Source organism: Rhinopithecus bieti, unplaced genomic scaffold, assembly GCF_001698545.2.
Source record: "Rhinopithecus bieti isolate Rb0 unplaced genomic scaffold, ASM169854v2 scaffold_12049, whole genome shotgun sequence".
NCBI lineage: Eukaryota > Metazoa > Chordata > Mammalia > Primates > Cercopithecidae > Rhinopithecus > Rhinopithecus bieti.
In genome coordinates, this window is record NW_016807278.1 from 926423 (window position 1) to 1056302 (window position 129880).

The 129880-nt window shown below is 47.2% G+C and overlaps 3 protein-coding genes across 14 annotated transcripts in view; 1 reads left to right on the plus strand and 2 right to left on the minus strand.

Annotated features, from left to right (window-relative positions):
• Positions 1 to 2834, minus strand: part of DYRK3 (dual specificity tyrosine phosphorylation regulated kinase 3) — a 19292-nt gene extending 16458 nt beyond the window's left edge. For 4 of the 8 annotated variants that reach the window (XR_001887139.1, XM_017880903.1, XM_017880902.1 and 1 more), the window contains exons 1-2: positions 2552 to 2834; positions 604 to 715 (exon numbers count right to left, since the gene is read on the minus strand). Coding sequence is in view for 6 of the 8 variants with exons in the window: in XM_017880903.1 (XP_017736392.1) it covers positions 604 to 715; positions 2552 to 2628 (189 nt within the window). In the remaining 2 variants the exon portion in view is untranslated. Of the gene's footprint in view, positions 1 to 603; positions 716 to 1368; positions 1463 to 2274; positions 2522 to 2551 lie in introns of those variants that run through there. The other 4 variants (XM_017880898.1, XM_017880899.1, XM_017880900.1 and 1 more) reach the window with 4 other exon arrangements.
• A 21013-nt stretch (positions 2835 to 23847) lies between these two features.
• On the plus strand, positions 23848 to 57707 carry EIF2D (eukaryotic translation initiation factor 2D). Of its 4 annotated transcripts, XM_017880905.1 has the most exons (16): positions 23848 to 24115; positions 25009 to 25199; positions 27222 to 27305; positions 28290 to 28380; positions 31141 to 31248; positions 33434 to 33687; positions 34185 to 34302; positions 36350 to 36395; positions 36823 to 36926; positions 37047 to 37196; positions 37562 to 37651; positions 39419 to 39514; positions 40777 to 40897; positions 42788 to 42962; positions 54915 to 55023; positions 57408 to 57707. In XM_017880905.1, exons 1-15 carry the CDS (start codon positions 24060 to 24062, stop codon positions 54974 to 54976), a joined length of 1746 nt encoding a protein of 581 aa, XP_017736394.1. In that variant the 5' UTR covers positions 23848 to 24059; the 3' UTR covers positions 54977 to 55023; positions 57408 to 57707. The 4 variants fall into 4 exon arrangements, with proteins under 4 accessions (XP_017736394.1, XP_017736393.1, XP_017736395.1 ...); XM_017880904.1 differs by lacking the exons at positions 54915 to 55023; positions 57408 to 57707 and adding an exon at positions 44700 to 44903; XM_017880906.1 differs by lacking the exons at positions 37047 to 37196; positions 54915 to 55023; positions 57408 to 57707 and adding an exon at positions 44700 to 44903.
• RASSF5 (Ras association domain family member 5) lies at positions 47253 to 121347 on the minus strand. Of its 2 annotated transcripts, XM_017880908.1 has the most exons (6): positions 120791 to 121347; positions 97442 to 97563; positions 52566 to 52676; positions 51248 to 51545; positions 50621 to 50736; positions 47253 to 49707 (listed from the first exon to the last, which is right to left on the minus strand). In XM_017880908.1, the coding sequence occupies exons 1-6, from the start codon at positions 121245 to 121247 to the stop codon at positions 49555 to 49557; spliced, it is 1257 nt and encodes a 418-aa protein (XP_017736397.1). In that variant the 5' UTR covers positions 121248 to 121347; the 3' UTR covers positions 47253 to 49554. The 2 variants fall into 2 exon arrangements, with proteins under 2 accessions (XP_017736397.1, XP_017736398.1); XM_017880909.1 differs by lacking the exons at positions 97442 to 97563; positions 120791 to 121347 and adding an exon at positions 77684 to 78207.
• Positions 121348 to 129880: the final 8533 nt, after the last annotated feature.

Below are 129880 nucleotides of genomic sequence, written 5' to 3' on the forward strand. Positions count from 1 at the left end.
AGCTGAGGCAGGAGAATCACTTCAACCTGGGAGGCAGAGGTTGCAGTGAGCCAAGATCACGCCATTGCACTCCAGCCTAGGCGACAGAGAGACTCCGTCTCAAAAAAAAAAAAAAAAAAAAAAAGCAAAAGGTCGCAGTCCCAAACTGTCTTAATTACCATCTATCCATAAAATGTTTCTCTTTAGCATACTAATAAATGAAGACTGCATTTCCATCGTGCAGGGGGAAAAAAACCCTGCAGATCTATGAATTCCGAGATGTTTTCTGTTTCTTATTTTTGTTAAAAGGAGCCTTTGTAATACTAGGTGTATATCATCCTATACAAAAATAAGCATTACCTACATAAAAGTAGCATATTATTTTTTTCCTAGTGCTATATATTTATCCCAGTGGAAACTGAAATAAAAAGGTGAGCTTCAAATTGAAATCATTCTGAAAAGCTAAATTTGGACCACAGACATTGTTATTTCAAAGTCAAGAGGAATCAAAAAGAAACAAAAAAAAGTCTGGTAGTCAGTGATACGTAAGTGTACCTTAAGCATTAAGTAGCACTTCCTCCTTTCCAAAAAACTCATGTACAAAGAATTACTTCTTTTACTTACATTTAGTCTTCTGGGTGGAGGTGGTTCAGAAGGATTGCAGAGCACATTTGAACAGGGGGGACATTTGGTTTCATCTATCATCATGAAGGTATCATAGACACCATCCCCCAACCTAGTTGAAAGGATTACAGATAAAATCTGTCAGTAACTGAGGAATATAAAATCCTGTATCTTAACTGCTTCATATCTGCTACAAGGAACAGTAATAGAAATAAAAGTCTACACTACATTTTGGCACTGAATACAAACAACTGGGGTATTTGGAAGAGGAAGAGAGGAAATCCAACTTTTGTTTTTCAAGGACAGCATTTCTAGGTTTTTATTTTAAAATAGTTGAAACAAGTCTCTCTGAATGTTGTTAAAAATAATAAGGACTATCAGGAGGATCTCATAATAACTTACTACTTGAAAATAAAGTCTAGTTTGAATCTGAAGTTCACAGAGAAAAAAAAAAAGACCAGAAAAAAACTAACAGAGGTAATAGTTTTTCAAAGTCAGAGACTTGGATTCTAATCTCAGCTCTAACATTGGCTGTGCTACCTTCTCCTCTGAGCCTGTCTTCCCCATGTTAATGGGAAGACTAGCTCCAGTCTATACACTTCTGGGTCTTACAGGCAAGAAATAAAAGGCCTTTTTAAGGCTGTCTTCTCTTTATTAATTTACTTGCTTACCTACTTACATCTACCTCACTTGTAGAAAAATACAGTTAAGTACTACAGCAAACACTAAAAGGATGCTCTAAAATATAAAATGTACTGAATTTACTTCTCTTTCCACTTCATTTTCTGGTGAATGGTGGAGGCAAAATTCTAAATGATTAAGGATCACTTCTCTGTTCTTTAACACTGTGGCTCCGCCACTGCAAGGGAACACAAAAGACGGAGAGGATTTATTTAATCCACAAGATGGCCCTGAATAATGTATTTCATCTGCTACCAAGAACACGGATTTCCCAGTTACACACATCAGCATTTCATTGTATCATTTTACATGATACACTATGAATATAACAATGACGATGTTGCAAAGGAATAATTTGTTTAATGTCTTTTAAAATATCCTGGAATATTCTGGTCACCTTTAAAAACTGTTTTGTGAAATTCGTTCTAGAGTTTTCTTTATAGATGTGTTATAAAATATAAAGGTGAAAATCCCTACAAATATTTTGGAATGCTCTTTTAAAACATGCTCACATTCTGATAGAATTATTTGTATTTTTAACAGGGAACGGCTTCACCGACAGAAACCAAATATTCCGAATGTGACTGACCCTTTGCCATAAGCCTGATAAAACAAACCAGGACAGGCGTCCACATTTATAAAGAAAAAGAAAACGTGCAAAATTGCCTAGTGACTAACAGCCAGAGGAGAAATTAACAAGAGTCTGCATGCAAATAAAGCGGGGAGCAGGGGTCTCTTCTCTCCATTGAGGTGTAAAATACAACGCAAGGTGGGGAATCTCTCAAAATAGGATTCGGAGAAAGCCATACCTAGCACAGCCCACAACCTGCACATCCGAAGCTAGACCGCACCCCTCACAGCAAACCCCAAGAGTTCAGCCCTTGCTTATCCGCTCTAAGCAACAGGGCTTCTTTCCAAGGTATCGCTCCCGGTCTCTCCCCGTTTACTAAAAAGCCCCACAAAAAGTCCTAGATTTTCATAATCCCTTACCATATACCCCGATCGAGGGTTTCAGGGGTATTCCAGGGGTGGAAATTCTTCTTGCTCTAACTCCGCTCTAGCCCCTCCCCGCCCCGGTGAGCCAGGGGTGGGGGGAGGGGCCCTGACGGAGAGGAGGTGGGGGGAGGTCCCGGGGAGGCAGTCAGACCCCTGTCCTCGTCTCTCCTGCTGAAGGCTCACTCTACCTCCTCCCCGCCCCCAAGCTTCGCTTGCCCGCGCCAGCCGCTCCCTGAGGCGCCTCCAGCACGTTACCCCGCGGCGCCGTTACCTTCGCTGCTGGGGCGGGAGCCCGGCCCCGGGCGGCCCCGCATCCTTCCGCCCAGGCCCGCGAGCTGTGCCTCCCATCTGCTAGCTCGGGACCCGGCGCGGGGAGGGGCGCCAGTTGGAGGGTCCGGCCGGCCACGCCACCTACGCCGGGACGGCTCCTCCGCGGCGCGACGCTCCCACGGGGACTCTCGGCCAGACACTGCAGCTCAGCGCGCCTTCGCTCCCAACCGGCCCCGGCTGGGTAGTGGGGAGACGCAGCTGCAGGGGCGGGAGGGGGAGCGGCCTGGTCGCCTAGCAACCGCGGCACGCCCCCGGGAAACGCCTCGGCGCAGCTACGCGCTGACGCACGGGGGCGGGGCCCGTGGGCCGGTCCAGGCCACGCGGCGCTCCTAGCCGGTGCTAGCGCTGGCGCGGGAGGCGGGAGGCTGGAGGCGAGGAGCCCGCGGCCTAGGCGGCTCGGGTTCCCTGGCGCGAGCTGCGGACGGACAGAGGGGTCCGGCGAAGGAGGGGTGAAAGTAACAGCCCGCGATCTCAGAAGGGCTGCCCGCCCCTCACGGTCCGCGGTCCCTTAAGTAGCATGTTGCATCCTGGAAGTTCTAAAACCTCCCGCTTCAATATGAATTTTAAATTAAAGAAAACATATGTGTATTGTTTTAGGCTTTCCCACCACGGGGACGACCCTCCGGGGGTTTGTGAGTTACATAAGAAAGCAATAATAACCCATTTATTGACACGATGCCTCCATTTATGAACATTTGATATCAGTAACCCGAGGTACCCGACGACTTTCGTCTTTTACAGACTTAGCTGGGATGCAGAATAGAAGCTGGGCCTTTGTCTGACTCCCCTGCGACAGTCAGCCACAGACGGGAAGACAGCGTAGGAAACTAAGGCCAGAGGAGCTTCGCTTCCTCATGAACGTGAAGCAGCAAAGCGGCAAAGCCTGAACTAGAAGCTTCTAACGCCTAACCGTCCTCCTGCCGCACCAGGACGCCTGCTAGGCCCTTCCTGACTTTTTCCTTAGAATGCGTGTATATGTGTCTTTTTCCTTTTCTGATGCTGAGACCCCTTAGAAACACCAATGTTAAGCAGATTTCCATCGTTGGAGGTTAAAACACCCGAACACAAGTGTTTTCTTGAGTGTGGCATCCAGTCATGTTTTGTGGGTTTGTTTGTTTAAAAAAAAAAAAAAATCCTGGAAGATAGGTGGTAAGAACCAGAGCTTGTAAACCCACCAAGCACGAGGCGGTCGGACTGTCCAGATTCTGGAGTGCAGAAGACACCAAACGTTCTCGGAATGCCGAACGCGGGCGCCACCTGGTGGGACTAAAACGCTCATTGTCCCAAATCAGCATAGTACAATTCCCATAAATCTTAAAAATTCCCATCCAAGGCTCATTTCCTTGTGACTGAAAGTTATATTCTCTGTTCTCAGGACTCCAAGTAAAAATGTCCCTAAAGAGCCAAAGTCGCTTCACTCTATATAAGAATCTATTGGTGTCCGGGCGCAGTGGCTTAAGCCTGTAATCCCAGCACTTTGGGAGGCCGAGACGGGCGGATCACGAGGTCAGGAGATCGAGACCATCCTGGCTAACATGGTGAAACCCTGTCTCTACTAAAAAATACAAAAAACTAGCCGGGCGAGGTGGCGGACGCCTGTAGTCCCAGCTACTCAGGAGGCTGAGGCACGAGAGTGGCGTAAACCCGGGAGGCAGAGCTTGCAGTGAGCCGAGATTCGGCCACTGCACTCCAGCCTGGGCGACTCAAAAAAAAAAGAATCTATTGGTTTGGGGAATTTTATTTTTTGTGATCAATGTTACTTTAGCCTTATGATATGCATAGAAATAAAAAAGTTTTCTTCCATGATTATTTTTTAAAGTTTTCTAATTTTGTAAATAAACTTTTCTTTTGTCTCCCCTTCCCCACTCTGCAGCCAGAGCAATTCTGCTTTCACAGGGGTTTGTATTTGGGCTCTTATGAAGCTTTTGTTTGAGGAAAGAGTTCCATGGCAACGCAAAGATTGGACGAGGTTACTGTTGAAATCCCTTCCAGCTCTAAGATTGTAAAATTCTATTAAATAATCCCCGTTCTCAGTACTTATGTGGACACCTCAGACCACTGTACTGCCCTCCCTAAACAGTTGAATGAGACTTGCTCCCACATGATTTCTTACCTCATCCTGAATCACTGCTCGTGAGACGATTGCATCCTCAGTCTGTGTCTAAGACACATCTTCCAGAGCCAAGTGGAAGTGTTCCTGCTCTCTTTCTTGCTCCTAAGGTGGGAATTACAGAGGCCTCCTTTGTTGTTAGCCTATTGTTCCCATGGTCAAGGGAAAGAGGACTCCTTGAGGGTGCTGGAGCTACATAAATCTCTGACCTTAGTGACCCAATGTTTCTTCAAAGAGCCCCTGTATGATGGGGTTAACGTCCCATAAGGGATCTGAAAGGAGCCTCCACACCCCTGCTGAGCGCGGCCCTGTCCCCTCCAGCTCCCAAGCAGCTTCCACATCATTCATGCCCTTTCTTCCCCTCCAAAGCCTCATTCAAGAGTAGTTTAAAATCACCATTATCATTCTTCATGCAGTTAAAGTCAGATTTACCCACCATGATTTAGTCAAAAGTCATATAAGATGCCTGTCTGTCCTTTGAAGCCAGTCCTAAGACATCTGCAAAATAAGGTACTTGCGAGTTCTAATACATTGACTAAGGAAATAAACAGCAGCAAAAAAATGCAACTATTCCAGGATCATAAAACCCATTGGGACATTCACAATGTGATCAAAGTTTCAAATGCAGAGATTAAGAAAATATCCCTGTGGCCACATTTACCTGGAATTTTGTGATAAAATAGCTGTTGGTAGGTTATGTTAAGTTTGAACAAGTTTCATTGGTATAATTTCTGTACAGCAAAATGTGCCGTAATGCCTACTGCAACATGTGCATCACAGAATTGAAAAAAAAATTTTTTTTTTTTTTTGAGACGGAGTCTCGCTCTGTCCCCAGGCTGGAGTGCAGTGGCCGGATCTCGGCTCACTGCAAGCTCCGCCTCCCGGGTTTATGCCATTCTCCTGCCTCAGCCTCCCGAGTAGCTGGGACTACAGGTGCCGGCCACCTCGCCCGGCTAGTTTTCTTTTGTATTTTTTACTAGAGACGGGTTTCACCATGTTAGCCAGGATGGTCTCGATCTCCTGACCTCGTGATCCGCCCGTCTCGGCCTCCCAAAGTGCTGGGATTACAGGCTTGAGCCACCGCGCCCGGCCGAAAATATTTTAAAAAATCCTTTGGAGAGAACCAGTGAAACTTACTCTTTTCCCCAAGCTATATTAACCTCAAATTCACCTGTGTTCCTGAAATACATACTTGCTATTTTTTTTTCAGAAACACTGACATCTAGCTCACTGGAACACTAAAGCCATGGCTTATTTTTTTGGAGCCTCAGAAAACTGTCTCTCTTCTATGCCTCAGGCATCTCCTGTTCTTATGCCCTCCCCTCTCTACCAAGATTTGAAAAATGCCCCTTATTAACACAGCAAACAAAAGCCATGCCTGCAGTGCTGCACTACAGCACGGCCTCTTCCACTACTATACACAGTTAGTTCTGTGTCTCCTAAACCCTGAAGATTGCCCTTATTATCCCAAACCCTTCACCTATTTTTCTTTTCCAAAACTTTTGCCATCTTTTTCCACTTGTTCCTCCTAAGTCAGCGTGACCAGTTCCACCTATAGCCCTGAGGGGTCCTATGAAGCTTCCTTTCTGAAATCTTGAAACCAAACCAGGAGTCTTTCTAATCATCATTTACTATTTGCTAAGTATTTATTGTGTTCCAAGCACCATCTGAAACACTTTAACATATTTGCTCATTTAAAACTCGCAGTAGTCCTGTGAGATGGGTATTATCTCCGTCCTACACTTCAGAAAACAGTCCAAGGTCACCCAGCCAATAAATGATGAACTGCAATTCAAACCCTGGTCTGTTTGATTGAAAGACCCAGCCTCTTAACTGCCTGCATTCTACCTATATTCCCTGAGCCTGGGAGGCTAGCCAGGCTAGACCACTGGATCCTTTGAATTCTGTAACATAGTTTCCCTTGATTTAAGATTCTGAAGGTGGTAAGCAGAATGATAGTTTCCCAAAGATGTCCACATCCTAATGCCAAGAATCTGTAAATATGTCACTTTACTTGACAAAAGGGGACTTAGCAAATGTGATGAAGTTAAGGATCTCGAGATGGGGTGATTTTCCTAGATTATCTGAGAGGGCCCACTGTAATCACAAGGGTCCTTTTAAGATGGAAGGGGAGGCCGAACACAGTAACTCACACCCATAATCCCAGCACTTTGGGAGGCCGAAGTGGGTGGATCACCTGAGGTCAGGAGTTCAAGACCACCCTGGCCAACATGGTGAAACCCCGTCTCTACTGAAAATACAAAAATTAGCTGGGCGTTGTGGTGTGTGCCTGTAGTCCCAGCTACTCAGGAGGCTGAGGCAGGAGAATCACTTGAACCCAGGAGACGGAGTTTGCAGTGAGCAGAAATCACGCCATTGCACTCCAGCCTGGGTGACGGAGTGAGACTCCATCTAAAAAAAAAGATGGAAGGGGAAAGCAGGATGGTCAGAGAGGGAAATGTGACTGTGGAAGCAGAGGTCAGAGAGAGAAAGAGATTTGAAGATGCTGTTGTTGGTCTTGAAGATGGAGGAAGGGGCCATGAGTTAAGGAATGAAGGTGGCCTCCAGAAGCTTTTGGAAAAGGCAGGGAAACAAATTTTCCTCTAGAGCTTCTAGAAGGAACAAATCACTGCTTACACCTTAATTTTGGGACTTCTGACTTCCAGAACTGTAAGATAAATTTGCCTTATTTCAAGCCACTAAATTTGTAGTAATTTGTTGCATTAAAGCTTAGGAACCTTGGCTACTGTAATAGATTAAACATGGCACATCCTTTGCAGCTGCTCCCAGGGAGAGGAAGAAACTATTTTCCTGGTTCTTGAAGCTGACTGGCCACGTGACTTGATTTAACCAATAACACGTGACAGAATTGGTGGTATGTGATTTAGGAGCTGAGGCCTCAGGAGACCTCCTTACAGCTTCTGCTCTCCTTCTCTTAGATGCTGCCACCATGTGGACAAGTCTGAGCTGTATTTCTGTAGTCCTCGGCTAATGCCAACTGCCGGACAAGTGAGAAAGGCCACCCGGTTGAGTTGACAGCTGACAGCAGCCACATGAGAGCACCACACAAAGCTAGCAGGAGAACTTCTTGGCTGCACCCCGCCCAAATCAACAGCCCCTTGAGAATTATGAGCAAATAAAATGATTACTTTAAGCCATTAAGCTTTGGGGTACAGCAATAAATAAATGAACTTCTGAAAAATACCAATTATGCCTACCCTCCATCCCACCAAATCTAATGATGAACAGTTTCTTAGTAAGAATACCTGCTTATCTTTTTATTGTGGCTGTTGTTCATCAGCCAAGTTTGGAAATCACTCATGTGTAGACCAAGTCCTGTTGGGTCACCTGGCTCTTGGAAGGTCTTAGAAAACCACTATACCTGCTCTATTCACAGCATTTGGGCCATGGAACTAGTTCTCTCTCAATGACCTAGTATACAGGTTAGGGCTTTTTCTATTGCAAGTATCAACCTAAAACTGCTTAAAGAAAATGTACCAGCTGGGCGCGGTGGCTCACACCTGTAATCCCAGGACTTTGGGAGACCAAGGCAGGTGAATCACTTGAGGTCAGGAGTTCGAGATCAGCCTGGCCAACATGGTGAAACTTCATCTCTACTGAAAACACAAAAATTAGCCAGGTGTGGTGGCAGGCGCCTGTAACCCCAGCTACTTGGGAGGTTGAGGTTGGATAATGGCTTGAACCTAGGAGGTGGAGGTTGCAGTGACCAGAGATTGTGCCATTGCTCTCCACCCTGGGTAACAAGAGTGAAACTCTGTCTCAAAAAAAAAAAAAAAGAAAGAAAGAAAAGAAAAGAAAATGTACCATATACTTTTTTTACAGTATTTTTTTAAAAGCATTAAAGCCAAATTTGGATATAAGGGGTGCCTGTCCTATCTCCATTTCTTGTGTCTGTATTCCAACATGCTAGTTTCATTCTCAGGGTTCTTTTGTGCAAGCAAGATGGCAACTGCAGTTCCAGATTCAACTCAGTAGAAAAGTTGTCTCAGTCATCCCACAGTCTCACTGTAATTCACTGGCTTTGACTGAGCCCATTGTTACACCAAATCTGCAGCCAGGAAAACGTAATACTCTGAATGGTCAGGCCTGAGGCTCCTAGACCCAGCAGTAGAAACATATTGGACAGAAAGTTAGGGAAACAGTGACTTTCAGAGGAAAGTTGCTATAGAAGTTCCCAAAAAAGAGATAAGTGAATATGGTACAGAAAAAACAACAGATATTCACTACAGCTAGGTGTTGGAAATCAGTTTTATCTGTGTCCAGTAAGTCCACATCAGGGTCACCAGGCTACTGGAAGTCTTTAAAATTCCAAAGTCTCAAAAACCTGGACAACAGACTTTGAAATGCATCTCACCATGTCACCCAAATGATAGAAGACAGGTTCCCCTCTGCCTCAAAAATGGCCCCCAAGCTCTGTAAAACAATTCATGAAGTACTTTCATGCATGATCATTAGAGCCCAGCAGCTAGGGGCCCTACCACCATGCCTCTGTGTTCCTAATGCTCAAATTTCATTCACCTATCTGTACTTTAATAAAAGCTGGATTGGGGGTGTTCCAGTCAAACATGTTCCTTTCCTAGGGTTGTTAAAACTAAGCTGGAAATGTAAGAAGTTGCAGAATATTGTTTTTATTTAGATTACATTCATGGAGACAACCATATGTGCCTGGAAGAAAGGCTTGGTTGAGCACCTAGTGGGAACAGTTGGGGTATAAGGGTAAGGCTCCCAAGAGACATTCCAAAAAATCCTAATGATCCCTACACTGTCTCAAAGCAGGGTAGATCCAGTTGTCTGCAGGACTGGGGAGTCTCAAGCTGGAAGTCCTCCTCTCCGCCCTTTCCTCTGTCCAGTTCAGCCCCTTCTCTAATAATGATGAGCAAATATCTGGGTTGGAGGAAAATTCAGGTGTTTCCATGGGCATTGATTAGAATGATGTAGGCATGGGTCTGTCTGACTCCTTGATTATTTGTTAATAATCTTCATATTCCCCATGCCAGACACTAGTGACTCTCAGCAAGGATGCCGATGTCAGCAGAATTTTAGAAACTATTCCCCAATAATGGACATCTCTGTCTTAATTTGTCCTACTTTCCCAACATTTTACTTGCTGGTCACCTTGGCTTGAGAAACCCTTCACTTTTGTTTGTTTGCTTGCTGCTTACTTGCTTGCTATTTAAGAGAAAAGCCTGCTCTTGTCCTGGAAGCCTGGAAACACACACAACCTTCCTAGGTTGAGACCTCTGCAGGAACTGCAGAGATTAGCAAATATGTCTCCACTGGGCCCTGGAAATCAGCCTCTTTCCTTCAGGATTTCCAGGCCCCCCTTGGCTTTTATTGTCTGGAGCTCCAGGAGCTGCTCTCTCTTCTGATGCTCTGACATTTGTTGCTGCTCTTCTTCCTCCTCCTCCTCCTCCTCCTCCTCCTTCTTCCCCTTCTTCCTCTTCTTCCTCTTCTTCTCTTCTTCTTGTGTGTGATGGTTTTAATAGTTGATACCAATCCAATTTTTAAAATTATGCTTTAAGGTAAAGGGATTTGAGAGGATATCTTTCTGTATCCTAGCTTTGGATTAAGACCAGGATTTCCAGAATCCTGTAAAAGTCGGTGGCCTCCAGGTTCCAGGCTCCTTTTCACCATCTTCAGGGTCTCAGTACTGTCACAGCCTCTTGTTAATGTCTGGAAAACCTCTAATAAGCTCAGCTGCACCAGTGTTTAGGGATCAAATCTGCTGTCCCTCCCAGGAGCATTGGTACCTTGCAGGTTTTTAAGTGGCATTAACTCATGCTAGCCTGTGTCTAATAAAGACTCCACAATGAGAACATTCTGTCAAATCGCTGTATTAGTTCATTTTCATGCTGATGATAAAGACATACCCAAGACTGGGTAATTTATAAAGGAAAGAGGTTTAACTGACTCACAGTTTCACATGGCTGGGGAGGCCTCACAATCATAGTGGAAGGTGGAGGAGCAAGGCATGTTTTACATGGCAGCAGGCAAGAGAGTGTGTGCAGGGGAACTCCCCTTTATAAAACCATCAGATCTTGTGAGGCTTACTCACTATCATGAAAACAGGATGGAAAAGACCTGCTCCCATGATTCAATTACCTCCCACCAGCTACCTCCCATGACACATGGGGATTACGGGAGCTATAATTCAAGATGAGATTTGGGCAGGGACACAGACAAACCATATCAATTGCATTCTCGTTGGCTTACAATAGGGATGAGAACTCTTCACAGGTATCTTCACAGCCTTATGTTTGCTGTTTTATATCACAAAGAATACGGATGAAGAGATGCCTAGGGTGAGGCATCGGGGAAGCAGTGCAGAGATTCCATGCCCTCTCTGGGCGTGCCACTGTCTAGGAACCTCCATGCGTTCAGCTATCTGGAAGCTCCACAGCTGCTCTCCTGAGATATAGATACCACTACTGAATTAGAAAATCACAGTTTTCAATGAGGGAGACACCTTTAAAGAACTCTAGTTTTATCCAGTGTGTGCTCCTTAATAATATTGAACATGAAGATCAAGAAAGGTCCACTGAAGTAAGAGTAATACGTCCTCATATCATCTTTCCCCAGAGGTGTCATAGCCCTAGGAACTGGAGAGAACTGGAAAGGAAATCTGACTTTTTAAAATCCAGCCTCTAAAAGAACAATGATACTGCAAGACATTGCCTACACTCATACAGTCTTTGATTAAACAAATAGCTAGGCCAGGCACAGTGGTTCATGCCTGTAATCCCAGTACTTTCGGAGGCCAAGATGGGTGGATCACGAGGTCAGGAGTTCGAGACCAGCGTGACCAACATAGTGAAACCCCGTCTTTACTTAAAAAAAAAAAAATTAGCTGGGTATGATGGCACGCACCTGTAATCCCAGCTACTTGGGAGACTGAGGCAGGAGAACCGCTTGAACCCAGGGGGCAGAGGTTGTGGTGAGCTGAGATTGCGCCACTGGACTACAGCCTGGGTGACAGAGCAAGACTCTGTCTCAAAACAAAACAAAATAAAACAAAAAACCCAAATAGCTTTACCTGTAAACTACCTGAACATCTTAGGAAATACCATCAACATTGAAGTGATCCAGAAACCACAGTTTCAGCTTCTTTTCCTCCAGATGTGTGCATCAAAATCAAACAGAATGTATTTAACAAATATCTTTTATAGGCAAGGCCCTTTGCTAGATGTACAGAAGGAACCAGATCCTCATCCACACCCCATGATCTCCATGGAGGCCCCGTCTTTCTCCTGCCTGTCTTTGTTTTTCACTCACAAAGAATCATGTTCTCAGCTCACAGTCATTGAATCTGTACCCTTTACAGAAACTTAACAGCTTCCATCCGCTTTTCCTAAATAGTCCTCTTATTTTTGGCTCTATCTGCCTTTCTTGGGCTGGACCTCACAAGCTCAGCATATCCCCACCGTATGACTAGAATGTGTATAGTTGGGGTGCCAGAAAAAAATACAGAATGCCCAGCTGAATTTACATCTCAGATAAATAATGTTTCATTTTTAGTATAAGTGTGTCCGCTATAATATTTGGAATATAATATACTAAAAAATGATTCAATGTTTATCTGAAATTCAAATTTAACTGGGCACTTCATGATTTTATTTGTTAAATCTTAATACTACATGGAAGGAATAAAATCATCAGCTGTAATTCCTTAAATTAGACTTGAAACCTAATCTTAGAAAAATCATCCTAAATAACTTTTCCTCTTTCCCTCTTACAAACTCACATAACCTCACACCTACTCAAGTGCATACAATCTTATTCCCTAAATCTTTTTTTTTTTTTTAGTTTTTGAATTTTTTATTGACCAATTTTTAAGGTAAATTTTATACCCAGCAAAATGCACAGCTCTTAAATGCATATTGTGATGAGTTTCAGCAAGTGTGTGCCTCTGTGCAACATACACCAAATCAAGATACAGAATAGTTCCATAACTCCAGAGAGTTCCCTTGTGCCCCTCTCCAGTTAATTATCTCATCCCAGAGACAACCATCATAGATTAGTTTTGCTTGTTCTTAAACCTCATATAAATGAAATTATACAGCATGTATATATTAGTCAGTTCAGGCTACCACAACAAAAATAACATAGACTGGGTGGTTTAAGCAAGAGACATTTATTCTTTCACAGATCTGGAAGCTAGAAGTTCGAGATCAAGGTGCCAGCATGGTTGGGTCTTAGTGAGGGCCCGCCTCTGGTTTGCAGATGGGTGCCTTCCCCATGTGAGCTCACATGGCCTTTCCTTCAATAGACCAGAAGTCTAAAGTCAAGGTATTGGCAAAGCTGGTTCCTTCTGGAGACTCTGAGAATCTTCTGTGCCTCTCTCACAGCTTCTGGTGGCTGCTGGCAATCCTTGGCATTATTTAGCGTGTAGATACATCACTTCAGTCTCTGCCTCCATTGTCACAGGGTCTTCGTTCTTCTGTCTCTGTCTCCGTGTGTCCTCTCCTCCTTTTATAAGGACAATAGTCATTGGATTTAGGGCCCACCCTAATCCAGTTTGACCTTATCTTAGCTTAACTATGATGTCTGCAAAGACTCTGTTTCCAAATAAAGTCACATTCTGAGATTCTAGGTGGACACGAATTTTGGAGAGACACTATTCAACCCACTATAGATAAATACCTAACAGTTGGAATTGTTCAATCATCTGGTATACTACTTAAATTCTCATATCCCTAAATTTTACTTATGATGTTTTTGGCCCTCTTGTCTTCTAACAGTGGAAGTATGGCACTGAGGCAGCAGTTTTGAAAAATTAAAGGAATAGTAGTTGGAAAAGTCACAGCTGCCAATACATTGCTATTTATATTTCCTAGCCCTCCTATGCTATCATGCCACACTATGTTGCTTCTACACTAAAGCCTACATGCTTACCGCTTACAGATACAGTATCTAAGTGAAACAAGAAAGAGTTTCAATGGGAGTCTAGTTTCGCTGGAACTTTAGAAAGAAATGAGATTAATGTGATGTTTCTCAAACTTTAACTTGCATAAGAATCACCTGAAAGGCCTCTTAAAGTGCACTGTTGCAGATGGCATAATCTTGTATCTGTCACATTGTATCTATCTATACTTGTAGAAAATCATAAGGAATCCACTGAAAAATATTAGACCTAATAAATGAGTTCAGCAAGGCTGTAGGATGCAAGATCAATACACAAAGATCAATTGTATTTCTACATGCATGCATGAACAATCTGAAAATAAAATTAAGAAAACAATTCATTTTACAATGGCATAATAAAGACAATAGGAATAAATTTAAGCAAATAACTAAAAAGTACATCATTGAAAGATATAAAATGATACCTAAATAGATGGAAAGAGATCTCATGTTCAGGGATTGAAAGATTTAATATTGCTAAGGGGACAATATTTGCCAAATTGATCTACAGATTCAATGCAATCTGTATCAAAATCCCAGTTGTCTTCTTTACAGAAATTGACAAGCTGATCCTAAAATTCATACAGAAATTCAAGGGACCAAGAATAACCAAAACAATCTTAAAAAAGAAGACCAAAGTTGGAAGAATCATGCTTTCTGATACCAACACTTACTGCAGAGCTATAGTAATCAAAACACTTGGTACTGGTGTAAGATCAATAGAATAAAATTGAGAATCCAGAAATAAAGCCTCACATTTATGGCTAATTTATTTATTTATTTATTTATTTATTTATTTGAGACACAGTCTTGCTCTGTTGCCCAGGCTGGAGTGCAGTGGTGCGATCTCAGCTCACTGCAACTTCCGCCTCCTTGGTTCAAGTGATTCTCATGCCTCAGTCCCCCAAGGAGCTGGGATTACAGGCGCATGCTACCACACATGGCTAATTTTTGTATTTTTAGTAGAGAGGGGGTTTCACTATGTTGGCCAGTGTATTAGACCATTCTCATTTTGCTATGAAGAAATACCTGAGACTGGGTAATTTATAAAGAAAAGATGTTTCATTGACTCAGTTCTGCATGGGCTTGGGAGGCCTCAGGAAGCTAACAATCATGGCAGAATGCACCTCTTCACAGGGCAGCAGGAGAGAAAATGAGTGCCGAGTGAAAGGAGAAGCCCCTTATAAAACCATCAGATCGTGTGAGAACTCACTATCAAGAGAAGAGCATGGGGGGGGAACTGCCCCCACGATTCAATTATCTTCACCTGGTACCACACTTGACACGTGGGGATTATTACAATTCAAGGTGAGATTTGGGTGGGGACACAGAGCCAAACCATATCAGCCAGGCTGGTCTCAAACTCTTGGCCTCAAGTGATCCACCTGCCTCAGCCTCCCAAAGTGCTGGGATTACAGATGTGAGCCATTATGCCCGGCCAGCAAATTGATTTTTGACAAGACTACCAAGACAATTCAATGGGGAAACAAGTAGTCTTTTCAACAAATGGTTGTGGGACAACTTGATATCTATATCAAAAGTATAAAGTTTGACTCCCTACCTGGCTGAAAATTTTTCAGCGAGGCCTCAAATTTTTTTTTTTTTTTTTTTTTTTACAGGCATGCGCTATCACACCCAGCTAATTTTTGTATTTTTAGTAGAGATGGAGGTTTTGCCATGTTGGCCAGGCTGGTCTAGAACTCCTGACCTCAGGTGATCCTCCCACCTCGGCCTCCCAAAGTGCTGGAATTCCAGGTGTGAGTCACCGCACCCAGCACCCAAGGAATACTTTTAAAAGATACTTTAGAAGATCATGATCTGACCTCAAAGTTTAGAGAAAGAAAATGCTACTTTTCCCACAATGATCCATGAAAGCTTTGTTACCCATGACTTTATCTAAAAGTTTTTAGAATACTTTTATTTTTTATCCTGGGTCTCTACTTTTGACTTGCAGGTTGTTCTGCTGTACATGAAGGGTGGGATTAGGGTATCATTGGCAATAAACAGCCTATGCATCACCACTTTCCCTTCTGGGGCCGAGAAAACAGCATGCCCTTTAATTACAACCTTCTTTTCTCAGCTCCTCAGATTTGGCTTCAGAATCCTCAGCATGGCTCTCTAGTCAGCTGGTACCAACCTGGGAGAGTTGACATGGTACATAAAGCTTATTTGCTATCCTGGGATTAGGAGCTCTTGAGGAACCTTTGAGCTCTAATGTGGAATTCAAGTCCAGAGGCATTTGTGAAGCAACTATGACCAAGCCCTGTGGCTGATATGTGGGTGAAAACAGAATGAGTCCCGTGATTCCAGATTAAATGAAATAGGACCACACTTTAAATTGCCAAAATTGTAACCTTTTCTAAGGTTTAAGAACCTTGAACCCGGGAATAATGCATAACAGCTACATATCTGCATACAGCAATAACAGATGATTCCCTGATTTCAGAGCCTCTTCCACTCTCATTGGCCATGTATTCTCAAAAGTTTTTCTTTCTTGTCTCCCAATGCAAATGAGCAAGAATTGACTAGAAAGCCAGAATCCATCATTATGGTTGGAAACCCTTCTGTTTCCCTCCTTACCTCAGGACTTGGAGAAGCTTAACATGAGAAAATTGTTCAGAACCTCCAACCAATCACTATCATAATGATCTTTTAGAGTGTTCTATTTCATGTGCTGCAGACTTTGGACACCGGTTGTATGATTTTGGTTTTTTTTCTCTGCTTTAAGCAGCTGAGTATTCTATATTAAGGCCTAAGCAATCAATATAATAATAGCTACCCTTTGAGTGTTTACTACCTGCTAGACCCTGTGCTAAGAGTCTGATGCATATTATTCCATTTAATCCTCACTACAATGAAGTTAGACAGTTTTGTTGTGTTTTGTTTTGTTTGAGACAGGGTCTTACTCTGTGGCCCAGGCTGGAGTGCGGTGATGCTATCTCAGCTCACTGCAGCCTCGACCTACTGGGTTCAAGCAATTATCCTGCCTCAGCTTCCCGAGTAGCTGGGACTACAGGTTCACGCCATCACACTCAGTTAATTTTTTGTATATTTTTAGAGACAGGGTTTTGCCATGTTGCCCAGGCTAGCCTCGAACTCCTGAGCTCAAAGGATCCTCCTGCCCCAGCCTCCCAAAATACCAAGGTTACAGGTAGATGTGAGCCACTGTGCCTGGCCAGGCAGTTTTATCCATTCATATTTTACAGAAAACTGAGGCTCAGAGAGATTATATAACTTGGTCAAGCTGATTGTTAAATAGAATTTTGCAAGCTGCAGTTTGTTAAACCTAACTTGAAATAGGCCATAGTAGGAGTATTTACACTGCAGAAATGGGTAAGCACTCTAAATAAGAGCTCCCCTTCCCCCGACATCCAATTCACCAGCAAAGGACTGGTTAACCCGAAAGCACAGTGATGCTACCCTTTTTTGTTGTAATCTTTGTCCCGTATATATGACATTTGAAATTTGAATTGTTTTTAGGGTTTGGCAATTATGAAAAAGCCTCAGTATGATTTATGTCCAGATTTGTATGAACACAAGTTTTCTTTCTCTCTCTTTTTTCTTTTTTTTGAGATGGAATCTCGCTCTGTCGCCCAGGCTGGAGTGCAGTGGGCAAGTTCGGCTCACTGCAAGCTCCGGCTCCCGGGTACACGTCATTCTCCTGCCTCAGCCTCCTGAGTAGCTGGGACTACAGGTGCCCGCCAGCACGCCCGGCTAATTTTTTCTATTTTTTAGTAGAGACGGAGTTTCACTGGGTTAGCCAGGATGGTCTCAATCTCCTGACCTCATGATCCGCCCACCTCGGCCCCAAAGTGCTGGGATTACAGGCATGAGCCACCTTGCCCGGCCTCTTTTTTTTTTTTTTTTTTTAGAAAAAATTTGTTTTCACCCTGTGGGCAGGGGTAGCCNACTCTCTCTTTTTTCTTTTTTTTGAGATGGAATCTCGCTCTGTCGCCCAGGCTGGAGTGCAGTGGGCAAGTTCGGCTCACTGCAAGCTCCGGCTCCCGGGTACACGTCATTCTCCTGCCTCAGCCTCCTGAGTAGCTGGGACTACAGGTGCCCGCCAGCACGCCCGGCTAATTTTTTCTATTTTTTAGTAGAGACGGAGTTTCACTGGGTTAGCCAGGATGGTCTCAATCTCCTGACCTCATGATCCGCCCACCTCGGCCCCAAAGTGCTGGGATTACAGGCATGAGCCACCTTGCCCGGCCTCTTTTTTTTTTTTTTTTTTTTTTTTTTGAGACAAAGTCTCACTGTGTCACCCAGGTTGGAGTGCAGTGGTGGGATCATGGCTCACTGCAACCTCTGCCTCCTGAGCTCAAGTGATCCTCCCACCTCAGCCACCGGCTCACCCCATCCCCAGCTAATTTTTTGGTAGTTTTTTTAGAGACAGAGTTTCACCATGTTGCCCACTCCTGGGCTCAAGCAATCCACTTGCCTTGGCCTCCCAAAATGCTAGGATTACAGGTACGAGCCATGGCACCTGACTGTTTTCCAAAGTTATTTATCATTTTGCATTCCCACCAGCAATGCCTAAGAGTTCCAGTTGTTCCACATCCTTGCCACAACTTAATATTGTCAATTTTTTTTTTTTTTTTTTGAGACAGAGTCTCGCTGTCACCTAGGCTGGAGTGTAATGGCACAATCTTGGCTCACTACAACCTCCGCCTCCTGGGTTCAAGGGATCCTCCTGCCTCAGCCTCCCGAGTAGCTGGGATTACAGGTGCCCGCCACCACCCCCAGCACTTTTTTTTTTTTTTTTGGTAATATATTTTTAGTAGAGACAGGGTTTCCCATGTTGGCCAGGCTGATCTCAAACTCCTGACTTCAAGTGATCCGCACATCTTGGCCTCTCAAAGTGCTGAGATTATAGGCATGAGCCACCACACCTGGCCTTTGATTTTGTTTTAACCATTCTAATAAATGTGTATGGTATTTAATTGTGTTTATTTGCATTTTCTAATGATTAATTATGGTGAGAATCTTTTCATGTCCCTAATTGTCATTTAACTAGCTTCTTTGGTGAAGTTCCTGTTCAAATCTTTTGTTCAATTTTTATTGGGTTGTTTCCTTATTATTATGTTTTGACAGATCTTCATATATTACAGATATAAATCTTTTACCCAGTCCATAGCTAATCTTTTCATTTTCTTAACATGTCGTGTATATATATATATTTTTTTTTTTTTTTTTTAATGGGATCTAGCTCTGTCACTCAGGCTGGAGTGCAGTGGTACAATCATAGTTACTGCAACCTCAAACTCCTAGGCTCAAGCAAGCCGCCTGCCTCTGCCTCTTATGTAGCTAGGACTTGTACAGGCACATATCACCAAACTCAACTAATTTTTTTTTTTTCTGGATCTACTTGTTTCTATGCAATTGACTACATTTTTTTTTTTTTTTTTTTTGAGATGGAGTCTCACTCTGTTGCCCAGGCTGGAGTGCAGTGGTGCTATCTCAGCTCACTGCAACCTCTACCTCTCAGATTCAAGCAATTCTCCTGCCTCAGCCTCCCGAGTAGCTAGGATTACAGGCGCCCACCACTACACCTAGCTAATTTTTGTATTTTTAACAGAGACAGAGTTTCATCATGTTGGCCAGGCTGGTCTCAAACTGCTGACTTCAGGCGATCTACCTGCCTTGGCCTCTCATAGTGCTAGGATTATAGGTGTGAGCCACTGCTACCGGCCACAACTGACTAATTTTAAAAAATTATTTTTAGTAGAGACAAGGTCTGGCTATGTTGACTGGGCTGGTCTTAAAATCCCAGCCTCAAGTGATCTTCCTACCTCAGCCTCCTAAAGTGCTGGGATTTTAGGCACGAGCCACCATGCCTAGCCAAAATATTATGTGTTTATTTGATGAATAAAAATTGTATACAGTTATCATGTACAACATATTGTTTTGAAACATGTAAACTGTAAAATGGCTAAATTGAACTGATTAACATATGCATTACTTCACATACTTTTTTTATGGTGAGAACACTTAAAATTTACTCTTTTTGCAATTTTCCAGATTTTTGTTTTTTTGAGATGGAGTCTGGCTCTGTCGCTAAAGTTGCAGTGCAGTGGTAACATCTTGGCTCACTCTGTCTCCTGGGTTCAGGCGATTCTTGTGCCTCAGCCTCCCAAGTACCTGGGATTACAGGCACTTGCCACCACAGCTGGTAGGTTTTTGTATTTTTAGTAGAAACAGGGTGTGGGCCAGGCTGGTCTCAAACTACTGACCTCAAGTGATCCACCTGTCTTGGCCTCTCAAAGTGCTGGGATTACAGGTGCCCGCCACCATGCCCAGCTATTTTTTGTATTTTTAGTAGAGATGGGGTTTCATCATGTTGGCCAGGCTGGTCTTGAACTCCTGACCTCAAGTGATCTGCCCGCCTTGACCTCCTGAAGTGCTGGGATTACAGGCGTGAGCCACTCTGGCCTCTGCATGTCTTTTTTTTTTTTTTTTTTTTTTTTTTTTTTTTTTTTTTTTTTTTTTTGAGACAGAGTCTTGCTCTGTCCCCCAGGCTGGAGTGCAGTGGTGAGATCTTGGCTTATTGCAAGCTCCGCCTCCTGGGTTCACGCCATTCTCCTGCCTCAGCCTCCCGAGTAGCTGGGACTACAGGCGTCTGCCACCATGCCCGGCTAATTTTTTTTGTATTTTTAGTAGAGACGGGGTTTCACCGTGTTAGCCAGGATGGTCTCAATCTCCTGACCTCGTGATCCGCGCGCCTCGGCCTCCCAAAGTGCTGGGATTACAGGCATGCCCTACATGTCTTTTAAAGGCTCGATAGCTCATTTCTTTTTAGTGGTAAAGAATATTTCATCATCTGCATGTACCACAGTTTATTTATCCGTTCACCTACGAAAGAACATCTTGTTTGCTTCCATGTCTTGTCAATTCTGGATAAAGCTACTATAAACGACTATGTGTAGGTTTTTGTGTGGATATACGTTTTCAACTCATTTATATAAATACCAAGGAGAGTGATTGCTGGATTATATGGTAAAAGCATGCTTAGTTTTGTGATAGTTTTTGTTTGTTTTGTTTTACATTTAGATCTGTATCTGGAATTTCTTTTTATGAAAATATGAGGTAAACTTTCCCTCCTAAATGGATAGGCATTTGTCCTGACATCATTTATTGCATCCATTTTTTCCTAGTGGTTGGAAAGCATCATCCACAGACTAAATCATGCAAGGTAACTGTGTGAGCCTGGACAAGTTAGTTAACCTCTCTGTATTCCAGGTTTCTCACCTGGCAAAGGGGTTAACAGTAACTGCCTACAGCACTGGTATGAAGGTAACATGAGGCAATGGGCATGGAGACATTTGAAAAAGTAAAAATCCCATATCCCTGAATCATCTGTATATGGGTGAAGATATCATGACTCTTTCTGAGGCTGTGAACACACCTGTTCATCTGAAAAGCCATCCAGGTCCAGCAAAGAATTCTCAAACCATTGGTCACATTTGAAATATAGATGCCAATGATCCATATTTTCAGGGGATTTGAGTGTGGGCTTCAGTAGAAGGGAAGAGAAGGCTAGTGAAGGAGTAAATAGTAGGTAGCCATGGATGAATTATCAGTTTGGGTACCCTGTGGTCATATAGACTTTAAGAGGACATAAATACCACTTGTTTGTGAGCTCCTTGAGGGCAGAGTACTCGTGTCTAATTTGTCTTAAAAATCACAGAGCCTGACTAGAAAGCTTCCAGTAAAGTTTCAATGAATTAAACTAAATTTTCTCCATTAGGACTCACTGGGAAGGGAAGAAAAAGAAAGGCTAAGGAAAAGGGAATCTCTCATCTGGCTTACCCTTGCTTCCAAATACTTGGCACTCTTGTAAGGAATCCAATTTACAGCCAGTTTGCTGTCAAGTAAAATTAGTGAAAATGATCCTTTTTCTCAGTAAATGGCAGCTTTCTTGGTATAGTTGTCCTGTGCCTTGCTGCAACTTGGCAGCTCAGACCCACCAGTGGGGAACAGTCTGGGAGCCCTGTGGGGTGGCTCTGGAGCTGCTGATGGGAGGCTCAGGAATCAGGGCCTGCTGAAGTCAAGGTTCAGGCCGCTTTCCCTGCAATAGGATCAGCCAGCAGGGAGCAGGCAGGTCTGTGATGCAAGCAGAGAAGGTGGGATTCTGCCCACTGGAGAAGGGGGCTCTTGCCCTACACAGGAGGAGGCTGGATGTCATGGTGAAGAATCCTCTGGGGTCTTGGCTCCTACTTGTCCACCACTAATTAATTTTTAGGTTATAATTGATGTTTTCTTATCCAAGGACATCTGGTATACAAAAGTTCCCCTAGCTTAAAATGTTTAGTATTCCCTGAATAGCTTTCCTCTGTTCCCTAAGAAAGAGGCTTCCTCAGCAGCTGTGCTGCAAAAGACCCCAAATGTATTGCACATCCCAAGAAAGGCCAAATGGGAGGTCAAGGGTACAGGGGTCTGTTGTAGGCACTGTCCTCCTCCGGGCTCCTCTAACATTGGCCTGGTGGCTGGGATACTTCAGAGTAAAGGCCTAGTGGGTCACAGGTTTAGGAGGAATTGGGGCTGGTCCCTAGGCCACTATAGGTGCTGGGCAAACATTTCAGAAGGCCTAATGTTTGGAAAGCCAGTGTGGAATTCTCCTTTGTGCAACCATGTCACTGAATCAATTAGGATTTTTTTTTTATTGGTGAATGGACACTTGGAAGTTTTAATATGCAAAACATAATTTACTGTTATTACTTAAATTAATGTAATTTTAATAGGCAACTTAATTTACCAAGAGCCAGGATTCCAGGTGTTTAACTCCTTGTCTCCAGGGAACACAGTTGTCCCTTTGAGGAAAACCTAATTTCTCTTCGCTGCCTGTGTGACTTTGGGACAAATCTGGGACAACAGTGAATTCTCTATTACTGTTATTACCACCCATGTAAACTAAAAATCAAGGATGAGAAAAATCTTGCAGAAAATTCTAGCTGAGGCTTCCAGCTTATAGTACAATGAATAGACCTTAATCATAGAATGCCTTTTAGAAAAACATTTAGGTCCGACTTGGTGGTTCACACCTGTCCTGTAATCCCAGCACTTTGGGAGGCTGAGGCGGGCAGATCTCTTGACCTCAGGAGTTTGAGACCAGCCTGGGCAACAAGGTGAGACCCTGTCTCTACGAAAAATACAAAAATTAGCCGGGTGTGGTGGTGCCCGCCTGTAGTCCCGGCTAAAGTGGACGGATCGCTTGAACCCGGAGGTCCAGGCTGCACTGAGCTGAGATTGCGCCACTGCACTCCAGCCTGGGTGACAGCGAGACCCTGTCTCCAAATAAACAAAATAAAATAAAATAAAATAAAATAAAATAAAATAAAATAAAATATTCAAAAGCCCCTCAAGGTTTTTTTGTTTGCTTTTTGGTACGGAGTCTCACTCTGTTGCCCAAGCTGGGGTGCAGTGGCACGATCTCGGCTCATTGCAACCTCCGCCTCCTGGGCTCAAGCGATCCTCCTGCCTCAGCCTCCCCACGCATGTGCCCACCACACCCGGCTGAATTTTTCTTTTCTTTCTTTTTTTTTTTTTTTGGAGACTGACTTTCACTCTTGTTGCCCAGGCTGGAGTGCAATGGCGCAATCTCGGCTCACCACAACCTCTGCCTCCCGGGTTCAAGCAATTCTCCTGCCTCAGCCTCCCGAGTAGCTGGGATTACAGGCATGCTCCACCATGCCCGGCTAATTTTGTATTTTTAGTAGAGACGGGGTTTCTCCATGTTGGTCAGGCTGGTCTGAACTCTCGACCTCCGGTGACCCGCCCACCTCGGCCTCCCAATTATTTTTCTTTTTTTCTTTTTTTGTATTATTTATAGAGATGTGGTTTCACCATGTTGCCCAGGCTGGTCTCGAACTTCAGGGCTCAAGCGATTCGCCCGCCTCGGTCCCGAAGTCTGGAATAACAGGCTTGAGTGTCCGGCCGAAGCCTGAACTCGTGTTTTTGAGTTCAATTATTTTTGCGGAATTGAATTGAACCGAACCGAATGGAATGGGAGCTTGCAGAGAGCTCTACTCAAAGCAGTTCCTAAGGTTGATGGGGTGGAAGAAAACAAACAGAACCGGTGTTGGCGTGGCCAAGTCGCTGCAGAGTGCCAAACCGGAGCTGCTCGCGCAGACGCAGTGCCAAGCCCGTGAGGGGATGGGACAGTGGGCAGGGGAGGGGCGTTCCCTGGGCCCTGCCCCTCCCTGCCCTGCTTTAGTTCCAGGCATCGCCACTGGGGGCGGCCGCGGCCTCCCCAGCGGCAACGGCCACGAAGCTGCGCGGCCCTGGTTTCCAGCCGGGCCCTTTTCGCGGCCGGGCCCCAGCATGGATACCCTCAGTGCTGTGGGCCTGGCAGCCGCTGCGCCCTCGCTTTCTTGACATTCCCTGACTTCTGTGCTCTCTTCCCCAGGCCACCCCAGCAGACATGTTTGCCAAGGCCTTTCGGGTCAAGTCCAACACGGCCATCAAGGGGTCGGACAGGTGAGGGAGGAAAGGGGTCTGCTCTGCCACCAGAACAACGAGACATCTCTTGGGCCCGCCTGGCCCATAGCCCTCGCTATTTTTGGCCGACATCCTCTGGTGGAGGCCGAGGGGGTATGCCAGGGAAGGGACCCCAGGAGGCAAGGGTGGGTTAGACACATTTTGAAGTGAGGATGGAGGGGGACCTGGCTGTCTTTTGGATAGTCTAGTGAATGTAAAACGTAGTTAAGTCAGCGTTTACTGACTGCACACTATTTAAGGTGTTGTGGAGAATGCAGAAATGAAGGAATACAGGATTCTTGCCCTCCAAAGAGATTAATACCCCTTGGAAGAGATCAGATGGGATACCAAGAATTAAAAGTATAAGAGAAAAAAATGACTAGTGATTACTTCTGGCAGGAGAGACAGCTGGAAACTGAGGTGGGAGGGAATAAGGCACATGTGATAAGAAATGTATCTGTTCAGACAGGGTCACAAATGGAGATTGTGTTTGAAATTTTGTAACCAATGCTTTCTGTAGGTCTCATGGCATAGTTATTTAATCATAAACTGGCAGATTTGCGAAGCATATATGAGAAAGGAGTGGGCCCAAGGGCTAGGCATGAAGTCAGGAAGGCAGGGCTGTTTCCTGTGTCAGGCTAACTTGGATTGTGCACTGGGCCTGTTTCCCCACTCATAGAATGGAAAGGCATACCCCAGGAATGAGTGAAAATAGATGACAATGGATGAAAAAGAGTTTAGGATGTTTCGGAAGAGTGTGTGAGACTAGGACATCATAAACCAGGCAATCTTTTTTTTTGCCCTTGTGATTTTATAGTGAACACTTTTGAGTTCTTGATATTTATTAAAAGTCTGTACAGGCAGCATTCACAGTGCTGGTGTGCTTTCTACAGGAGAAAGCTTCGAGCTGATGTGACAACTGCTTTCCCCACCCTTGGAACTGATCAAGTCTCTGAGTTAGTACCTGGAAAGGAGGAACTCAACATTGTGAAGTTGTATGCTTACAAAGGGGATGCAGTGACTGTGTACGTGAGTGGTGGTAACCCCATCCTCTTTGAACTGGAGAAAAATCTGTATCCAACAGGTACGACAACAGGATGAAGATGGCCATTACCATTAGGTAGTTCTTGCCTAACATCTGCTTCTCTCTGTTTCTTCTATTAACCTGTCTCCCATAAAATAAGCAAGCACAAAATCTTCCAATACCATCCCCAAGGATCTTTGTGGACTTAGTGTTCCTAGAATTGAATCTTCCAATTCTAGGATGCAAAAGGTTTTCTCTTATGCAAAACCACTATAGGAAGGATTAAAAAAGGGCTAACACAGTAAGTAAGGGTGGTTGCAAAGGGAAGTTCTGAGATGAAGTAACAGTGGCTGAGAAGTTTACAGTGGGTTGACTAGGGATAGAGCAGAGGTCTTGAAAAGCATGGAATTTCAGGGCATGTCTCCATGAGACGGAGTCTTGCTCTGTCGCCCAGGCTGGAGTGCAGTGGCGTGATCTCGGCTCACTGCAAGCTCCGCCTCCTGGGTTCACACCATTCTCCTGCCTCAGCCTCCCGAGTAGCTGGGACTACAGGTGCCTGCCACCACGCCTGGCTAATTTTTTTGTATTTTTTAGTAGAGATGGGATTTCACTGTGTTAGCCAGGATGGTCTCGATCTCCTGACCTTGTGATCTGCCCGCCTTGGCCTCCCAAAGTGCTGGGATTACAGGCGTGAGCCACCGCACCCGGCCAAAAATATATATATTTTTTAGAGACAAGATCTTACTCTGTCACCCAGGCTGAAGGGCAGTGGTGTGATTGTAGCTAACTGTAACCTCAACCTCCTGTGCTCAAGGGATCCTCCTGTCTCAGCCTCCTGTGTAGCTGGGACTACAGGCATATGCCACCATGTCTGGCTACTTTGAAAATTTTTGGTGGAGACAGGGTCTCACTGTGTTGCTCGGGCTGATCTTGAACTCTTGAGCTCAAGTGATTTTCCTGCCTCAGTCTCCCAAAGTGTTGGGATTACAGGCGTGAGCAGGGTGCCCAGCTTAAAAAATGTTTCTTAAAACTGTCTGTGGCAGGATTTTCCTAAAATACTGAAAAGAGATACTGTAATAGGAATGAAGCTGGATTGATAAGCTACGTATCCAGCTGTTTTCATGATGTTCTTTAACCATATGTCTCACAGGGATTCTTTTAGGCTTTGAGTGGCTCTCTAGGAATCTTTGCCTTCTCTGTCACAAATCTCAGGGACTCAGTCTCCTTTTCTCTTTTCCATAGCTGCTGACACCTACTTTGTTTTTTTTTTTTTTTTGAGACGGAGTCTCGCTCTGTCACCCAGGCTGGAGTGCAGTGGCGCGATCTCGGCTCACTGCAAGCTCCGCTTCCCGGGTTCACGCCATTCTCCTGCCTCAGCCTCCTGAGTAGCTGGGACTACAGGCGCCCGCCACCGCGCCCGGCTAATTTTTTTGTATTTTAGTAGAGACGGGGTTTCACTGTGGTCTCGATCTCCTGACCTTGTGATCCGCCCGCCTCAGCCTCCCAAAGTGCTGGGATTACAGGCGTGAGCCACCGCGCCCGGCCCCTACTTTGTAACTTAGGGCTTTTCATCCTCCAGGGTTGGCTGCAACAGTGTAATGCAATATCCATAGGCCACTCGTGCCCCTGATCTCACGTCCTTGCTGTACCTGGAGACAACCACAATGCTTTTTGACCTAGGGGTTTTTACTGCTAATCACTATGGAACCAGAGGGGATAAAAATGGTAAACATGGGAAAGTTCCCAGATTTTATACAGCTGGCTTCCTGTTCTTAGGCTTCTTGCTTCTGAAGCCATAAATAAAAGCTTCATTGGTTCTCTGCCCTCACTTTTTTGTCCACTGTGGCCATTTTCTGCTGCTGCAATCCAGGTGCCTCCAAATTTCAAGTGACACTCAGTTTCTTAGGTTTTTTCCTTCCTCAAAAATGAAACCTCTCTGGGCATCCCCTTACAACCTTCTCTTTAGCTTTGAGTTGAGTTTCTTTCCTGTATTCTAATTAAAGCGACCATAGTGTTAGGTTTTCCATTTCTCTAAAAGATTGGCTTTTGGTAATAGTGTTTTCTGGATGTCTTTTTGTACAGTGTACACGCTGTGGTCCTATCCTGATCTTCTGCCAACCTTTACAACATGGCCTCTGGTACTCGAGAAACTGGTAGGGGGAGCAGGTAAGAGGAGTTTCCTATATTCTGGCTATTGGCTGAAACCTACTTGGCAAAAGCCAACTGGTGTAATAAACTTACCCATTTCTTGTGTTTCTGTGGTTGAAAAATGGGATTTTTTCTCCTCTTCATTTTATGTTTCTCACTTGGCTGGTTCCACCAGATCTCTGGGCCTCCCTGGCCCTGTTGTAAGGCTTAAATAAGTGTTGTGAAAGTACTTTGTTAGCCACCATGTGCTATACTATAAATCAATAAGCTGAATTTAGGAAACTAGGACAAGACAGATCATGTTATAGGCTACTCAAACTTTTTTTTTTTTTGAGATGGAATCTCACTCTGTAGCCCAGGCTGGAGTGCAGTGGCATGATCTTGGCTCAGTACAACCTCTGCCTCCCAGGTTAAAGGGATTCTCCTGCCTCAGCCTCCTGAGTAACTGGGATTACAGGAGTGTGCCACCACGCCTGGCTAATTTTTGTATTTTTAGTAGAGACAGGGTTTCACCATGTTGGCCAGGCTGGTCTCGAACTCCTGACCTCAAGTGATCTGCCCCCCCCCCCCCTTGGCCTCCCAGAGTGCTGGGATTACAGGCGTGAGCCACTGCACCTAGCTAACAGTACCTCTTTTATGTCAGGAGACTGTTAGGAGCTGAGTCTGGAGAGGAAGTGAAGGTCCCCACTTCTGACTTAGAAACCACCATTTGAATAAAAATAAATATCCTGCTATTGGATGGGCGAAGGGGTCATCAAAGGTGTAAGCCACAGGCATAAGGCACTGCACCCAGCCAGGACACTCAAACTCTGTTTGACCTTTAACCCCCTGAGGGGAGAAGGTCTGATACTGAAGTTGCCATTTTTCATTTTTATTATGAATAACACAGTTGATACCTAATAACTATTTTTTCGTTGAGTGAGTCAGGAAATGATGAAGTAAAACACAGAGTCAGATGGAGGCCGAATGCAGGTTGTGATGTTTTTGTTTTGTTCATTGCAGATTTGATGCTGCCTGGACTAGTGATGTCCCCTGCTGGTCTGCCTCAGGTACAGAAGGGCGACCTCTGTGCCATTTCCTTGGTGGGGAACAGGTACTGTGCCAGGCAATTCTGCCTTTGGGGGGAAAACTTGTGTAAAAGAGAAGTTGGAGGGGAATAACAGCTTATAAAGCATATGAACAAAAGAGTGAAAGCAAAAATCGGTTTTGGAAGAAGCAGAGTGGGCCAGCAGGGGAATGGCAGCAAACCTATGGGGAGTCTATGCATCTCGGCAGAGTATATTTGCTGTTTGCTGTTGCTGCTCTGTTTTCTTTCAACTTAGCATTTTTATTTTATTTTATTTTATTTTATTTTATTTTATTTTATTTTTTAGATTTACAGAAGAGTTGCAAAGATAGTAGAGTTCTGACATGCTCATTATCCAGCTTCCTCTAATGGTAGCCTCTTACATAACCACAACATAAATTATTACCACTAAGGAATTAACATTGGCAAAGTACTGCTAACTAAACTACAGACTTTATTCGTATTTTCTCAGTTTTTTCACTGATAGCTTCTTTCTCTTCACATATCCAGTGTAAAATACCAATTTGCATTTAGTCGTCGTGTCTTCTTAGTCTCCTTCTGTTTGTGACCTTTTTTGTTTTTTCGTTGTCTTTCATCAACCTCGTGCTTTTTCCCTATATCCATATCATTATCCTCATCTTTTAATTATTTTTGATAGCTTTACTGAGATACGGTTTACATACAGACAGGATCTCTGTTGCTCAGGCTGGTCTCAAACTGTTGGCTTCAAGCGATACTCTTGCCTTGGCCTCCCAATGAGTTGGGATCACAGGCATGAGCCACTGCATCTAGCCTCCACTGCTTCTTTTTAAAAATAAGAAGTAATTGTATGAACAACTGAAAAATTAAAAGCCCCCCTTACCCCACAGTCTTTTTCTCCTGGAAATAACCATTATCATTTTGATGTGTATCCTTCTTGTCGTTGTTCTACACATATATACATGTGCGTATAAAAATACCTGGCTTAGGATATGTGTGTTTAAAATTCAAACAAAATTATACTGTGTCTGTGTTATTTTTTCACTTAATATTGTGTGGACATTTTCTTTTTTTAATTTTTGTTTTTAAACTGTTACATCTTAGTATTTAAATGTGGACATTTAAATACTAACTTAATAACACATTTAAATTTAACTGTGTGTTAAATAAGAACACACAGATCTGCCAGATCTTTTTACCTGTTGTGTGATGATGGAACAGGCCCCCTCCTGGTGGACATTGAGGTTGCCTCCAATTTGTCTCTATTACAAATGTTATCTTATTGATGCCTCTAGGGACACTGTTGCCAGTATTTTTCCAGAGTAGATACTAAAATGCAGAATTGTTAGGTTGAAGATCATGTGTATTTTCTGTTTTCCTACAAACAAGCTGTATCAGTTTTTACACCTACCTGCAGCATATATGGAACCTATTTCCCTATACACTCGCCAATACTGGATATGATGGGTCATCTTCATTTGTGTTATCCTAGTGAGTGAAAAATTACATCTTACTATTTTTCTTTATGGATATGACCAAGATGGACTCATTATTTTGATAGAGTCTCTCTTTGAGAGAGAAGGAAAGAGCGATGGTAGGCACGATAGGTGTCAGTGTTCAAAGTTCTTATTTCTGCTACTCATATTCTTCTATTTTCCTTGAATGCTTTGGAACCAAGCACCTAAAAACTTTTGTTTACCTGTAGCAGAAATTACAGTTGAAAAGAATGATGATGTTACCGTTTTTCTCCCCCAATATTCTATCTGAGATAGGAGGAAACTGTGTAAATGAATATTTGGCCTGTTCACTTTAGCCTTTAGAGTGTATATGGGGGTGGAGCTGTGGATGGTTTGTGGTGGGGTAATGATATGAGGGGTTGTTAAAAATACAAGTCATGTTCAAGACTGGAGTTCTCAAGCCATTGACCTTTCAGGGGTAGATGAGAAAAACCTTTTAAAAACTGGGAAAGAAACCAGATTCAGATTTTGTGGAAGGAACTGACCTATAGGTACAGTTAGCAGAGCTGCCAGGCATAAAGTAAGTTCAAGTGTTGGGAACTCTCATTTGGACCCTGGCTACCTTGCCAGGCTTATGTATTATTCCCCCACTATTATCCAGCTAGTCACCCATCCTTACAGGCAATATCTGATTGATCAATGCTTGAGTAACACTGGGCTAACAGATTTCTCATCTGGGCTTTGGAAGCTTGTGTAGTTACTATATATGTGGTTGTTTTTGATATCCTGGAAACATCCAGTTCTTAGATATGTAGTTACACTGAGCAACCCCTCTTATAAAGTTAACTCAGAAGGAACTTCTCTAGTTGGCCCCACTGTGTGTCTCTTCCCTCTTCCCTATGGCATCTCTCAGCCTCATTTATCATATATGAATTGCCTCCCCTTTAAACTTCCTTATGGGATGGCTATGACTTCTTTAAGGTAGAGGAGATAATTTATATTTTTGAAATTAATGAAAGGGAGCATTAAATGCCCTTCCAAGACATTTAATTCACAGCAGGATTAAATCACTACCTGGATTTAATTCACAGCAGGAATAAAACAAAGGCAGTGATAAAGTCAACAGAGGAGTTCCTAATATAGAAGTTTAATGTTTGGTCAAGGGATTTTTGAAAGTAATATTTATAGGTAATCTGAAGAAAACTGAGAGTGGACTGAGTTTGGTTCTGTGATACCAGACCTTCAAATTGGTAACCTTGGTATTTTTACCACATGTGTCAGAAGATGATCCTAACATGTGCCCTTCCCATAGGCTTTCCCTGACCCTGGTGTCTGGCTTCCTTCTTCTTAGAGCCCCTGTCGCCATTGGAGTCGCAGCCATGTCCACAGCTGAGATGCTCACTTCAGGCCTGAAGGGAAGGGGCTTCTCTGTGCTCCACACTTACCAGGACCACTTGTGGTGGGTACAGAGTTTCTTCTGTTTTACAGAGAACCGGGGCAGCTGGGGAGAGGATGGGGCCTGAGATTCAGGAGTGAGAGTGTTGGTCCTAGCCATGTCTTTAAGCAAGTTGTTAACCCCAGACTTTCATTTCCTTACCAAATATAAAGAAAATATTTTTTCCCCTGCTTGGACAAGTAATGAGAGAGAACTTTATTTTCTAAGTGAATTATAAATCTTAGACCCAAAAGAAGACCTTAGGGATCATCTGCTCTGCCTCTCAGTACAGTGATACTCACTTTTTTATAGGCCTGGTCAATCTGGCCCTAGCTGCCATGCACATTTTAGGTATCATGTGGCCCCATGATGAGTGCTTCTGAATCCAAATCATGGCGGGGTAGACCTTAGGTACCAGGATTATAACCTGATTACTTTTATGTTATTCAGATTTCACATTCCAGACTCCTCCTCCTCATGGAAGTAACGCATTCTGACTGTAAAGGTTGCATTCTTGAGACCCGTACCTGTTCGTTTTCTGGTTATTTTCTTTTCATTTTAGCAAAACAGTAAGCAGTGATTTTCTCAAAAAACACATTTAGCCAAGTATTGTGGCCTGTTGAGATAGATTCATTCTTATATTTTCTAGCCCAGTCTTGAAATTACTAATTTTTTTTTTTTTGAGATGGAGTCTTGCTCTGCTGCCCAGGCTGGAGTGCAGTGGCTTGATCTCAGCCCACTGCAAGCTCCGCCTCCCAGGTTCATGCCATTCTCCTGCCTCAGCCTCCCGAGTAGCTGGGACCGCAGCTGCCTGCTACCACGCCCGGCTAATTTTTTGTATTTTTAGTAGAGACGGGGTTTCACCGTGTTAGCCAGGATGGTCTCCATCTCCTGACCTCGTGATCCCCCCGCCTCGGCCTCCCAAAGTGCTGGGATTACAGGCGTGAGCCACTGCACCTAGCCTTTTTTTTTTTTTTTGGGAGGGGTTTTGCTCTTGTTGCCCAGGCGTGGAGTGCAATGGCACAATCTCAGCTCACTGCAACCTCTGCCTCTCGGTTCAAGTGATTCTTCTACCTCAGCCTCCCGAGTAGCTGGGATTACAGGCATGTGCCCACAACAGCCAGCTAATTTTTTTGTTTTTAGCAGAGACAGGGTTTCACCATGTTGGCCAGGCTCATCTCGAACTCCTCACCTCACGTGATCCGCCCATCTAGGCCTCTCAAAGTGCCGAGATTACAGGCGTGAGCCACCACTCCCGGCCAGAGTTATTAATTTTACAAGTACTGTCCGAGCCCTCCTTTGCTGGAGGTACAACCTTGTTTTAGCCTGTTTTTAGGTATTTGAGGGCTGATGACTGATGTTCTCCTAGCACCTGTTGTTTAACTATCAGTCCAGGCAACAGCAATCAAGGTCAGGTTGTCTAAGTTATTTTAGCAGCAGCTGTTTTGGTTCTCTCCCTGCACCTTGAAAAAAATATTTATGGTATTTAGCTGATCAGAATAGCCTAAACATACCCTTTGGCTTTACTGTGAACAATACTGAGAAGCCTTGCCATAGCTATTAGTTAAAACTTAGTTTGATTTGCATAATGTTGGCTAAGATAAAGCTTTTTACTGCTCTGTGTGCTTTGCTATGTGGCATCTCCTTTTTTCCTGTCTTCCTAAGGCTTAGTGGCATAAAACCATGGCAATCTCTGCTTTCCACGTTAGACTACATTTGATGTAACACAGAAGCCACTGATTTTGCAGGTCCAGGTGTTTGTGTTTTATTACATATGCTGAACCCTGGGTTTGCATTTCACCAAACAGATATTACAGATGCATTTGCGATCTTAATGTTCATATTTAATTCAAATTGGTTTTATTGTTAACTCAGATGAAGGGAACATTTTTGGGAGTTTATCTTAAACTCCTTTTTCTTTAATCTTTCTCAGTCTTGGGATGTCTATTAATAGTATTATTCTTTTGGAATAGGGAGGAGACAAGATTTATTCTCCCCATTTCAGAGATGAGGAAACTGAGGCATGGAACTTTTAGGGGCCCAGAATTAAAAGTATGCTTGAGATGAGGGCACAGGCTCTCTGCCCCCTCCTGGCTACTCCTGCCTATTGGCTCTCTGCTGTCTCTGACCTCACTGCTGACTCTTCCATGGCCAGGGTTGGAGAGTATTGGGGCTGCTGCTTGATGTTTCTGACATGAGATTTTTCCAGGCGATCTGGAAACAAGTCCTCTCCACCTTCCATTGCTCCACTGGCCCTGGATTCAGCAGATCTCAGTGAAGAGAAGGGATCTGTCCAGGTGGACTCCACCCTGCAGGGAGACATGAGGCACATGATCCTGGAGGGGGAAGAGGAGAATGGGGAGGCTCACCAGGCATGTGAAGAGAAGTCTCTCTCAGAAGCCCCAGAAGACACCAGCACAGGGGGCCTGAACCAAGACTCCACAGATAGCAAAACGCTTCAAGGTATAACTCTAGGAGGAGAAGAGCCCATCTCCCCACCTCTCAATTTAGGAGACTGACGAGCTCCACTCCACTGCTGACTAGAATGGCCGTTAAGCTCCCAGGGGAGGAGGGGAAGGTCCTTATTTTCTGTGAGGGTGGCGCAGCAGCCCTTTCACATCTTGTTTTTGAGTCCTTTCCACATAAGTCATGTCTTCCTGGGTGCTAATCTGCCCTGGCATTTGCCTGTTTTCAGCTACAAAGCCCTCCAAGGTTTCTTCTGGCTCAACTTCTCTGGGTGAACACTCCTAGCTTGGTGGGACTTTGTGGCTTGACTCCTTCTCTGGGGTCAACCCTCTTAAAAGGCTCAGGGCTCAAGAGAGGCTGGGAGCTTTGGTACCTGGGAATAGGTTCCTTTCAGAGCCAAGGGGGCGAAGTAAGGATGAAGCTGGGGGTCGTTTTCTTGCACCAGGTGTTCTGTATCCCTCAGGAAGGATATGGCTCTTGTCTTTTCCCTGCAGAGCAAATGGATGAGCTGTTACAGCAATGCTTCTTGCATGCCTTGAAGTGCCGAGTCAAAAAGGCTGACCTCCCTTTACTCACCAGCACTTTCCTTGGCAGCCACATGTTCTCCTGCTGGTATGGAAGGCACTGATGTGGGCTGGAGGCCGGGGCCGGGATCTCACGTGTGCTCCTTGGTAGTAGGACAGAATGGGGACGAAGCAGGGACTGGTTGAGGGACATGCTATGGAAAGAGTGGAGGGGAAGGCTTATCTGACAAATATATTACTTCCTGGGTTCTAAAAACTTAATTCTTAGCTTGCTGGGCTGTTAAAACAAAATCTTAAATTTTAGCCAATGAAAGGATATTGAGGACCGCAAAGTTAAAATTCCTGAGATTCTGTAAACACTGCCTCTGCCGTGGGGGTTCTGGGCAACCTCACAAATCGGGCAGCATGTCCTATGCAGGAAGTGTCCCAGGGCAGCCTCTTTGTCAGGAAGCTTCTTCTGGAACATTCAACCTCCTCACACTTCTGAAAAGTATGTGGGGGGGCCACATTAGGTTTTATTAGGAAGAAGAATTGGTGTGAACACCCCGTCCCGGCCCACCCCATCCAAAACACAAGTCACCAGGAGAGGTAGTATTGCATGTGGATAGAACCTGGATTTTGAAGATAGAGCCATCTGGGCTCAACTGCTAGGTCTCCAGGATGTTCGAGCAAGGTGCATTTTAGCTTGTTACTGGGCTTCTCTGGGTCCTAACTTCTAATAATCATGGGATTGCTGTAAAGATTACATAACCTGAAACATAATAAGCATTCAGTAAATACTATCATGTCAGGAGGTTTGCTTATTTATTTTTACCCTGAGATTGAATTTATTTATTTATTTATTTTTTGTTTTGAGACACAGTTTCACTCTTGTCACCCAGGCTGGAATGCAGTGGCGTAATGTCAGCTCACTGCAACCCCTGCCTCCCAGGTTCAAGAGATTCTCCTGCCTCAGCCTTCCTGAGTAGCTGGGATTACAGGCACATGCCACCATACCCAGCTAATTTTTGTATTTTTAGTATTGATGGGGTATCACCATGTTGCCCAGGCTGGTCTTGAACTCCTAACCTCAAGTGATCCACCTGCCTCAGCCTCCCAAAGTGCTGGGATTACAGGCGTGAGCCACTGTTGCCGGCCTGAATTTATTTCTTTTTGAGAATCTGGCTGTGATTTTTTTAAAAGGTGATTCTTAATGTAATGTCTTCCCATTTATACTTGGGCATCTTTAAGCTATCCTGTATAAGTGTGATGTCTGGAGTGTGTGGAGGGATACTTGGTAATCTGTCCTGACTTTCTTGGGTTGCAGATACATGGTAAAGGGGGCCCCTTCTCTGTAGGATAAGATCCTGGGGTGGATTCTAGAAGGACTCCTCAAGAATCCACTGCTACTGCATGTCATGTTTTGAGAGAAGATGTAAGTTCTGGGGAGAAGAAAAGATTATAGCTTTTATTGGGAATGTCCCCTCCAAAACTAACTGCTGTAGCGCAGGGGTCAGCACATTTTTCTGTAAAGGGCCAGATAGTAAATATGAGTATTTTCAGTTTTGCAGGTCATACCATCTCTGTTGCAACTACTTGATGCTGCCATTGTAGCACTAATGTGACCATAGACAGTAGATAATTAGTTGGCCAGACCTGACCCCAGGCTGCGGCTTGCTGGGCCCGACTCCAGGCCTGGCTGCCCACAGTGTGAGTTTGCTGTTGCAACTTTGGAGGCCACAGAAGGTTGTCTGGTGTGGGAGGAATCTAAGGTTGTATCCAATGCAGTAGCCACTGGCCACATGTCACTATTTTCAGCTTAAATTAATTTAAAGTAAATAAAATTTAAAATTCAGTTCCCTTGGTCATAGTCACACTTCAAGTGCTTACTACCCACATGTGGCTAATGGCTGCCCTGTTAGACAACACAGAGAACATTCCACGTCTGTGAAAAGTTCTGTTGAACAGCACTGATTTAGAATGTCCCATAGTCTGTGCCCCTCTCGGATGTCACCCCTGGGCAGACAGTTTTGGCACAGTGGCGTCTCTCTGAAGGTGGGGGAGGAAGGCTGAGGAAAAAGGCCCTCCTCTCAGTGTCAGGCAGGTCCCAGCATGACTGCTTGTTAGCTTAACTTGCCTTTTCCATCTGCCATCAGCCCCGAAGGACAACAACTGGACATAAGGAAGTCAAGCTACAAAAAGGTAAGCAAGGATCTTCTTTGCAGATCCCATGCAGAGAGTTTTGTAGGGGCACATATGACGTAAGCCAGATGGACACTGGGGAAGCCTTGTGTACCAGGCTCAGGCTAGAATTAAGCTTTTTGACTCTAAGTATAAGGGGGAAGAAAGAAACTCTCTCTGGGCTGAAGCAGTTGGTGGCACCCACTCTCCTTTCCCCTTTGATCCCTTTATATCTGATTAGAGTTCTGAACGGCCTCACTAATTAGTCTCTAGCAGCTTCTTGCTCCCTGACCCTCAGGTTGGGGGCCTCCCAGTTCCTGGTTGGTGAAGGCAGGGGCTGTCTCATATCCCTGCACAGTCCCTGCCTAGCTCACTCTGGCACATCCTGGGTGCTCAGTATGTGTGTGGAATCAATGAAGTCCCCTACCACTGGCCCTCTCTCCCTTAGCTCTCTAAGTTCCTGCAGCAAATGCAGCAGGAGCAGATTATACAGGTGAAGGAGCTGAGCAAAGGGGTGGAGAGCATTGTGGCTGTGGACTGGAAACACCCGAGGTGAGTGCAGGGGGCCTGTCACTGTAGCCCAGCTGGCCCCAGGGCACCTGGGCCACGGACTGGGGATTGCTAAGATGCTAGTATAAAATGTGTTTTTTCTTTCCTTCTGCTGGGTTTTAGGATTACATCTTTCGTCATACCCGAGCCCTCCCCGACCTCCCAGACTATCCAGGAGGGTAGCAGGGAACAGCCCTATCACCCTCCAGATATAAAACCCCTCTACTGTGTCCCAGCCAGCATGACCCTGCTCTTCCAGGAGTCTGGCCACAAGTGAGTTTTTGGAGAGCAGCCCTTCTCTGCCTGCTTGGTGTTCTGGCCTACAGTTCCTCTCAACCTGAGTAGTGCTCTTTTGCAACTGGCAAAACCTGCTCTGCCCCTGTTCCCTTCTCCAAAATCCAGCTTCCAGCCTCCTTCCCTGGGCAAGTTCCTCTGGACTAAATGAACGAGTAGGTCTTAACCTTTTCTGCCTGTAATTTTCTTCACATGGTCATGCTCACTTCAGTCAGGAAAAGGGAAGAAACTAGAGGCCAAAAGCTAAGGAAAGTCCCCTGCTCAGCAGGGGGTGAGTCTGGGCATCTACATTTTGTCTCATGGCACAGCACGAACTAACCCCTGGGTCACTTCTCCTCACCTAGGAAGGGGAGCTTTCTGGAGGGCAGTGAGGTCCGAACGATCATCATTAACTACGCCAAGAAAAATGACCTGGTTGATGCAGACAACAAAAAGTGAGTGCATGAGAAGCACTAGATCTGTCTTATTGGGTCTTTGTCTTTAGCAGACATAGACACATTTGGGGAGGGAGAATAGAAAACCATAGCATCTTGGAGGTAATTAAGACCAGTGGTTTCCAAACCATGGGCTGTGGACACTCAGAGTTATTGTCTGGGGTGTTCAGATCCATGTATACTATCAACATTGACTACAGACTAGGTAAATATTCTCTCACAAATACCCATGAATCATCTTTAATTGGCTATTGTGAGGAATAAAATGTAAGCTTACAAAGAATTTACTGAAGTCATAGCATTTGGTATTTATTTTTATTGATATTTGTACATACTTATGGGGTGCATGTGGTATTTTGTTACATGCACAGAATGTATAATAATCAAGACAGGGTATTTGGGGTATCATCACCTTGAGTATTTACCATTTCTATGTGCCGAGAACATTTTAAGTCCTCTCTTCTAGCTATTTTGACATACACAATACATTGTTAACTACTCTGCTCTCACCTTACTCTGCTCTCAAAGATTAAACTTATTTCTTCTATCTAACTGTATGTTTGTACCAATTATAGTATTATTTTCTTAAAAGGGGATACAGATGGTAAACTACCAGATGAAGAGAGTTCCATTGATTGTTTTTTACTTTAATGGCCAGGCACTGTGCTGGTGTCTGTAATCCCAACATTTTTGTAGGTCAAGGTGGGAGGATCACTTGAGGCCAGGGGTTTGAGACCCACCTGAGCAGCATGATGAAACTCTGTCTCTACAAAAAATACAAAAATTAGCTGGGCCTGGTAGGGCGTGCCTGTAGTCTCAGCCACTTGGGAGGTTGAGGTGGGAGGATTGCTTGAGCCTAAGAGGTTGCAGCTGCAGTGAGCAATGATCATGCCACTGCACTGCAGCCTGGGTGACGTAGTGAAACCACATCTCAAAAAAAATTTTTTTTTCACTTTAAAAAAAATCATCATGATAAAAAGTTGAGACATACCAGCTTAATCTAATACCTTCATTTTATTTTATGTTTTATATTTTTATTTTTGAGATGGAGTTTTGCTCTTGTTGCCCAGACTGGGGTGCAGTGGTACAATCTCTGCTCACTGCAACCTCTGCCTCCCAGGTTCAAGCGATTCTTCTGCCTCAGCCTCCCAAGTAGCTGGGATTACAGAGATGTGCCACCACGCCCGGCTAATTTTTGTATTTGTAGTAGAGACGGGGTTTCACCATGTTGGCCAGGTTGGTCTCGAACTCCTGACCTCAAGTGATCCACTCGTTAGGCCTCCCAAAGTGCTGGGATTACAGGTATGAGCCACCGTGCCCAGCCTAATTTTTGTATTTTTAGTAGAGACGGGATTTTACCATGTTGGCCAGGTTGGTCTTGAACTTCTGACCTCAGGTGATCCTCCCTCCTCAGCCTCCCACTGCACCTGGCCAACACCTTCATTTTAAAGATCCCCACTTCTTTCTTTCTTCCTCACTAGCCAGTTGTGATGCTAAGCTTAGAAAGCTTTGTTCACATGCTTAGTAGCTAAGGCTCCTGATCTTCAAATTTATCCCATCTCACTTTCCCTTCCACCTCCTGCTTTTCCTAGGAAAGCATATGTGTACCTCCCACCCCTAAGGTATGTTGCCTTTTGGACTGTGGGCCCATAATTGATTCATATCCTGAATGTCTATAAAGGCCATATGAGAGATGAATCCTGAGTTAGCCTTCAGGTCAGAAGGGACAAGTCTAGGATTTCTTCATTACCTCTTCTTTGCCTTTAGTCTTGTGAAATTGGATCCCATCCTATGTGACTGCATCTTAGAGAAAAATGAACAGCATACAGTCATGAAGCTTCCATGGGACAGTCTTCTGACCAGGTAACGGGCATTGGCAGTCCCTCTCCAACTTTTCTATCCCCTCCCCTTAATATCGATCACACTGAACTTTAATACTGTCACTATCTTAGCCTTTGATTTTCTTTCTGTAATTCAAACCAAGTCAGTCTACATAAACACAGGCTTGAGGAACTCTGATTTGGGGGATCTTTGGAACAATTTGAGCCAATATGACATAGAAGAACTTGAAAGGGAGAACAAAAAGGAACACTAATTAAAAATAAGAACTTCAGGCAGGCCTAGTGGTGCATGCCTGTAGTCCCAGCGCTTTGGGAGGCGAAGGCAATAGGATTGCTTGGGCCCAGGAAGTGGAGGCTGCATTGAGCCATGTTCCCATCACTGCACCCCAGCCTGGGTGACAAGATGAGACCCTGTCTCAAAAAAAGAACTTACTCTGTTAAAGTGAGGGCATTTAAAAAAATAAGAAAAAATAAGAACTTCAATAAGATAGATGCAGAAGCAAAAAAAGGCTGGGGAAAAGTGTCTTAAAGTCTTTAAAGGAAAAATTTTTAATATTCCTTGTTTTCCACGTAACTGAAAATAGTTTATTATCAGGAGTCAGCAAACTACAGCCCATGGGTCAAATCTAGCCTGCCACCTGTTTTTGTAAATAAAGTTTTATTGGAACACAACCATATCCATTTATGTGTTGTCTGTGCTCTGGTTTTGTGCTCTAATGGCAGAACTGAGTAGTTGTAAGAGACCAGGTGACCGGCAAAAAACTGAAAATACTTACTGTCTAGCCCTTTATAGAAAAAGTTTATTGATCCTGATATATGTGATAGCAAGAGAAAACTTGGTTAGATAAAAGGTAGAAACTCCTTGTGGTAAAAGTGGTCTATAAAACATGTCAGAAATGTGAAGCAGCACTCGCAGGCAATAGGCTGCGTAAGGCACATTTTTGAGACAGGTAGTAGCCTCCACAAGGCAGACAGGGCAGATTCTCAAAAGGCCAGGTCAGTGGACCATTTCCAGGGGCTCAAGTCACTGATGTTCCCATGTTTGAATCAGTGGGTGTCAACCTTGGCTGTACTTTAGGGAGCTTTAAAAATACGTAGCCCTGAAATGAGATACAGATTTCATTGATCTGGCTGCAGCTCCCTAGGGATTTGAATAATTCTAATATGCAACCAAGGTTGTGAACCTTCAATTTTAGCCTACACCTAACTGCCTGCTGGTAGTGGGGTATGAGGAAATGGTTCCTGTTGGTTTTATCAGTTTGTAACTCATAACTTCTGTTTCAGGTGTTTGGAAAAATTACAGCCTGCCTATCAAGTGACCTTTCCCGGACAAGAGCCCATTGTGAAGAAAGGGAAAATCTGTCCAATTGACATCACCCTAGCACAAAGAGCTTCCAATAAAAAGGTAATTTACAAAGTTCAAGGATGGTGATGTAATGTTCTTGCCAAGTTCTAGTCTCCCTAATGTGATTGGAGGTTTTAGATTGGCCTCAAACACATCAAAGATTTTTTATGAAACACCCGTGTTTATGTGCCTGGGCTGGGCTCTGTATGAAATAGGTAAAGCTGACCCCGCTCACTCTAGGATTTTGTTCTAGGAAACTTGCTAGAGCCTGGTTCCAAAAGTAAACGAGATTTTATTTTTATTTTTTTCTTAGAACTATGTTACGGGCATTCAGCTCCCACATACTCTTTCACCTCTTAGGCCTTGCTCAATGAAAATAACTTGTAAAACACTTGCTGAAGGAACTGAGTGTGTTTAGCTTGGTAACACAAAGTTGGAGGGAACCAATGACATCTCTCCTCAAATATGTGCAGAGCTGTCCCCTGGCAAAGTAGTGCACTTATTCTATATGCCTTGAAAAGACAGAAATAGGTTATTGGGTGGAAATTCCAAGAAAACTCAGTTGAGTTCAAAATAAAGAACTTTGTAGTAGTGTACAGTTATGAGCATGGGCTTTGGATAGGACTGGGTTCAAATGCAGCCATTGCCTCACTGCCTGATCTTGAGCATGTTACTTCATCTCTTTTTGTCTCAGTTTTACTCTGTGAAAAATGGGGATAATACCTCGCTGGTAAGGCATTTTGAGGATCAAATGAAGGAGTATACATGGCTGAAGCACTTAGAATGTACTTGGCATATAAATACTTGTTTCTCAATAATTGAGAACCAGTAATGATAACCTTTATAATAATTAGTAATAGTCACTATTTATTGAGTTTAATGATGTGCCAGACACCAAACTAATTTTCATATATATAGTTTATTTAAACACTAATTTTCTGTTAGTAATGACAAATAGAATTGTCCAAAATTGAAATTGGTGCTTCATAAAATAGTGAATTTTTTTGGAGAGTCTGCAAGCAAAGATTAGGTGCACTTGTTGGGGGAGGATGTAGTTGGGGGGTCATGCATCAGGTGGGCAGTTGGAAGAGATATGTCCTCTAACGTCTTACTGATTCTAAGATTTTCTGGGTCTGAAGCCCATTGACAAGCATAAGGCTAGTTGGAGCTTTTATAGTCTTTATTGATAGCAGTCATCCCCCACACACCCCCTGATAGTAATACACTTTACCATCTGTAGTTATGAATGAGAAAGAATTTGTTTTAAAGCAACAAGAGGGAGAATTGTGATATTTTAAAAGCACTAATATTTTTCTTTTTTATCTCAAAGTCACATACTTGTCATTTGTGAAGTTGAGTAACAGAAAAATGCATGTGTTGTTGACTAGATTATTGATATTAAGGAACTATTGTTTGTTAATTTATTTTTAGATGTGATGATGGTTTTGTTTTTATGTTTAAATGAGTCTTGTCTTTTGGAGATACATACTGAAATATTTATAGATGAAATGATCTGATGTCTGGGGAGTTTTGCTTTAAAGTAATAGAGGAGTGGGGAGTAGACAGGGATACAGATGAATCAAGGTTGGCCATGAGTTGATAATCGTTGAAACTGGTGATAGGTACATGTGGGTTTATATACTATTCTGCTTTCATTTATGTTTTAAATTCTCCAAATAAAAAAATCTTTGAAAAAAAAGGTAGACATTCTATGTGATACAGAGAGTGTCTCTCCCTCTAAATATATAACACATATATTGGATGGGGTAAAGAGAATCAATTTAGAAGCACAAAAATAAGTTATTTGGATTAAAAAATTACTAGGGTTATAGGAATGGTGAACCATCACAGAACACAGGGGCTGAGGAGGCTGCTGAGGCTCCGGAAGACCCTCTGGAGGGAAGGGAATGCAGTCACCACTGTCAGTCTCTGTCCCCACTGTCCCCCCAGGTGACCGTGGTCCGGAACTTGGAGGCCTATGGTCTGGACCCATACTCAGTGGCTGCCATCCTTCAGCAGCGATGCCAGGCTAGCACCACCGTCACTCCTGCCCCTGGGGCCAAGGACAGCCTTCAGGTGCAAATCCAGGGAAACCAGGTCCACCACCTCGGCTGGCTATTGCTTGGTGAGCATCCCCTCTGAAGAGTGGAGGCATTGGTCTAGCTCAGCAAAGACCTTCCTGCCAACTCAACTTGCGTAATACACATACACACTCTTTCTCTCTCCATTTAGATTTTAGCGGCTAGCAAGAAGATAGAACCAATGTTTGAATCAGATCCTTTGGCTCCTTTCAAATTCAGTGTTTTCTCTTCCACCATTAGGGTAGTTTTCTTCCTAGTTGGTCCCTTTTTATAAAACATTCGGCGAGCACCCAAACTTTTGTGCTAGGTCCATTGTTGGGGTTTTTGCAGGCATCTCTCTTAATCATAATGATGCCGCAGAGCTGTTACCTGTTTTGCAGATGAGGAAACTGAGGCCCAGAGAGGTTCCGTGCCTTGCCCTGAGATGATCTGACTCTTGAGTGATAGAGCTGGGCACGGAGCTTTTTTAGACTCCAGAGTCTAAGTTTTTTTTCTTTTTGAGACGGAATCTCGCTGTGTCACCCAGGCTGGAGTGCAGTGGCACAATCTTGGCTCACTGCACTCACTGCAGCCTCTGCCTTCGGGGTTCCAGTGATTCCCCTGCCTCAGCCTCCCAAGTAGCTGGGATTATAGGTGCATGCTACCACGGCCAGCTAATTTTTTGTATTTTTAATAGATACTGGGTTTCACCATGTTGGCTAGGCCAGTCTTGAACTCTTGACCTCAGGTGATCCACCTGCCTCAGCTTCCCAAAGTGCTGGGATTATAGGCGTGAGCCACCACGCCTGGCTTAAAGCCTAAGTTCTTTCTACTAACTCTGGGTAGCCCAGCCTCCAGTTTGTCCTCACTTCAAACCAGCCTTCACATCTCTGCCTGAGTCAGCTTTCTTAAACAAATATGATCACATCACTCCCTTCTAAAAAACTTTGTATGCCTCTTCAATGCCTTCAGAATTAACTCCTAAGCTCAATAAACAAGACCTTCACAGCCTGACCCTGGCCTTACCCTAGCCTTCCCTGCAGGCTCTCTCTGGCAGCTCCTATACCCACGTTGCAGGCAGCAGCCGTCCTGGTCTCCTTGCAGTTCCCCAGATTCTCCTTGCATGTTCACCCACATGTGCTTCCACCTGGGCTATCCCCTTGCCTAGGATGCCCTCCCACACCTAAGCCCACCTGACCTCAGAGGCTCACTGGCCCAGCCCAGGTGTCCTGAGAGACCTGTCCCTAAATTAGCATTTTAAACATTGCTAATGTAGCATTTTCCAATTGTGTTTATATTTCTGGTTAATGTCTGCAGCTTGGCTAATTTTTTCTAATGTCTGAACCTCCTGCCAGACTGAGCTGCATGAGCCAGAAGCCTTGCCTTTTTCATCCTCAGGACCTGGCATATATTAAGTGCTCATTTAGGCAAATGTATTCCATGGCCTATGGCATGTTACTTCTAGACATGTTAACTTCTAGAATTGAGCCCCTTTATGTGAAGAACCCCATAGGAGGTACTGAGAAGAAATGTTATGAGGAAGAGAGGGGAGCACAGACTGAACAGACACATTCTCTGTCGTGAAAAAATTTTAAATGCCTGAAATACACCCATAAAGTAGTTCTTAGTGTGAAAATTTCAGAAGTATACACATCAGCCTTGAGGTGTAGGCGTAAGTGATCAGTCCCGAAGTTGAGTTTGAGCTGGGTAGAATGGCATTGTGAGACAACGGGGACTGGTGGAGGGCCGCCTGGGGAGCAAGGTCATGCTCCGCTGAGGAGTGTGTGCTTTTTGGATTGTAGAAGAGTATCAGCTCCCTCGAAAACACATCCAAGGTCTAGAAAAGGCCCCCAAACCTGGCAAGAAGAAGTGACAGACTCTTTTGTCTCACGTGGTGGATCCGTTGGAAATCCAAGCTCTGGGCTGGTAATTTTTATAAGCATTTTCAGCTTTTGCAAATACAAAATATAATTCTTTACAAAAATAAATTTTTATTCTAATCTAAATATGACTTCCCTCTGTTTCCTCCATTTAGCTGAAATGTTGTACTAATTTTTGAAGTCGGGAGTATTCTAAATGGACAGAAGAGGCCATGGTGGCTGCCTTTCTGCCCACATGGTTTCAATGATTTCATTCCTTCCCTGCTTTCCAGGCAGGCCAACCCATTCAGAGTTCTGGCAGGTGGGGCCTTCTGCTTTTTAAACTCCTACCAAATATCCTACTGCCTAATTAACTTCCTAGCCCCAAAATAGTTCCTTCTCATCTCAAAGGGTTAGTCACATAGAAAACAGAACCCAGCTATTCTTTGTCATCAATCAAAGCAACAGAAGAAAGAATTGACCCTAAATTGCAGCAGAATTTAGGCTAGATAGAAATCAGAAACAGTACAGGCATATCAGGACATGGGTTTCTATAGGACAGTGATTCTTCCCCAACTTTAGGACACTGCCATTAACTGGTAAATTTGTGATATAACTCTAGATGACAGCTTTGTTACAGTGAAGAGTCTTATCCAACACATGCCCTCTTCAGCTCCAACTTCTTAACGTGGAGGTCATGGAAGGGGTCTTTAATAGGTCTTTAGAGGATCCATGAACTCCCTGAAATGGTGCACAGATTTTGTATGATCATTTTCCTGAGAGAGGGACCATGCTTTTGTCAAATTCCCAAAGGGATCACTTGAGGCCAAAAAGGTATAGAACCACTGCGCTGGTCCCTGCTCAGTTTATGGAATCATTTCTCTGACCAGATCTCTGCTTGTACAATAGGAGGGAGAACTGGGCTAAATTCCTTGAGTTCTTGGGTCTTACCATTAAGAGACAGTTGCACTTCAGTTTACTTCTTTCTCTCCTCGGTTTTTCTCCAATTAAGGAGGCTTAAAAGTATCCACAGTATCCACAAATTGCCCATTTGAGGCTTGAAAAGGACAAAAGGAATGGGTTTGAAAATGTGTGTGTGACGCCTCCTACCGTCTGTTATCAGGCCCTATAAATAGGCCTTTATGCTCATAAGTAAACTCCTTAATTTCACTAATCCTATCTCTACCGGCATGAGCATATGAAACTAGGAAAGGGATTTCCAGAAATTGAGCCTAAACAGGACCCTGTTAAAGCCTTTGGCCTGCCAGAGTCTGATTGAGGGATTATGATCTGTACAGTAGTAATGAACTATGGTCCTTATGGGAATACAAGTAAAATATAGCACTGTGCAAAGTTCTTTTGCAAACTTGATTTGTTTTGCACGATCTTGGAGGGAGCGGAGGCTAAGAAAGGTCATGTCCTGCCTTGTTGATCTCTGCTGAAGACACAAAGCCAGTAAGTGGTAGGGCTGGGTCTAAAATGAACATCTATCCTTGATTGTGGTTTGACCCACAGTTCTGCCATGACCCAGTGCTGTCCAGACCTGTGCATTGAGTGTTTTTCCAGTAATGGTGACACATTTGCACTGAGTCATCTTCCCTCTTCCCCTGTGAATAGCATAGGGACATGTTCAAAGGCAGAGTAGAGTCAGACTCTGTAACAGGTTCTTTTTCCTATGTGCTAAGTCAAATAATCTGTATCAATGTCAAACATACAACTTTGAATTTATTAACCCTATGCCGTAACCATATGAGTTTCAGTGAAAAGCAGAAACTGCTTCATTTTTAGACTTTGGCAAAATCGTTGAAAGATACATTTCTTGGAGGTCTAGGTGAACAGAAATGTTACAAATGTGCCCCATTCTTGGGCAATTTTAAGGATGCTTGTTGGACATTCATTCATTCTTTGGGCCCTATTTATTGCATTCTATGTGATCAATACTGGAAGGCAGGCAAGAATTTCTTTGTAATAACTTTAGTGTGGTTATTTCCATAATTACTGAGATGTTCCTTTGATGAAGGTCAGAGAACTCAAGTGAAAGGACTGTTTTGGTCATTTCATCTAGCCCCCTTCCTCCAGGTGAAGTGATCTTAAACCTTTACAGATCTATTCGTTTTCGACCTTATTTTAAAATAATTCCAGAAGTAGAAGAATTGTGGCTCAGCTCAGTAGCCTGTCCTGGTGTCAAATCACCCTTAGCTCCAGAAGGCTTTCCTCTTTCCCAAACATCAGCATCTCTGCCTGCAATCAGGCTCTTTGACTCTCCTGCTCCCCGGAGACATGGAACAGCTGGTCACCCAAGCAGCGCCCTCCCGCCTACGCATTTGGACAATTTTCTCCAGATTATTTGAACAATAGCCTTCATTCCTCTGCTCACTGGCAAAAGAAAATCTGACTCCACTAGGAAGCACGTGATCATGTCCGTTCTCACCCTCTCTCCCCCACTCCCAATGGCTGTAAGATGGTGAAGTTCAAGGGAGACATTTCTAACATGAGTCATTTTTGCAACAGGCTTTTATTACTTTTTTTTAAAACCCATATAAGAAAGACATTTAAAAAGAAAATATCCTGGAAACAAACACTTACACGCTGAGCAACACAACCAGAGAAGGCACTACCAGCAGTTACTCCCACCTCTGGGAGGGAAGGGGTACTCGATACTATACTTTTTTCAGAGGTTTAGACCTCAGCATAGGCTGGGTCTAACTGTGCTTTAGTAAAATCTGAATTGTCCAATAATTTTCTCATTTCATAAACACCCTTATCTCTTTATATATAGCTATATGCCTTTATGTGTATATATACGTGACTTTTTTTTTTTTTCCTTCTCAAAAATAAAATAGCCATCCCCATAGAGGGAGGTTCTCAGCAGCATTCACAGCGGTTGCAGCAGGAGCCATGCCTTCTATTAATGTTAGAGACATGCAGGACGAAGGAAAATGACTGTCTACCTGCTCCCTTTAATATACAGCAGGGAGAGAGTTTTTAGAGGGAGGGACGTGATAAGGCTGAGCATGAGATGGCTAACCAGGGTTTTTGTGGTTTAAAAAAATCTTAGAGTTGCGAGCTTGTGTTGCCTTTGCAGCTCTGGAGACTATGCACAGTTTATACGACGAAGGGTCAGCATTCCGTCTGGGATCAGTGGCAGTATGGACTCAGCCTGGGTCAGGGAGGGAACTTCTGAAGCTACACGAACAAGCTTGGGCTTGAACCAACCCAAGAGGGACTTGGGAAGGCAGAGGATAGCAAAGAAATGGTTTCTCAGAGGCTGGATTGGAAAACCAGCCCTGCTTTGAAAATTACAAGTCCTTCTCCCTCTGCATTGGAGTGTCTCTGCAGTCCTGGCTGCTTGTTGGAATGGTTTGACTAATTTATTTTAGGATTCAGCCTAAACAAGAAGCCAGTGAAATGTAGAGTCAGGAATCTGATCCTCCCTGTCAGTGTGGTCTGGTATCACTGATTGGAGTCAAAACGCAGGCACCCAGATGGGAGGGAGGTCTGTGACCCTCAACCCATACTGAATGCGGACTTTCCTGGCCTTGTCTCCCACACCGCCACCATTGTCCACTTCCTGGCAGGAGGAGCCAGCAGCAGAGCTTCAGGCAAACTTGCCCCGCTTCTATTTCTCTCTGAAAACAAAAAGGCACTAAGGTCGACGGGGAGGCCAGGCCCACTGGCTCTCTGAGCGCAGTGCTGGGGCTGGCCCATGCTTCAAAACAGAAAGGACTCCAAGTTGGCCGAATTGGAGGCTCCCCTCTCTGTAATCAAGGCAACTCCTTGGGCAGCACCTGGAGATCCCAGAGTCCCAGTGGGAGGAGGGAGGCAGTGCTGGAGGCCGATGGGGAACCCAAGCAGTCCAGGCCCTCCTCTGCTCTCTAGCTGGGGAAGGCTGAAGACAGCTTGGACACGTTTCTCTGCATCTCTTTTTGGCTTTCTGTTACTGTCTGATTTCCATACTTAGCAGGAGACTTTGTAAATGGTCAGTGGCTGGCTTCCCTTTGGGGAAACACATGAGGATGATGACAACATTAAATTCAAATTTGTAACTTAAAAACAAACAGTTTGTTGACAAAGATGTGACTAAGTACCACACATACGCAGATACATGCCTTTGGGTTTCCATGTGCAATGTGGGCCTGGGCCAGGGCCAGAGCCAGGGCCAGGGCAGGTTGCAGCTTCTCTGGAGATCTCTGAGCCAGCCTCAGCTTTGGTGCTCCTTACCCTGAGCATCTGGGGCCAGTAGCTTTATAAACTTCCCTTAAGTGTGAACAACAGGCACCTTGGGGCCACGGGAACAGTCCTTTTATAAGCATTATCCTGCTTTCAGGGGCTTAGCTCAGACCTGCAAAAGGAATGTGCTACAACTTTTCACTCATAAATAAAGGTACTGTAGGTGGCAAATAAGAGAACTCAAAGAATAATCAAAGCCAGAGAAAGAACACACCGCTCTAAAACCTTTCTTCCTTCCTTTGCTGGCTGGTGTGAGGTTCCAGTTTGGTGAGAAGAGAGGCAGCTATTTGGTTGATGAAAGGCTTGCAGATCGAGAGAGGACGTCGGCTGTTTGTTTCACATGAGTTCTGATCCTTGGCAGAGTCTGTGGTGGGGCACAGCCTGGGGGCGGGCACAGCTGAACCCCCGTGCAAACACTTGTCCATGGAAGAGACTTTTGCCACAGCTGGAACTGCTGGGCAGGCACGAATGCACCTGCCAGAGGTGTCCTGAGAAAAAGTGTCTGTTGCAAAATAATAATTAATAATACAAATAAATCTGAGTGCACCAGGAGAGGAAGCAGGACCGGTTACCCAGGTTTGCCCTGGGATTCTCTTAAGGCTTCCTCCAGTTTCTGCCTAAACTTGTCATACTTCTTTTGCACTTGTTGGATTTTGTCCTGCTCCTCTTTTTCCAGGATTGTTAGGAAGTTCTGAAGTTCAGGGATGGAGAAGGCATCCCACTGTGAGGCGAGAGGGAGATTTGTGGGAAGAAACAAGAGGAGACGGGTTAGAAGTTGACATGACCCAAGGGGCCCTGCTGCCTTCTCCTTCCCAGTTCACATCTGTGATTCACACACAGTTCGCTACTGAACAGACTGAATCAGGAAAGCTTGGGCTTTGCATGCCTGTCATAGCAGCAGCAAAATTCCAAATGCTGGCATCTCATGCCAGTCTGTGAACCATGTTTTCATTCTGAACTTCAGTAATCTTAAGTTTCTGTGTAGCAGCTGAGATCTCAACAGTGATGCTGGAACCACCCAGGCTGCCAACATGCAGACCCTCAGAAAGCAGGTGGAGGAGTGGAACGTGGACTCGGGAGACCGGGGTTGGGCCTGACTCCACCTCTCCCCAGTGGTGTGACCTGTTGGTCATTCTCAGGCCATGGGTGGCACCGGCCTTGTTTTACCCCAGTTTATGCCACAAGACTGCACACTGGTTAGCTCCCCTTGGGGATGGAGGTCAGTATTCAAGAAAAGGGAGGACAAATGGCTCAAAAACGTCTATACCCAGTGGAGCCCAGAGATGGAGCTTGGTAGGCCTCAGGCCATTTTGAAGCAAAAACAGCCTGGGCCTGAGCACAGGAAGTTTCTTGGTCTCCCTCCTCCCTGAGTTTTCAGAAATAAAGCATGTGAAATCCTTTCTTTCCACAGGCCTTGCCACACACAGGCCCTAACATGCTACCCCAGGGTGCTCAGAGTCCTGGCTAAAACACTGACCCTCAGGGCCATCACCCACCCCTGCTCAATCTCTCAGCAGTCATCTTCCTGCCCCTGCTGCGTGGCTCCCACCTATGTGGGGTAGTTAGAACAATGCCCACCTGCACCCACCCAGGGTGCCCTAAGGGCTGGGTTTGCACAGGGGGTCCAGACCTACCTCCACCTCTCCAGTTTCATTCTCCTTTAGCACAAAGCTGAGGACCTCGGTGTCAGGCCCAGCAAGCAGGCGCAGGTAGAGGGGGCGGTCAGCAATGGAGAGTTTCTGGAAGAGCACTGCAAACCAAGAGAGGGGGCTGGGAGCTCATCCCAGAAAAGAAGGGCGGGGCCCAGGCTTTGGGGAAAGGATTGGAAACGTAGAGGTGGGTTACATACAACTGGAAGTAGACAGAGGGGCCTTTTAATGAAATGAACATGGCAGTCATGAACAGGGCAATAACCTTTTATGTTGGGTGTCTGCTCAGAGTTTAAAGCATGATTCCATTCACATCATCTCCTGAAAGATTAGGAACAGTGGGGCAGATTCCTCCCATTGCACAGATCAGGAAATGGGAGCCTAGGGTGTGGTTTTCCTGAAGTCACATGCAGAGTCAGGGACACAGTGAGCTGCCCTGTCAAGCTCGCTCCCTGCCTGGATTCCACAGATCTGAACACCACATGGACAGCTGGATCCCTGGTGCTCAGGAGAAGCCCACAGCTCCCACCCAAGGCCGGCAGGAGTTTTAGTGGGTGGGCTTGGACACAGGTAGGAAGGGAACGGTCTGGTTGGGTGCACTCTTTCTCCTACCTTGTCCGTCCTTGTGTGTCCGCTTAAAAAGTGCAAACTTCTGGGGATTGTCCACAACCATGAACTTCTTGAGCAGCCCCTGGATGACCTCACTGACGGTGGTGGTGCTGCTGATGTGCAGCTGCTTGATGGCATCTAGGGGCAGGTAGAAGGACGTCCGCTTGTCCGTGGTGGCTGCCAGGTTCACATCCTTGATGGCATCATAGATGGACTGGGGCCGGATCCCAGCAGGCACCGTCACAGGCCGCCGGAGTTTCAGATGCACTTTGATGAAACCCGTGTAGGTGCCGTCTTCACTCTGCCAGCGAGGGCATGTCATAAGGCGTCAGAGCCGTCCATCTTGCATGATCATATCTGCCACTTGGGACCATTGCCCCAGCAGCACCCACCTATCTCCTTGAGTTCTTTCCTGCCTCTGCTGACCTGGGAGAGCTGGAGGAAGAAGCAGAGATCCCTTTCCCCATAGTGGGCTGGGAGAAGACCCTCAGGATCCAGCTACCAGAGAGGACCTGTGGGGCTGCAGTGGCTTTCCCTCCCAGGAGGCTCAGGCCAGCTCCCCCAGACCTCCTGCATCCAGTTGCCTTTGGTGAGTCCCCATTGTAAGAGGCAGGGTGTGGGGTAGCCACTCTACTTTGTACCCCTGAACCAGGCAGGAAGCAGGAAGGCTCTATAATGAGGGCCTTGGGGAACGAGCACACTAGATTTCCGCCTGCATCTCTTTACTAAGAAACAGCCTTTAAGACTTAATCCCAGGTCCATTTGTGACTGGATTTTCTGGTGCTCCATCTGGCTGAACCCCGAAGAGCCAGTTGATGCCAGCCACCAGCAGGGGGCAGTTTTTCTACCTTCTCCCCTCCCTATTGAAGACAGCCTTTCCCAACCGGGTGCTAAGTTGGGTGCCCTCCTCTGTCTGAGACAGTATGTCCCTCTCTCACAATCAAAGGGGTAGGAAGGGGAGCAGCTAAGTCCCATTGTCTTGGATCCCTGGGGGCCAAGCAATACCGAGCCCTTGGTCATTATGTATCATTTAATCACTTAGTTTACACTGAAGCTCAGAGAAGTTAAAAGAGCTTCCCAAAGTCACAAGCAAAAAATGAAAGGGTCAGATCTATTTCCCTAAAGCACATGGAGGCCACTGAAGGCTCTGGCTATCACCCTTCCAGACCCCTGAGGCCTCTGGAGGCCAGAGGAAAGGAAGGGAACTGCCAGGGAGTAGCCACAGAATTTAGTAGCCACAGAATTTAGAGCGAGGTCTGAGGTGCCAAACCCAAAGCGGGTGGTGGAGCAGGGACCAGGTTGAGGGCAGGCGGGCACTTACCAGCTTCATGCCCAGGCAGTTCTTCTCTCGCGTGTTGTAGCTGTCAATCTTCTGCTTGATCTCCTGCAGTGTGGGTGGGCGCTGTGTCTCCTCCACAGGTTTACAGACATTCTGGAAGAGACACAGAAGTGGAAGTGGATGAGTAGTGGTTCTCAGGGTGAGAAAGGGAACAACCACGCCCTCCCCAAAGCCTCTCTAACCAAGAAGTGAGCACCAGCCCTGCAGAGTGGAACTAACTGCACAGACTCAGAGTGAGACAATGAGAGGTCAAATCGCAGCTGTGCCAGTGTCTAGCCAGCCCTCCTGGGGAAGTAACTCAGATTTCTCTAAGCCTCAGTCTCCTCCTCTGTGGAATGGGAACAATACCTACTGCACAGGCTTGTCTTGAGATAAGTGTGAAAGTGTCTGGCACTCAGGCACTGACTATGAATCTGGCGAGCGAGCAGAGCCACATTTGCTTACGGAGGGCTGCTATGGAAAAGATGCTTCTTTGATGCTATGGGAGATGCAAAGAAATACAAGCCATGGTCTGTCTCCTCAAGGAAGTAACACAGCTGGAGGGACAGGCATCTACCCGTGGTGCCAGTATATACTGCTGATCGGAAAGACAAGAATTCTCTTAGATCCCAAGGACCAAGAACCTATGGAGACCAGTTCAGGCCCCACATCACTTGCCACAGTGCTTTTCACATAGCAAGAAGTAAATATTTGTCAAATGAATGAGTGAACCGGCAGGGATGAAGGGCTGTAGCTGTCTACCATAACAGAGGAGATAAACCGCTACTGGGCACAGGGACACCTAGAATTTACTTAGCACCTCCTCTGTGCCAAGTACTTGGCATACATTCTCTCATTTGATTCTCACAAACCAGAAGTCTGCAGGATAGTTTATTATCCCATCTTATAGGTGAGACTATTGAGACTAAGAGAAGTTTAGCAACTTGCCTCACGCCCTACAGTCAGTATGTACAGAACGAAACAGAAATTCCAGGTCTGTCCCGGTGTGTTCCTCCTGCGAGACCACGTGTTCGTTCTTCTGATATGTTCCCAGATGCCCTCCTCCTCCCACCCCCTGGGAAGGATAAATGAAGAATGAATTTGAGGAGATTGAGGTCAATGGCCCTCACCTTGTAGAGAGAATACAGGGGTGAATTCTGGTGTTGAAGCCACTGTCTCTCAGTCAGTTCTCTGGATCTCTCTCAAGTTCACTGTTACCCACCTCCCGGTTTTATCTTCACACTGTCCCTGAGTGGCCGGGAGTGCGGGAACTGGTTGGTCAGAACCCACCCAGAATTTGCTTGATGTTAGAAGTGTAGAAGACTTGGGGTGGATCAGGATTCTCCTTTGGCAAATGAGGAAACTGAGGCCCAGAGAGGGATGACTCTGACACCATCTGACACTGTCCTGTGGGTGTCTGGGTTTGGCTGGGGAATTTCACAGCTGCCGTGACATCACACCACCACCCCATGGAACACAATAGGGCACCCGTGACTGAGCTTTGCCCTACCTTCCTCCCTTCAGCAAGCCATGTGGGAGACACACCATCCTGAACAACCTGCCATCACTTCCTTCTCCCACTTTCCAATCCCACAGAACCAATACAATGTCAGGCTCTGGCTGCCAAGAGGAGCTGGCATGGCTCCAGCCTCTCACCTCCAACCCCTCAGCATAGCTGGCTGACTTCCTTCCTTCTTTCCTTCCTTCCTTCCTTCCTTCCTTCCTTCCTTCCTTCCTCCCCTCCTCTTTGCTTTATTTTTCTTTGCTTTGCTTTCTTTTCTTTTCTTTTCTCTTCTCTTCTTTTCTCTTCTTTTCGAGATGGAGTCTCTCTCTGTCACCCAGGCTGGAATGCAGTGGCACGATCTTGGCTCACTGCAACCTCTGCCTCCCAGGTTCGATTCTCCTGCCTCAGCCTCCCAAGTAGCTAGGATTACAGGTGCATGCCACCATGCCCAGCTAATTTTTGTATCTTTAGTAGAGACGGGGTTTCACTATATTGGCCAGGCTGGTGTCAAACTCCTGACCTCAAGTGATCTACCCGCCTTGGCCTCCCAAAGTGCTGGCATTACAGGTGTGAGCCACCACGCCCAGCTTCTGACATCCTCTTTCCATCATGGCATCATTCCCTGGCCTGTCTGCTCCCGCTGTACTCTCCCCAAGGGAAGTAACAGCCTGTGCTGGGTACTTTCACATACCTTCTCTCACATACTACATAGGTCATTCTTATTTCACGGATTACAAAACTGAGGCTCAGTTTAAGAAACATGCCTGTGGTTCACTGCTAGTAAGAGGCTAAGTAGGAACTGGAATCAAATCCATCTAAGGCCCATGTTCTTCTCAATTCACATGTAGCCACCATGGGATGGCATCTTTTGCTGAAGGGGCCGGCCTGCCATGCCGATAACGATCACTGAAACTCCGTGCTGCAGGGCTGGGATGAGCAGCTGTTAAACCAAAGCCTGTAAGTTACCTGATCTGTGAAATGTTCATCTAAGATGAGTCTAAGCAGAAGGTCAGGCCCCAGAGGCACCATGTCACCTGTGAAGGTGGGAAGGAAGGACTTCTAACTCGAGTTGAGATGCAGCCACCAGGATGCAGGGCCCAGCCTTCTCCTGCGTGCCTTCCCAGGTCTCTGGAACTGAACACTGATGCTGTTGCAGACCACCCAAAGGCAAGCAGCCCTGGCCATCTCCACTTGCCAGAGGTGAATAGCAAGTAATGTGAGCCTCACAGACTCTCTTCATTCACTGTCAGTCCATTAACCCGGGACTCTCACAGTGAAACCTCTCATTCCTCATCCCTTCCTTTGGGTAGCTCCCAGAGCTCCCTACCCTCAGTCTTTGCCAGCTGAGCACGTGTCTGTGGGACCAGATGTGCCTGACCCTGGCCCTACCCCTATCTCACCTTCCCTTTGGGAGCTTCCAATTGGAAAGATCCCGTTGTCTGGTTACCATTATACACTCAGTCTGTCTCTGACGCATGTAGGCTGTTGCTCCTCAGGAGGTAATAGCTTTCTCATACTTGTCTATAAAAAAGAATTAAGTGATGGAAAGAAAATTGTAGAAGCTCCGGAAAGATCTCCTCTCATAGTTTCCAACCAAGCTAGAGCCATTTCCCCGTAAGAAAAGGCAGCTGTGCTATGGCTTTCAAACCAGTCTCACTGATTTTCAATACAGTGAGAAGCAAAGCTGCCTTAGCCTAGGGTTTCTTCTTCCTGTTCCCCTTTTCTTCAGCAGATAGACCCATCTATCTCTCCCTTTCCCACCACAAACACGGGGAAGTGACGAAAGTGGCCACAGGCACCTCTGCCTTCCAGGGCTGACGCAAAAGACGGCAGTCCTGACCTCACCATTCTGAGGCCTGGCCCTCTGGCTGGTGATGGGGAGCCCTGTCTGGGAGTGCCAGGAGCCCTGTGTGTAGCCAGCACTACGAATGTCACAGCCATGGAATGTCAGCACCCAGGTCTGGGATGGCTGCTGCCCACAAAAACATCTGGCAGACAAGATGTGACCCAAGGACCAAATGAATCACCTCCTGAAGTAGGTCAGCCAGCCACAGCCACAAGGGCTCATGGATCCTTTTTCCACCCAAGAGATGGCGTATCCTCTAGACCAGTCGTTCTTAAATTTGTCTGCACAGTGCGATCATCTGGGGGATCTTTAGAAACTTAGCTGCCTGGGCTTTATCCCTGGAGATTCTGATTTAATTGGTCTGGGATGCAGTCTGGGCATCATCAAAATTTTAAAAATCTCCCAGTTGATTTTAATTCGCAGCAACATTTGAAAAGAACTAAAATAGACCCATCACAACAATTCCAGACCTCAAGGGTATTCATCCAGCTGCAGAATTAACACTTGGTGCCAAGAAACACACAAACACCCCAAAGGTTTACCTAACAGGCACTATCTGCCATGTGAGCAAGATCGATACTATAGCAATCGTCAGAGGATGAGAAAAAGACTCTGATTTCTATTCACCTGCCAGATTCTTAAGCCTTCAAAGTGAAGGATCTGTCCACGGGTACAAAGCGAGAAACCAAGCAGACAGTTTTGTCTCTTGGGGTGGCCCAAGACAGAGACAGAATAGGGAACTCTGTTATGATTTAACAAAGATAGACATTGGCATGTGAGGTGTCTCTCCTGGGGGGCTCACACATCTCGGTGCATCTGGCATGGAATTCATCTGCTCCGATTAAGCCCCTGGCATTGGTGGCAGATGGCTGAGCTGTTCCCAATGCACTTGGCATGTCCAGGGCACTGGTGAAAAATAGGTTTGTGCTCACATGTCCTATGCCATGGAAAAGGGCGATGTCCTCTTTTAGCTCTGGAGGTGACTGGGGAACAGCCAAGTAAAGAGGCTGGGTGCTGGGGGTTCAGAGCGCCCCCCCCCCCCCCCCCCACCTCTCTGAGTGATTCTCTAATGCTTCCATTTAAATATTCTAAACAAAATAAGGAGGACCATACCCCTGTCGTCTGGGGCCTAACTCAGAGCAGATTTGCCCTAAGCTGTTTTTCTTTATTTTATCACTAAAGCAACAGCAACAAAACCCTACTTCTGCATTCTAATCAATGACATAAGTAATCTTAATTTTGGTGAGTGGGAGTGACCTAATGAGAGGCTCTGAGTGAGTCACATGACTTCTGGTATTCCCAGGTGGGCACGGGGCACCCAGGAATGCTGCAGCAATGAGAGGGGGTTCCCCAGGATGAGGGTGGGCTGAGGAGGACGTGTGTCCCACCCGCGGTCCTGCAGCTATTATACACATTCGTGCCTACTTTTTCTTAACCAAAATCACAAACCTCATTTTGTTAAAAATTTCACTCTCCCTCTTTTTAAATTTGTCAGTCTTTCCTCCTCCTGGCCCACGATTTGAGTCATCTCACGCCTGTCTGCCCATCAGAAGTCGCTTCATTTGTCAAGCCTTTCCTGATCACTCCAGCCCTGAATGATGATGACGATGATGATGATGATGACTCACTACAGCCGATATGTACCACGCACTATTCTACTCACCTAGCTTGTATTAGCTAATTTCTTCATCACAGCAAATGTATCACAAAAAAATACTATTATGATGCTCATTTTACCATCAAGGAAAGTGAGCCACAGTGAGGTTAAAGCTAACCTACATCTAAAGGCAACACTGTACTATCTGGCACTTAAGTGTGCATCTGCTTACACACACACACACTTACTTTTTTTTTTTTTTTGAGATGTCTCGCTCTGTCACCCAGGCGAGAGTGCACTGGTGCAATCATAGCTCACTGCAGCCTTGACCTCTTAGGCTCAAGTGACCCTCCTGCCTCAGCCTCCCATGTAGCTGGGACTACAAGCATGTGCCACACTTCTGGCTAATGTTTTTATTTTTTGTAGAAATGAGGTGCCTTGCTATGTTGCCCAGGCTGGTCTCAAACTCCTGGCCTCAAGCAATACTCTCACTTCAGCCTCACAAAGTGGCAGGATTATAGGCATGAGCCACTGCGCCTGGCTACTTACATTAACCTCCAAGTAGACTCATCCGTCTCAGGTCTTCTTTCCAACTAGACTAAAGCTCTTTAATGACTTACATCATACTTCAATTTGTTCTCTGTGCCTGGTGGCTCTGAGCATGAGGCAAATAGGAAATACTTGCTCAAGAACCTTCAATGATCCACTATTGCCTACAGTGGACAAAAAAGGTCTTAATTTCTCTTAGGAATTACAGTGCAGTGAGCCTTGGATTTCCATTTAGACTGAGTTCTGTGAGAGAAGCACCCATGCCTGTCTTGCCCTCTGTGGTGTCCCAGATCCCAGTACCAGCTTGACCCATAGTAAGGGTTCAGTACCTGCAGGATGAACACAAGTGTGTGTTTGGCTTCTAACTCCCATGACTAACGACGTGATCTTGAGAAAGTCAGATAATCTTTAAGCCTCAGTTTCTCCATCTATAAATTTGGGATAAAAATCCCTTATTGTCTCACAGGATTTATATGAAGGTAAAAATCAAATGAGATAATGGGTACAAAAGTGTTTTGAAAATCACCAGACCTATCCAAAGGCATGTATGGTGACTATCATCCCAGGAAAACAAAGCTCTACCCCTCTGAGCCAAATTCAGTTTTCATTTTCCTTGAGTCCTTCTTCTGACTGGCCACAAGCCCACAGAGTTTTTTCATTCCTTTCTCTGCACCAGTGGTTGGCAAACTTTTTCTGTAAAGGGCCGGACAGTAAATACATTAGGTTTTGCAGGCCATGCAGTCTGTTGCCACTATTCAACTCTACTATTGTAGCACAAAAGCAGCTGCTGTATGAGTGACTGGGTTCTAGTAAAACTTTATGTATGGACCGGACATGGTGGCTCACACCTATAATCCCAGCACTTTGAGAGGCCAAGGCAGGATGATTGCTTGAGCCCAGGAGTTTGAGACCAATCTGGGCAACACAGTGAGACCTTGTCTCTACAAAAAAATGCAGAAATTAGCTGGGCGTAGTGAAGTGCACCTGTGCACCTGTAGTCCCAGCCAGCTACTCAGGAGGCTGAGGTGAGAGAATGACTTGAGCCCCTACTAGGAGTTCAAGGCTGCAGTGAGCCATGATTGTGCCACTGCACTCTAGCCTGGGGGACAGAGCAAGACCCTGTCTCAAAAACAAAACAAACTTTATTTATGGAACCTGGCCATGGGCAGCAGTTTGCTCTACACTGTTGTTTGTGCAGAGTCCCCTGCCTAGAATACTATTAGCCCTAGTTTTGTCTTCTCTATGTAGTTTCCCAATGCAATTTCTCCAGTCTATAGCCATCTCTCCATCCTCTCTCTTAATATACCAGATCCCTGGCATTTTGATTCCCACATGGAGAAAGGTAATCACAGTTTTGTCCTGGTCTCTTTCTTTTTCCTGAATCATACTTCCTATGTTTCCTGTGTATTTCCTCACACCACCAGTTAATGGGCCTTTGTAACTTCACTCTCATTTCATGGACACTTTTCACAAGTAAACAAAGGCTTGGGCACTTCCCTGGATTTTGCTTACTTTCCTCCATTCTGCGATGAGGAGGCAACAAAGCTGGCTGGGGTAGGAATGCAGGTAGATGGCTAGGCTCACTCCCTGGTTCTGTGACTCACTCCCAAACACCAGCCCCATGGCCTCAAAGCCTCAGATTCCCATTGCAGCAAAAGTACAAATTACCATTGTCACAGCTCTCTGCAGCTGCTAGCTAATGTTAAATCCATACTGCAAGAGCCTATAGAGGTGATTTCAGAGCCTGTATGGCTACAATTGGCATCTAATTATATGCTGCCTTTTATTGTTTAATGATTGTTTCACATGTTAATCCCATTTCCCCAGTGAGATGCTCTCTGGAGGGAGACAGACATTAGTTTGGTGCCTAAGCTTTTTGGCACCCCGCTTGGCTGAAACCTGGGCCGAACTTTAAGTAGGTGTCAGATAAATACCTGTTGATTGGGTAGCAGGGGAGAGCAAGACAGCCTAGGGAGTCTCAGGTCAGAGCCCACCCCAGACCCCTAGGTCCAGGAGCACCTCACACTCAGCTGCACCCTGAGGGTCTGATGCCAAGAACACACATGAGGCTTTGGACTTTGGCTTTAGCCCTATGGCTCAGCTCTTGGCAGCTGGCTGATGAGAACAAATGCAAGACCATCAAATGACCTGTGACCTCTGGGGAGTTACTTCCCTTCTCAGGGCCTCAGTTTCCTTATCTGTGAAATCATGAAGCGATACTGGAGAAGCTCTAAGGCCCCCTTCGCAGGACTAAGATTTTACACATAAGATAGGGTGTGTTTTTTTTCATCATTGCTTCCTCTTCTATTTCAGAGAATTGGGTGTGGAGATGGGGGCCTCTTGGAGGCTAGCTAGCATGGCTGAATGGCAGCAGGAGTAACCAATCTAAAGGAGCACGAAGAACATTTCTAACCATCACGACTTTACTTTTTCACTGCTCACCACTTTTCTGTATTGTCAGCAAGACTCTGTCTTAGTTAAGCCCAAGCCAGTCTATGCATTCTTAACACACACAACTCAAGAAAACAAAACAAAAAATACCCCGGAAGCCATTCACCATGAGCCTTTGCCACATTTCCTCTTTCTCAGCTCTTAGCAAATCTGTTAGCAGCAATTCTTTTGCCCTTGGAAGGAAGCCATCTCCAGGCTTAAGTCAGGGAGGAAAGCCTCAGGCCCCTCCTACAGGAAAATGTCCATCTTCAGCTGCCTTCCAGACCCCAAACACCCAGTGCTTCTGTTGGGCCTGCCCTAGATAGGAACCTCTGCAGGTAAGGGGCAGACACCCATCTGTCTGGGCTGGATTTGGAATACCCTGCTCAATGTCCAAACCACATTCAAAGGTGAGGTCAGGAGTTCAAGAGCAGCCTGGGCAATATAATGAAACCCTGCCTCTTCTAATAAATAAATAAATAAATAAATAAATAAATAAATAAGCAGGGCATAGTGGCATGCGCCTATAATCCCAGCTACTTGGGAGGTTGAGGCAGGAGAATCGCTTGAACCTGGGAGGCAGAGGTTGCAGTGAGCCAAGATCGTGCCACTGCACCCCAGCCTGGGTGACAGAGCGAGACTCTGTCTCAAAAAGAAGAAAAAAGTCATTAGTCCCTCTGTGATGGTCTCAACCAAATGAGAAAGAGGAATCCCTATGGGGCCTCACTGCAGGGCCCCCTCCCAGGTCTTCAGAGGCCTGTGTTCTGAAATGGACTCCACAGACCCACTCACGGCAGTGAAGGGGTTGATTTCCACAGGTCCCTCTATGGCACTGTCCATTGTCCCAAAAATAAAAGGGTTGGGAACTCCTGAACTGTGTTCTCTAATAGGTTATTTGCAGCAGAGCAGGGAAGGGGCTTTAGCATGGAGCTTCTGCTCCATGTGGAATTTGAGCAGCTCTGGTAGGATGTATTAGCAGAGGGAAAAAAGAGGTGGGGGGTGGAGGTTGAGAATGGAGAGAGACTCATGTCCCCAAAGACAAAAACGTGGAGCAGATGGTCAATGTCAACAGTCTGCCAGTAGTAACTGAATGAATTGCCTATGGGTGAGGATCATGAAAGGCACCTTGGGAGATGACGCAGATGTGGTTTGACCCTGTCCTTGGGAGTCTGCAGGTGACCTGAGAAGGGAAGACAGAGATGCATACGCTGTGGCACACCAGAGCAAGTACAGTGCGATCTGGGACAAAAAGCCTCAGGCAGCCCAGATCAGGCCACTCCAGCAGACTCCCCCCATTGCCAGCACACCCCAGAGCCTGGGCACAGGGTCCCCTGCTCTTTGAGGTGACCATCTCAGTCTCTGCACAGCTCAGCTAGAGTGGGTCAGCAGCTCAGCTAGAGTGGGTCACACCAGGGAACAGTAGCTCCCTTACGGGGACCTAGGTTCAAGTCCCTGCAGGGCCTCATTATAATATTAAAAATCGCCAGTAGCCAGGCACTGCCCTGAAGGGTTCAAGGTCCTGATCTCATTTAATCCCTTAAATAACAAGAAAGATGCTGTTACTCTTCACCATTAGACTGTGCTGCCTTGTATGCTGGGCCACAAGTGGCCTGTGCTGGCCATGCCCTTGGTCTTCTGTAAACTTGATCAAGTCCACCTCATTAAGACTCAGATTTCTATTTTGTTTTTTTAAGAGATGGGGCTCTCACTATATTGCCCAGGCTGGTCTCAAACTCCTGGTCTCAAGTGATCCTCCTGCTTTGACCTCCCAAAGGGCTGGAATTACAGGCGTGAGCCACTGTGCTTGGCTACTTATATTAACCTCCAAGTAGACCATCCATCTCAGGCCTTCTTCCCAACTAGACTAAAGCTCTTTGATGACTTACATCCACTGCTACTTCTTCTCTATGCCTGGTGGCTCTGAGCATGAGGCAAATAGGAAATACTTGCTCAAGAACCTTCAATGGTTCTTGAGGTCTTAATTTCTCCTAAGAATTACAGTGCAGTGAGCCTTGGATTTCCATTTAGACTGAGTTCTGTGAGAGAAGCACCCACGCCTGTCTTGCCCTCTATGGCGTCCCAGATCCCAGTGCTAGCTTGACATACAGCAGAGGTTCAGTAAATATCTGCAGGATGAACACGAGTGTGTGTTTGGCTTCTGACTCCTATTACTAGCTACATGATCTTGAGAAAGTCAGAAAATCTCTGTGCCTCAGTTTCTTCATCTATAAATTTGGGATAAAAATCCTTTATTGCCTCACAGGATTGATGTGAAGGTAAAAAGCAATCCTCCCACCTTGGCTTCCAAAAGTGCTGGGATTACAGGCGTGAGCCACCACACCTAGCCTGATTTCTTTGTGAAATGCAGTTTATACATTTATTGTGAAGATGAAATGAGATCTCAGGCCTGAATGTGCTTAGCACAATGTAAGAACACAGTAAGCACTCCATAAATGTTAGGTAGCATGTCATCATCCAAATCATCATCATCACCATCATCATCATTATCATCATCATCATCTTCAGTAGTCATTTGTCCAAATTTGCCCATTATCATCTTCAGTAGTCATTTGACCAAAGCTTGGTCAGTGGGGACCCAATATGGGACCTTGGTCCCTGATAGACCCTTCAGCCAAGGCCACATTATGACTTCCATGGGTCCTAAGAACTTTTGTCTTTGGGGCCAAGGGCCCCTTCCTCCATTAAAAAAAAAAACCCCACTGAAAATTTTATTCTATGATTACATTGGTATAAAGACAAATACATCAATATCCTATATTAAAGCTTTCCTCAACCTAAATGTTCATTTTTTTTTTCTCACGATTTTAAAGAAATTAAAACATTTTTGTGCACCTCTAAAGTCATGTGTGCCTCTGGCACTCTGCCTGCTGTGCCTCATGGAGAAGTCGACCATGCTTTCCAGCTGTTCAGTCCCAGGTACGGCGACTGACTGTCCCAGTGTGTTGGGGCTGAGGGTTTTCTTGGGATGCAGGACTTTCAATGCTAAAACCAGGATAGTCCTGGGCAACTAGTGCATTTGGTTACCCTAGCCCCAGGTCTAGACAGGCTCCCTTCCTTCCTGCTGCATCCCATGGGCACCATGTGCTCTTCTTTCCTCTGTAAAGTTGTGCCCATGTACTCGATTCTGGAGGTTTTTCTGATACCCACAGCCACTCCAAGGCCAGGCTGTGGCCTAGGACACAACTGTGTGGGCTGTCTCGGAAGAAGCTCCCTCAAGGCAGGGTCTTTGGCTTGTTCACTGAGGCGGCTCCCAGAACAGTGTCAGGCACTCAATAAAGGTTCATTAAACATTTGCTTCTTGTATTGAAGAAAATACAAAGAAGCAGTAACATGCATGCACCCCAAACCCCAAAATAAATGTAATTCAAAGGTTCCAGAATTTTATAAAGGTCTTGTAGTATTTCTGGTCCATGGACCCATTTACTTCTGAGACTATTGAACACCAGATGAGAATTCTGCCCCCCGCTTCTGAGAATAGATGACCCAGATTCTTTCCATTTCTGTTCTCCCCTGCTCCAGGTCTTCATGAAGCCCCCTTTTCAGCTCAGATGTCTAAAGTTTGAACCAGACAGAATAGGGCAACACTCAATCTTCTGAGATGGCCACAGGAATTTTCCCTTGGGACATCTTCTTATGCCCTCAAGAGTTTCTAGAAGGTCTTTCTTTGGGTGTTTTCCTCCTTGGATTTCCGGCTAGGTCCCTGTCCACTCACCCAGCCTCACCTAGGTCAGCCTCCTTTCAATCTCCCTGAGCCCTTCATCTGACCATTCAGCCTGAGAAGTCCTTCTCTACATCTGGCAGAACTGGCCTCCTGCTCCTGGAACTGACAGTGTCTTTTGGGATACCCACTGTTATCTAGAATTAGTGGATTTTCCAAAAACATCAGCATATGCCCAATTATTCCAGCATTGCTTGGACACTGTACGTTAGTGTTAGTGGTACAAGCCTGTGTCCCTCATTAGACTATGAGCACACCACAGTCAGTGACCGTACCTTTTCCATCTTTGTATTCCCAGACCACCCTGAACCAGAGTACGGCAGAGTGAATTAAGGATGGACGGTGGGTAGGTCAGTGAGTGGGTCCCAATACCCCATCCCAGGCCAACTCTCTCCTAAGCTCTCTCAGTTCTTTCAGGCCAAGTTAGAGAGTATTCCTTTGCAAATGATATATGTCATAAAGGATTGATATGCAGAATATATAAAGAACTACCACAATACAACAACAACACCAACAACAAAAACCTCATTAAAAAATAGATAATGGACATGAACAGACATTTCTCCAAAGAAGATCTATACATGGTCTATAAGCACATGAAAAAAATGCTCAATATCACTAATCATTAGGGAAACGCAAACCAAAACCACAATTCATACCATTTCATACATATCAGGATGCTTGTTAATAAAAACAATAAACAACAAAATAACAAGCACTGGCATGGATGTGGGGAAACTGCAGCCCTGTGCATTGCTGGTGGGATTGTAAAATAATGCAGTCACTGTGGAAAATGGTATGGTGATCCTCAAAAATTAAACAGAATTACCATGTGACCCAGCAATTACACCTCTGGGTGTACACCCAGAAGATGTGAGAGCAAGGACTCAAATATCAGAAAACCAGTATTTGAACACCCAGGTCCGCAGCGGCATGATTCACAATAGCCAAAAAGGTGGAAGCATCCCAAGTATCCACTGATGGATGAAACCCAAGTATCCATTGATGGACGAATAAACAAAAAATGTGCTGTATGCGTACAATGGAATCTCATTCGGCCTTGAAAGGGAAGGAAGTTCTGACACATGCTATCACATGGATGAACCTTGAAAACATTACGCTAAGTGAAATAAGCCCTCCAAGACCAGCCTCTTTTCCTAGGACTAGGCCACTCTCCTGGGGTGCAGAATGAACATGAAAAATGACCTGGACACCTCAGCCCAGCTCAAAGGAGCTGCTGCAGGCGTAGTGGGCATGCCTGCTCAAAACCTCTCAGGAGACTGCCCAGAAAGGTCAAGGGCACAGAAGCCTGTGCTCAGAGATCAGGAAGGGGCCTCAAGATGAACTGGTCTAACTACCCATATTCTAGAGCAAACTGAGTCATGAGGAGTGAAAAAGATAAAAATATGTGACCCTAAAATATATTACTTTGATGTAATTTGAGATGGCTGCCACAGGGCCGGCAGACTGAGGTGGCCCTGCAAAGCTGTCTTTTGTGGGGGATATTTGCATCTGTAGAGAATCTCCTTTAATGCAGCCAAACTTTCTTCCCTTGTCCAGATCTAGGAGAGATTAATGGAGTCTGACATCTTTAAAGATCTGAAAGAAACATTTACCATGTCTTCTCTCTGAGGGTTGCTACCTGTGAGGTTTCATCTACATAACAAGACCACCTTGGCTAACCAAGCCTCCTCTTCTCCCCCTCCCAAAACCCGTGTTGCCACTAAAACCTGATTTACCAACCATGACCTATTTGGGGCCATGCTCTGAGCCCACAGTCTTTCTGAAACCTCAGGACGTGTATGAGCTTCTGTACCCCAGTGGGGATTGGGTCTTCATTCTGAAGGCTCCCACAAATACACATTAAATAAATTTGTGTGCCTTTTTGCTTGCTCATCAATTTGCCTCACGCCAGTGATTTTCAGCAAACCTTCAGAGGGCCAAGGGGAAGCTCTGCCTTGGCCCCTACAGGAGGTTAAGGTAGTGGGGAATTCCCAGCCTTCTCTAGATGTTCTCCCACTACTCTGTCATGACAAGGTCAAGGTGAGGTCAAAATCTGGCTTTCCAGCCTCATATGCGTCTAGAGAGATGGATGTGGCACACTCTTGGTGCTCCAGAGCTAGGAGCTACGTACTGACTCACCATCAGAGCTATCCATCTCCACCTCCAGATTGCATCCTTGCCTCACATAGTGGATTTCCCTGCACAATAATGCTTTAAACAAAGGGTTCCTCAGCTTTATGTAGAGTTCCAGATGCTCTGAGAGCCACAGAGTGAAACTCAGTAGAATCTCTAGTCCTTGAGAGGAGTGGCTTTAGGAGTCCAGTTTATAGGTTCTGCCTGCAGGCTGCACAGGGTCTGGGTGACTACAGGAGCTTTCTCCACCTCCATGTGCTGGCTCCAGCTCCAGCTGGAGCTCCCTGGAGGACAGGGCATTCAGCCCCATAAATGATTCAGATCATTCAGAGGTGGTGTATGGGAGCCGAGTGGTCTCCAGAGGTGAGTCAGTACCCAGCACCCTGCATACCCACACTGCCCATGCTTGCTAGGAGGGAAGGGGCAGCTTGAGACTTGCGCCAGCAGCCAGGACACCAGCCTGCCCTGCCCACTGGGGAAGTGCAGCCCTTCCTGGCTTCCCTCTGCCTGCAGCTTTGAGGGCTGGGGCGCCTCTTCGCCAGCCCACACGAATCCTCACATGCTGCCTGCCCTGTTAACCCCACCCCAGGCTGGCAGTCTCAACACCCAGGTGCTCAGGGATTAATATGTGATACTGAAATGTGTCCACGTAGTTATTAACTAGCTCCGAGTCTTTTAATGTTTGTATCCCCTCACTGTGCCACAAAAGCCCTGGGGCAGGGACATTTGATCTCCTCTGTCCCCTAAATGGCCTGGCAAAGGGTCCTATCTTCGGTGACTCCAAGATGGTACTGCTGTCATGAGGCTGCATTTGTGGGCATGCTTTGGCCTTGCTGCTGGGCTTCAACTACTTGGAGAATTCTGGAAAAAGCTACAGCTTACTGGTTAGGAGTTCTGGCATTAGACTATTTGAGTCCAACTTCAGGATCTGCCACTTACTATTGTGTGACCCTGGGCACATTATTTGACCCCTTCCCGTGCTTCAGTTTCCTCTTAAGTGGCAACAGTAATGTACCTACCTAGTATAGTAGTTGTGAGGATTAAATTGAGTGTTTGCCTGTAAAGCACCTAGGACAGTACCTGACACATATCAAGGCCCAGTCACCAGTCATTACTATCGCACATTCCAGCCATTTCCCAGCAGCCCCTTGCGCCTGCCCTTGTCTGTGAACACAGCCTTACACCTCCACACACCCTAGTCATGAGCCCTACCTCCAGCAACTGTGTATCTCAAAATGGCCTTTATTATCCCCAACCCCAGAGTTCGCCACAGGTTCTCACAATCAGATGTTTATCACTTACTTTCCGCTGGCAGGGCAGGTCTTCCCATCTTACAGAGGGAGAAAGTGAGGCCTAGAGTGGTGGTTCCCCGAGGTCACACAGAGCGAAGGCTGGGCCTGGGTTCTCAGGCCCAGGGACAAGCTCCCTTGAGATACAGGGCCCCAGCACAGTCTGCTCCTGCCCGCTCCATCCACTGACTGTGGGTACCCAGACCAATGGCAGTGCCAAACCAGGATCTTTCACCCACTCAGTATTAAATTGGGAGAGTAAAATAAACAAAAGATTTCCTTGTTTCTTCCTCCCCAACCTGCCATTCCCCAAGGCTGAAAGGCAGACAGAGGGAATGTGTCAGAGCAGGCTCCCCTACCTCCTCCCATGGGCCCCTCTCCCCAACCCCCTCAGAGGCCCCACTAGAGGAAGACCCACACCGACTCTCCTGCCAACAGGTGCCAGGGCTTGGTTGCTTAGTGACCCACCCTGCCTACCCCCATCCTCCAGGGCAAACAGCTGAACAATCACAGCTGGGGTGGAGGGGGCTGCTCTAGGTTTGAAAAGTTGTCCTTGCATTTTCTGCTCACTCAGTGGGATTTTTCATTTCTTGGTATCTGGAAAATCCATTTATTCCACATCCAGAATTTTAGCAAGCTTCCCTTTAAAATAGTCCTGAGATCAACTTTCACAAACCTTGCCCTAAAGTACTTGCTCATGTTCCCTGGGAAAGAAGCTCCAAACCCACTCCTCCTCTGTCAAACCCACATTAAGCACCTACCATGTGCCAGGGGACACAGTGATGAACAAGCTATGGTCCCTGGTCCAGAAAATTATAGCCTACTGAAAGGAGAGATAGGAGAGAAAGAGAAGCCAGGTATTTGGGGAGCACAGAGAAGGGGGCATCCAAGTTACAACTGGAAATGCTCTCTAACACCCCGGATTCACAGCTGCCACATTCTCCTCCTGAACCCACGCCTTCCCAGCCAAGTGTGAGCATCGGCATTATAGGTGCCACGTGCCTCTTCACTGTGCTCCGGCCAACGGAGGAGACAGGTGGAACTTCAGTTCTGGGGTGAGAAGACCTGCCTCTTGCTCCCCATGCAAAGCGAGCACCCTGCAGACCAAGTTCCTGCATGTCATCCACAGCAAAGTAGGGGGAACAGTTGACCACCACTCACCACATTGGGGAGAGCCTAGAGATGAGGAGGATAATGAGGGGTTCACGAATTGGAGGCTGATGAGATGATCATGATAATAAAGTACAGTAATCCAGATTTCCCAAGACTAGAACAGGAAAAAAATGGCCTGAATTTCAGCATCAGGAAATTGACTGAATGAGAAAAACAGCTTCCTATGGCAGGACATCAGAGCTTAAGAAGGGTGACTGGAGCTTATTTGGAGCCTTTCAAAGCTGGACTCTCCTCAGCTGTGGGTGTTGTGGGACGAGCATGTGCTTTGGAGCTGGACAAGTGTAGGGGCTGGCAACCTCACCCCTGGCTCACCCCCTTTCACATGTTACCTCACAGAATGTGTCAACCCTTTGGCTTGATGGCAGCAGAATTTCTGCCAGCAACATCTGTCAGGCACGAACACTCTGCTGCCTCCCTCCCTGCTTTTCTTGCCTAGGATAGTAAACTAACTTAGCCTAGGATGGTAAACTAACTTAGGATGGTGGTAATGAACACACCTTCCTTCCCCTGCCTGTCATGGGTTACGTGCAGTCCTGCATGGGGACAGAGGAATAGCTGTGATAACCCCTAACCATCTCCTCCAGCTCCGGGAGACTCTGCTTTTCAGAGGTGAGGTGAATCCCCTCCATCCTCCTCAGTGGTGGTGCAGCTCTGTCACTGTGTCTGCTGGCAGCCTGTCCCCAGCCCCTCATGGGCAATTCCTATTCAAACCCTTTGATTCTAGGAGTCAGCCCCTCCATCCTCCCTGTCTCACTCAGGAGCTGCTGCTATGTCACGATAAAAGCCATGTGGCTGCAAGGCAGATGCTGAGAGCATCTTCCACTAGGATATCTCCGTGGTCAGGGCCCCCATCCAAACACTTCATGGATGGGGAAATGGAGTAGCTCGGGTCTGTTACACAACATGGCTGGGGGCCCTAAGGCCTTCAAGTGCAAAGACCCTATCTCATCCATCTTTATGTCCCCCACCTGTGGTGCTCAGTGCTATAGGAAAGTTAAAAAAACACATCATTCTGACTGAGGCCGTGTGCTGCAGAGTTTGGATGCTGTATTAAAGAGGAAGAGCCAAGTATGGGCTTCACTCTGGAAGCAAAGGGAGCCTGGGAAGACTTTGGGATATGGGAAAAATAAGCCCCTGGCAGTTGTAGGCAGGATACACAGAGGAGAAAACAAAGGATTGAAACTGCAGGGTAACTGACTTACTGGAGCATCTCAGTGAGAGGCCACGAGCACCCAACATAGGGTGGGGTGGGGAGGGAGAGGAGAGGTCTGAACCCTACAGCACTGTGGGGACAGATGGGGTGAATAGAAGAGGTGAAGGCTCCTGAGGTATTGAAGGTGGGGGACTAGGAGGGTGGGGCAGAGACAGAGAAATAAATCAGTTATCTCTGATTAATGAGTTAGTTCTGAACACACTAAATTTAGGTATCAGAGACCTCCAGGAAGCTGTAGAAAATGCCATTCTAGAGCTAGGAAGAGAGGTAGGGCGAGGGATGTAGGCTAGAGGTGACCAGCTAAAGCTGGGATGCTGTGGGAAAAGAGAGGAGATGAGCCCCCAGGACAGAAGCCTTCTGTGAACAGAAGCCACAGACTCAGCAATTCAGGCCTGAAGCCGTCTGTCACTGCAGCTTTTTTCTCCCTCCTGGCCCTGAAATCAAGTGCTCTGGATTTGTGGCACTTTATCTCATCCTCTTGTCTCTGAAGAATATGCCAGGCTAGGTCTGGATCCCCACCCCATACTCTTTGAGGTAGACTGAACCATGAAGAAGAAGAAACCAAGGACCTGCAGGACAGGTCTGGGTTCCCCACCCAGGGAGCTCCCAAAGCCAGAAGGTACATAGGTGTGGGTTACCTGGCAAGTTAAGAGCAGAGGAGAAGAGAATCCAGGTCCCCAAGCTAGGACCCCTTCAAGCTCCTAGGCTGGGAGTTGGATCCAGAGCCTGTTCTGACAATGTGCAATAAGACTTGGGATTCAGGGTTTGATACTGGCATAAAATCTTTCTTCTTTTCTCCCTAAACTGCTTGGGTGGGTGGATATTTTGTGTCCTAAACTGTAACTGAAATTGCTTTATAGGAAAAAGCTGATTCTGGATAAACTGTCTAAACCTGTGAAGACAGAAGGAGGGCAGGAGGGGAGGAACCAGAACAGAGAGTGAGGGATGGCCTGGACTAAGCGGCGTGTGAACGAGGATGTCTTGGGTGAGTTCCAGGTGGTCCTGGAGGGGGTCGTCTCTCTGACTCCTCCCTAGGGGAAGTCCTTATGGTTTAGAGAACTTGGGAGCCAATATCTAGAATCTCTACCAGGCCCATGAGAAACTAGTAAAAAGGGTCTGTTTGCATGCAAAGAGGCAAGGGACTCTCAGTTATCAGGGAAGATAAGGACACCCACATGACAAGGGTGCTTGCTGAGAAGGGTAGGATGAAGTACCTGAGTCTGATGATTGAAGTGACTTGGCCATAACCTCTTAGTGGCTCGAGCTGGATGGGAAGGCAGGACTTCATTTATAGTTAGTGCTGTGTGTCTTCCCTTACATCATGTGCCATCAAGATCTCAAAGGGCTGTCACCCAAACAGCCTTGAACTAAGAGTTCAGCATGTGATGAGACCAGCAGAGAAAGCTCTGAGCAGGACCCAGGAGGCCTGACTCCTTGGATCTGTCTCTACTGAGCTGTGTGGCTAGGGGCAATTCCTCTTCCCTCTCTAGACTTCAGTTTCCAGCCTAGGAACCTCTTAGGAATCTGTGACACGTTCTCATCTTGCATTCCAATTGAGGTAAGCAGTCAATTACCAAACATTTCCTAAACAGGTGGTTCCTAGATTGCAGTGTATATGAGAATCACCTGGGAAAAGTATTAGACAAGCAGAGTCCAGGGTCCCATCTCCAAAGATTCAGGAGCCTGTAGCTCTGGAGTAGGGCCCCTGAAACTCCATTCTCAAAGAGTAATTCTGGTGCAGGTGGTTGAGGCCACCTTGGCGCAACACTAAAGGTTTCAGATGCTGCAGAGAAACAGAAAAGTGCTGAGTGAGGAGAAGCACCCATCCTCAAGGGGTTTCTAGTTTAGATGGGGGAGACAGGACCCAATCTCAAGAACAGAATATCCTCAGTGACAGATGAGAGAGAGGTACAAGGTCAGAGAAACAGAGGTCATGTCCTTTACCAAGCAGGTATGAGCAGAGCTTCCCAGGTGCCTGGAACAGAAACGGTGGCATGAGGTATGCATGGTAGAGACAGCTAAATGCTCACCACAGCCTGCTTCCTTTTCTGCCAGGGCTCACAGCTGTACTTCACTTCCCAACCTCCCCTGTGGTTAGGTGTGGCCACGTGACTGAGTTCCAGCCAATGGCCTGTGGGTGCAAGAAACAACCACCATTTCCGGGTCTGGCCCACAAGCTTCCCATGTGTTATCCTGATCCCCACCTGCCAATCTAACTTTAAGTAAAGGAGGAAATAAACCTCTGATTATATTCAACGACTGAAAAGCAGGGGTTGTTTCAAGTTAGTCCATCCCGATTGTACAAGATGCAAGAGAGAAGATGCATCAACCCAAGCAGTATTTGGTCAATACTGGCTTTTTTTTTTTTTTTTTTTTTTTTTTTTTTTTTTGAGACGGAATCTCGTTCTGTCCCCCAGGCTGCAGTGCAGTGGCATGATCTCGGCTCACTGCAAGCTCCACCTCCCGGGTTCACGCCATTCTCCTGCCTCACCCTCCTGAGTAGCTGGGACTATAGGCACCCGCCACCACGCCCGGCTTATTTTTTCTATTTTTTAGTAGAGACGGGGTTTCACCATGTTAGCCAGGATGGTCTTGATCTCCTGACCTTGTAATCAGCCCACCTTGGCTTCCCAAAGTGCTGGGATTACAGGCATGAGCCACCGTGCCCGGCCAATACTGGCTTTTGTAACCAAGTACTTGGTATTGTTGGACCTGAAGGAGATGCGAGTTCTGATCTTATAGGGCTGACGATGCTGGGAAGGGCCAGAGGAGGCAGCGGGCAGTGAATCCCACCAGTGTGGAGTTCGGGCGCTATCTCTAAATGAGGCTACCTGGAGGTTGTGCCAGTCTGAAATCTCTTTTGGGACTAGTCTTGAGCCATGTAAGCCTTTGAGATATATCGCACACAAAAAACAGTCAAATGGGCCAATGGTTCCAAAGATTCTTGGAATAAAGATAAATAAATTTTTATTGCTCAAATTTGGAGCTAGCTTATTTTTAGTATTCTTTTCTTTTCTCTCATGCCAAGGTGGTGAGGGGTAGGTGCCATGCCTGAGGTCTGAGTGTGCCTGCTGCTAGCAGAGAGATGGGGACCTCCCCAACTGTCCCAGGGCTGTGGGTTTGGCTAGTGTCCCTAGAGTACCACAAGGACCCTGTCCAGGGAGGAGCTGACTGGCCAGGCAGGAGGAGACGGAACAATTACAGGCAGGGAACAGGGAGTAGTGTAGGATCTGACCTCCAGGACCCTCTTCCTCTTGCATCTTCCTTGAAGAAAAACAAATCAATGGTGTCACTGTAGACCCAAGAAAGCCTAGGCAGATGGAGGCGTGGAAGTGTGTTTTCTATGTACTTAAGTATAATATTGAACTATAGGCCAGGTGCAGGGGCTCCCGCCTGTTATCCCAGCACTTTGGGAGGCCAAGGCAGGGGGCATCACCTGAGGTCAGGAGTTTGAGACCAGCCTGGCCAACGTGGTGAAACCCTGTCTCTACTAAAAAAACACAAAAATTAGCTGGGTGTGGTCATGGGCACCTGTAATCTCAGCTACTCAGGAGGCTGAGGCAGGAGAATTGCGTGAACCTGGGAGGCAGAGGTTGCAGTGAGCCAAGATTGCGTCATTGCACTCCAGCCTGGGCAACAAGAGCAAAACTCCATCTCAAAAAAAAGAAAAGAAAAGAAAAACAATATATTTAACTGTAGATATAGTCAACGTTCTATTCTTTGTATCCACAGAGAAAAACACACATGAGGAGGAGTCTCCAATGGGAAGATAGATGTTTATCTATTAACGTATTTCAGTTGTAGGATAGACAACTAGAAGAACTTCTAAATCACTAAAGTTGTAAGATTACAGGGACCACCTGCTGGTGTCAAGTGTAGGGTCAGTGTCCCCTTCACTGGCATGCCTTAAGGAATGGAGGGATGGGAAGGACCTTTCAAGACCTGACCCAGCCTGAAGTTGAGTGTTCCATTTTGTAGAAGGTTCTGAGAGGACAAGGCCTACAGTCTATCCTGGGTCACCTGCTGAGTAGGAAAAGACCAAGAAGAAGGGCACTTGACAAGGAGTCCTGGAGGAGTGTTAGTCCTGGCTCTACCCAAACAGATGTGTGGCTTGGTGACGTCCTTCCACCTCTCTGGGCCTCAGTTTCTCCATCTGTAAAGTGATGTGCTCTGACATTCTGCAAGCAGCAAGCTGTATTGTCCTCAGAGCACTCACCCCAATGCTCTGGGCCATGCCAGAGTTCTGGGGTCCCAGAGCCTGTTCAACATGCAGAGAGAGCTCAGAACACTCGTGTTTCTGCTCAGATATCAAAACCCTAAATGGCCACCACCTGTAGGCATTTGGGAACTTGATGGGAATGAAAGCTGGCCCCACTTCCAGGGTTAGATCCCTCAGAGGAAAAAAATGAACAAATATCAGAGATGGACAGAGGGCCTGGCCTGACTTCACAGTCACCAGTCCTACAAATCACCAAACCCTGTCTTTCGTGGGACTAAGGAAGAAAATTCTCTGGGCTGGGAGACAAAAGAGGTAAGTTCTAACCTTGGGTCCATCAAAACCATGTCCTATGACCTGATAAGTCCCCCTACCCCTCTAGGCAACACCTTAGATTGAGGTAACTATGACGGTCTTACTGAGACCATCTACGTCTGCACTGCCCGAGCCCATAGGCTGGCTCTCCCCCAGGCCCCATTTGTGACATGCATGACTCAGAGAAACCAGATCTAATTGTGCCTGGTCAAGTGGGAAAGTACCAGGAGAATACTGCCTCAGCCTCCTAAAACTGTGGTGTGACTCAAAACCAAGTCCCCGGCCCCTCTCAAAGGAGGCACGTGGCCCCAGGAAACTGCCATTTTCTGAAAGAAGAGAACAAGCTAGGGCCCAGGGCCTGGTGCCACCATCTCCCTTGCTGTCTCCTGACCTTTAGGCACCCCCTCCCTATGAAATGGGGAGACCTTCCCTACCCCTCCAACCTCTTCCCTAAGGGCACTGGAGAGGAGTCTCGGGAACTCCTGGGACTGACTAGTGACAACTCCCGGGTGGTGGCATCGCACAGCAGAGAGGCTTCCCTGAAGCTACGTTCCAGCCAGGCACAGACTGAGCAGCCACACAGGTTGTTCTGACAAGGCTATTTACAGAAGCAAGCTCAGCCCTTCCCAAATGAGGGCCTCAGTCTCTCAATGACCGGGAAACACATCAACTCCTTTCCTTGGAGACAGGAAAAAGAAATTATCTTAGGAGCTCAGATGTGATCTCTCTTTGGGTAAGAAAAAAAGCACTGTAAGGGGTCAGAACGGGGTCGGAATGTGGCAGAGCTCTTTAAAACCCTTTCCAGAAGTGATCCAAGGGAGAAAAGAGAGTGGAAAGTGTTATTGAAGGTAAAAAGGCACCTAGAAGAATGAAAGACTGAAACCTTTGGAGGACGCTTCCCCAGCTCAGTCAGCCTCACCCTCCTCAGTCCACCCCTGCATTTGCTCACCCAGCCCTGCCCCTCCCTGGAGTGTTCTGTGCTGAAGGACAGCCTGGTGCTGAGGAACACTGTCTCTGACCTGAATATCCAGTCAAGATGCTTCCTGTAAGGATAAGAGGGGCCATGCCCACCACCCTGAAGCATTTATCCCTGATCACCCTGTCTGGGGTTCAGTAAAAGGAGTTTCTTAGAAGGGATTCCTGTCTTCTGAGGGCTTACAGACTCCAGCAAAATGACACAGGAAGATATACAGAGGCCTCAAGATATGAGGTGGATTCAAGACACAAAGTACAGGAAGTGTTTCTGCAGGGACCAAACCAAAGGTTTATTTTCTGGAGCCAGGCGAGGAAGGAGAACTCGGGGGAAGAACGGAGAGAGATGGCTGTTCAGGCCATGCAGCGAGTCATCCGCCGGCACCAACCCCATCCCAGCATATTTTCTTGTACGATATTTCTATTTCTCCCAAGAAATATCAGAAACAGCTATCTGTTTCATTGCCAAGTAAAAGAAACCCCATCTTTGCAGTGCCTCTTCCTCACCTAATTATGCAAAAAATCTCACCCTCTGAAACTGAGGGCTTGCAGCCTAGCTGGCAGTGAGAGGCAGGCACAGCACCTAAACTTTGGTTTAAAAACAGGAACCATTTCCTTCCCAGGCAGCAACAAAACACTCTAGAGAAATAGTTCAAAACCTCAGCTGTATATCAGAATTAACTAGGGAGCTTTTCAAAATCCTGATGCCCAGACTGTACCCCAGGCCAATTAAACCAGACACTCTGGGCATGGGAACCAGGTATCACCAGTATTTTCTAAAGCTTCCTGTGAGTCCAGTGTGTAGCTAAGGTTGAGAACCACTGGTCTAAATACCTAGCTAACTGGAGTATCTGTGGGGGTATGGGGGGACTTATACCATGCGGCAAGAACCCCATGGGAGGGTGGGACACCTCCCCTCTGCAGCCATGGTGTTCTGCATGAGCCCCAGCTACAGCCAGGGAAAGGGACACCTGTCCCTTTGCCCCTCACCCTCCGGAACATCCCCTGCTCTCCAGCCTCATGAGTGGTGCCCCGGAAAACAGGTGCTAGTTACAGGGGCCTATTTTAGTTGACTCCTTCAAATGTAAAATCACAATCTCTCCTTTGGTTCTTGGGCCTCTTCTCACAGTGGGAAGGTACAGTGCATTTGCCTGACTTCAGAACCCAGGAAAGGCAGGGCCTACAGGCAAGATGAATTCTTAACAAAGGAGGCCCCAGAGTCAGGCCTGGGGAAGTTTTTGGTTAATTTGAATTGGTGTGGCACTGCTGAATTAATGATGAGCCTGCCACACACCTGTGAAATATAACCGCTCACTTCTGTCTATAAACAGCTCCTTCTAGGTAACCTCTCTAAGGACCTGGCTTGGAGCCCTCTCATCTAAGTAGCAAAACAAATAAACAAACTCAGCTTTACCTCCACTCCCACCAAGATACTGACAGACAGGAGGCCTGCAGCCAACTAGGAGAATGGCCAGGGCACCCAGGCTTGCTGGGTGTCTAGAGGCAGACACCTTTAGGAAACACAAATCATGCCATCAGGAAACACACGCAAGCCCCTTTAGGTTACCCAAACCGACCCAGGAAGTTAAAGTGGTAGCATGACAGCAGCCTAGGCAAGAAGTTTTAGTTTGCTTCTAAAAACACCCTGGACTTCTGCAAAGTTGCTGGATTACGACTTAAGGTGGTTTCTGGCCACTTCAAATACGGAAGTCTCAACCGATGAATGTGTATTTATGATGTTTATCAACTGATGAATGTTTCTCCTGCTGAAGGATTGGGTGCCATTCAGTTTCCATCTAGAACTTCTAAGCTAGGATTTGGGGAGAGGGTGCGGTTATGAGACCCTGCACTCAGGCACAGGTGAACCTGCAGCCAATCTATCAGCCAGGCGCAGTCCCCACATTCTAGAGAGCCATTTTGAAGAGATCTGGGGACGCAACCGCTGTGAGGAGGACTGACCAACTGAATAGCGCGGGTCCCTGAAGGGTTCCAGGTACGATGCTCAGCCCTCAGAGCAACTGCCTGGCCACTTTCCTGACATGTGACTTTGTCCCTTTGCTGAGAGCAAGGTTTTCCTTCTAGATTGACCACAGAGGTTATTTTCCCCAACGAAAGGCTCCTGCATTCCATTATTATGTTTACCTTTGAAAGATGTTTGCTCTGCGCATTTCTGAAAAAGGTGGTCTTAGCAGTGAAGAAGCAGTCTTCCAGTTCCTCGTCCAGGCTGCAGTACCCACTGCTCATGCTGCTGTCCACGGTCATCTAGCCCAGAGTCCCCAGACGCGGCCGCCAGTGCATCAGAGGGGGCCGGCCTCGGGATGCGGCGGAGGGAGGTGGGCACCGCTCACCAGGCTCCGCTTGGCGTGAGCCCCTAGCCCTGAGCCCTGAGCCGGTCGGGTAGCGGGCCAGGCAGAGCCGGCGGGCCGCCTGTGTTTCTTTCAGCGGGGTGCGAGCGCTCGGGCGGCCGGGTAACCTGCTCCAGTCCCCGCGCCGCCTGTGCCTGCAGAACCCCGGGCGCCCGGCTAGTGCCTCACTCCCTGACTCGTCCGGGCTCTGCGGTTTCGTGTCCCCGGCGCCAGCGCCCTCCCTCTGCCGCGGTGCAGAGCGCCATCTCCGCACCTCCCCCGCCTCCCGCGCCTTTCCTGCCCCTCGCGCAAAGCAGTTCTGAAGCCACTTCCTCTGCAAGGTTCCTCAAAGCCGGCTCGGCTGTCACTGTGCCCCTCCCCCGCCTCCCCTCCGCCTGGGTGCCACCCGCCCCCGGTGGCAAGTGGACTCGGAACCGCAGGTCATGTAAGGGATGCGGGGAAGGAAGGGACCAGGATGGACCCGAGGGGAAACATTCCCTCTGTTCTTTCTTCATCATGCACTTGCTTCTGGAAGGAGCCCATTCTCATCAGCCCCAGTGACTCAGGTTCCACAGAGTAGAAGGTGCCAGCTATAAGGGCAACATCATCCCGCCTCCCTTCTCCCCATCCACTTCCTCACCCTCCCCACTCCCTCCCCCATTCGCTGGGTGGGGGAGCCGAGTCAATCCGAGTGGTTAGAGAAGAAGAAAATCAATATCTGCCCTGCCTGGGGAAACAGCAATATTTTCAGTTGGAAATGCCAGAAGAAAGTGCAGGGTCACCACAAACACATGCAAATCAGATGCAGAGTTATGGCAACCTAGAGAGCAAGCTGCCTTCCCACCCATAGGACTTAGCCCTCAGGAAGCCTCAGGATACACAGGAGCCTGCAGACACCATCCAGGTTATCTGTGCATCTTCCTGATAGTCTGAGAAAGCGGGGTCTTGGCCAGATCTTGTCATTCCTAACATTGAGGAGGGCTCATTTATATTTCCCCATCTGACTGGACAAAGGAACACCTAAGGCTGAATCCTTCAAAGCAGTTAAGACAATAACCCCCCAATAGATCAATAGTAGTTCTAGCTACCGTTGTTTGAACAACTCTCTGTGCAGGTGATTTACATACAGTCTATCATTGACTCTTTCCAATAGCCTTGAGACAGAGACTGTGTACAGATGAGAAAACTAAGGCTCGGAGTCACACAGGTAGAACATGTGTGCTGGGACTCAGCCCTGGTGTGTGCGGCTGCCTACGCCCCCAGTCACTGTCATGTACAGACCCTCAGCAGTGATGAGGCTATTTGGGTGGGCACTTTGCCATCTTTAAATACACTGGGAGCTGGAGTCCCGGTGGGGAAACAGCCTCCAGAGACCTGGCTTTGCTACCATGTTTATGGAGTTTGATGGCTCATGGATCCCGGAGTGCCCTGGACAGTGGCTGAGAGGGGTTATCCGGTCTCTCTCCAAATCTGTGTAACTTTTCCTACAGTTCTGAAACAATCCCATCCTGAGGAAAATAAGCTGGGTGGAGGACTAGACTCAGCCCCCTGAACACCAAGCTGCCAATTCCATCTTAAGCTTTGGCTACCTTCATGAGAAAGCCTCTCCCTCTCCCACCTAAGCCAAATCCGTCAGTGCTCAGGAAGGTTTCAAACAGCAGCCCAATTTGGCTTCATCCTCCCACACAGTCTTCTTCCCAGAAGCCTGCGAGTGCCTGGCAGGCACAAACACAAGAGAGCTGAGAGTCAGCACCCCAGCCGGCTGGCCGCCCTCTGTGCAGGAGAACTGTCAATACCAGTAGCTGTCTTCTCTGGCAGGCAGATAAGAGGAGACAGTCAGCGCCAGGGGCTGCGGTGACCTACTGGGTGTTTGCAAGGGAAGATCTCACATTAATGGGGGTGAAAGTAGGTTCTGGCTTTGGAGCAATCTTTTTTTCAAATGGGTATTTTAGAGGCTGTTTTGGGGGGTTTTCCCCAGAGAGGTGGTTTCCTGTGGTCCTCGGGCCATCAATAACAGCTCACCTGCATTGTCCAACCAGCTAAGCAACATGCTTTTCTTCATAAAAAGAACATCCTTGCTCAGTGGGAATCTAATACTTAAGAAAAAAAAACAGGCCCCAGATTATCTGTGGCCACACCGTGTCCTTGGAAACTCTGCAATGCAACGGCAATGCTGCATGTTCAAAATGTGCAATCTTCAAATATAGTTAATAACAACCTATTCAAACACCAAGCCAAGGTACCCCAGGAGTCAGCATCAATCTCTCCTTAGATGCAACACACCAGATGCCAGACCTGGTTAGGAAAGTTCTCAGGGACACTGTGTTCTTTTAGGGTGCTGCTCCCTGCCATTCCAAACATTATGAAAATCTGATATCTGAATAGAGCCTTTCAAACCCTTTTAACATCCATTATTTCACCCAGGCTACTCTTTTATCTTAAGAGCAGGTACTATGCCCATTTTATAGATAAGGAAACTGAGGGAAGTAACTTGTTCCGTCACAGCTCATTACTTTCAAAGCCTCTTGATTTCTAGTTAATGTCTCTTTCCCTCCCCTATCCCAGCTGTCAGTGAATCTAGGTTTGGAAGAAAGCCATGTGTAAGAAGTCAGCAAAACAGAGACTGTGCTGGCAGGGACTTTAGGACTAGAAGAAATATACAAAGATTATATATGATATACCAAAGTTGGCCATCCTGCAGGAGAAAAAATCCAGAATGAAGCCCCAGGGTCTCAAAGGAAGAAAGACAGGACTCCCTGCAGCATCTAATGGCCCTGTCTGAACCTCTGAACCTCTTCCCTATGAATAATCAATAATAGTGATAGCTTGGCCAGGGTAAGAGGGAGGGGGCATGGAAGAGTCTGAGCAAGAGCGTTTAAGGCCCTGAGACGCAATCGCACAAAGGATGGGAACTGGCTGTTCTTGTCCCTGGACTTAGGAAGAGGAGGTTGGATCTAAAGCTGTAGCAGCCAGAGCCCTAAATCCATGGCACTGTGCTGGGGTTCAGAAAGCCCCATTGAAATGATGAATGGGCCACTTTCCTAACTCAAAGTGTCAGATGATGAAAGACATTATTTTAAGCTTTTTTCCTTTCTCAAATGCAATCCTGTCATGTGGCCAGATGCTCTTGTAAGATCCACCCTGTAGTTCTGCATGTACCAGAAAAGCTGTGATACAGGCCTGGAAGTCAGGAGCTTGTATTCTAGTCCCAGCTCCAACTCCAGCTTGATATGGTATCTTGAGCAGCCATGGACATCAGGTTTCCTCAACTGTCCAATTGAACAGTAGCAGGGGTAGAGATCAGATTTAGGACCTTATGACCTTATGATCAGATGTAGTGGCATATAAAGAGGCTGAAAACCAGGGCGAGGTGCCACCCCACCCCGAGACATATTTTGAAATCACTGTTAGCTAGTATGTGCAGGCACTGTACTAATAATTTGTTCATAATTTCATTTAAGCCCTACGACAATCCTATGAGGAAGCTCCAGTTATTATCTATATTTTACAGAAAGCAAAAGGAGGTTAAGGCAAGTTAAGTAACTTGCACATATCCACACTGCTAGTTGATGGTGAGCCAAATATCAATCCCGCTGGGTCTGACTCCAGAACCCAAGTCCTTGAACTCTAAACTCTGCGGCCTCACAGTTTACCTCTGTGATTACTCTCATAATAACAATATGCCTGAGATTACAGTTCATTACAAACAAGTTAGGAATCACTTTCTCCATCTGCCTATGCCCCCGTCTTCCTTTCAGCTTCCTGGGGGCTTCTCTTCTCCCCCTGTGTACCCCTGCTGTCCCTGGGGGGTAAGTCTCACCTATGCCAGTGGTATCAACCACACCTGACAGACTCAGGGCTCATAATTCTTTCTCTCCCAGGTATCTCCAGGTGAGTATCTGTAACAGCTCACTGAGTACCCAGCCCTTCCTATAGGAGTTTCACTCTCAACAGGGTCAAGATTGAGTTTGTTATTCCCTGCCTTGTCAACTACCTACTCTTTCTTTTCCTCCCTTAGTATTTCCTATCTTGATGAGTGCCATTAACCAAGATTAGTGCAAAGCCTTCCAAAAGTTCCCCTTGTTCCTATCTCTGCCTCTTCCAAACCACCTACCTTTTTGTTGCCACAGTTATCCTTCTGAGATGAAGATCTGATCATGGTACCATAACAACTTCTATTCAGATTTCAATGAAAAATTATTGAATAATTACTACGTATCAAGTTCTACTTGCTTATTCTTTCATTCATTTAACAAATATTTACTGAGCACTTTCTTCAGGCAAGCACTAGACTGGATGTTTGAGTTTGGGCATGAATAAGACACAGTCCCTACCTTCTAATAATATACAGTCTAGTAAGAATAACATTGAATAAGATGGTCTATAAAGTTACTGAATGAAAGTTACACATTTCATTATCTCACTTAATCCTCAGAACCCTGCAAGAAGGCATTTTGCAGATAAATGAACTGAGGTTCAGAGTAAACTTGCCCAAGCAAGTGAATGGTAGAATCAGATTCAAACCCAGAGCCCTGTAACTTTCCATTACAGGTGTTGTCCTTTCTCCGTCGACTCCCAGTGCCTATTCCAAACTCTTGAGCAGGTCCTTCAAGACCCTTCACGGTGCACACCCAGCCAACAGTTCACACCCATCTCCAGGTGCAGTCAAGCAACTCTCATTACAGCTGCACAAAATTCGATTTACATTCCCAGAAACCACCTTTCCCTCTTGTGGCTTAGCTCTTGCTATTCTCTCCTCTGATGTCAAAATCCTCCTCCTATGTCTTCCCCACTTCCTGACACATATTCTCCAATATCATCCATACCTCCCACACCTTCCATCTGACTCTGAGAAGCATCCTTAACCAGATGTCCTATCTGGGTTGAATCTTAACATGCTGCCAGGCATCCCTAGGGTAGCATTTTTCAGCATTCAATGGCTGTGTACAGCAGAGAGCTCAGTGTCTCCCCAGATGACTTCCTGTTGTAAGAGGTGAGTGGTGGCACACCATTTAGGTTAGACTCACCCTACAGTCACTTTCTCAGTGGTGCTAACCCACACCACACTTCTGATTGGCTGCCAGGCTAACAGCTTCAATAGGCCTTGACACTGAAACTACTGAAGATAGCTGAGTTACCCCAGTTGTCCACACCCTCAGGAATTCATGTCAGGGTCTGAGTCAGGCCCAGGGGCTCTGTCTTCTATTTTTCCTCCCTAGTGAGAATAGAGAGTGACAAAAGACGTTTCTGATCAACAGCCATCTCCCTGATGTGCCCTTCTCTGGGCAGGGCCAATCCTCCAACATCCCGGGCAGCATAGTCACCAGGGTGAGACGTGAACAACTATTGCACTGCTATATCTAGCAAGGAGGGTCTTGCTGCCTCTCGCCTGAGAGCCTCAGGGCTAGCCTAGCCCAGCTGGGGGTCATCTCAGGAAGCCCACTGCTTCTAGGGTAAAAGGGGATAGACTGTGAGGAGCCCAGAGAAATGTCTCCAGGGTTTAAGGATCTCTAGAGAAATATGCACCAGAGCTCTGCCCCTCCTTGTGGCCAGGACTTCAGGTGCCTCCTTTTTGGGAAGCATTTCCATTCTGCCTAATCAGAAATACATTGGCGTGGGCCAGCCCATCTGGGGCTGGTCAGACAGGCCTTGGAGAGGCTCCTGTGAGGGCGGCTGTCCAGCGCAGATGAATCACTGACAGCTTTGGCTAGCACTTCTGGCTTCTAAAGTGTGGCAGGAATCTGCGAAGGAGCCACGGAGAAGGCTGTCCCAGATGGGATAGCCTAGTCAGGGTAAGGATGAAGGATGTTCTGCTCAGGGTAAGGTGGAGGGAGTGGGGGACTGGCTCCTTCTCTTGGCAGATGTAGGTGGGCTGGTGTGCATCTGGCACCTCTAGAATCCCCTGGGAGCAGCCATTTGTTTCTTATCAAGGGAAGGAGTCAGAATAGAAATCAGTGCCAAATTTTGGGTTTGGAATCTAAGGAAATACTGACTGAGGGACGAGGTGGGGTCTAATGTATTCTGCTCCCCACCCTCACATCTACCAGGAAAGATTAGATGTGGGACCCTAGTTTCTGACTTTTCTGACATTCCTGCCATGTCAACTAAAGGTGATGAGTCTCCTTTTATTTCTGCTGACCAGAGAATAACAAAAGATGCTGTCAATATCAATTGATTGGTAGATCATAAAGTTATTAAGCTATTGAAAGCCAGATTTTAGAGCTGGGAGCACTAAAATTGCTCCAAGATGGCAGAAAGGGGCTGTCAGCAGCCTTAGGACTGGGTACCAGGGCGGGCACATGGATTTCTGACTGTGTGCTCAGGGCACAACACAAAATTCCCATTTTGGAGAGTTACCATATTTTAAGACGATGAGAGCAGGCATGGTTCACACCCATAGGTATCTTAAGGATAATGTGTCTACAGAGGGCAGGCAGCCTGCTAGGCTGAAGGCTCTCAAACACCATGGGGGCAAGGGAAACTATGCTCTGTGCCAGTCCTATTATATATATTCCTTGTGATAGGGGCTGGGAACACACTGGTAAACAAACAAGGTTCATGCTCCATGGAGTTTACAAGTGCTTTTATACAGTTGCCACAACGACCACACTGGTGTCCCCATGTAATAGCTAAGAGAGGTTATGTACTTTCCTAGTATCATAGTGAGTGGGAGAACCAGCATTCTGAATGCAAAAAACCTCTACAAATCCAATTTGAAAATCGAATAAAATGAAGGACTTCTTGAGCACCGACTATGTGCAAGGGCCAGTGCATTATGAGGAAGACTAAATGGCAAAAGATAGGATCCCTGCCCTCAAGGCATTTACCCAGTGGGTAAGGCTGGGTATTAAATGAACTAGTATGAATTAGTATTAGAATAGCGCCTGGGGGAGTTCTACTTCTGGCAAAGATGAGGGAATAGGATTCAGATATATCCTCCTGATCAAAACAACCAAAAAAAAAAAAAAAAAAAAAATGGATACAACTTACGAAACAGTGGTTTTTAAAATACTGGCTATCAGGTAACGAGGAATAGCAATCCCTGAGAGACAGAAAACAAATGAGTTGATCCCTACATTTACTCCCAGTTTACTCCCAGGCGTGGTGCAGAGAGGGTACTAAGGTGAAGCAAAAACCCCCTGAAGCTGAGGAGATGTTGCTCAGAGTCTAGGGAGACAAAGGCAGCCCAAGTTCACAGGACAGAGTAACTGAATGGAGACAGCTGCAGAGAGAGAGAACTGCAGAAAGCCCCTAAAGTATTCACCTGGCTGCCTACTGATCAGTGTGTGCATGGGAAGAGATGACCCAAGGCTAGAGAAAGAACCACCCAAAAGGATTACAGGTAACAGTGTCTGCCCTCGTAGAGGTCAGGAATAGTGCCTGTTCCTACGAGCCATACCAGAAAACCTCATCATTTATTAGGCACTGGGTAGAGTACGCAGAGAGTCTTACCTTAGCGCTGGGAAGTAATTAGCCCTAGACTGAACACTGTTCCAATCCTGACAAATCTTAAAGAGGATCTTAAAATCTTAAAAAGGATCGAACCGCTTCTAAATAATTTAACTGGGTCCTAGAAGAAAAAACTCAGGAATATTTCCACAGGGCTGGGTGCAGTGGCTAATGCTTGTAATCCCAGGACTTTGGGAGTGTAAGGTGGGAGGATCATTTGAGGCCGGGAGTTCGAGATCAGCCTGGGCAACTTAGTGAGACTCTGTCTCGACTACTGACCACAGCTGACACAGATGTTAGCATTGTTCAAAGACACTAATTCTGGTGTCTCGGGCAGCCCACTGCTTCTAGGGTAGAAGGGGATAGGCTGTGAGGAGCCCAGAGAAATGTCTGAATAAGTATATGCTATTTATTCAAAAAGTTAAGTAGAGAAATGGAAAATATATTTTAAAAAATCCACATCAAACTACTAGAGATGAAATTTACAATGCCTTTGATGGGAAATATACTAGATGGGGATTAATGGCAGATTAGACTTTGCAGAAGAAAAGATTAGCAAACTTGAAGACACAGCAATAGCAATGATCCAAAATGAAGCACAGGCTGGGCACAGTGGCTCACGTCTGTAATCCCAGTACTTTGGGAGGCTGAGGTGGGTGGAGCACCTGAGGTCAGGAGTTTGCGACCAGCCTGGCCAACATGGTGAAACCCCATCTCTACTAAAAATACAAAATTAGCTGGGTGTGGTGGTGGGCACCTGTAATCCCAGCTACTTGGGAGGCTGAGGCAGGAGAATTGCTCGGACCCAGGAGATAGAGGTTGCAGTGAGCCGAGAATGCGCCATTGCACTCCAGCTTGGGCGACAGAGTGAGACTGTCTCAAAACAAAACAAAACAAAACAAAATGAACCACAGAAAGAAAAGATAATTTTTTGAATGAACAGAGCAGTAAGCTGTGGAACAAATTCAAGCAATCTAATATACATGTAAGTGCTATCCCTCAGAGTGGGGGGTGGAGTATAAAAATATTTGAAGAAATAATGCCCCCAAATTTTCCAATTTTGATGAAAACTATAAATCCACAGATCCAACAAACTCAATGAACACCCAGTACAAGAAACATAAAGAAAACTACAAAAGGCACATTGTAATCAATTGCTCAAAAGCAGTGTGATACAGTTTGGCTATCTGTCCCCTCCAAATGGCATGCTGAAATCTGACCCTTCATGTTAAAGGAGGCCTGGTGGGAGGTGTCTAGGTTGAGGGGGGCAGGTCCCTTATGAATGTCTTGGTGCTCTCCCCATGGTAATGAGCATCTCACATTGTTCCTTCATGTGAGAGCTGGTTGTTCAAAGGAGTTTGGCACCTCCTCCTCTCTCTCTAGCTCCTTCTCTCACCATGTGACATGCCTGCTCTCCTTTCACCTTCCGCCATGAGCAAAGGCTTCCTGAGGTCCTGATCAGAAGCCAAACAGATGTTGGTGCCATGCTTGTACAGTCTGCAGAATCATGAGTCAAATAAACCTCTCTTCTTTATATATTGCCCAGTCTCAGGTATACCTTTATAGTAACACAAAAGAGACTAATACATAGCGATAAAAAGAAAAAAAAAGAATATGTTATATACAGAGGAGCAGAGATAAAGATACCAGTAAATTTATTGTTAGAAATAATGCAAGTGAGGAAGTAGTGAAGCAATATCTTTAAAACAATGAAAAAAAAAAAGGTGCCAACCTAGAAATTTCTACCCCGTAAAATCTCTCAAAAGGAAGGTGAAATTAGAACTTTTTCAGACACAGAAAGTCGAAAAAACTCATCATCCGTACACGCACAAATACAAGAAATGTTAAAGAAAGTCCTTCAGGCAGAAAGAAAATGATATCAGATGGAAACCTGGATCTACCAAAATAAAAAAAAAGTACCAGAAATGGTAACCAAATGAATAAACAATTTCTTATCATTTAAATCTCCTTAAAATATAATTGGCCATTTAAATAAAATATTGTAAGGGGCTTACAGCAGCGGTCCCCAAACTTTTTGGCACCAGGGACTGGTTTTGTGGAAGACAGTTTTTCTATGGACCGGGGTGGGGGATGGTTTTTGGATGATTCAAGCACATTACATTTATGGTGCACTTTATTTCTATTATTATTACATTGTCATATATAATGAAATAATTATACAACTCACCATCATGTAGAATCAGTGGGAGCCCTGGGCTTGTTTCCTGCAATTAGATGGTCCCATCTGGGGGTGATGGGAGACAGTGACAGATCATCAGGCATTAGATTCTCATAAGGAGCACGCAGATCCCTCACATACGCAGTTCACAGCAGGCTTCGTGCTCCTCTGAGAATCTAATGCTGCCACTGATATGATAGGAGGCAGAGCTCAGGCTGCAATGCGAGCCATGGGGAATGGCTGTAAATACAGATGAAGCTTGACTTGCTCTCCAACTGCTCACCTCCTGCTGTGCGACCTGGTTTCTGAAAGACCACGTGTGTGGCCCTGGGGGCTGGGACCCCTGGCTTGTAGTATACGTAAAAATAAAATACAGGACAAGAATGGTACAAAGGTCTGTAGATGAGAAATGGAAGGATACTATTATTTTTGTTTTTTCTTTTCTTTTTTTAAAATTATTTTTTCATATAAAATAGAGATTGGGTCTCACTATGTTGCCCAGGCTGGTCTTGAACTCCTGGGCTCAAGTGATCCTCCTACCTCGGCCTCCCAAAGTGCTAGGATTACAGGTGTGAGCCACTGTGCCTGGCCAGGGTTTTATACTATACATGAAGTGGCATAGTATCACTTGACAGGTAGACTGTGATAAGCTAAAGATGTACAGATGGTTCCCTCCTTACAATGGTCCTACCTGTGATTTTTCAACTTTAAGATGGTGCTAAAGAGATGCACATTTGATAGAAACCATAATTTAGTTCAGCATCCAATAAATTACATAAGATATTCAACACTTTATAAGAAAATACGTTTGGTGTTAGATGATTTTGCCCAATTGTAGGCTAATGTAAGTGTTCTGAGCACATTTAAGATAGGCTAGGGTAAGCCATCATGTTTGGTAGGTTAGGGGTATTAAATGCATTTTTACCTTAAGATATTTTCAACTTTCAGTGGGTTTATTGGGATGTAATCCCATAAATTAAGGACCATTTATATACTGTAAACGCTAAGACAACCACTAAAATAACAAAACAAAGGGTTAAAGCTTGTAGGCAACAAATGGGATAAAATGCAATCATAAAGTATATTCAATCAATCCAAAAGAAGGCAAGAAAAAAAAAAGAAAAAGCAAACGAAGAACAGATAGAATACTCATAGAAAACCAATAGCCAGCTGGGTTCCATAGCTCATGTCCATAATCCCAGCACTTTGGGAGGCTGAGGTGGGAGGATCACTCGAGCCCCTGATTACTTGAGACCAGGCAACATGGCGAAACCCTGTCTCTACAAAAAAATACAAAAAAGTCAGCCAGGCATGGTGGCACATGTGTAGTCCCAGTACCTTGGGAGGTTGAGGTGGGGGATCACCTGAGCCTGGGGAGGTTGAGGCTGCAGTGAGCCATGATTGTGTCACTGTACTCCATCCTGGGCGACTGAATGAGATCCTGTCTCAAAAAAAAAAAAAAAAAAAAAAAAAAAAAAAAAAAAAAAAAAAAAAAAAAAAAAAAAAAAAAAAGAAAAGAAAAGAAAAGAAAAAGAAAGAAAGAAAAGAAAAAATGTAGTAAGAAGATAGACTTAAAATCTAGCTATATCATGAGCTGGGATTGTGCCACTGCAATAATCACATTAAATGCAAATAATCTAAATACTCAAAGGGTAGAGATGAGCAGATTGGTTTAAAGAAAAACAAGATCCAACTATTTGCTGCCTGTAAGAAATGATCTTTAAATATAAAGAGATATATAGCCTAAAAATGAAAGGGTGGATTAGGGAATGCCACACTAATGGTAATTAAAAGAAAACTGCAGTAACTATGGCAATATCAGACAAAGTAGGTTTCATAGTAGAGAATGTTAACAGGGATAAAGGAGGTCATTTCATAATGATACGCAGGTCAATTAACTAAGAAGACATAATAACCCTAAAAGTAGCCCAGGTGGTGGCTTGTGCCTGTAATCATAGCACTTTAGGAGGCCAAGGTGGGAGGATCGCTTGAGGTCAGGGGTTCAAGACCAGCCTGGGCAACAGAGCAAGACCCCATCTCTACAAAAAATTCAAAAAATATCCAGGCATGGTGGCACACACCTGTAGTACTAGTGACTTGGGAGGCTAAGGCTGGAGGATCACTTGAGCCCAGGAGTTCAAGGTTACAATGAGCACCACTACACTCTAGCCTGGGTGAAACAGTGCCACCCTGTCTGTTAAAAAAAAAAAATACAAGACATTCCTAAAAGTTTATATACCCAATAATGGAGCTTCAAAATACAGGCATATTAACTGTAAAGAGAAATAGACAAATCCACAATTATCGTTGGAGATCTCAACACTTCTCTTAACAATAAATGAAATGAGTAGACAGAACACAGGTATGCCTCAACAAATGTCAGCTACTATTGTTATCAGTCACATTTCAATTAACTTGTGTTGAAGCCTTCAGAAGAGACCCAAGACCCTGCACCTCCTGAGAGGTGTGCAGGTAGGTCTATCAAGCGTGTTAGAGAGCCTGGGACTTCAGGCAAGGACACATCCCCCCACCCCCAGCACCTGCCCCTTTAGGCTCATTGCTTCTTGCTCTCTGGCTCCCCCATGTGGTCATCCTAGGTTCAACACGTGGCTATTGGGCCGAGGGACAAGGCAGGACTGACCACAGGAGCTTCTTTTTCTCAAGGGTCTGGAAAGGTAGAGACCGGGTTAACGCAGACAGTGGCATGTCTGCAGGAGGGAGCAAAGGGCTGGGAGCCAGGAAACACAGAACTCCAAGCCAGCGGAGTCACCACTCTGCTGCAGGGGCTGAGGGGTGATTGCAGCAGGGGCCCTGCTAAGGCTTGACAGCGTTTGGGATTGCGGGTGTAGGCAGAAAGGCAGCAGGGACCTGTAGGGCTGAAATGCTGGCTGGCCGGGCTGATCTATCCTGGGGCCCTGGAAGCCATCTGTCCCTTTGGTGAGTGGGGACAGGGACTCATCCACAGGGTGGAACAGTGACTTGGGGTCTCAATGATAGTTATAAGCCTTATAGCAAAAAATGTCCACTCAGATCACAAAGCCAGAGAGTCCTGGTTTTATATCCAGGATGATAACCCTACTTTCTGGTGTTTTGGAGAGTTGGCAGAGCCAGACCATAAGGGTTGTGTGTGCTAATCCAGATTTAGACTCATTTTGAAGGCAATGGGAAGCCACTGAAGGTTTTCATCACAGGAGTAACAAAGTTAAAAAATCTAGTAAGACTCTTAGAGGTACCAGAGATGGCCCAGGACTGTCACCTAGAATACTCATGCTTTTGTCCACTCACGCTTTCACATGCCTCTTCTTGATGGAACCTCACAGGGTCCCATTTCTCAGAGGAGAAACCTGAGACTCAAAGAAACTAAGAGGCTTGTCCTGGCTCATATGTCAAGTATTTCGTCTACACAATCTGGATTAGAACCTAGCTATTCAGGCACCCAGGTTAAGAGTCTGTGTTTTAAGAAAACATTTACTGCCTTTAAAAATATGACATTAGGGCCAGGCGTGGTGGCTCACACCTGTAATCCCAGCACTCTGGGAGGCCGAGGCAGGCATATCATGAGGTCAGGAGATTGCGACCAGCCTGGCCAACATGGTGAAACCCTGTTTCTACTTAAAATACAAAAATTAGCTGGGCACGGTGGTGCTCGCCGGTAATCCCAGCTGCTCAGGAGGCTGAGGCAGGAGAATTGCTTGAACCCAGGAGGTGGAGGTTGCAGTGAGCAGAGATCGCCCCACTGCACTCCAGCTTGGGCGACAGAGCAACACTCTGTATCAAAAAAAAAAAAAAAAATGACATTAGGAACATATGAAAAGCATTTGGCTATTCAAATAACACAGAAACAAAGGGCAAGAGGTGAGAGTCTCACTCTACCCCTTTCAATGTCCACCCCCTCCCAGGGTGAAATCTCTTTCAGTAGTTAGCTGAGCACTGCCAGGCCCTTGTTCTGCACTTACACACACACACACACACACACGTGTATATATACCTGCAAAATACAAATGACCTGGTCCTATATGTGCTGTGGAGGGACCTGCGTTCACGCACAATTCCGTATCAGTATATCCAGATCCACGTCTCCTTTGGAAGAGCACCTTGGTATTGGTAAGAACAGCTGGCAACTCCTTCTCAGCATCCCAGGAGTTCTCTCCACTGCTCACGCTGCCCCTTAGGCACTCCCTGGACCCAGTGCCCTGGTAGTCCAGGCACCAGATGGCCAAAGAGAGTGGCCTCTATAGGGCTGCATCTCCCACAAATGACGCCTGAAAGGACTTTAGAACAGTGCCTGGATTTTTTTTTAGACAAGGTCTCACTCTGCCACCCAGATTGGAGTACAGTGGCATGATCATAGCTCACTGCAGCCTCCTTCTCCTTGGTTCAAGCTGTCCTCCTACCTCAGCCTCCCAAGTAGCTGGCACTGCAGGTGCACACCACCACACCTGGCCAATGTTTTAAATTTTTAGTAGAGACAAGGCCTTTCTGTGTTGCCCAGGCTGGTCTCAAACTCCTGGGCTCAAGCAATCCTCCTGCCTTGGCCTCACAAAGTGTTGACATTAAAGGTGTGAGCCACTGTGCCTGGCTAGTGCCTGGCTTAGTAAGTATTTGTGAAATAAATTTGAGGCAGTCCTTAGACACATATTAAAAGGAATTATAAGTGTCTCTTTAATGTGTGCTGAGAAAAAACTCCTAAGTACATCAAACCAGTGATTCAAGGGTATTTTAAAATTTCCTTTAATATAAGTCTATTTAAATTCAATAAAATAAGTCTATTTAAAGAGAAATGTTAAGTAAATAGTCAACAGGTGGAACATGAGCAGGGCCAGAGTCCTGAGTGGGGAAAGTGCCTGAGTATGGTCTGGGAATGGCTATGGGAGGGGCTGGCCTTTGCAGCTGAAGGCCTGGGAGCCTGGTTGCCGAGGTTGCTGACCATTCGAAGACGAATGTCGGCCTGGCGCGGTGGCTCAAGCCTGTAATCCCAGCACTTTGGGAGGCCGAGACGGGCGGATCACAAGGTCAGGAGATCGAGACCATCCTGGCTAACATGGTGAAACCCCGTCTCTACTAAAAAATACAAAAAAACTAGCTGGGCGAGGTGCCGGGCGCCTGTGGTCCCGGCTACTCGGGAGGCTGAGGCGGGAGAATGGCGTGAACCTGGGAGGCGGAGCTTGCAGTGAGCTGAGATCCGGCCACTGCACTCCAGCCTGGGCGACAGAGCGAGACTCCGTCTCAAAAAAAAAAAAAAGAAGACGAATGTCTTCGTCCATTTTGTGTTGCTATATAGGAATACCCGAGGCTGGGTAATTTATAAAGAAAAAAGGCTTATTTGGCTAGGGGTTCTTCAGGCTGTACAAGCATTACACCAGCATCTGCTTGGCTTCTGGGGAGGCCTCAGGAAGCCTTTACTCACGGTAGAAGGGGAAGCGGGAGTAGGCGTGTCACATTCGAGAGAGAGAGAGCAAGAGAGAGATGCTAGGGTTGTCTTAAACAACCAGCTCTTGTGTGAACTAACAGAGCGAGAGCTCATTCATTATCGCAAGGTCAGCACCAAGCCATTCATGAGGGATCCACCCCCATGACCCAAACACCTTCCACCAGTCCCACCTCCAACACTGGACGCCACATTTCAACATGAGATTTGGAGGGGACATACATCCAAACCATATCAGGGACTCTGGAAGGTCAGCAGGAAGGGGTGGGGCTCTGGGCCTGCTGGCGTAAAACTTGAGCACTGGCTGGAAGGGATTGCAGTGGAAGGGGTAGTGCTTATGTTTCTCTTTTGCAACCTGTGCATTCCATGTACCAAGAAAAGTGGTACCCAAGGCCAAAGGGACAGAGCTGCTGGGGTTGCCCTGGGCTGCAGCAGGTGATAATGAGAATCCACAGTGGTGAGCAAGGACAAAGACTTCTTCTCTTGGGGCCAGCTTCTCCATAGGCAGTGAAAGGACTGAACCAAGCCATCAGAGGCCTCACTTCATCGCGAGGGCACCAGGAGCCACTGAGGGCTTTTTTCCTCCCAGGGGTGACATAATAAGAGCCCCTTAAAAACCACCAGAAGTATAAGTTCTTTGGGGTGTAAAATCCTAAATAAAAGAACTGCAGCTGTTTGGGTAACTGAGTGTGGTCTTTAGCCAATAGCGATGATGTTCCTTAGCAAATGAGGCTTAAACTGAAAAAGGGGTCTAGGATAGACTTGAAGGAGATTTGCTTGGTCACACATGGGTGCCCAAGGAAAAGTCAGACGTCAGAGACCTCAGAGATCTTTAAGGAGAGACTCCGAAACCCTCGTTTCTGTGGTTGACAAAACGACCACAGAACAACTCCCAGTGGCCTTCCTCGGTTTCTGATGCCTGTTTCCAGTGACCTTTTGAGTTTGCCATTGGGGACTCTGAGCTCATCCCTGCCCGCTTCCACACCTGTCTCTCCTTCCTCACCAGCTGCCTCCCTCTGGTATGGCAGAGACAAGACAGTTAGAACCTTGGGATTGTTGCTTTTAAAATGTTGAGGCCAAATACTTATCTACAGGGTGATCTCAATCATGTTTTGAAAAATATATGAATATTCAGGAAGAACACATAAAATGGTAATAAAGAATGGTTCTCGGCTGGGCGCGCGGGGGCTCAGAAGCCCTGTAATCCCAGCACTTTGGGAGCGCCGAGACGGCGGATCACAAGGTTCAGGAGATCGAGACCATCCTGGACTAAACGGTGAAAACTCCCGTCTCTACTAAAAATGACGACCCGCCCAAAAAGACTAGACCCGCGGACGTGGGCGCGGGCGCCTATATTCCCAGCCTACTCGGGAGGGCTGAGGCAGGAGAATGGCGTGAAACCCGGGAGGCGGAGCTTGCAGTGAGCTGAGATCCGCCACTACCTGTACTGCCAGCCCGGGGGGACAGAGCGAGACTCCGCCTCAAAAAAAAAAAACAAAAAAACAAAAAAAAAAAAAAAAAAAAAAAAAAGAATGGTTCTCTCTGGATGGAGGAAAATAAATGATTTTCTTTTCCTTAAAGAGCAGAGAGGGCCAGGTGTGGTGGCTCACACCTGTAATCCCAGCACTTTGGGAGGCCAAGGCGGGTGGATCATTTGAGGTCAGGAGTTCGAGACCAGCCTGGACAACATGGTGAAACTCCATCTCTACTGAAAATACAAAAATTAGCCAGGCATGGTGGAGCACACTTGTAATCTCAGCTACTCAGAAGGCTGGGTGAGACAGAATTGCTTGAACCCAGGAGGTGGAGGTTGCAGTGAGCTGAGATTATGCCACTGCATTCCAGCCTAGGCAACAGAGTGAGACTCCGTCTCAGGAAAAAAGAAAAAAGATCAGAGATGAGAAATACCACCGAGATGAGACCCCCTAAGCCATATGTACCCAAAACTAGCTGAGTTCAGACCTGAGCCCCCGCTCCCTTAAATCCCCCAAGAAAACAGCACTAGCACATGAAGTTAGCTCAGCCCAGGTGATGATGTCAAGGTGAAAGAAAGCTCCATCTTGAGATTTAACAGAAAATCAAGCCAAGGCGGAAATGAGCATAAACAGGCTTTTCAGAAGAGGCGAGTGGGCCTGGAGCAGGGCCCAGGTTTTATTGATAGAAGGCTGGGTCCTGCCCCAGTTCTGCTGAAGCATGCAGTCAGGCCTGTCCAAGGCAAATACAGCAGCAGCCTGATCCGGTCGGCCCAGAAGCAAACCCCATGCCAGGCTGTTTGCCCACTGGGGGCCGTTCAGCTCCCACGTGGGGTTCTTGGCTCCTTCCTCTGCGATGTTTCAGTGGTGTTTCTGCTCTAGACAGGCCCTGATTTCACTTGCCAGAGGGTTCCAAGGTTGACTCCTCTCTCCAACAGAGGAAAGGGAGTCACTCTGTTTCCAAAAACTCAGACTTGAAAGCACCTCTTCACTGCTGACATCTGGAGGATGAGACAATGAATCCAGCCAACTCCAGGCCTTCCCCAGGCCTTTTGCCTGCCACACTTGGGAGCTGGCTAGCCCACTCTAGGGCGGGGTTTCTCAGTCTTGGCTCAAGTGACATTTGAGGTCAGATAATTCTTTGTTGTGGGGGGCTGTTCTATGCAACACAGGCCGGCTAGCAGCATTCCTGGCCTCTTCTAGGAGTCAGTAGCATCCCCTAAGTTGTGACAACCAAGAATGTCTCCAGACAAATGTGCTAGGGGATGAGCAAAACTGCCGCCTTTTGAGACCTGCTGCTCTAGAGGAAGGAATAGAAAGAGACCCAAAGAGGAGACCCAGAAAGTAATGGGGGCAGCAGAGCTCCAGGGCGGGGCACGGGCGGGGCTGAGGAGACCCGAAAGGGGAGACACTTGAAGCCCCCAAAGAGAAAAGCAAATCAAAACCAGAAAAGATTGCTTCAATATGATGTTTAGGAAATGTTGCTTTATGGTGTGCTATGTAACCTCCTCCCTCCATCTTCTGAGGAAAACCTTTAGGAAACATCTGCACTACCCATCAGCGCTTTTGGGGGCCAGATGTGCCTCCCCTCCTTTCCCTGTGCCCCACCCTGGATGGACAGGTTCCTGCTAAGGGCAAGGCCCTTCCAAGAGGCCTGGTTACATTCAGGCTATACCAGAAATAGTTACTATTCCAGCGTCTTTGGAGAGATGTTCAGAATTTTAAAATATACATTTTAGAACCAATCTAGCATCACCCTTATAAAAACATATCATTCTTGCTTTCTAATAATTCTTTGTCCAGGGAGAGAGAAAGGCATGGGAGAACAGCTGGGAGGCTGGTAACACCCATGGTGAATTAGGCATTTGAACATTGTTGATTGTATTCCAGAAAAAGCATGTGATGGCTACTCTGGAGACCTGGGACTGCTCGTGACTCCCCCATCCAGCACCTGGGTCCCCCAGTATAGTTTCTCAGAGCACCTTGAGCTTTTTCCGTCAGAGACACAGGATATATATTTGTTTAAAGTCTTGCTCCCCTACCCTACTCTAAGCACTGGATGTGTAGAAGCCATGTCTGTTATTTTCATCATTAAGTCCTCAGCATTCCTGGGCCTGGCACATGGTAAACATTTGAAACTTATTTGTTAAATGAATTAAAGGATGATATTCTTACTTCCCTGACTTGCAACCTTCATCCCACACGTTAAGGCTTAAATCAAACATCACCTCCTCTGGAAAGCCTTCCCTGATTTCTCCCAGCAGAAACAATTGTACTATATATCCAAACACTTGGTTCATACTTTTATTGCAATGTGCATCACAGTATATGCTATTTGGTGGTATTCTGCCTCCCCTGCCAGAATGTAAGCTATCTGAGGACAAGAACTGTGATGTATCTTTTATTACCCCAACTCTCACCCATGCTTGGTACACAGTGGATACTCAATAAATGCTTGTTCAATGCAAGAAGCAATAAACACACTCCTCTGTCTCCATTCTAAATCCTAGAAATCAAAGTTCAGATACGTTGCCGCTCAAGTGTCTTTACAAAACCCAGAACCAAAAACTGCTTTGGACATCCATTTTCTGGTTCTTTAACACAGGGAGGGAACATTTGCCCAGCCCCTGTGAAGGTTGCGCTGACCTGGCTGAACAATGTGCTTGAAATGCCTCAGCCCCAGCATCCCCACTGTCCCAGGGCTATGAGGCCTTTAGGAACTGTCAGAAGGCTTTTCTGGAAGCCACCCCACTGCTCACCCATACCCACATCTCTGGCTCAGAGCCCTAAGCCACAATAGGCTCTGTACTGGGGGAGAACTACAGGGGACTTCTGAGTATCTTCAGAGTTCTCTGTGTCACTGCCCCTAGTCCCCTTGGAAGAGAGTGTCTGTGAACTCCATCCAGTGCACGTGGAATCTGAGGACTCATGCCACCTCCTGCTCACCAGAGCTCCTGGGAGAAAATGTGGAACCTGGGGCACCTGCAGAGGCTGTTCCCATCCCAGTATGGGAGTTTTGTCGCCCACCTGGCTGAAGGTCAGGGTGAGGGTGCTTTCTGGAGAGGGTCTGTCCCGGGATGAACCCTCCTGCTGACTGCAGTCCAACCGGATCAGGCTGCGGCATTCTGGGTGACAGGTGAATTTACAGTCTGGAGGGAAAGAACCAAAGGGAGATTAGGGGACAGGCAGGATTCCTCCCCACTTTCACACAGAGAAATAACCTGGAAGATTGCATTAGTTCCCAGCGGGAAGAGCAGCACAGGAGAGAAGTGGTGGGGCGGGAGACAGCGTGACAATGCCACCCTGCTCTCCGAGCCCCCAGGAAGGATGCAAGTTAAGTGCTTTACACGTTTGCAAACTGCTTTCACCTGCATTACTTTGTGTGACTCTGCAATCATTATTATTTCCATTTTACAGATAGAAAATTGGGGCCTAGAGACTGAGTGACTTTCTCGAGGTCAGATCTTCTGCCTCCCAGACTGGTGGTCTTTCTACCACTTTACATTAATCACCAGCGGCCATGAATCCCTGGGGAAGAACTTGACTTTTCTGGGCCTCGTGTTGCCAATCTGTAAAAAGTAGGTTGTGCATCCCCAAGCTGAAAATCAGATCTCCAGGATGCTCCAAAATCTGAAACTCTTTGAGCATTGACATGACACTCTAAGGAAGTGCTCCCTGAAGCAATTCAGATTTTTTATTTTCAAATTTGGGATGTTTGACTGGTATCATATGTATTCCCAAATCTGAAAAAAGTCCAAAATCGGAAACACTTCTGGTCTCAAACATTTCAGATAAAGGATACTCAGCCTGTATGGGTAATAGCTGACTTGCCTGCTTCTAGTTATAAAGGAGGACATATCTTGAAGAATTAAAAGTGCTTCCAGAGACAAAGGTGTTATCAGCAGCAGGAAGGGCTGTTACCTCTCTCTGAGCTGGCCCAGGCTGGAATGTGGGGATGCTACTCTGAATGCACTGAAACAGCCCACAGACCACATCCCAGATCCAGGGATTCAGCGGGGGAAGCACATTCCATCAACAATGTTCACTTTCGTGGAAGCAGAGGCTTAGTGACAAGAGTTGAAAAGAGCCTTGGGGACTACCTTAGAGATGGGGAAACTGAAGCCAGAGAGAAAAAGTGAGGTGCCCAGTGACACACAGCTCATCAGTGGCAGCACCAAGGCTGCTAGTATTTTCTAGCTTTCTCAAGGGCTCTCTTTGGAGCCTTCTGGCAGAAGGGAGGTGAAGTCATGAATTTTCCTTCCAGACTGTGAAGGCAGGTCATGAGGATGCAAGTTAAGTGCTTTACATGTTTGCAAACTGCTTTCACCTGCATTACTTTGTGTGACTCTGCAACCATTATTATTTCCATTTTACAGATAGAAAATTGGAGCCTAGACACTGAGTGACTTTCTCAAGGTCAGATCTTCTGCCTCCCAGACTGGTGGTCGGGGTTTGTGGCAGGAGTTGTGACAGCCTGGACTTGGTTGCATACCTGGGGATTAGGGGACCACTTTTGGTTGATAAAGGCTCAGGCACCTCAAAACGCTTTTCCTTCCTTCTAACAAGCTCCAAAAATTCAGTACATTTGGTGTTGACTTTTAAAGCCACCATAGAACACACTGTCTTGGGGAGGGGTGATGGCTCCTTTTCTCCCCTCTTTTGGGGAGCTTTGGAATGACACCCCCCTCTCCCCAGCTGCCCCTTCCCTTACTCACCCAAAGATAAGCACCTGGGCCATGTTTCTTGCATGGGTTTTGCCACTAATGTCTGCAAGGGAGCACCCTGACAAATGTGGGGACACACAGAGATCCAAGAACTGCATGACCTTCCTACCCATGGCCCGACCACCTTTCTGCAACAGCGTCTGGAAGCTCCACTGCTCCTCTCCCTTGTGCTCGAAAGTGAAGCCCACCAATATCCTCTCCTTCAGATCCCACGGTTCGCTAGGCCTCCCTCCTCCTCTCACTTGGAGACAGAAATGAATGAAGTCAGCTCCCTGGGGCATGCACCCATGCACCTGCAGGCACCCACATGCATTTCTGGGCCCTCCGTGGGAGACCTCTTGCTCAGCACAAAAACAGCCTCCCCTTTAGTAAGGTGAAGGGTACAAACGGAAGTGCAGGCCAAACTTCTGTCCGCAGTGCCCAGAAACACCAGGGCTTTGATAAGGGAGCACTGAGGCCACAGCCCACAATGGGCCGCTTTGTTTGCGGCGCTGGCCCTGGGACACACCTATATGGCTCGGGTAGAGCTCTGAGCAACGAAGAATGCTCTGGGGATGCCAAAAAGTGGCAACAAGGAAAAGGAGGAAGGATTGAAAGCTCACCCAACTCCACGGTGATGAGAGCTGCCATAAAGCACAAGTGGGAAGGCACCTGGGAGAGGAGGAGTTTCTCTCGCCTCCTCTTTTAGCTCTTGTCCTATTGGCACAGGTAGTCTGTGTCCATCTGTGCATCTGAATCTCTCTCTCACACACACACACATACACACCCTGAAAACATCACCATGCTGAGCTGGACAACGCTAAGGAGCAGAAGACTCTGGGAAGTGTTCTGGGATTTTATAAGAAGCTTGTTTGAGCACCAAAGACTGTTCCATCGGACCATGTAATCACAGGCTGCAGCAGAACCTGAAGCACATCTTCATATTTCCTGGTCCTAGAAATGCCAAGCTCAGGGCTTTTAGGCCAGCAGAGATGAAGTCAGAGCCCCCATGCCTTTCTCCAAACCCAAAAGCAACAGCCTGCAGGCCTGACGTGTTCAGTGATTGGGGAGACCCACGAGATTCCAAAGACAGGGCCCCTTTCCACTAGAGCCCGGTGGTTAATTCTCCACAGACCGCAGTTCTCTTAAGGCAGCCCATCACGGGCTGCTGCCAAACCAAACCAAACCAAATCCTACCCTTGGTATTCCATTGTCCTCCACAATCTTCAGCTGGTGCTCAATTTATGTTTTGTTTTTTGTTTTTTCTTTTTGAGACAGGGTTTCACTCTGCCACCCAGGCTGAAGTGCAGTGGCGCTATCATGGCTCACTGCAGCCTCCACCTCCTAGGCTCAAGCAATCCTCCCACCTCAGTCTCCTGAGTAGCTGGGACTGCAGGCGCCCACCACCACACCTGGCTAATTAAAAAGGGTTTCACCATTTTGCCCAGGCTGGTCTCGAACTCCTGGGCTCAAGTGATTTCCCCACCTCTGCCTCCCAAAGTGCTGGGATTAAGGTGTGAGCCACTGCACCTGGGTAGGTGCTCAGTTTGGATGAGGAAGGAGGGAGGGAAAAGTGAAACTCTGGGTGGAGCACAGCTTCCAGGAAGGAAGGGTTCAGCCCTCCCTGGACAGCTAGTGCCATCTCCTCTGGCAGCAGCATCAACGTCTGGAGCATGGGGACTTCCTCATGCTCTGTGCCAGCCAGAGGGTGAGGATGAATTAGACAAGAAACCTGGGAAACCCAGGCTCACTGGGCAGATGGGATGCACATGTGAAAAGATATCTAACAACAGAGACAGCCCAAAGCAGGGGCCTGGCTGTGGCACAGACTTAGGAAGCTTGCTCAACTAGAGACAGTTGCCAGCCAGAGCAGACAGGGAGGCCTTCAGGGTGCAGGCAGCTCTGGGGAGCTTCCAGAGGAGATCAGACTCCAGGTAACCCCTATGACCTTATCACAGGGGCCAAGAGGAGGCATGGGATTCTGTCATCACTAAAGAGGACAAGGATCTCGCCAACAAAACGCAGCAACAGATTAGGGAGCAACATTTGTAGGTTCTAGCTGTAGTTTCTCTGGGAGAAGAGGCATATCTTGATATTAACATTGCTATCTGTAAAGTCAAATGATCCTTTCCCCTTTCTAGCCTTTCCTTCCAACGAGAGTCCCTATCCCTATTCCTAGGGGATGCTTTGAGAAAAGCAAATGTGCTTCCAGGATTTGGAATAGGGGCCTATGAAAATATATAGAAGGGGACAACTGTAAACGGAAACGAAGGAGACAAACCACAATAGGAGCCCCTCTCCCCAGGGGGGAGCCACAACCAGGAGCTGGGATGGAGGGCCCAGGACCTCAGCACCCAGGACCACAGGAACCAAGTATGATGAACCAGGTGACTTAAATAGAAAATTACTGTCTCACAGTTCTGGAGGCTAGATTGAAATCAAGTGTTGGCGGGACCAGGCCTGCTCTGAAATATGCAGGAGAGTCCTGTGTTGCCTCTTTCTGGCTTCTGATGATTTGCTGGATTCCTTGGTGTGCAGTTGCATGACTCCAGCCTCTGTGTCCATCGTCACGTGGCGTTCTCCCTGTGCTTCTGTCTTCTTATAAGAATACCAGTCAGCTGGGCGCGGTGGCTCACGCCTGTAATCCTAGCACTTTGGGAGGCTGAGGCAGGCGGATCACAAGGTCAGGAGATCGAGACCACGGTGAAACCCCGTCTCTATTAAAATACAAAAAATTAGCCGGGCGCGGTGGCGGGCGCCTGTAGTCCTAGCTACTCAGGAGGCTGAGGCAGGAGAATGGCGTGAACCCAGGAGGCGGAGCCTGCAGTGAGCCGAGATCGCGCCACTGCACTCCAGCCTGGAGGACAGAGCGAGACTCCGTCTCAAAAAAAAAAAAAAAGAATACCAGTCATATTGAATTAGGAGGCCACCCTACTCCAGTGTGACCTCATCTTAATGACACCTGCAACTACCATATTTCCAAATAAGGTTGCATTCTGAGCTACTGGGGGTTAGAACTTTTTTTTTCTTTTTTGAGACAGGGTCTCACTCTCTCACCCAGGTTGGAGTACAGTGGCATGACCATAGCTCACTGTAACCTCAAACTCCTAGGCTTAAGCCATCTTCCTACCTCAGTGTCCTGAGTAGCTAGGACTACAGGTGCGCGCCACCATGCCCAGCTGATTTTTTTGTTGCTGTTGAAACACAGTCTCTCTATGTTGCCCAGGCTGGTATCAAACTCCTGGCTTCAAGTGATCCTCCCACTTCAGCCTCCCAAAGTGCTGGGATTACAGGCGTGATTCACCATGCCCAGCCTGGGCTTTAGGACTTAAGTATATCATTTTTGGGGAAAGCCCAGTTCAGTCCACAACATGGACCCTCCCTGGGCCATATTAGGAGCACAGAGCCCTTAGGCCCAAACAGATGGCGGTTTCTAGTGGAAACCTTCTCCAGAGATCACAGTGGGCTGGCAGGACTGGACAGGGAGGCTAGGGAGTGGTAAACTGAGGCCAAGGTGGCCTGCCTACCTCCACCAGGCCTGCTCCTGAGCTTCACAGTCCCTGAAGGTTACTGCCAACGTCACCTCACACATAGCCCACAGGCCATCGTGGCCTGTGCTTGGAGATGGCATTACTTCTTTCCCTTTAGCCCTGAAGAGGTAAAGCCAGCCGGTGGAACTACATAGGAGTTCCACAGCTAGGAGACTGTTTTTCCAAAATTCAGAAGCTACAAACCTCCCCTTAATCCCCAGGGCTGCCAATGTTAGTTTTTGCCCCACCCCAGTTGCCAAATGCACACACACACAGAGGCACACACACGCACCCTCTGCCGTGTGGTTGCATAGCCCGAGTGGCTGTTTTCTGAACCAGAAAACGGGTATGTTGATAAGAACTTATTCTGTTGATAAGAAACCCTTAAGGCCCTTTTACCCCAGAGTTGCATGCAAGATAGAGACAACATAGAACTCTCCACTTAACTCTCCCTGCCTCCAGCCCAGGCCAAGGTGTGGGTGAGGGCGAGGCAGGCACCGAGGTGACTGAGCCCGGATGACAGCAGAGCTACCAGCCTCCCCTGTGGTCAATCCCAGGTCAGTGAACAGCAGCTTCTCACTCTGCACGGACAAAGCAACTTCTGATGCCTGAGGGAAAGCAGGACAACTTCTGAATCCAGGAACCTATGCCCATTCTCTGAACACTCCTAGGCCTTTTTGAAGAAAGCCAATCTTACGGCAAACCTTAACACCCCCTTCCCCACTCTCCCTGAGGACCAGCGGCCTATGCTATGATGTCATGGAAAGAGATGGACATCATATGGTATATGGTACCATATGGTATATGATGGCATATGGTAGGTGCTCAGTAAATGGCAGCTGTCATTTTCAATGCTGTGAGATGCCCGAGTCCACCCAGCTTCCTGTTGACTAAGCATGTGATGCCAGCCAAAAACCCTCTCAATTTTCAGGTCCCCTTCTAACGTATTAGGGTAAGAAGAATTGTGCAACTTTCCTGCCCCTCTGAGCTCCTCCCACCTGGTCCCACTTCCCTCCCTGCCTTTAATGGGTCCAGAGGAGTAAAGCCGGGGGCTGGAAGGATAGGTCATGCTGGTGAGTGGGAAGGCAGAGAGACTGTGATAGTCAAGCCTGGAGGTCTGCAGCCATTGCCAAAATCAACATGATCTATAAGTTTTTCAAACTCCTGGCTAAACTCCTAGTGAGGCGGGCAGCAAGGGAATGGAAACTCCTCACTCCAAGGGTCAGGCAGCCAGCTAAGGACATCTGTATCCTTATGTTTCCAGGAAGGAGGCGAACCCCAGCCCTCTTGAGACCACTTACTGTAGTTCCTTGATTTAGAGGACAGACCACCCTGGGGGCATTCAGCATCCCGCAGCCCAACCCAGAGGGCCTGGAGGCACACAACTGCTCCCTCCCTCCACACAACCCCAGCCCCACCTCCAGCACACACACACACACACACACACACACACACACACACACACAGTGCCAGAAAACAAACCAGGAAGCAAACAGGAAAGCTCAATGTAATGGTAAGATGAGTGACCTGGAACTCTAAGGTCAGAGATGGCCAGCCCCTCACGTGGACAGGCAAGATGGGCAGCTGACACCCAGGGGTTGTCGTCTCTGTGGGAAGAGCCAAGAGGGGATGCGCCTGAGCACGTTCCAGTTTGGCTCAGATGCTGAGTTCCCATGTAAAACAGTGGGTTGGGGTGGAGGGCTTTATGGAAGGAGGCTCCTCCAAGGCCGGTGAGGAGGGAAAGTGCTGGAAACATGGGGTGAAGCTGGGAGCCTCTGCTGAACCGAGGCACAGGCAAGAGAGCCAAAGACCATCCCAAGATCCTGGTCTTTACTCTCTTCCAAAATGACTCTATCAGTTTTCTGTGTGGCAGGGCTGGGTGGGGTTGACATACACTTTTGAGCAGCCATTTTGTACAAAAGGGAAAGGCATAAGATCTGCTCAGTTGTTGCTCAGACACCAAACCAGATATTAAAATTCTCTCTGGGGCCCTCAAGGTAGCTCACGCCTGTAATCCCAGCACTGTGGGAGGCTGAGGCAGGAGGATTGCTTGAGGTCAGGAATTTGGGACCAGTCTGGGCAACAAAACAAAACAATTAAAACAATTGTTTTCTTCTTTAAAAAAAAAAAAAAAAAAACAGCTCTACAAAACAATTAAAACCTTAGTCTGGGTGGCGGGTAGTGTGTGCCTGTAGACCCAGCTACTCAGGTGGGTGAGATGAGAGGACGGCTTGAGCCCCGGAGTTCAAGCTTGTAATGAGCTATGATTGGTCCATGTACTCCCGCCTGGGGGACAGAGTAAGACCCTGTCTCTAAAAAAAAAAAAAAAAAATCTTTCTGGAACCTGGGTCCCAACGTATCAGTGATTTGTTCTCCAAGCCACATTCCCAGGCAGGCTGGATGTGTCCCCTGTGCCCTCCTCCCAAACACACCCAGCCTGCCTGGCAGAACTTGGGCACCCCGGCTGGCCCGTAGGGGCACCATCCTGTCTCACGTAGGTGGGTGTGGGTGGGTGTGCCTTTCAGGCAGGCACATTAATCATCCATCTCCAACACAACCACACATCCCTAGGCTGAAAACACCAACAAAAGGAAGGTACTGCGGCCAGGCCAGGCTGGGCGTGTTGAGGTGGGGGTGTCTTGGGAGGAGTGGGCAGAGGAAGAGAGGGCAAGACAGTTCACAACAAGTTCAGACAAGATGCAGGAAGTAAGAGGAGCGCCTGCCAGGCACCTAGGACAAGGGGGACAGGCCTGACCCCCAGTACCTTCTCCACATGGCCTGTTCCCACCATTTTGTTCTTTGGGGGTGCTGCAGTCTGAAGCATGTCCCCACTTTCTCTGTGTGTGTGTGTGTATAATAAATAAATGTAATAGTGTTGAGTCATTTTTAGCAAACTATGCTTCAACTTTAGACTGTATTAAGTGACTCCCTGCTAGGACAATGTGAGAGCTCTCCTTCCCATCTCTTCTGCCCCATCCCTTGATGTTTCCTAATATCATATTACAGGTGCCCGCCACCATGCCTGGCTAATTTTTGCATTTTTAGTAGGGTAGGGTTTTACCTTGTTGGCCAGGCTAGTCTTGAACTCCTGACTTCAGGTGGTCTGCCCACCTCAGTCTCCCAAAGTGCTGGGATTACAGGCGTGAGCCACCACACCTGGCATGTATTTTTTAATACATCCAATGTTTATAACGTTTCTATTGTTTTAACAATAGCCCACTGTTGTCTAAAATTAGCTTTACTTTTAAATGAATTCAGTCATCTTACAATAGTTAAACCATTTTAAATTTCTTAAATTTTAATTCATTTTGGCTTGACTACATTTTAGGGGTTCTTTGTAATTTTTATATACATTATGATTCCTGATGTTGCTCTTTGCCCCTTTAAGAGATGCACCTCTATTTGACCGACCTTCTTATACCATCGCACTGTGGCCTCATGCAGTACAGCTTGTTGATGACAGTGATGGCCAGGAGAAAATGTGGAGGATGCAGAAAGAGGTGGGAAAGTCTGCAGGCCCTCAGTGCACATCACAAAGCAGCCCTGAGAATCCCCACTTGGTCAAGAATGGTAAGAGGCAATCTATTTTGGGAGAAAGTGTAAAAGTAAATGGTTTGGGGCAGGGTGCTGGGGCGAGCAAGCCAAACAGACCTCATTCCTCACGTGCAAGTGAATGTGAGAGATTTGTCACCTGGACCCTCCGACACCATATCGGGAAACGCTCAATTTGCATTTAGGGTATGGCCATGCAGAGAGAAGTGCAAAGACACAGCATAGTTTCTGAACAGGGCAATTAAATTATGTGTGACCATCAGGACACATGTACTCAGAGATACACAGGGAGAGAAGAGGGAACCTTTTTCTACGGTTCCATCTCCCCTCTTTCCGCATCCACCCAGCTCCTAACTGGTTGTTCATTTGTGCATGTGTGGCCTGCATTCACTCACCATGTGCTGACTGAGGGCCTCCCATAGCTCACTGTTACAAAGCACAGGCAGTCACAACCAAGACTGCGTGTGACAGGAAGAAGTGTGTGAAAGGATTCGAGAGAGAGAGTGAGCTCAGTAAAGATATATGCTGCTTTGATCATCACCACGGGAAACAAAGAAATGCTATTGCCAAGCACCTTAAGAAAATAAAAAGTAATTTAAAACACTGTAGGCAGTTGGGTTTAAGGGAACTCAACAAATAGCAACAAGCCCATGGTATCCAAAGCCAGTGCGGAGCTGCCAGATACCCTCTCGGCCCCAGGCCTGCTCAGGAGGGGCCCCTCCTCTAGGTATGTGTCACTCTGTTCTGGGTGTAAGAGAGACAAAGCAGCAGAGGTCCCCCTGGGCTCTGGGCCCTCTCAGCCATCCCTGGGGCCCCTGAGAAGACAGACGGAGGACCCTGAGTAGCTGACAAAGGATTTGGGCTGTAGAGGTGAGGGGCACGTATGGAAAGAGGAGGGGAGGGTTGCTTTTGTTTGCTTGTGTTTCTGTGTTTAAGGCAGGCAATCATCTCTGAGAAGGGGCAAAGGGCAGCCTAGCTTCTTTTTAGCCTGGAGTATATTTGTGGTAGTATGCCACAGACCCCAAAGATAAGGACAGCCAAACAGGATTGCAAGGAGACCTGGCTGGGCATATGCAAACTGCAGGATGGCAGATGAAGCTGGTGCAGAAATACAGATATGAATGCACCGCAGGTATGCCCAGTTCTAGTGCCAGGAGGTCACAGGAGGCCAGGAGCAGGCAGGTTCAGTCCGTCATGGGACAGCCAGGCTACTACATCCAACTGGTTTTTCCACACCTGCTTTGATGTCACTTGCAGCCATTCAAAATGCCAATCATCAACTGGGCGAAAGCAGGCTTTTTTGCAGTGAGAAGGAAAGTAAATAGATTATGTCAGAGGCCCTCTCTGCTGGAGACACACAAAGGCTTCTTTACAGCTGCATCGCTGCAGCCAGGACCACCAGAGACTTCTGGAGAGACCCAGGCCTGTTTCCCGCAGACCCCCCAGCAGCCTTTTAAAATGACATATGACTTGCTCCTTGGTGACATGCTTGCTTAGCTCCTAAAGATACCCAGTGGGCTAATCTAGCTCTGCCTGTTAATTATGTGATGTAGTAAACTCAATGATAGGAATTTTTCCAGGGAATGTGTTTATGAGTTTATGTCTCTCCTCTATGTTTGCCTGGGCAACCTTCAAATCCTATCTCTCCCACTGAGATGCAGGCAGTCCACCCTGGCCCAGGTACAATGGAGGAGCAGACAACCGTGCTGCAGGCTTGTCCCAGTGACCTACGGGGAGCAGTTCTGAAAAGTCTTCCTGGGAGCACTCAGCACCAGCAGCTCCCAGTGCAGGGCTTTCTATGCACCAAGTATGGTTTCAACTGTTTGATGTTTAATCCACTCCACACCAGTTGGATCTTCTGCACTATCTGATACTTGGAAAAACGAGGCTCAGAGAGGCTAATCTGTAGGAGGAAGGCCCTACAGCCAGAAAGTGGTAACTCCAGGATCCTGACTCAAGGCAGCCTGGCTCCAAGCCTGTTTTCTTTTCTCTCTCTTTTTTTTTTTTTTTTTTTTTTTTTTTTTTGAGATGGAGTCTCACTTTGTCACCCAGGCTGGAGTGCAGTGGCACGATTTTGGCTCACTGCAACCTCTGCCTCCCAGATTCAAACAATTCTCCTGCCTCAGCCTCCCGAGCAGCTGGGATTACAGGTGCCCATCTCCTTGCCCAGCTAATTCTTCTGTTTTTAGTAGAGACGGGGTTTTGCCATGTTAGCCAGGCTGGTCTTGAACTCCTGACCTCAGGTGATCTGGCTGCCTTGGCCTCCCAAAGTGCTGGGATTACAGGTGTGAGCCACCGCACCTGGCCACCAAGCACATTTTCTTAAATGCCGCACTCCAGGCTGCGAGTGAGTTAGGATATTCCAGACGTCCACAGTCTGCAGTCCACCTTTCCCATCATCGTGAGCATCCTGTCTTCTCCCCTCCTCTGTTGTCAATTAAGCCCAAATGCTAACACAAGTTAAGCAAGCCCATCACAGCCACAGTGCAGTATGTGCCCTGACCTTAGTGCTGCCACTTCAGCCCTGATTGATTTTACTTAAATCTATAACTCCTTGGGCTGAATAGCAGAAGAGCAAGGAAATGATCTGTTGAATAATTCTTAGAGAGTAAGGGAGGGGGAAAGAGAGGATGAATACCAACACGCTCGTGAGCATTTAAATTGAGGAACTCGGTGTCCAATTCTCTTCTCAGTGAAGGTCACAGTATGTATTAGGCTATCGATGAGGATAAATTATTCAGGCTGGCTAAGGAATATTTGTCTTCAAATGGGGATTAGGTCTAGTTCAATTAAAATGTCCACTTCTCAAGAGGGAAAGCCTTAATCAGAAAAGTCATATCTTTCATAGTCAAGATCCTATTGTTTTTTAAAACTCTGCTTCCAAAAACTTAGCCCAGAGATGGCACTTCATTTTAGTCCCATTCCTATGACTTAGTGTGGTGCCCTGCCTAGATCCCCACTGATTCTTGGAAGTATATGAGAGAAGTACAGAGAAAAATGGGGACGGGGGCCCAAGAAAAGTGTGTATGCCCCAAAGAGTGCCAATCGTTAAAGAGAAGCGGGTTCCAGACCCGGCCAGATGGCAATGACCTTCAACGGGGGCCTTACTTGTGTGAGCTGTCTCATCTGTGAAGCAGAATAATCCCCTTCCCATTCCCACCACACCAGGATCTGGAGGGAATAAATGATAGTGAAAGCAAACAAACGTAAATGCTCTGAGTCTTTAGCAGAGAGTGCTACAGAAATGTAAGATGCTGTGGACAGCATGAGACAGCGGAAGGAATCCCAGGCTGGAAGGCACGTGCCCAGGGTTGCTGGTCCTGGCACTGCCACCAGCAGGCTGCCTTTTGTTGATCCTAGCTTCCTTTCATTGGAAAAGGGGCACGGGATGACCTAAGGTCCTGTGATGACTTGGATTGCTGCTGTCTCTGGCTCTTATCTTTCACTCACTGCTATGCCGTCCAGTTATCCTTCTTCAGGCAAGGACTGTTCTTGCCCTAATTAGTGCTCAGGAGAGGAATCAGTGATCTGGCCACTTCCCGAGGCCAGGGCTCCTGTCCAGCTGTGTTCTGCCCAGCAGCCTCCAGCCCCACGCAGCCTGCACCTTCACTAACTCTGCGGGTAAGAAGCCTTTGCCTGGGAAACGTCACTGTTCCCCGGTCCTCAGAAGGCTGATTCAGCAGCTCAGCAGGGTCTGAAGGGCTACATGATAGGCAGAATGGAAAACAGTGGCCATCTGAGATACCCATATTCTGCCAGCTCAGTGATCCTGATTAAGACGACTGCTTGGCCCTAATTCTCAGCCAACAAAAAGTTGTTAAAATCCACTACCAACTCAAGGCCTCCGAAACAGGCAGACCATGTCCTTTGGGTCTGGCTGTTCAGCCCATACCAGGCAAGATGACAGTACCTAAGCCTTTGTCTCTGTGGAACCAGGAGGGCCAAGGAGTGGTGCTGAACTCAGCACTAAATAGCAGACTGACAGAAAGATCCTGTACTCCTTTTCCATGGGAGAGGCCAGGAGCAGACGCCTCAGAACCCAAGCTCCCCCAACCAGATTGGCTTGGACCTACCCCGGGCCCTCCGGGCCCCGTTGCGGAACCTCTGCAGGATCTGGTGCTTTTTGGAGACCGAGCGGCTCTTCGGGAGCCTGCAGAAGAGCCGCTGGAGCTGAGCAGTGACCGTCCCAAAGCAGGCAGTGGTGGCCTTCTCCTCCTGGCCCTCAGTCATCTCAGCACAGGAGATCAATAGCTTTTCTCCAGGCTTGGCGTCAGGGGTGGAGTGCCGGGTGGGGGAGGGCTCCGGGAAGGGCCCTGGGCCTCGCATGACCCGGACAGTCACCTGGGCCCTCAGGCTCTGGTACACGCACTGACTGACTGACGATCCTTCTCTCCCCGCACTGAGGTCCTTTCCCCTCCACCTCCCCCAATGGAAAACTTTCTATTCCTGGGGCTTTTAGCTTGATAAGATAAAAATGCCCCCACCAAACAGGCTGCAGGGAAGAGCCTGCCCCGAGCCTCACTTCTCAGTCGCGCCTGTGAGTCTGAAAATCAATGTCTCCAAAGTTTCAGACGACAGAAGTGATCGGTTACCTCACACCACGTGCCCAGCCCAGGAGCTCGTTAATGGATTTCTTTGGGGATGGTGGATTACTAATGCTTCACCAGCTGTACAGGCTCCTAAGGGACAAACTGGGGCTAATTCACATCCTCCCGTGCTAAGCCCAGGTGGGGGAAGGGCCCGTAAGGAGGTGGTGTTGCTTTAAGAGGGTCAGGCCATTCATTTATCTGAGACTAGATACCTAAGTAGAAGAGGATGCGACCCTATGGGTGCGGGGTGGTGAGAAAAGATCAGTCTCTCACAAAAGGGCAGAAATGTTATTCTCTTGCCCCAGTACTCACAGGTGTTCCCTCACTGTGACTCCCAGAAGCTGCCAAGCCCTAGTAGAAAAGTTCTGGGAGGCCCTGTTGCCCAGTCCAAGATAGAAGACTGGCACCAGACAGGCAGCAGAGCCTTCCAGAAAAGCCATTAGAGAGGGGTGCCCCTCCCAGACTGCCCAGAGATGACAGGACTCACCTGTCAACCACCAGCAGAGACCAGTTTAACATGAAGGAGGGACACTTGTTCTTTTTTCTTTTTTCTTTTGAGGCAGGATCTTGCTCTGTTGCCCAGGTTGGAGTACAATGGTCCAATCATGGCTCACGGCAGCCTCGACCTCCTGGGCTCAAGTGATTCTCTTACCTCCCAGCATGTAGCTGGGGCTACAGGCAGGCACCACCATACCCAGTTAATTTTTATATTTTTTGTGGAGGCGGAGGTCTCACCATGTTCCCCAGGCTGGTCTTGAACTCCTGGACTCAAGAGATTATCCTGCCTCAGTCTCCCAAAGTGCTGGGATTACAGGTGTGAAGCCACCATGCCCAGCAGGGACACCTCTCCCTTAACCAGAGGAAATGCACCTCAGAGGAATCACACACTTGCAGAATCTCTTGTGGAAGATGCACTTACACGTCTGTGCTCGGATGCCACCCTTCCTCAGTTGCAGACTGGTTCTTTCTCCCTAATGCTTCCTCAGGGAGAAGGGAGCTGCCCATAGCCTTTGTTGTGGCCCTCTCTAGTTTACCAAGCAACTTCTGTACCAGAAGAAGGGCATAAACAAGTCCAGGTCCTGAAATGACACTTGGGACCATCAAGCAAGGGGTGGGAGCCAAGTTCCTTGCCCTGCTGTAGCTCTAGTCCTTGCACCCAAGATCTCCAAGAAGGCCCAGGAAGTCCTGCCTGGCTGAGCACAGGCAAGGGCTCATTCCCATCCCTGCCCTCAAAGAAGAGAACATGGGGCTACTGGGGGAACTTTAAAATATGAGTCACGGCCAGGTGTGGTGGCTGACACCTGTAATCCCAGCGCTTTGGGAGGCCGAGGCAGGTGGATCGTGAGGTCAGGAGATTGAGACAATCCTGGCTATCACGGTGAATTCCCATCTCTACTAAAAATACAAAAAAAATCAGCCGGGTGTGGTGGCATGCATGTGTAGTACCAGCTACTCAGGAGGCTGAAGCAGGAGAATCACTTGAACCCAGGAGATGGAGGTTGCGGTGAGCCGAGATCGTGCCACTGCACTCCAGCCTGGGCGACAGAACGAGACTCCATCTCAAAAAAAAAAAAAAAAGAAAGAAAGAAAGAAAAGAAAAAGGCACATGTAATGCGGGGAAATCCCTTCCGAATGCCCCGTTTGGGCTGCAGAATATGCTGATCTCACTTCTCTTTTCTCCTCATCACTGAGCTATTCTTTGACAGGTTAAGTCATTGGGAAAGACAACAGGAAAGAACTGGCAGAGTCTGGAGATGGGGCTTTCAGAAGCTCTAGGATCTTCACTCCTGACCTTTGGAAAACTAGATAGATTTTTCTATTGTAATGATGGTCTGGGAGGAGAACTACCTAGAGGCAGGGAAATGCCTGCAATGACCTCTTGCTGTCTCTAACATCTAAGCGATGACTCAATGACCTCCATGCTGGAGGCAAGTCCAGCCAAAGTCTGGCATAATTTGAAGCAACAACCTTCACCGTCTTACTTGCTGGGGTACAATATATTATCACCCTATTTTATATAAAGGTTACCTCCAGATGGCTTTTAAAAAACACTCATCGCTAGGATAGACATTCATGGACAATATGCTCAACATTTCTCTCAAAACTCTCATGTTACAACTGGAATCTGTTGTTTCAGTTGAATAATAAGGCATCTCTGAAGTTTTTTTGAGGGGGGTAGGTTAATACCTTCTTCAGATGCAAAAAACCCACATAATTCTTTCAGCAGAAACCACAAAGTCTGCAACTTCCATTCAACTTGGATAGAAAAATCAGCCTCCTGCAAATTAGCAAGAAAAATAAGCAGTGGTACCTGCTCCCAAATAAGAGACGGACCTGGAGAAATATACAGAGTCAGAGCCGGCTTAGGGGTGGGAGGTTTCCCCAGATGTACTGTTTCTCGTGGGGCCAGAGCCAGAAGTCCATTAGGCAACCTCAGATTATTGTCCAGTACCTATCCATCTCTTCTTCACCCTAGCTGTCCGCTCTAGGATCCAGTCTGTTAATTTCACTTTGGTCCCTGACTAGTCCTGTGTCATGAGCTCTGACAGCTGGGTCATGGCAAGAAGGAGGAGTGGAACAGAAAAAGATCCTCCACCTGCATTTCCAGGCCCACCCCCTTCACACACTGAACACCTACGGGGCGAGGTGGGAACAGGGAGAGACACACTTGTTTCTTTCATCTTAAGATGTGGAAAAACTTCACCCTTTGTCTAAAGATCTCATGATTTACACATGATGACGATCAATTTGGAAACTGATTGTTGAAAATTGGCTGAAGTGGAGCCAACTCTCAATTACCCAGTCCTGGCTGATTATCTAGCTTGTATATGGCTCACCTTCCTTTTTTTTCTGTACCTCCCTTTTTGGACATTTCAACATTCGCTGGCAGAAGGGCAGCAGATGAATAAGTGAAGTCAACTAACTTGCGTGATCAATGATGTTAGTCTAAGGCAAAATGCCGTGCTGGGTTCTGGTGCTGGTTTTGCTACTAATGATTGGGGTTATCTTAGTGAAGTCATTTGACTTCCCTGAATGCTGTGTTTCCTCATCTATGAGATGGCCCTGATTACATCAGCTCTATCGACCAAACAAGAAAACTGCAATCCTGACAGAGGCAGTGCACACCAAACAGCCTTAGTGACCGCCAAGTGCAACAAAGTTATTTCTGCTCTGACAATTTCTTTGCCATTCTCAACTCTTCCTGTTCCATGTGAATATTCTCATCCTAGCAGGTTCACAGAATGCCAGCTTGTATCTTCAGCAAACACAATGGTAATTCTTTTCCAGTTCTAGCATCCAGTAGAAACAAAACATAAAAGGATTTTTAAAAAGTAAGAACATCGCTCTTCTTTTTGGCCTTTACATGAAAACCTGGAGTCTGATTTCTTAAAGGTCTATGTAAGCCACGATTTAATTTTCTAGCAGCCCCAGCCAATGGCCACTGCAGACATCTAAATAAGACCTGCCCCACCCTGGAAATATGTTTGTTCAAAAACAGGAATGGGGAGCACACAGGATAACATCATCACCTCAGAAGAAGGTGGCACACAGGCCCTCCACTGAAGAATAAACCTGTCACAGGTAAATGTCATACTCAGCCATCCACTCACCTGCTCAGCGCCACACAAAAATGAACAGACTGCTCTTTCCAACACCACCCTCTTGCAGACCCTCAGCACGCACATCTTGCACTCCCCCTCAACCCTCTGCCCCATGCCCTCAAATGGAGCCAGGGCAGTAGTTATAGGTAGGAAAATCCAAAAGAAAATCTGGAATGTGCTACAATTCCCAGGGGTCACCAGACTCCTCAGCCAAAGTGAGGCATTCTCCCCTGGGAGGCTGGACACATGCTGCGATGCCAGGAGGGACCCCACTGCTCTTCCTCCTTCCTCTCCAAAAAGGCCAAAAAAGAGAATCAAACTTCAAAGATTTCCCGATGGGTACATCTCTCACAAAGCTTTGTGTGCTCTAGGAACCATAGGCATGCTAGAACAGGCCCAGCATGGCCTTGTGGGCCACTTCAGCCAACGACCACACCACGGAGAGTTCTTGGGGTCTACCAGGCTCTGCCTGAGTCTCCTCAGCATGGTTATGAGTGCTTCAGAAAAAACTCAAAAGTCACTTCCCCAGGTCTGAGTCAAGATAGTCTTGACCTTGGGGTGGGGCAACCCATGACTGCTCCCAAGCTCTGACCTTATTTCACTTAAACCAGTGCCCCCAGGGAACCCAGCCTTCTGCCTGGTCTAACATCATCACCTCAGCCTCCTTGCTGTTTCCCCTAAGCCCCAAAACTGGCTCTGTTCCCCTTCCGACCCTGAGATCCAGCCTGGAACATGTGGAGAGAGGCTTGCCAAAACTCTTGGAAAAAAACAGAAAATGACTAAATGCAAAACCATCTCCCCAGTCAGGCCTGGCCTTCCCAGCTGCTGCCAGCCCTTCCCCCACCCTGCCTTGGAGAGTCAGAAAGAGCCTTGCGGGAGGGGCAGGTGCCCAGAGTCAGCAGAGAGGGAGCGAGACCCGGCAGGGAGGCAGAAAACATCCTGCCACCAGCACAAACCCAGGTCTGCAAGCTTGTGAGAAGGACATTGTACCAGCTGGTGCTGACTGAGCCCCAGGAACATGGCTCCCTCAGAAGGGCTGGGGGTGGGGAGCTTGCATGCTTTGCACACCCACAAATACTCACCCACCCAAGGATACTCACCTTGCCATCTGAGGAATGCGAACAGGAAGGGCCTCTGGTGAGGCCAGAGATGTGTTTACAGGTTCCTCAGCAGCCTTCATAGTAAGCTTGGGCAGGGCAAGAGTGCCAGCAGCTGCCCTCCATGGGGGAAACTGAGGGATGAGGGGTGGGTGTGGGAGCCAGAGAGAGCCCTGTGGGAGAACACTGAGGTGCAGAAGCTGGGACCCACCCATGGCCATCCCATCTCAGGTAACTGCCTCTCACACAGAGGTGCTGGATCTGAAGCCCAAAGTGGAGGAAATGGCTTGAGGGCCTGAGACGTCAGGACAGCCTTGAAGACCTGTCAGAATGAGGCCTGCCCGAGAGGTTCTAACTTTACCGCTGTCCCTGGCAAAGCCAGCAGGTAACTCCTGACCAGGTAACTCCCTTTCAACTGAACTAAGCATCCCTGTATCCCTGTATTCTGACCTCATGAAGCTATTTTGAGCATGAATGTAGCAGCAGGCATGAAAACACTTTGGGCTCTTCAGGGAAAAGACACTACTGACATGCAAAGAATTCTTCTTGTGCCCATTCTCAGACCTGGGCTCGGCCTTGCAGCAGTTTCTCCTGAGCTCTGGCCCCTGATCTGCTCACACTTCACAGAAAGTGGCTCCCTGACAGGATAAATTCACTCTCCCACCCAGCAGGGCCCTTGGGACTGGGCTGGGGGCTGTCTTTTCTTTGTCACTCAGGGACTACCTGCCAGGCTTGGCACAGGCTGGCTAGCCAGTAGAACTGGGGAGAAGAGAGAGGATAGCAGACCAAACCCTCAACGCTGCGAGGAGACGTCAATTCACTTCCACCTAATAACTCCGCAGGATCAGCAGGCAAACACACACGTTCATTACCAAGTCTAATTAGGCTGGCAGACAAGTGGCATTAATCATTTTTTACTGTACCTGGGATTCAAGCCCCCCGCACTCCATAATCAGAAAATTTCATGCTCTGATGAATAGTGGGGAAAATTAAGCGCACATTTAATCCTTTCACTTTCATCTTTTGATAAGACAGGAAGCAGGGAGAGGAGGAAAACCGGGCTGCAGCGTGGGGAGCTCAGAAGGCCTCTTTGAAAGCATTCCAGGTCCTTTCCCTGGCCCCTAACATACACATCCTCCAACAGGACCTTGCCCAAGAAGAAGACCCCAATTAGAGCCAGGGGTAGGAGAGGGCTTGGGAGTGGGGTATTCCCACAATCTTTAACAACAAAATATCCATTTCTGTGCTTCATTTTCTTAAACTCTAAAGCCAAACATGGGGCTAAATCAAGGAAAACACACACCACACACTCAGTGCTGCTGGGTGCACAAATACCTTCCAAGTGCCCAAGGTAAATAAATACAGAAGCCGCCAGAATAACACAGGATGATTTCTGAGAGGCCTGAAATGAAGACCTTTCTCTGCTACAGGAAGAATCAGTGTCAATGTCCTAGGAGCCTTTTTCACAAAGAACGCACAAGGGGGGGACGGGTCTGCAGGATCAGGGGGCTGTCATGCAGGTGCTTCCAGCTGTGCAGAAAGTGCAGAAAGTAGAGTTGAACCCAGCCAATAGTGCAGCAGCAAGACTAGAGAGACCAGACTAGAGGCCTCGGGAGACATCAGACATTCTTAATAAGAATAGTCCCGGTGCCCTTCCCTGAGGGCTGCATGGCAGGGCCTTGTATTCACAACATCATTAAAATCTATCACAGAGTCGGGAGGTTAGAGGGCCTCCCTTTCAACCATGCAATTCCAATCACTTAACACTTCACAGCCCTGAATAACACCCCTCTGGAGAAAGACTCTGACTCCAGGAGCAGACAGGTGGCATTCACTGATAATGGTCAAGGTGTGTCTAAGCATCTCCAGGAGGGTTTGAGTAAGGCTTAGGTTTCTCCAAGTGCCAGACCATTCCCCGGTCCAGGATGGCTTACGCAGCCACCAAAATGAGATGAAAGGTAAAAGGCCACCTCCATGCACCTTCTACAGAAGGAAGAGTAAGGGACATCATCTGTAAGGGAAAGTCCCTGAGAACAAAGTCAAAGGGCAGCCAGTGAGTTTCTCTGGTTATTTGCTGTTGACCATTCCCCACTAGAATGCTAGAAATGCATTCTCACCCTCACCACCACCCCTACCCCAAAACACACACATGTGCTCACACAACCTTTCTTTCTCTCTCTGTCTTTCCACATATCACCACTGGATTTCCTTCTCTATCTCACAACTATGATTTCTTTAATCCTAGAAATTAATATTAACTCTGAACTTCCCTGTTCACAAATCCAGCATTAACCAAAGCTTGGTTACAGACCTTGAAGTGGGGTAAGCTTAGGTTAGATGAACTTTTGCTAAAAAGGCAGACAGATAGTGGGAAGAGTGTTTTCTAAAATGTTTTCCTTACTAAAAGCTCCTTCTGCCAACATGGTTCCCACCCAATGTCAGCCTCCTAGGCAGACAGATGTCATTCACATACCCAATGCCCTCCTGCTTGTTTCCAAGGGCAAGGATATTTAATAGCACAAACAAGCCATCATTTTCATCACTCACCACGTAGTGAGACCCTGCTGTGTGCCTGGCACTCTGCTAGGTGCAAGTAACACAAAGACAAGGAGCCAATGACTTCGTGGCTCCTATGCCAGGCACAGAAGGGTCTCCTCAGCCACAGCAGGACATCAGGTAGGAGTGGCATTTCTATAGGACACCTAATACCTAAATTTTCTGGGATGCCTATGGCAGTCACCTCCCCACTTAGCTCAGCAATCAGGCAGAGTTTGCAAATTGTACTCACTGCTTCGAAAGGTAATCCTAGGAGGTGTCACGAGCCCAGACTAGTTGTTACAGTTGTTAGATGGGAGGGGACAATAACAATCATATCGAATTAAACATTCGTATTGCATTTTGCTAGGCCCTGTTCCGAGTGCCTTACGTATATTAATCCATTTAATTCTCACATTAACATGCTGAAGTAGGTAATATCATTATCCCCATTTTTTTTTAAACAAGCAAGCAGAACACAGAGACATCCAGGGGTAACATGGGGACTAAGTGGTAGTCAGGATTCAAACCCAGGGCTCTGGTTCCAGTCTGTACTCTTAACTACTACGTAGTATGATTTTTTCAAAGCCCTATTTCTAACACTTGCTTTTCAAAATGAAGATAAAACAAAGCAACCCCACCATGGAATCAGACCCTTCAACTTGAAGAAAGATGCTCCACGAGTTTGGCCTGCCATGTCTCCACCTGCCAGCCCTCATCCGCACATCAGAATGTTTCTCAACTTTTGCCATCCAGCCATAGGTTCACAATTAGTTAAATATTAATCATGACAAACAGAGACTCCTTTTTGTAGCACCTTGATTCCAGTTTTGCTTTCTCTCCGGTGTTCAGACATCGTTAGTATTAAACCAACTATGTGGGGGGCCATGAGAGCCCAGGAAAGTAAAAAGACCTCACCAAGTCACGCACAAAGTCAGAGGTACTGCCCGGGGGCCTGAGTCTTCCTGCCACTAGACATGATGTATGACTTAATCAAAGGAGATCGACAATTCTGATGTGACATGATGATCAATTCATGTAATCATGGAGTATCTCACACAGGCACATGCAAATACACACAAAGGCACCATTATCACCAAAACAGAAAAAGAAAATCACAAAACTATGTGCAAAATCTTCAACAAGTGATATAGTTCCCCAAAGTCTAACTACAAACTAGAATGCCAATAAAGCAGATTTCCTGGGATTCCAGCTATGACAAAACTCATTTCACTGAGGCTCCCGGCTCTCTCCCTGTGTATAGGGGTTGTTGGATGCAGTAAGGGAATCTTGAAAGTGCAAAAGCTGCCGACACATGCAAGGGTAAGTTGCACTCGATTCTACTGCAGTCATTTACCAAAGGACAGCAGCCCCTCTACCCACAACATGTACCTTTACAAACCTTTGCTCCTTCCTTCTTAATTAGCACCTGAACTGGGAGTTCTGGTGGAGGAAAGAGCAGCACCCCCTTGCCCTTCCAATCTTTCCCTTCCTGTTGATCCAGGCTTAGAGTCTGAGCTCTATTTCCCTGCAGCCAGCTGCAGCGGGTAGCACACTGAACAGCCTCGGCTGCAGACTGCAGGCAGAGAAAAGGTAGGGTTTTCCTGATGTGGAAATCGCTGCTGCTGTCCAAGGCTACAGTTGGATGGGAGATGTAAGGCTGCTGTCATGGGGGAAGGGCCTTTGCTGAAAGACGCAAACCACAATCCATTTCCAGAGATGCTTGTTAGAGGCTGTGCCATTGTCTGTGCTTTGGGCTTCAGTTATTTGAAATATCATGTAAACACATGAACACATGGCTGTGGATATCCTCTGCTAAACACGCAAGAGCAAATGCCGGGGAGGGGGTGGAGGGTGGACACCTATTAAAGGCATACGCACCCCTAACTGTAGGAGGAGAAAAATAATAAACCCCCAAGAAAACTGAAGATTAGCTCAGAAAATGTATACACTGCGGGCCCAGTGTTTTCTGGCTTTGAGAAGAGCCTGGCTCAGGAGGTGACTGGAGGGGCCTGAGAACTGTGGAGATGAAGGGACCCTGTCAGGAGTTGAGTAATGTTAGAGCATGAGGACTAGGGCAGGAACCCAAGAGGAGGAAGGGGAGGAGGCAGGGCACAGCCAAACATTGGAGCAGAGTCCAAAGGTTTGAGGGGCCAGAGGCGAAAGGCAGGAGGGGGCACGGGTTCAAGGTGACTTCAGGCTCTCTTCAGTCTCACAGCCCGCCTTTATCCGAAGCCTAACAAGGTCTCCTCCCTGTCCCAATAGGTCCCCCTGGAGGAGAGGTCTGAGCCTGGAGGAGAGGTCTGAGCGGACAAACAAGCGTTTTGTCAGTAACCCTAATAAGCAAAGGTCAAACGGTCATCTCAACATCAGTCTCACAACCCACTCCCAAGAACTCACAACGAAACCATGAGGGTGCACAGGGAGATGACAGAATGACCTTGTCGCCGAGGCCATCACCCACCCACCCCCACAACCTGCGTGCGAGTGTGTGTGTGTGTGTGTGTGTAGGGCCGAGGCATGCACCTGTCAGGAGACAGGTATCTGTTAACTACCGCATAACCATACCTAGGCAGTGGGCAGGCACTAAAGGATACCGGTCAGGGAACTAAGGAGCGGACTGTCCCCAGGGGTTACCTCCTTATGGTCGGGGCTCCCCTGGAGCCAGAGAGTGTAATGGCCCCTCTCTCCCTGCCCCAGGGCCCTACCAGTCCTTCGCCCCCAGACTGCGGTCTCCCCGCGCGCCCCTCCCCTGCCTTCACACTTACTAGCGCAGCGCAGCGCCTGCCGCAGCACCTCTCGTCCACACAGGTCACACCAGCCGGGGCCGCCCGGCAGCACCAATTCCGCGAAGCAGTGCCCCTCGCCTCGCTCCGCTGGGACTCGGGGATCCTGCGGCTGCTCGAAGATGCTCCGCACGTCGCGGGGTCGGGGCGCTCCAGGCCGCCGCCGCAGTCTCTGCTGCAGACCAGGCCGGAGCGGGCGAGCGGGTCGGGAGGCCCTGGGTGGGGGCTCCAGGTTCCCCCGGGCAGCCCTCCGGGCGCTGCGCCCCTCGTGCGCCCCGGGCGCAGTGGAGAGGGGCGCCGGGACACAGCGGCGCGAGGACCGGTCGGGGGGCGGCGGCGGCGGCTCGGGACCGCTCAGGCTCTGTAGATAGTGCGGCGGCTCGGGGTCCAAGAGTAGCGGGTACGGGCGCTGCCCGATGGCCGGGGACGCCATGGCCATACCCGGCTAGTGGCTGCGGCTTTGGCAGCGGCGGCTTTGGCGACTGCGCTACTCCCGAGCCAGCCCCGAGAGAAGGGGCGGCCCCACACCAGCGCGCCTTTAAAGGGACCGCAGCCTGCTGGGCGGGGCGGGGCGGGGGCGGGGAGAATCAGAGTGGCAGGAAGAACTACCCAAGGGAACCACCGACGGACCGAGGGGTAGGGTCGGTGCGGGGTGACGTCTGCGCCAGTGTGGATTTGGGGGCGTCACCTGGAGCAGCTGCAGGATTCCGCAGAGGAGAGCCTCTGTACAGTACAGTTCAGAGGGCGCATTTCTGCGGGGGACCCTCGGCCTTCAGCCCTGCCTCTTTCCCTTGCCGATCACTTCCCCCAACACCAGGTCCACCCCGCACCCGCACCCTCACGCGCCCTGGGAGGGAGCAGGTCGGAGGGAAAGGTTTGGGAACTGGCTTGATGGGGTCTGAGTAGGGCCCCCTCTGTCTAGGCGTCCGCCCGCCACCGTCCCGCTGATCGTGCCGACAGAAGGGCAGTGCTCCTTGGCCCTTTCGCTCTTCGGCTTGGCTCCGCCCGCCGCCCCCTCTAGAGGCGAGCTCGACGCGGGTCGGGAATGCCCGGCTCGTGCTCCGGCAGCCGCGCGTTGTACTGTGGCTGACCGCCGGATGCAGCCAGCGCAGCTGGGGCTGGCAGAGCTGTCCGCGTGCGACTTTCGCTCTGGTTGGATTTCCCCTCCCTTCGCAGCCCTGCTGGGTAGGGTATTCCTCTTTCCTGGAAGACTGGTGCGGGGAGGTAGGGGACTCGATGCAGAGAACGCTCCCGCGCCCCAAGGGTTGGGGGAGCTTTTCTTCCTTAGCCAACCCTCCGCTCCCTAGAGCTGGCTCGAGTAATTACTGTGGAGATACCAGTTCCCCTAAATGCCCTGCGTGGAACCTGGTACGGACGGTTCAGTCATGGGACCCAAAGAGAGATCTCCTTTCTCCCGGCACTTTCCCCAATGAAGGCTTGCTTCATGGACTCCTGTCTGGTTTAACGCTCTGCGGTCACCATCTTGAAAGTCTTACTTTTTGAACAAAGGGCCGGGCGTCTTCTTTTTGCACTGGTTCCCACAAATTATGTAGTTGTTCCTGACAGGCACCTTTGCCCATGGAAACAGGCCCATCTCATGGATAAGGAGGACTCCTGGATCTCTCAACCTGGGCCTGGGCCCTCTCCAGCCCCAGTTTTGTTAACTGCACATTGGGCTGAAGGTGGGGAGACGGGTGGTGTTAACGTGACACTTTCCAGCTCCGTCATTATGACTCAGTGATCACAGCTTTCCTCTTAAAACACGGGTTCGGTTTGGTCTGTCTAGCGGTGGTCATTTTTTAGAAGAATAGTGTAAAATTCTTCTGGACCTGGTCTCTCTCTTCCCAGGCCAGAGACGGGTCTCCTCCTAGTGCTTCGTAGGGGAATCTTCACTTTTGCTTTTATTTTCCCTTAGAGGTAATTTTTAGGTAATTCCTAAGATTTCCAGAGTCCAGTGGCCAGGGAATTCCCAGTCAGCTTTGGTCCATGGCTTCTCCCTCATGGTAATCATAGTCCTCTGCCTCCCAAATCTGTAGCAGATGAGAGGTTCCTGGGGCTCTGGGGTTCACCAGAGGCCGGAGCTCACCCTGTAAGGTGGTTTCTGAGGAATGACCCATGGGACAATCAACCCCACAGTGCTACCAAACAGAGGAGCTCCGAAGAGGGCTGTGAGCCACAGGCCACCCCCTCTGCCCCACCCCTCCTCTACCTTTCCTCTTCCCTCTCCTAACCTTGCTTTTGCTACATCAGTGGTTTTCAAACCTTGGTATGCATCACAGTCACCTGGAGGGCTTGTTAAGATTAGTGGGCTTCATCTCCAAAGTTTCAGAATCTATAGGTCTGGGGCTGGGGTTCGAGATGACTCATTTTTAGCAAGTTCCCAGGTGTTGATGCTATTGATCCAGGGACCCAACTTGGAAAACCATTGCTCTAGGTCTGAGGTGGTGATAAGAGAATGGGCTTCTCTGTTCCTTCTCCCCAGGACAAGTGTACTTCAGTGGACATGACAGAGAAAAGCCCAATAGGGGCTATTCCTGAATACTTTCTGCTGAAGGTGTAAAAGGGAAAATACAATTTGCCCTTGTGGTGTCTTATTTTCATCTCCTACTTTTTCTGCAAGCAGTTCTCTTGGGGTTGTTGCAGAAATCTGTATTCCATACAAACATTTGCTGTGTCCACACCCTGTTACCCATCTCCACACACTTGAGACTCCTTCCCTCCCAGGATTACAGTGGGTGGGGTGAGGTCCTGGGCATGGACCCAGCTTGAGCTCTGAGTGACAGCCTGTTGGGGCAAGAAGCAGCAGGGATCTGACAACAAGTGCATCCCTGGAAGATCGGCTTTGAAATGCCATTTGTGAAATAATTGCTAACAGTGTCCATCTCTGTCCTTCCCTGCAGCCTCAAAGCATGGTTTGGGCAGCCCAGCCTAGATTTCCTGGATAGAGAGACTCATGGGGACGGGCATCATCTCTGGCCATGGGAAACTGAGGACTATCTGAAACCATCAGGCATAAAGCTCTTCCCCAGTTGTCTGGGCTGTACAGAAAAATGCTCTAGTTTTTGTTTTCCTCCTCCAGCTCTGATTTGGTGGAGTGGCAGTGGCGTCTCTTAGCATGAATGCGGGAGGAGATAGTACAGGGCCAGAGCCCTACATTTGGCTTCTTGGGTGGGAACGGAGATGAAAATGGAGATATTAATCATATAACTCCATGTAACCAATCCAAAAAGTTTATCATGAAGTTTATCTTAAAGTTCATCTCCCTGAGCCAAGAAATTAGAGTTGGGGCGGGTAGTTGCCCTCCTCAACCTCAACATGAGGCTTCCTGCCTGGGGCGTGTCTCCTCTGATGCCAGTTTTCCCAGCCCAGTCCCCTTCCTCCCTGAAATAGCATCCCCCCACCACCCACAACACACACATAGACTTCTTTCTTGCTCACACACACACACACCCCCCACATGAATAGCAACTTATTCCTTCTTCTCCAGAGAAGAAGTGCTAAAGAAACTCTAGTCTCATTATAAGGTCAGGACATTGCTGGGGTAGTGTCGGATGCCTGGACTTGAACATTTTTTGGATCTGTCTGGTCATTCAGGCTACAAGGGTGAGACCGCAGCATCTGCTGAAACATCTCCCCTGGGAGCTTTTCCCCCTTGTTAGTAGATCCTCTTGGCTCAGACCCATCGACTTTTTTCTGTTTGTGACTCACTCCCAGCAGAGTGGGTGTGCTGCCTTTTATTTTTGACCAAGGGGAAGGATTATGGCAGTGAGTTTAGAGTGTGTGGTCAGGGTGTGAGATCACTTCAGAGGTGGTCCCAGAGCGTGCTGGTTTTCCCATTGGGTGAGTTGTTTTACCACCGTTCCCCAGTCTCCCTCCCCAAGTCCCCTAGTAAGAAGGAAAACGGAAGGACAGAACATGGCCTGACTTCCTGAAAGGGACGTTTTTTGGTTTTGTTTGGCTTTGAGGCATTTGAAGTCGCCTGAAATCCCCGAAGCTTTCAGGGAACTCCCAGAGATTCTGACAGTTGCACAACTGTCTACATGGAATCGCTGTAAGAGTCAGGACAAGTTAGGTTATGCTGTAGTAATAAGCTCCACAGCTCAGTGCCCTGAAATAACAGACTCCTTTCTCACTCACATTACATGCCTTTTGCAGGTTGGCATGGGCTCTCTTCTCATCAGACTCACCATGTCTAATACTGCCAATCACTGTGCCAAAGGGAAATTGAGAGAGCCTGGAGGATCCCACACCAGCATTTATAAGCTCCAGTCACTTTCGCTCACAGCTTATTGGCCAGAACTAGTCATATGACCCCACCCTACAAACAGGAGCAGATGTACAAGTCTACCTTGTGCTCAGAAGGGGAAAGAGCTGGAAATAGTTGGCAGTCAGCACTAATGACCAGTGCAGTCTTCAAGGGCATAGAGCAGTTATTCATCCATTTAAGGAGTAATTCTCTGATACCCACTATGTATCAAGCACTGTTCTAAGCACTAAAGGTACAACAGTGAAATGGATATGTTCATGAAGCTCACATTTAATGAAAGAGCCAGACAATAAACAAACACAAGAGTAATATGATGTCAGGTTGTAAGTACTTTGATAAAAATCCAGCACATTAAGGGGATGAAGGTGATAGAGGCTACTCTATTTGAGTAGTCAAGAAAGACCTTCCTGGGGAGCAGACATTTAAACAGACCTGAACGAAGCAAGCCCTTTGTCTATCTGGGCAAGAATGTACCAGACTAAGAGAACAACAGGCACAACAGCCTCAAAAACTTTTCAAGCTTTATGAACCTGAGTTTGTTCAAAATGCATATTCTTGGACCCGACCCTCTGATTCGTTATGTCTGGATTTTGGCCTGGATTTTGCAAGAGACTTTGATTCATATGGCTCACAGACCACACTTTGAAAATGGGGTTACAGTAGTGAATAGTTAAAATTGTGTGACCCCCTCCACAGACATTTGGAAAAAAATGCCCTTATCTTGATTAACTACGAAACACAGGTCTCCAGTGCTGCTTCCTTTCCTTCTTGGGCAGTGTGTTGCATACAGAGCGCAGCTTTCCCAGGAAGTGAGTGCTGCCTGCAATGTGTGATGGGGGTCAGTCATATTTTACATTACTAGACTGAGAGCAGGGACCACGACAAAATGTTGTTGGAGGATCAAAATTATGTTTGTGAGAGAAATCCCTTGTAAAGTGCCATATGTTACACGTATTTGCTCAAGAAACATGCATTGAGCATCTATTTTGTGGCAGGCACTTTTGGCTTGAATGACTCCATCTTCATGGCAACTCTGTGAAATGGCTGGCATTCCTATTTTACAGATGAAAAAATCAAGGCTCAGAGAAATCATGTGACTGGCCCAAACAGGTATCACAGTCTGGACTCATATCCACTCAGGTCCATGAATTTGCCTTTCTCCTGCCCAGCTGGTGTGGTAGAAAGGGCAGGGCTCAGAATCTCTGATCACGCTTTGTAGGTGCAGTTTGAAGGATCAGCAAAATCTTTTCCCAGTTTCCTCTCCCTATGGAAACCCTGCTCCACTCCAAAGGTCCAGTCCAAACGCCAGGTCCTCCAGAGCCTTCTCAGAGTCACCCAGACCTCACTCATGGCTCCTTCCCTGGGATCTCACAAGAAGCCCATTGTGCCTCTGACGTTCAGAGTATCCTAACATGAGTCGCAGCTCAGTTTGCACGTTTGCCTCCCTTACTTGGGTCTTGTGGTCTTTCTGATCCCACCGTGCAGGGCTAACTGGAGATGCTCATTAACCTGCACCTATTCTAGGATTTTTTTCTTAAATTTCCAGGATTTTTCTTAAATTTCCAGGATTCTTAAATTTCCAGGATTTCCAGGATTTCTTAAATTTCCAGAATTTCCAGGATTTTTCTTAAATTTCCAGGATTTTTTTCCCTTCAAGCCATGCCCCCTGCACCCAGAGATGGGGAGATGGAGGAATCATTTGGTTTGGGGAGCATGGAAGGTCCCCGAGGACCTGCTGGGGCGGGGTAGAAGTTGGAGTGGTATTGGGAGCTCCATTTAAGACTCATGTACCTCCTCCAAGATGCTGGTCACTGGGTGAATTTCCTGCCTCCAGATGTTTGTAGCTGGCCAGGGCTGAGGGCTGGTGGGGCACAATCTCCACTCTTGGTGGAATGGGCTTTCTGTGTGTCACCAAACTCCAGTGCTCCCAAGGGGATCTCCTAGGTCCTTGACGGTACTTGGGGACAAGAAGGGCAGATCAAGGTGGGGACGAAAGCAGGGAGGGATACGAGGGCTCCTGGAAAGGTGTCATCATGTAGAGTGGGGGCAGGTGGGGCTTGTTTTCCACCAGTTTTAGTGGCACCTCCTCCATCCATCTCAATTATGAAATTTTTCCATCCTGAACTGCTCTGCCAGGCTTATAAGACTGGTGTGTGTGTGCACGTATGTGTGTGTGTGTGTGTGTGTGTGTTTATGTGTTTCTTCTTTCTGCTTTGGAAAAACTCAGATATTCTAGGCAGATTTGTCAGCAATTTTTTTTTCCTCAGCCAGAGGGAAGGCTCCAAGCCATAGCCACTTGCATTCCAGCACTAAGCCAACTCGGCCCACTGTGGTGGTAGGAAGTCATGGACTGGGTTACAACAGACCAGCAAGAGCAGGGTGGCCTGGGTGACCTCACAGGCTCTCCCTGCCCCATCCCGGCCCCCACCTATCTCCTCCTCTGTGCTCTGTGTCTCCCTGTCTTGCCTCTCCTTTCTGTTCCCTCTCCCCATGCCCTGCTCATCCTCTCTCCCTCTCCCTCTCCATCCCTCTTCATCTCCCCATCCCTCTCTCCTTTCTCACTCCCACCTCTTATCTCACCCCTCCTCCTCTGTCTCTGGTGAAGAATGAAGAGAAGGGCGCCACACTGCTCCAGCGGCAGTCATTCTGAGCTCCCAAGGAACAGAAACTGAAGGCATTTCAGGTCAGCCTGGCTCATTCCTTAACACTTCCCATTGGGGTTGCCTGATTAAGGATCCTTTGTGAGATGGGGGAAAAGAAGCCAGAACTCCACCCTTTAAAAAATCATCAAAGCATGGTTGGGCCTGGTGACTCATGCCTGTCATCCCAGCACTTTGGGAGGCCGAGGCGGGCAGATCACCTGAGGTCAGAAGTTTGAGACCAGCCTGGCCAAACATGGCGAAAACCCCATCTCTACTAAAAATACAAAAATTAGCCAGGCATGGTAGTGGGCACCTGTAGACCCAGCTACTAGGGAGGCTGAGTCAGGAGAATGGCTGGAACCTGGGAGGTGGTTGCAGTGAGGCGAGAATGCACCACTGCACTCCAGCCTGGGGGATAGAGTGATATTCTGTCTCAAATAAATAAATAAATAATAAATAAATAAATAAATAAATAAGTAAATAATACAGGCTGAGCGCGGTGGCTCAAACCTGTAATCCCAGCACTTACGGAGGCTGAGGAGGGCTGATCACGAGATCAGGAGATCGAGACCATCCTGGCCAATGCGGTGAAACCCTGTCTCTACTAAAAATACAAAAATTAGCTGGGCGTGGTGGCACGTGCCCGTAGTACCAGCTACTTGGGAGGCTGAGGCAGGAGAATTACTTAAACCAGGAAGTTGGAGGTTGCAGTGAGCCAAGATTGCGCCACTGCACTCCAGCTGGGTGACAGAGCAAGGATCTGTCCTAAACAAATATATAAACATAAATAAAAAAAAAAATCAGTGAAGCAGTTTGGAAGTGAACCCAAAATGACCAGTTGCAGCAATCCTTTGAGGACAGTGAAGCAAAGCGGCTCCATGAAAGCAAACGGTGGTTCCAGTAGGAGGGTGGCCTGGCCGTGGTTGAGATCCATCCTGTCCTTAGACTGGCTGCCCTGGCCTCAGCTCTCAGGGTGGGTATGGGGTGGGGTGCCTGGTCCAGTGTACCATGCACTGCCAATTGGCCTCTGTTGGACCATTCACATGCCTTCTGCAGGATCTTTGTAAACTCTGCCTCAGTGTTCTCAAACCTGAGCTGGTGTGAGAATTACCAGGGAAGCTCATCAATAATACAGATTCCTGGGCCACACCCTTACCGATTGGATTCAGTAGCTGAGTGGGGTCCCAAAATATGTGTTTTGAAACCAGGACAGCAGTCTCACGAGAGGAAACTGTGTGGATTCTGGGAGAGAAATAGAGATATAGCCCTGCAGCACCATGCCCTCCAGAGCTGACTGTACTTCTAGCCTGGGTACCTGGGACAGGCCCCCTCATCCTTCCAGTTAGGCCCCCTTTTAGCTTGGATCAGCCTGTTTTAAGAGTTTGCTAGCCATGAATCTGAATGCCACACGGAATCTTCCCAGATATCTGTGACTGATCTGAGCCCCCGACGCAGCCCATCTCAGACAAGACCTTCTGTTTCTTCTACCTACCCTGTGCAGGCGCTCATAGCTGAATGAGGTGGGGAGGAGATGAGGAAGGTGAGCAGAGTATGCAGAAAACTATTGTGTTAATAATATTGTGTTTTGGACCGGTGCAGTGGCTCACGCCTGTAATCCTAGCCCTTTGGGAGGCCGAGGTGGGTGGATCACCTGAGGTCGGGAGTTTGAGACCAGCCTGACCAACACAGAAAAACCCCATCTCTACTAAAAATACAAAATTAGCCGGGCATGGTGGCACATGCCTGTAATCCCAGCTACTCAGGAGGCTGAGGCAGGAGAATAGCTTGAACCCGGGAGGCGGAGGTTGCGGTGAGCTGAGATCGCGCCATTGTACTCCAGCCTGGGCAACAAGAGCGAAACTCCGTCTCAAAAAATAATAATATTACATTTGGGGGGCGGAGCAAGATGGCCAAATAGGAACAGCTCCAGTCTCCAACTCCCCGCGCGAGCGACACAGAAGACCGGTGATTTCTGCATTTTCAACTGAGGCAAACAGGGTCTGGAGTGGACCTCAAGCAATCTCCAACAGACCTACAGCTGAGGGTCCTGACTATTAGAAGGAAAACTATCAAACAGGAAGAACACCTATACCAAAACCCCATCAGTACGTCACCATCATCAAAGACCAGAGGCAGATAAAACCACAAAGATGGGGAAGAAGG

What these genes read in the sequence shown, in the direction of transcription:
- RASSF5 (XM_017880908.1), bottom strand. Translation starts at nt 121,247, where the DNA reads ATGGCCATGGCGTCCCCGGCCATCGGGCAGCGCCCGTACCCGCTACTC. An exon ending in TCACCCTGACCTTCAGCCAG is followed by an intron (nt 52,677 to 97,441) that starts GTGGGCGACAAA and finishes TGTCTCTTCCAG; the next exon opens with AATGTCTGTAAACCTGTGGA. An exon ending in GACACACAAGGACGGACAAG is followed by an intron (nt 50,737 to 51,247) that starts GTAGGAGAAAGA and finishes CTTGGTTTGCAG; the next exon opens with TGCTCTTCCAGAAACTCTCC.
- EIF2D (XM_017880904.1), top strand. Translation starts at nt 24,060, where the DNA reads ATGTTTGCCAAGGCCTTTCGGGTCAAGTCCAACACGGCCATCAAGGGG. An exon ending in ATTTCCTTGGTGGGGAACAG is followed by an intron (nt 28,381 to 31,140) that starts GTACTGTGCCAG and finishes CCTTCTTCTTAG; the next exon opens with AGCCCCTGTCGCCATTGGAG. An exon ending in AAAGAGCTTCCAATAAAAAG is followed by an intron (nt 40,898 to 42,787) that starts GTAATTTACAAA and finishes CTGTCCCCCCAG; the next exon opens with GTGACCGTGGTCCGGAACTT.